General features: G+C 43.4%; 5 protein-coding genes, 1 long non-coding RNA gene and 1 pseudogene across 16 annotated transcripts in view; 6 read left to right on the top strand and 1 right to left on the bottom strand.

Moving 5' to 3' along the window:
* Fetub (fetuin B) overlaps positions 1-10665 on the top strand; it is a 12970-nt gene extending 2305 nt beyond the window's left edge. Inside the window, exons 1-8 of one of the 6 annotated variants that reach the window (XM_087576977.1) lie at positions 1-233; positions 2577-2815; positions 3147-3253; positions 4827-4914; positions 6797-6960; positions 7868-7966; positions 8807-8908; positions 10183-10665. The exon at positions 1-233 is cut by the window's left edge and continues 198 nt beyond it. In XM_087576977.1, the coding sequence (XP_087433103.1) occupies positions 190-233; positions 2577-2815; positions 3147-3253; positions 4827-4914; positions 6797-6960; positions 7868-7966; positions 8807-8908; positions 10183-10521 (1182 nt within the window). In that variant the 5' untranslated portion in view covers positions 1-189 and the 3' untranslated portion in view covers positions 10522-10665. 6 annotated transcript variants of the gene reach the window in all.
* A 12791-nt stretch (positions 10666-23456) lies between these two features.
* Hrg (histidine-rich glycoprotein) lies at positions 23457-38299 on the top strand. Of its 3 annotated transcripts, NM_133428.2 has the most exon segments (7): positions 23457-23690; positions 25614-25724; positions 26341-26431; positions 27719-27885; positions 34419-34499; positions 36071-36172; positions 37385-38299. In NM_133428.2, coding segments are annotated over 7 exon segments (1578 nt in total). In that variant the 5' UTR covers positions 23457-23507; the 3' UTR covers positions 38228-38299.
* Positions 38300-43438: 5139 nt separating this feature from the next.
* Positions 43439-53385, top strand: Hrgl1 (histidine-rich glycoprotein like 1). The gene is given in 7 exon segments (NM_001329900.1): positions 43439-43663; positions 45583-45693; positions 46313-46403; positions 47998-48164; positions 49551-49631; positions 51203-51304; positions 52507-53385. Coding segments are annotated over 7 exon segments (1548 nt in total). The 5' UTR covers positions 43439-43480; the 3' UTR covers positions 53320-53385.
* Positions 53386-58472: 5087 nt separating this feature from the next.
* Positions 58473-68499, top strand: Hrgl1 (histidine-rich glycoprotein like 1). Its single transcript, XM_087577373.1, has 7 exons — positions 58473-58752; positions 60673-60783; positions 61403-61493; positions 63091-63257; positions 64642-64722; positions 66293-66394; positions 67630-68499. The coding sequence occupies exons 1-7, from the start codon at positions 58537-58539 to the stop codon at positions 68425-68427; spliced, it is 1566 nt and encodes a 521-aa protein (XP_087433499.1). The 5' UTR covers positions 58473-58536; the 3' UTR covers positions 68428-68499.
* Positions 68500-79505: 11006 nt separating this feature from the next.
* On the top strand, positions 79506-81250 carry Ldha-ps15 (lactate dehydrogenase A, pseudogene 15; annotated as a pseudogene).
* Positions 81251-91310: 10060 nt separating this feature from the next.
* On the top strand, positions 91311-106011 carry LOC108352357 (uncharacterized). 3 transcript variants are annotated; one of them, XR_015633639.1, is made up of 5 exons: positions 91329-91708; positions 94396-94510; positions 96679-96817; positions 98237-98941; positions 105852-106011. It is a non-coding gene; the product is annotated as an uncharacterized LOC108352357 (long non-coding RNA). The 3 variants fall into 3 exon arrangements; XR_015633640.1 differs by lacking the exon at positions 94396-94510 and having other exon boundaries at positions 91333-91708; XR_015633638.1 differs by lacking the exons at positions 94396-94510; positions 96679-96817 and having other exon boundaries at positions 91311-91708.
* A 1704-nt stretch (positions 106012-107715) lies between these two features.
* On the bottom strand, positions 107716-131943 carry Kng2l1 (kininogen 2-like 1). 2 transcript variants are annotated; one of them, NM_001102418.1, is given in 11 exon segments: positions 107716-107927; positions 110079-110156; positions 112060-112146; positions 112248-112355; positions 114457-114629; positions 115728-115812; positions 118641-118748; positions 120630-120802; positions 127823-127907; positions 130000-130110; positions 131633-131943. In NM_001102418.1, coding segments are annotated over 11 exon segments (1302 nt in total). In that variant the 5' UTR covers positions 131828-131943; the 3' UTR covers positions 107716-107828.
* Positions 131944-144179: the final 12236 nt, after the last annotated feature.

Here is a 144179-nt window from a genome sequence, read left to right as displayed (position 1 = left end):
TCCAACATCTGAGCTTTGGGAACATGTTCAAAGCACATCAGTCTTGCTAAGCTCTTGATTCTGGACAGCCTACCTCGATTCCTGGCATTGTGTGGTTGCTCAATAAGAACCTGTGAGTTACAGGGAACTGTATTACGCAACATCTAACCACGGCTAGCCTTCTGCACCAACCGTTTCTGGTGCAGAGTCATGATTAGCAGATTTCACAGATGTGGCAGTGTGACTTCCAGCGGGTAAGTGGTTTCTCCACCTCGGTTGGTTGGTAGCTGAAAGTGTAGTTCACACAGTGTTCTAATCATCTCTGTGATGACAGAGAATATTTGTATTTGTTATTTGTTTATTTTTGTGCAGAGATGGGGTGGGTGGGGGTGTGTGGGCCAGAGTGCAGATGGGGAGGTCAGAGGACAAGGTTGAGAAGTCAGTTCTTCCCTTTGACTAGGAGGTCTCAGGAGTTAAACTCAGGTCATCAGGCCAGGCATCGAGCCTTGATGAAACACTTCTAAAAAGGGAAGGCTCCTGTGCTGTTTCTTGTATTGATTCATTCAGGATTTTTACCCTTTCGGAACCCCAGTGCTCTCCTCTGGTTGGACTTGCTAAGCTTCCCTTATCGTTTTCATAAGCGTCTGTACCACCACTAAGTTAGTGAGCAAATGCCGCTGCCTAGCTGTCTATGAGTATCTATCAAGTGAGGGGGGGAGAAGGAATCTGCTCTGCTCAACTATGATACAGTCACATATTTAAGTTTAATATGTAGCCAATGTTTAATGTAAATTTAGGTCCCTTAGCAATGTTAACAGCCTTCTTTTGCTTGGTTCACTCACGCCAGCCATAGACTACTGCATGTTGGATTTTCATCTAGACCAGAGGGACATTTTTTTCCATGCAAAATATCTGGTCTTCCTCACCAGGTTCCCATGAAAAAGTCCCACAGACTGACATTCTTGTTTATGAACACAGACATTCCGAAAATATATTTGTGGATTAAAAATAAGCACCACTCAGAAAAACTCTTGTATTCTCTAGTAGGGAACTGTGTCTGAAATAGTATTGACTCCAGAGCTTTGGTGTCTTCAAGGTCCTCTTTGTTGATGGCCTACCAGATGGGTACCTGCAGATGCAGCAGAACTTCCATTTGGACACAGAGAGCCTGGGCAGGGGTGGGGGTGGAGGTGTTGCTTACCTTAGGGAACGCTTTCCAGGACAGCCTACTGTAGGCTCCCTTCCTGACTTGGACCTTTACTTTCATTGTTAATCTCTCTCTCTCTCTCTCTCTCTCTCTCTCTCTCTCTCTCTCTCTCGTGTGTGTGTGTGTGTGTGTGTGTGTGTGTGTGTGTGTGTTTGAAGTAGAAACTGGCTTGTAGATATAGCTCAGAAGTAGAAGTAGAATGTTTGTCTGATATAAGTGAGGGCCTGGGTGTGTATGTGTCTGTGTACGTGCTGTTTATGGTGGTGGGCACTCATAATTCCAGGAATTAGCGACTGAAGCAAGGTTGCAAGTTCCAAGCCAGATAGAAAACTTTTTTTTAAAAAATGTACTTATTTATTATATATAAGTACACTGTAGCTGTCTTCAGACACACCAGAAGAGGGCATCAGATCCAATTACAGATGGTTGTGAGCCACCATGTGGTTGCTGGGAATTGAACTCAGGACCTCTGGAAGAGCAGTCAGTGCTCTTAACAGCTGAGCCCTCTCTCCAGCCCCAGATTGGGAAACTTAATGAGGTCTTGTCTCAAAATAAAAATCACTGTGCTGTAGCCCTTGTAATCATCCCACTTGTCCCACACGTATGAAGCCCAGTTCTAGAGGAAAGGAGTTTTGGAAGATACTTGGTTTTGTAGCCAGAATATGGTGATATGTACCTGTAGTCCCAGTAGCTGCAAGAGGATTTCGCGTTCAAGGCCATATGCAGCTACTGAACAAATTCAGTCAAAACAAAAAATAAATTGCTTCTCCTATACTCCTAACAAGCAGAACCTCCCGCCTCCCTGGGCTCGAAATTGAAACTCAGAGAGGCAAGGACCACTGTGGGTCTCGATGGCCATCCTTATCTTTCTCCTGACAGTATCAGGTTTCTGTCTGTTGATGCATTTACTTTTAGATGCACAAAAGGAAGAATAGACTAGAGTGTATTGGGAGAAGTTTTGGGGTCTCATTAGCTTTCCCCGCCTTAAATACAATTTTGAGGTGAAGCACATTTTCCTGTCTGATACAGGAACTAGAAAGGGACATTTTTGAGTGGGGATTGGCTTTCCTCTGGACAGGACAGAAGCCAGGTTTCCCAAGTCTTGATCAAACATTTGCTATAATTCCTAGGAAGGAGTTAGGAAACTTCAATTTATTTACACGAATGGCATGCTCCGGGTCCAAGGTTAGAACACTGACAAATCCCATCTAAAATATTGACTCAGGAAAATGCTGTGTTTGGATAAAGGCGGCCTCAGGACCTGGTACTTCAAGTCGTATGCAGCTCTCTGATTGCAATTATAAAACGGCTCAAGCCAATCTTGAGGCCCCACAGTAGGGCCCGTCCTGTCAGCTCGACCCTGACACGTCCTGGATCTTGTTCTCCACAGAATGGGTGTGCTACGGCTTCTGGTGCTCTGCACCCTGGCTGCATGCTGTGTGGCCCGCTCTCCCCCAGCTCCACCCCTGCCAAACGCCCCCTTCGCACCTCTGCGTCCCCTGGGCTGTAACGACTCTGAAGTGCTGGCAGTTGCAGGTTTTGCCCTGCAGAACATCAACAGAGTCCAAAAGGATGGCTACATGTTGACCCTCAACAGAGTACACGATGCTCGGGTTCACCGTCAGGCAAGTGACAGACTTTGGGGCAGCATTTGGACAGGCTACAGGGACTAGCCTGGGGGTGGCAACTTAGGACTACTTGTCAACAGGTCAACAGGTACTTTCCGGTCTGGGAACACAATACTCTGCCATCAGCAGCAGGTGTGCTATGTCATTCTTGCTGTCCACAGGAGTGATGACAAGAGTGAGCCTACTCTGTCACCACGTCCAGGTTTCAGGAGTCTAGAAGAGCATGTAGCATACACATGAGCTTAGGCTCTCCCAGGACGATGCTATTGGTCTAGTTGTCCTGGAAGTGTTTCATGTGGGATGTGGTGTTTCTCCAACCCCATCATAGGAAGACATGGGCTCTCTGTTCTACCTCACGCTGGACGTCTTAGAGACTGGCTGCCACGTGCTCAGCAGGAAGGCACTGAAGGACTGCGGACCGAGGATTTTCTATGAGACTGTAAGTGCCTGTTCCCAGGGGCCTGCTCAGTGCCTGCCCACTCTTCAGGTTCCTCTTTATTGTCTCCAAGGCAACAGGCCAGCGTGCCAACTCTAACACTGGAGACAGAACCAAGTTTAGTCAGGGTAGGGAGGGTTCCTAGGATTGGGGTCTTGCTGACTAGACTTGAAAAGGTCCTCCCAAATTATTTTCTATCCTAAGGTTCTTTGGCAGCTAAGACAATGTTTACATTATCAGAGAGAGAGAGAGAGAGAGAGAGAGAGAGAGAGAGAGAGAGAGAGACAGAGACAGAGACAGAGACAGAGACAGAGACAGAGACAGAGACAGACAGAGAGATTCTGGTGTTTGAAGAAGGTTGGTGGACAGCAGCAATATTGGAGGATAGCTTGTGTTCTTTTGCTTAGCTTTATTTGAATGAATATCCACGTGAAGTTTTCAGCTAGGAAAGAGAATGGCTTCCAGTGTGGGTACTGTCAGGGGCTTCCTGGGAATAAAACTAAATGGCCTCAGAACTCATCCTTTCTCCTTTAAAAATATATTTTATTTTTCTTTATGTACGGATGCCTTGCTTCATGTATGTGTGTGCACCACAATCATGTAGCGCCCACAGAGACCAGAAGGTGTCTTAAGACCCACCCCACTCCCCACCCCCGCCCCCACCCCCAGTCTCCGACCCCCAGAACTGGAGATCCAGATGGTTATATGACACCTGATGGGGACACTGAGGGTGCTCTAGAAGAATAGCAAGGGTCTTAACCACTAAGCCATGTCTCCAGCCTTTGAGCTCAACCTTTCTAAACGGCCATTGGCAAGACTTGAAACCAGTACAGTGAGTTTCGACATGACTCTCAGTGATGCTGGGATCTCTCCCATTCATTCATGGATGCATGGAAGACGCATGGCATCATGGAAGACAGTGTGAGATCTTCAGTGGTGTGGAGTAAACTTTTTGATCAAGATCACCTTTTGTAATTATTTGGGCAAACATGCCATCCTGAACCTGTTTTGTTTTTTTGTTTTTAAAAAAATAGTCTCTGTGCCTTCTTGTTGCAGTTGGTTTAGTAATACAAGCTACTCACAGAGATGTGTGTGCTCGCTCAGGGGCACACAGGTTAGGAGTTTATTTCACATGTAATTTCAAACTTGAAGTTCCTAGCCAAGGGACTTTGTTCTGGGCATGATTTGGAGGCTCCACTTCTCCCTGTGCTGGTCTCTGTCCTTGCTGCCTCCTACCTGTGAGTCTCTGTGCCCGCGTTCACTGGCGTTGGGATGGAGCAAGGACACACCATGGTGATGTGGCCGTGGAGTGTGGCAATGGGACACTGCCTCTGGTCCATACTGCAGTTAGAACTTGGTTATCCACACATGAGTATGAGGAGGCCGAGATGGCAGCTATGTCTCAGGAAAACGTTAAAGAGTCTGGTGCTAACCGGGAGTTCTTCCCGCTCCAAACACAAAACTGGATTTTAAGTTTCTCATTATATTAAAATAAAATTCTACTTGGGGGAAGGGGTGATGTCTAACCTCATGGCTCTCTGCATCGTGTCATCCCATCATATATGTTTTTTCCTAGGTTCATGGACAGTGCAAAGCTATGTTTCACGTTAACAAGCCAAGAAGAGTTCTCTACTTACCTGCTTATAACTGTACACTTCGCCCAGGTAAATGTCAAGAGGGTTTTTTTTTTTTAACATCTTGACATCAAAAAAACAGAAAAGAAAATTGAACTAGGTAGGTCCTTTGTCCCATTGGCAAGCAGTTTCTCCTCTCTTCCTCTGTGTTCATCACAGCACTGCACAACATCCCAGCACTGCCTCCCAACTGACGCTCACTTCATACTCCTTCCAGGGAGATCCATCTTAAATCACTGTCAAGGGCTATGTCCTGCTCCAGATCCTAAGAGCTCATTCTTCTGTGAGTGGTACAACAGCAACAGCCGGTCCCAGATCCTTTCTGTCTGTCCCACTGTCCTGACATCCTTCCAGCTGGCTGCCATGTTGTCAGAACACACACTGCACTTTCCTGTCTCTGCACTTGCTTGAGCCTCTCCCTCTACCCTGATGGCCTCTGTCGCAGAACTCACACCCCCTTCTTAAGGAACATCCCCCATGATGTTTTCAAGAAGCTCTTTACTCAAGAAAGGAATGGGACTTTCCGGGTGTAAATTTTTTTTCACTTTGGCTAAAACACTCATAAAATGTAGAACAGAACATGTATGACCTTGACTTATGGTCTTAAATCTTCTGTCATATGAGATGCATGTCTCTCTCCCCCAGTTCAAGACTTCCTAGTGTAGACCAAGTTTCAGAGGCATTACCATTGTTGACTAGCAGGGAAGAATAAGGCTGGAATGAATGGACCATTGAAATTAGGGAGTGCACTCCTCCCTCTGAAGCCTGTTTTTTACAAGAGAGGGTCTTGGGAAAGCGGGAGCCCATTACATGGGAAAAAGGGAAATGACTAGCTAACAGCTTGTACTTCCTCATTGTGAAGACAGGGCTAGCCTGAAACCAATGTGGGGACTTCTGAAAATGGTGGCAGTGATTCCTCAGGTGTCAGGACTTGGTGATGAGGCACAAGTGGCAAGCTGTGGTCACAGCTCTCCTGCCACCTACCTCCACCCCCACACACTCATTAGGGAAAACACCCCAGGGCTTGACAATCACACATTTGCCCTCTCCAGCTCGTTCAGTCATGGTGTCATCCACTTGCTTCGCAGGCCTCTACTGAGTCCATATGTGCTAGCTTTATTCTCAGAGCTGAGGACCAAGGCAGAGAAGGAGCTCAGGGCGATAATGAAGTTCTAGCCTGTCAAAGCCTTGTCTACAGGAGCACTGATGAGAAAGGACCTGGAGCTAGGGAGGGCACTGATGTGTCCACTGTTTTGACACAAATACAACGCTGTCATTGATCAAGTTCACACTTGAGAATTGTGTAATCGTGTTGTAAAAACCAAATCTCATAATGTTTTAAGCGTCTTTACAGTCCCATGCTAGGCCACATGCTTTGTTGTTTTTGACACTGTGTTGTCCGTGGTTGGGCATGCCCCATGTGGCTCTGAACAAAATTCCTATAAGAATAAGTCCATGAGAGCACAAGACCATCTCGTTTTGATTTCTTTTTCATTACAAAAGGGTTCGTGCTTAGAGACTAGATGTTAGCTTGGGTGGTCGAGTGTCAAGCATGTGAGAGGGCCTGCTTGGATCCTAGCACCATAGAAGCCAAGCGTGATAGCACATGCCTGGAAGCCCAGTCCCTGGAGAGGAGATCGGGAGTTAAATGTCCTTTTGATTACATAGGCCAGCCTGGGATGTGTGAGACCTTGTCTCACAAAGGAAGGAAGGAAGGAAAGGAAGTAAAAATAAAGCACTACTTCTGTGATCACATTGCCAATGACTAAATGTTTTCTAAAAAATGTCTCTCTCACTGAATCCTTGCCAATATTGTTACTTTAGCCCAGTCTTTGCCTCTGGTATAGTTGTATGATTATGACTACTATTAGGATTAAAATTAATAATATTTATGAACTATTCTCATTAATAGTTTCTAAAAGGAAGATTCATTCTATGTGCCCTGACTGCCCGCATCCCGTTGACTTGTCAGCCCCCAGTGTTCTGGAAGCTGCCACAGAATCACTTGCGAAGTTTAACAGCGAGAACCCCTCAAAACAATATGCACTCGTCAAAGTCACCAAGGCTACGACCCAGGTAAAACTACAATGCCCATGTCAGTTATGGAGATGTAGCTGCAGGGTCTTAGGCTTGGGGGAGGCTGTCTAGGCATTCTGTCTGCCGAGGACCTGAGATCCTTTCCGTACATCCCCATTTCCAGGAGATCTGCTGTGCAGTCTGTCATGTTATAACTTTTGCTATTCCTTGAAATTCGTCTAAGTAGCAGGTGACTTGACTTTCTTAAAGCAAGAAGAAGACACTTAGTCTCGTGTGAGCATTGGGGGAAACAGGTGCGGTATTTTTCTGACTGATTATGGACCCTCTAGCAAGACAACTTTTGTTTCATTAAAGCCTGGGGTAGGTGTTGAGGTTTATGAGTTGTGGAATACGAGGTTCATTTCTATTGTGACTGTGTGGACAGCCCTTGTATATAAATAAAACTAAAACCAAATCTTTTAAGGAAAAATAAGCTACCCAAAAAAAATGCTTGGTGGGTCCTTCATGTCTCTAACAGGGAAAGGCACTGATCTGAAAGGGTTTTTCTTTTTTCTTTTAATTTTATTTCATGCACATTTTTGTTGTGTCTGTGTGAGGGTCTTAGATCCTCTTGCCCTGGAGTTATGCACTTTTATTTTGTGCGTTTGAGGGTGTTAGATCCCCTGGAACTGGAGTTAGAGACAGTTGTAGGTGCCAGGAATTGAGGAACTCAGGACCTCTGGAAGAGCAGCCAGTGCTCTTAACCACTGAGCCATCTCTCCAGCCCTGATTCATGTTTTCTAAATAGCAGAATTACTGACATGGCCTTGTGCCTGAGGGGACTCTAGGAACAGTGAGAACTTGGCTGTTGACAGGACCTCAGAAACATTTCTATATAAGGACTGTTGTCAATGCCAAGTTTTCTCTGAGGTAAGATTTTAATGTCTTGACTCTTACTTCATGACAGTGGGTGGTTGGTCCTTCTTACTTTGTGGAATATTTGATCAAAGAGTCACCATGTACCCAGTCTCAGGACAGCTGTTCACTCCAGGCCTCCGACTCTGAGGTGAGTGTTCCTGACCCACTGCACTATCTATAGGCATCCACAGATCATCAATAGTTGTTGAGCACAAATTACACTGGAGATGTCACAAATCACGTGACACTGTTCCTTCCCTCGGGAAGTTAGAAACTGAGCAGGTCTTGGTAGGATTTATTTGATTTCATCATCAGTGCAATAGAATTGCAAAAATATATTATATTGCAAAAAAATCGTGAGAGGGCTTGGAATACAGCCTGGTACCCCCTTCTTTGGACCACTCTTTACAACGGAAAGGCTACGCAAGATAAAGGATGATCACCTCAAAACTATCAGAAATATACTAAGAATGTGTGTCAGCATGGTGTGTTGGAGCACAACTGGGCAAAGGTACTTTTTCATATTTATTTATAGTAAGTGTTTTATTGAGATACAGTTCATGTACAATAAGATTTATCCTTTTAAAGTAAATAATTCCACTTTTGTTATATATTCACAGACCTGAGCCACCACAACTACCTCATTTTTTAAAAATATTTTTATTAGCTCTCAAAAGAAACCCCATCTCCATTAAGTCTTTCAGAACACATTGAGTGAGGGCTGCTGCAGAGAAGAAAACACCAAGCTTCTAATTGGCCAGGCAACAGACAGTGTGTAGACAGACACAGTGGGACCTTCCCACAAACCACTGTTCCCATTGTGAGGCTGGACTCTGTTGTTTTTAGATAATTCATGGGGTCCTGACTGGGATACCACCCTTGCCCAAGGCAGGAGCAGAGGAGCATGGCACAGCTGTGTGTCTACAAGAGGGAAAGGAGGGGCTCACATTTCTGCTCACTAGATACTCACATGATGCCTTTCTTTCAGCCCGTTGGTCTTTGCCAAGGTTCACTGATTAAAAGTCCCGGGGTCCCTCCTCAACGCTTTAAAAAGACTGTCACTGTGTCGTGCGAGTTTTTCGAATCTCAGGTATTTATCTTTTGAAAATAAAAATATTATCATTGCATGTTTGTACACTATAAGCATATTGATCCCATGTGCCGTGGCACACACATGGGGTCAGGGGAGGACGTGGTGCAGTTTGCTCTTCTTTCCGTCTTCATATGGGGAGTTGAACTCGGGCCCCTGGGCTTGCAGGATGTTCCCCGTTGAGCCCAACCACTCTGAACCCCACCCCCAACCCCGTGTTCTTCACGGAATGGAATCAGGTGATATATGTCTAGGTGCCTGTTTCCCAGCCTCTTGGTTTTCCGCAAGATCCAGAATCACTTTACTTAGGCTAAATAAACCCACACCTATAGGAGAGAAGCTTATCCTACTGTTTCAGTTCCAGTGCAGCCCCGCAGAATAAGGGAGGACACTCAGGAACAACACAGTGAACTGCACACGTGCATAGCTTAAGTCTCCAAGAAACCTCTCTCACCTCAGGGAGAATCACTTCAATCTCTCTCCATAAACACTAAGTACTTACTGTGGGGTAGGTAGCCTGATCCGATCAGAAAGGCTACCTGGGCTTCTTCCTTGTTCTGTCCTGATGAACTCTGTTGCTACCCCTTACCTGTCTGGGTCTTGCTACCCTCATCACCTACCTGTTCTGATCTCTAAGACAGACCAGAGAAACGACTTGGATGGAGGGCACTATACTGGGTGTGGCATGAAATAAACAGTAAATGAGGTTATGCAGCCACTCCTGGGGGGCAAAGGCAACTCCCTGGGGTCCCTGAGTACGTCCTTCATCCCCTCTGAACCACTGCCCTGAAATGAAAGACCCAATGTCCAGCTTCTGCAGGTCTTAGTTCCTGTTGGCCCTCACCTGTTTCCTTGTTGGTCTTTTATCAGGAGACCCATTCCTATAGCTCAGTGGTTTTCAGACTGTAGGTGGCAACACAGGGGTCTCCTAAGACCATTGGAAAGCACATATATTTACATTGTGATTTATAAGAATAGGGAGACTATGAAAATAATTTCATGGTTGAGAACATGAACTGTTTTAAAGGGTTGCAGCATGAGGAAGGTGGAGAGCCACTAGTGTAGCTGGTTTCTCTACACATTCAGAGGAATGTGAGTAAAGATAGGTGGGGTAGCCCATACCTGTAATCCGAGCACTAAGACGACTTGTGGTTGGAGATGGGCTATCTAAAGACCATGTTATAAATATGCAGTCACAAAACATTGTTGCCTGGTGAGGGTTATGACAGAGCATTCCCTGTAGGATTCTGCATTTAAAAACGTTGTTATTTCAGGACCAGGTCCCTGGAGGTGAGAACCCTGCTGATACCCAAGATGCTAAGAAACTCCCTCAGAAAAACACAGCCCCTACCAGCTCACCCTCCATAACTGCACCAAGAGGATCTATCCAACACCTCCCTGAGCAGGAGGAGCCTGAAGACTCCAAGGGAAAGAGTCCTGAGGAACCCTTTCCTGTGCAGCTGGATCTAACCACAAACCCACAGGGTGACACACTGGATGTCTCCTTCCTCTACCTGGAGCCTGAGGAAAAGAAACTGGTGGTCCTGCCTTTCCCTGGGAAGGAACAGCGCTCCCCTGAGTGCCCGGGGCCCGAAAAGCAAAGAACCCCCTGATGCTCCCCGCTGAGACTCACTAGCAGGGTTCCACGGGGTACGGTCCCCTGCAGTAGATGGGAGGTGGTGGGCATTGGGAAGGCACAGACAATCAAATGTAGACCGGCTAATAAAGTGTGTCCTTTGGATGCTTCTTGATCTCAACATGTTGAGTGAAATAGAAATGAGACTAAATCCCCACTCTGGACCATGCTGGTTGGGCGCTTTGTACTGGGCAGCATCTAGTACAAACTGCCCAAATTCTAACTCTCTTTTTCTTTTTAATCCTTTTAACGTCCTGACTTATGCGGATCTGACGTAATACACATAAACCAGAATAGCTATAACCTCACTAGAGGATTTCATCTAATGGGTCTATTGGAATCTGAGGCTTCCTGTTGTCACAAATGCTCTTTCTGTAGTTTGCGACTAAGATTTCAGTCTTTGGTAATTTTGTCTCTTTTATGATAAAAGAGTAACGTTCTTAGATGGGGTCCTATAGATACCTTCATCCTCCAGCTTTCTTCCTAAAAATTATTTAAATATTTTTATACAGTATATGTTTATCATTTCTTTCATTCCCAATCTCTTCCCAACCTCATGTTCCTTCTCTCTCTTAAAAGAAGAGGGGAGGATGTACACACACAAAATCAAACCTGCCCAACAAGGGCACAAAGCGAACAAACAAACAAAAACAAACAAACAAACCCATGGAGTCCTTTTTTTTTTTTTTTTTTTTGGTTAATTAATCCTGAGCATGAGGTCTGTCCTGGAGTGTGGTCAATATATATACACAGTGTCACTCCATTGAAGAAAGCTGATTTTCCATCTCCAGACAGTTATCATCAATTGCAAATAGCTTTTTAGCTAGTGGTACCCACTCCCCTTCTCCATGTTAGAATTCTATCTGACGAGCTTATTTATGCATCTTGTGTAGGACGTCATAGATCATATATGCATTAACTCTGATGACTCTGGAACATGGTGTTTCCTTGGAGTCACCCACAACATTTGGCTCTTACAATCTGTGTTACACTCTGCGTATTGTCACTTGTGGGTCTCTGCATTAATCACCACCTACTTCAAGGATCCGCTTCTCTGATGAAGGCTGAGCTGTGCTCTGATCTGTGGGTACAGAGACACGTCATCTGGAGTCATGGTTATGTTCATTTAGCAGAAGGATGGTAGATTTTCTCCTGGGTCCCATGGCCTATGTAGTCTTGAGTTCTTGGCTTTATTTGCATGCCGGGTATGGGTTCCATCTCGTGGAGAAGGGCTTAGCTTCACCTGACGAGTGGTTACTCTCACGGCATCTGCACCACTATTGCACTGATGACTGTATCTTGCAGGCAAGTTACTATTTTAGATCACAGCATGTGAAGCAGAACTCCTTCCAGCACCATGAATGCTAGAGAGGTGAAGCTGCTAATTGAGCACTCAGTTCCTCCATGTTGGATAGCTTAAATACTTATTGTTTTGTCTCTTTGTTCGTTGAATTACTGTCTCTATAATATTATATATAATTATGTATAATTTATTTTTATTCTATGTTCATTGGTATTTTGCCTACATGTATGTCTGTGTGAGGGTATTATAAGTCCTAGAACTGGAGTTACAGACAGGCATGAGCTGCCATGTGGGTGCTGGGAATTGAACCTGGATCCTCTGGGAAGAGCAGACAGTGCTTGTCTTAGTGTTTCATGGCTGTGAAGAGACACCATGACCAAGGCAACTCTCATAAAGGAAAAGAGTTAATTGGGGCTGACTTACGGTTTCACGAGTTTAGTCTATTATCAGCATGGGGTTAAGCATGAAATCGTGCAGGTAGACTTGGTGCTGGAGGAGGTGAGAGTTCTACATCTTGATCTGAACGCATTAGGAGACTATCCTGTGTTCCACACTGGGCAGAGCTTAAACATATATATATATATATATATATATATATATATATATATATATATATATATATATATATATATATATAAAACTTCAAAGCCTATCTCCACAGGGACACACTTCCTCCAACAAGGTCACACCTCCTAATAGTGCCATGCCAATCAGACAAGCATTCAAATATATGAATCTATGGAGGCCATACCTATTCTTAACTGTTGAGGTATCTCTCCAGCCTCTAAACATTTCTTCACTTTTCTTTTAAAGTAATCACTTTGAACTTATTGTCAAGCAGCCAACAGGTCTGTATTTTTTAATGATGGATTTCTGGTGCTTTCTTTCCATGATTGTAGTTGAACAATGTGGCATTGGTTCATGTCTGGATATTTGAAGAAGCCTGGAGACTTGTCACAGTCACTGGTCAGGACATCTATGGTTTCTTGGACTTGTCACAATCACAATCAGAACATCTATGGTTTCTTGGTAGGCTGTCTATATGGGCCAACAAATGGGCTTCCTGCTAGAGTTTTTTGGACAGTTGGCCTATTGCTAGAGTGTGATCGTCTGTCTGGTTTCCTATGAAAGTATTACCATGAATGAATAATGTTCAAATTGGCCTCTTTCAACTAAGCAAAGAAGCAGGGATGTGGACAATCTTGAAGCAGCTGCCTCACCCTCAAGTCCTACCTCATCACAGATGGGAATCTCAGGAGTGCTCTGTCATGGACTCTCCCTACCCCGTTTTCTGGTTTTGACTTCTCATTTATCATGTCAGACAATGTACATGATCAGCTTTACAGATGAACTCTGTGTACCAATAAACACACTTCCTCAGTTCCCCATCTGTCTCCCCTTAAAGGCCTAGCCTGGATTGCCAACACTGTTTCCATCCCTCACCTATTTTGATCTGCCTTGAAGGTTCAGGGTCTTGACAGTAGGCCCCCTTAGTGAGTCAGGAACACAAAAAGATCTCTCTCTCTCTCTCTCTCTCTCTCTCTCTCTCTCTCTCTCTCTCTCTGTGTGTGTGTGTGTGTGTGCGTGCACGTGTGCGTGCATATGTGTATGTGTGTGTGTGTGTGTGTGTGTGTGTGTGTGTGTGTTTCTGTCTGTCTATCCTATGCCATCCATTGGAAACAGCAGACACACCACTCTCCATTGTTATTTAAACTCTCAGAACACACATCAAAGAGACATCATGATATTCAATTGTAGTCTTCCCTTTTCTATATTTAAAAAAAATTATGGAGACAATTTCCTCTTTGTTGCAAACACACATGCACACATGTATGCACAGTCAGTCAGGATCTGAGGAGAAGCAGAATGGCAAATCAACACAACCAAAAAGGCATAGGTGATAGACTGTAAGAACACTTTAGGAAAGGGAAGAGCAGGGCAGAAGATGCTGCAGTTCCTGGGGAATAGCTACAATAGGGGACCTTTAGCAGGCCAGGCCACAAAGGCAGGAAGGGAGATGGTAGGCTACCCAAGCCCAGAGTGAGATGAACTATGAATCAGAGCTCGCCTTGGTGACAGGATAGAGAACCTGAGGCTGATCAACTGGATAAATACACTGCCTTTTTCCTCCCTCCAGCCAATCTTCTCTACATTTTGGCTCTTTGAGTCTAATAGTAAACCAACCAGTAGGAAAGCTGGCATTCACTAATCCCTATAGGCTTGGAATTTTCAAAACCTACTTTAATAAGGGTTTTCAAATCTTTGACCCCTCCTCCCTTCTAGTCCACCATCCAAAGGTAGAGGAGAAAAGATGACAAATAGGACAAGGGATGTACATAGACCAGTTTAGAAGTAGTTCTTGCCAGCATTCTGTCAGTAGTTCTTTCTCTGTTGTCAGGATACCAGCAGTTCAGTAGTGTCAGGATACCAAACACGAATCAGCAGCAGTGGCACCATTCAGCAGAAACAGCCAGGCCTCCACAGAGTGGGTCAGAGGGAGTGACCAGAACCAACTGGGGCACCAGAAGTTCTCTGCTGTGCCTCTTTCAACTAAGCAAAGAAGCAAGACCAGTGAGGCATTGCAAGGCTAGCTATGTAAGCACTCCATCCCTGTTTATTGAGTCCTATTTATAATCTTTCCAAACATTGTGAGTCCTTACGAGGTCTTGCCCTAGCAAAACACTATGTGAGTCTTCCTTAGCAAGACACCACATGAGTCTGCATCACCTGACACAACCAGAAACTTTTACTTCAAATCCCTTGGAATCCTGGAAAATAGGGCCAGATAAAGAAAATCGAATGGAGGGGTTGGGGATTTAGCTCAGTGATAGAGCGCTTGCCTAGCAAGCACAAGGCCCTGGGTTTGGTCCCCAGCTCCGAAAAAAAAAATCGAATGGAGAAAAACCATCACCAGGCCCAGCAGAGGAATTTCCTAAGGATAGTCTACAAGCCACACTGAAAGAAAACTGGAAAGGACGTTGGACTTTGTAACTCCCTCTAACTGTGACCTTCTTCTTTTCTTGACTTTGTTCTTGGAGTTGGCTTTTCCTGTACTCACCACTCCTTGCCCACCATTTTTTCTTTCCCACAATCTACTAATTGGATACCAAGAACATCCTTAGTCTAAAGTCAAAGCAGGGTCTTCTGCTCTTTGAGTTGTGGTCATGCTCACTGACTTGATTTTCACACTTTCTCAAGCATCTCACTCTTCTGTGCTTTGTAGGAGAATTCCCCTAATTATTTGATTGGCTAATGAAGATGACAAGAAGCCAATCATTGGATGAAGATAAGGAGGCAGGTTTTCCAGGCCCGAGTGAGGAAGAGAAGGACAAGAGAGAAAGAAATGGCTTTCGGGGTGAGGCAGTGAAGAGAGAGGATGTGCAGAATGTAGGCTGGGGAGATGTTAGACCTGGTGGGAGCTCCACCACTGGAAGAATTCCAAGATAGAATAGCCAATGAGTTTAGGACAATAGACTCTGTGACCAGAAGTTGTGTCATCTGGTTGACTTTAAATACTAAGATTGTCTGGTGTTTTCCATTCTTGATAATTCAGTTGGAGAAGTGAGAGGGTGTAGTCACATGGCAGCCACCGGCAGAACCTGCAACAGGGGTGGGTGGATGGTAGAATTTGAACAGTAGCTCCAGGTGTTTTCAGGAGGGACATAGGCTGGGCAGCTTAGCAAAGCCAGCCAGAGGAATTGGTGGTGGTCATGGTCTCAGGACATTGCACCAAGCAAGAAACTGACAGAGACAGGAGCTGCTCGGGGAAGCTAGCTGTGGGCGTTGGGTGAAACCACCATTGCCGACATCCAGCCAGAGCAAGCATGGGTTTATTTAAAATTACACAATACAGTGCTTCTTGCCTTGCCAACAACACCGTCTGAGTCCCAAGCTCAAGTTACTCTTCTCTGGTTCAGCTCTTAGATGTGTGCAGTTTATCTAGTTTTCAATTTGCAATTTTCTTTTCGTAGTCTGCAAATCTCATGTGAGCAAGCCATCCAATATCCTTGCCAAATAAACAGCGATTTGCAGATTGCTAATGCTAATTACTCTGGAACTATAGGAGGTGAGCATTTCTACTTGAGTGATATTCCCCTTCTTCCTGGGCTGGTGAGATGGCTCAATGAGGAAAGATGATTTCTACCAAGCTTGATGACTTGAGTTTACTCTCCAAGACCCACATTATAGAAAGAGGGAAAACAATTACCAAATGTTAGTCTCTGACGTCCCTGATATTCCTGTGATTCTGGGTCACAATGTTGGGTCTTCAAAGACCCAACATAGTGATTCTAAAAGTTCAGTCTTGAATATTGTTCTAAATGTGTTCGTTTTATTTCTAGAGTCAGCCTGGACCTTGGGTGAGCATGACATTTGAACACATTATTAACAACAAGAGTTTCCAATGATGCCTTGGTGTTGCATTAAGGACAGAAATCAAAGCCCTTCCCCTTGGAGTCATTTAACCAAGAGTGAGTACAGATTTGAATAATCTCTGCTTTCCCTGTATCTTCCCTCATCCCTGTCTGTCTGCCATGAGTCTGAATCCATGCCTGCCTAAAGGCTATCTTGTAAATCTGTCTGTCTCCATCTGTCTGTGTGTCCCGAACAAGGAGATTCTGTTTTGAATTTATTGAAGAGTGCAAAAACTTCACATGAGGAAAGAAGGAATTCTTTATAGAAATCTTTAACAGAGTTTGACAAGGGACTAAGTCACCAAGTCCAACTGACCCAGAAAATAAACAGTATTACAACATCTTTGTTTCTCAAGCAATATCCGTATGTTGCATCTAACATTTATTGTGGATTATATAAGGGGTTCCACCTGCAAACACTCGTGCTTTACTCATGGGCCAGGGGCATGAGGAGTATATATGGTAGAACCACAGCCGTGCATTAGCTTAGATTGTAAATTTCATTTCACCCAGGCGGTGGTGGCACACACACCTTTAATCCCAGCACTTGGAAGGCACAGGCAGGTAAATCTCTGAGTTCTTGGATAGCCAGGGCTACTTGTAGAAATCCTGTTTCAAAAAACCAACCAAACAAACCAACAAATAGTTGACTTCCTACACAGAGAAGCCCTGTCTCCAAACAAACAAAGAAAACGAAAACAAGAAATTGTTTTCATGGGAAATCCAAAGCAAAATAAGTATGATTGTTACACTGTCCTCTTAAAATCATGTTAAGCAAATCAACAAGATAGATAAACCCTTAGCCAGACTAACGAGAGGACACAGAGAGTGCGTCCAAATTAACAAAATCAGAAATGAAAAGGGAGACATAACTACAGATTCAGAGGAAATTCAAAAAATCATCAGATCTTACTATAAAAACCTATATTCAACAAAATTTGAAAATCTTCAGGAAATGGACAATTTCCTAGACAGATACCAGGTATCGAAATTAAATCAGGAACAGATAAACCAGTTAAACAACCCCATAACTCCTAAGGAAATAGAAGCAGTCATTAAAGGTCTCCCAACCAAAAAGAGCCCAGGTCCAGACGGGTTTAGTGCAGAATTCTATCAAACCTTCATAGAAGACCTCATACCAATAGTATCCAAACTATTCCACAAAATTGAAACAGATGGAGCCCTACCGAATTCCTTCTACGAAGCCACAATTACTCTTATACCTAAACCACACAAAGACACAACAAAGAAAGAGAACTTCAGACCAATTTCCCTTATGAATATCGACGCAAAAATACTCAATAAAATTCTGGCAAACCGAATTCAAGAGCACATCAAAACAATCATCCACCATGATCAAGTAGGCTTCATCACAGGCATGCAGGGATGGTTTAATATACGGAAAACCATCAATGTGATCCATTATATAAACAAACTGAAAGAACAGAACCACATGATCATTTCATTAGATGCTGAGAAAGCATTTGACAAAATTCAACACCCCTTCATGATAAAAGTCATGGAAAGAATAGGAATTCAAGGCCCATACCTAAACATAGTAAAAGCCATATACAGCAAACCAGTTGCTAACATTAAACTAAATGGAGAGAAACTTGAAGCAATCCCACTAAAATCAGGGACTAGACAAGGCTGCCCACTCTCTCCCTACTTATTCAATATAGTTCTTGAAGTTCTAGCCAGAGCAATCAGACAACAAAAGGAGATCAAGGGGATACAGATCGGAAAAGAAGAGGTCAAAATATCACTATTTGCAGATGACATGATAGTATATTTAAGTGATCCCAAAAGTTCCACCAGAGAACTACTAAAGCTGATAAACAACTTCAGCAAAGTGGCTGGGTATAAAATTAACTCAAATAAATCAGTTGCCTTCCTCTATACAAAAGAGAAACAAGCCGAGAAAGAAATTAGGGAAACGACACCCTTCATAATAGACCCAAATAATATAAAGTACCTCGGTGTGACTTTTACCAAGCAAGTAAAAGATCTGTACAATAAGAACTTCAAGACACTGAGGAAAGAAATTGAAGAAGACCTCAGAAGATGGAAAGATCTCCCATGCTCATGGATTGGCAGGATTAATATAGTAAAAATGGCCATTTTACCAAAAGCAATCTACAGATTCAATGCAATCCCCATCAAAATACCAATCCAATTCTTCAAAGAGTTAGACAGAACAATTTGCAAATTCATCTGGAATAACAAAAAACCCAGGATAGCTAAAGCTATCCTCAACAATGAAAGGACTTCAGGGGGAATCACTATCCCTGAACTCAAGCAGTATTACAGAGCAATAGTGATAAAAACTGCATGGTATTGGTACAGAGACAGACAGATAGACCAATGGAATAGAATTGAAGACCCAGAAATGAACCCACACACCTATGGTCACTTGATTTTTGACAAAGGAGCCAAAACCATCCAATGGAAAAAAGATAGCATTTTCAGCAAATGGTGCTGGTTCAACTGGAGGGCAACATGTAGAAGAATGCAGATCGATCCATGCTTATCACCCTGTACAAAGCTTAAGTCCAAGTGGATCAAGGACCTCCACATCAAACCAGACACACTCAAACTAATAGAAAAAAAACTAGGGAAGCATCTGGAACACATGGGCACTGGAAAAAATTTCCTGAACAAAACACCAATGGCTTATGCTCTAAGATCAAGAATCAACAAATGGGATCTCATAAAACTGCAAAGCTTCTGTAAGGCAAAGGACACTGTGGTTAGGACAAAACGGCAACCAACAGATTGGGAAAAGATCTTTACCATTCCTACAACAGATAGAGGCCTTATATCCAAAATATACAAAGAACTCAAGAAGTTAGACCGCAGGGAAACAAATAACCCTATTAAAAAATGGGGTTCAGAGCTAAACAAAGAATTCACAGCTGAGGAATGCCGAATGGCTGAGAAACACCTAAAGAAATGTTCAACATCTTTAGTCATAAGGGAAATGCAAATCAAAAGAACCCTGAGATTTCACCTCACACCAGTGAGAATGGCTAAGATCAAAAACTCAGGTGACAGCAGATGCTGGCGAGGATGCGGAGAAAGAGGAACACTCCTCCATTGTTGGTGGGATTGCAGATTGGTACAACCATTCTGGAAATCAGTCTGGAGGTTCCTCAGAAAATTGGACATTGAACTGCCTGAGGATCCAGCTATACCTCTCTTGGGCATATACCCAAAAGATGCCTCAACATATAAAAGAGACATGTGCTCCACTATGTTCATCGCAGCCTTATTTATAATAGCCAGAAAATGGAAAGAACCCAGATGCCCTTCAACAGAGGAATGGATACAGAAAATGTGGTACATCTACACAATGGAATATTACTCAGCTATCAAAAACAACGAGTTTATGAAATTCGTAGGCAAATGGTTGGAACTGGAAAATATCATCCTGAGTGAGCTAACCCAATCACAGAAAGACATACATGGTATGCACTCATTGATAAGTGGCTATTAGCCCAAATGCTTGAATTACCCTAGATCCCTAGAACAAACGAAACTCAAGACGGATGATCAAAATGTGAATGCTTCACTCCTTCTTTAAAAGGGGAACAAGAATACCCTTGGCAGGGAATAGAGAGGCAAAGATTAAAACAGACACAGAAGGAACACCCATTCAGAGCCTGCCCCACATGTGGCCCATACATATACAGCCACCCAATTAGACAAGATGGATGAAGCAAAGAAGTGCAGACCGACAGGAGCCGGATGTAGATCTCTCCTGAGAGACACAGCGAGAATACAGCAAATACAGAGGCGAATACCAGCAGCAAACCACTGAACTGAGAATAGGTCCCCTATTGAAGGAATCAGAGAAAGAACTGGAAGAGCTTGAAGGGGCTCGAGACCCCATATGAACAACAATGCCAAGCAACCAGAGCTTTCAGGGACTAAGCCACTACCTAAAGACTATACATGGACTGACCCTGGACTCTGACCCCATAGGTAGCAATGAATATCCTAGTAAGAGCACCAGTGGAAGGGGAAGCCCTGGGTCCTGCTAAGACTGAACCCCCAGTGAACTAGACTGTTGGGGGGAGGGTTGGGAGGGGAACACCCATAAGGAAGGGGAGGGTGGAGGGGGATGTTTGCCCGGAAACCAGGAAAGGGAATAACACTCGAAATGTATATAAGAAATACTCAAGTTAATAAAAAAAAATCATGTTAAGCAAACAGGCTGAGTAGTAGAATAGCAGTCTTAGGTCTTAAGAGACTACAAAGTTTATTATTAACTCTGGCTGTGAGGCCCAGAAGGAGTTCTAGTGTCTTAGCATCGAGGAGATATTTTTTCTTTTTTTCTCTGTTACATTTATTTATTTATTCAATTTACATCCCAATCACTGCCCCCCTCTTCCTGGTCCCCCCTTACACAATTCCTCCCCTCTTTCCCCATTTCCATTCTCCTATGAGACGGTGGAGAACCCTTCCCACTTCCCCCAGTATCCCTTGTGCATCAAGTCTCTGCAGGACTAGGTGAGTCTTCTTTCACTGAAGCCAGACAAGGCACCCCAGTTATAAGAATGAGATCCAATAGGCAGGCAACAGGTTTCAGGACAGCCCCTGCTCCAGTTGTTGAGGGAACCTACGTAAAGAACACACTGCTCATCTGTTGCATATGTGCAGGGAGGCCTAGGTCCAGCCTATGTATGTTCTTTGGTTTGTGGGTCAATCTCTGAGAGCCCCAAGTTAGTTAGTTAACAGGTTAGTTAACTCTGTTGGTCTTCCTGTGGGGTTCCTGTCCCCTTCAGAGCCTCCAATCCTTTCCCCAATCCTTCCATAAGACTCCCTGAGTTCTGTCCAACGTTTGCCTGAGGGTCTCTGCATCTGTTTCAGTCAGCTGCTGGGTGGAGTCTCTTGGAGGAAAGTCATGCTAGGCTCCTTTCTGCAAGCATGACAGAGTATCATTACTAGAGTCAGAGATTGGTGTTTGCCCATGGGATGGGTCGAGATATTTTCAAAATACTGTATCGCCACGTATGGACTCCATCACTGTGTCTCTGTCTTAGTTTCTTTTGTGTCTTTGACTCCATACATAAGCCCAGTCCTTCTCAGCCTTGACAACACTTTGGAATGATCTGGGAAGTTGAGGACTGCCCTGGCTTGGATCCACCACTAATTCTAAACGAGGGGATCTGTGCAACTACAGTGATAGTTTTCTTCTGGGTGTGAAACCCAGGACTTTGTGCATGCTCGGCAAGAGTCTTCCACCAAGAAGAACCTCCAGTCCAACACCAGGATTTTTCCTAAAGTTCTTTGAATGCTTCTAACATGAAGGCAAGGTTTGTCACCATTGCTGCAGGTCTTCACTGTAGAGAAAGTTTGGGAAGAGGCGAAATGCTGTAGTGACACTACATACAGCAGTGAGCAGAAAACCTAGGCAGGATCTCTTAGGTTCCTTCTGAAACTGCAACCCCTACAAACACGGAGGCTGCACACTGTGGAGGGGTTGGATAGAGGTTGCTGCCTTCAGCCCTGTGCCCAGTGAGAGGCCCTTACCCAAATGGGATAGGTCCACAATGTCTCAGCCCTTATCTGTCCCACCAGTGTCTTCTTTCGTATGATTTGCTTTAAGGGACACAAGTAACGAGCATGGCATGGGAGGGTCCCTAGTCGTAGCACAAACATTAGTAAGTGGTATCCATTACTCTGCATTTATGCTGTGCCCAACATTTCACCGACTGAAATAGACATGGCTTCTTATTCATTGCACAGCATCACCAAGAACTATCAATTCACATTTTATAAATAAAAAAGTTTAAGAGTGAAAGGATGTGGTGGTTTGAATAAAAATGTCACCCCTCTGTGCTGGATATTTTTATGTCCACCTGACACAAGCTAACATGATCTGAGAGGAGGGAACCTCCATGAAATGAAGAAAATGCCTCCATGAGATTGGGTTATAGGCAGACCTGTATTTTTCTTAATTAGTGCTTGATGAGGATGGGCCCAGCTTATTGTTGGTGGGGCCACCCAGGTTTGTTGGTCCTGGGTTCTATAAGAAAGCACACAGAGTAAGCCATAAGGAGCAATCCAGTAGACAGCACTCCTCCAGGGTCTCTGTATCAACCCCTGCCTCCAGTTCCTTGTGCTGAGTTCCTGTTCTGACTTGCTTCAGAGATGAGTGTTGATATAGAAATGTGAACTAAATAAACCCTTTTCTCCCCAAGTTGCTTTTGGTCATGATGTTTTATCACAGCAATAGGAACTCAGTTAAGACACCCTCATTGGTTCATGTATCGTGGAATGCTTAGTCATCAGCATACTTGAGAATGATTGGGCGAAGTGGCCTTGTTGGTGTGAATATGGCCTTATTAGAGGAAGTGTGTCACTCGGGATGAGCTTTGACATTTCAAAAGCCCAAGCCAGGCCCAGTGGCTCTCTCTTTTTGCTGCCTGTGGATCCAGATGTAGAACTTTCAGTGACATCTCAATACCATGTCCACCTGTGCAGGCCACCGTGATCCCCACAATGATGATGGATTAAACCTGGGAAATGGAAGCAAGCTCCAATTAAGTGGTTTTTTTTTTTTTCATAAGAGTTGCAATGGTCATGGTGTCTCTTCACAGGAATAGAACAGTCACTAAGGCAGAAGGGTTCTACAGCATCACACAGTAAGGGTTAGAAATATCCATCAGGGGTTTGGGGATTTAGCTCAGTGGTAGAGCGCTTGCCTAGGAAGCGCAAGGCCCTGGGTTCGGTCCCCAGCTCCGGAAAAAAAGAACCAAAAAAAAATGTCCATCAGATTTCACAGTCACTGCTGAAGGTCATGCCCTTCAAGAGTCAGGGCATCGAATGTGTTACCCTGCTCAGATAATTCGGCTGTGTTCCACTAAGGAATTTTAGCACCATAATCCACAAAAAGCAGCTGGCTGTAGAGATTTCCAAATGAGACAAGTAAAAGAAAACTTACTCCCAATTCCATCCCCCACACCCACACAATAAATACTTAGGGTCAAATGCACCCTGAGTCAGTTGTCTACCCGATATAGCGTATTGCACAAATGATGGTTTTTACCCACGCATCAGTGTTGGGTCTTAACTTTCTCTACACTAATCATTTACAGACTGTTGACAGATATTTGAACCTGGGGTCAAAGTGAACATGCCCAGTTATACAACAAAAGATCTATAAAGACCTTTATCAACTGAGTGTGAGTCACTGTAGCATTCTCCACTATGGTGGACCACAGCCGAGGATGGTTTTGCACCATGAAGGTGCTCACCACGGCATTGCTTCTAGTCACCCTGCAGTGTTCCCATGCCCTGAGTCCCACCAACTGTGATGCCTCCAAGCCTTTGGCTGAGAAAGTTCTAGACTTGATCAATAAAGGGCGGAGGAGTGGCTATACTTTTCAGCTGCTGCGGGTCTCTGATGCCCACTTGGACAGAGTGGTAAGACATGGCCAATGGAGGATTGGAGCTGGGAGACAACGTGTCAGGGGCAATGGGGACTGCAGCCCCAGACCAGGCTGCTTTACACAATTGACAACTTTAGCCAGGTTTCCTGTTTAGTTTCTGAAGCGGACTCTGAGTTGTTGGGTTTGCCTCTAAACTAATCTTGGTTATTGGCACGTCAGTAACCATGCATCCGGCTGCAACTATTCGGAAGCACTGTAGATCCTGTAGAATACTGGGAACTTTGAAAAGAAAACTAGAATTAGTTGTGCTCCTCAGAAAAAAAAGACAGAATAGGTTTGTGACCATATACACTCCAAAGATATTGGGGCGACACAATGACAGATCTTTTAATTCTGAAAGGGAAATACGGTGGTGGGTTCTGGAGGTTAGAGGGATTTGAACAGGTGAATTCTAGCACCACATGTCCTAGAGGTGAGCAGGGAATCTGAAAGTGACCTACTGCACAGGAATGGAATAAGCAGGTAGGGATTATAGAAGTTCAGTGAGGTTCTGGAGTTCAGTGTGAAGTTGGAAGAGTATATGGGCTTATCTTGAAGCCAAGCAAGCTTACTGTCTTCATTTAAATTCTATGGTTGTTTAGACCAGATTTAATAGGGCAATCGGGACTACAGAGCGATGCTGTTTCCTCCCACTGCAGCAATAACAGTACCAACAACAACCATAACAATTTCGTACATTTTCTACAATGGAATGCCTGAAGGCAGGAAGCCAGACCCCGGGCAACTGCAGATGACACACAAAGCATTTCATACTTTTTACAGCACTGGAGATGGGGAGGCACTGCCAAATGCAGAAATCAGGAACACAGAACTTAAGACAGCAAACAATGTAATAGCCATGTGTCACACATTTGTCTGACACAGGATGAAAGTGAATGGTGCTACCTCTGAAAGGCAGTACAGAAAGGCTGGAGAAGGGGACACAATGAGACTCAGGGGACAGAGGCAGGTGATAGGGACATGAACAAAGAGTTCGTTTGCATATCCAGGAATGCAGAAACGAGGACCAGATCAAGGCAGTGGTCAAAATACAGGCTAGGCAAGACATGAGACATTTCAAGGAAAGACCACTCAGCCTTGTTTATGACTGGCTAAGGGGAAAAAAATGATGATTGCAAGATGTATTTATATTTTTCCTTGCTTGTTTTGTTCTGCTGCTGTTCTCTGCTGCTAAGGAGGGAAAGACAGTTCAGGCACAGAGGACAGGACCACAAATACAGACCAGAGAAGGTGGTAGTTATTTGTTACTCTTAACTCTGGGCTTGAACTTTCAACACCTGCCCAAACCAATGGGCCATTTAGTGCAGCTTTTAAAGGTGAGAGAAGAAACCTCTGGATCCACAGTAGTGCATGCCTGTAATTCAGCACTTGGGACTGTGAAGCACAAAGGTAAGTTCAAAGCCAGCCTGGGTTCTTACATCCTGGAGTCCTGTTCTTTAAAAAGAAAAAGAATGAACAATGGACAGAGAAATGGAAAGTGGAAGGAAGAAGAGAGAAAGAAAGGGAAGGGGACGGGAAGGAAGGAAGGAAGGAAGGAAGGAAGGAAGGAGGGAAGGAGAGTGTGTGAGAATAGAGGGAAAGAAAAGAAAGGGAAAGGAAGAGATTGCTTTTATTAAAAATAAAAACGGGCGCTGGAAGATGACTCAGTGGCTGCTCTTCCAGAAGTCTGTGGTTCAATTCCCAGCATCCATCTCATAACTGTCTAGTACTCCAGTTCCAGGGGATCTAACACCCTCACACAGACATACATACAGGCAAAAACACCTATGTATAGAAAATAAAAATAGATAAATCATGAAAAACTAAAATGAACAACAGCAACAACAAAATAAACCAAAACAAAAAGATCTCTGTGTCCCTGCATCCTCCTGACCTGTCCCTTCCTTGTTACCCTTAGGAAACTGCCACCATCTACTACTTAGTTTTAGATGTGGTAGAATCTGACTGTTGGGTCCTCTCCACAAAAGCCCAGGATGAGTGTCTTCCAGCCATGAGGACATCTGAGGTTGTAAGTAATGGGGCCACTGGGTTCCTCATATCATTCTTCTATCTAATCAGCTCACTCACTGGAGACACATGCTGGGCTAGACAGTGGGAAAAGCTGCTGGCATCTTAAGATTCATGAAGATGATCTTAACCTTCAATTGTTCTCTCGTGGCTCCTTGAGATAGCGCCATTACCTTCAAGTCCCGCGCAAATCAGCAAACATCCTTAGACATCAATCCGCTGAACTCTGAAGGGAGAGAGTGTGAGTAAATGGAGTCCAATGTCGTTTAAAAAAACACAGCCTATGAATTAATGAGCTGGGAATTGTGTGCGGTGAAGACTGACTTTGTTGGTGGTAATGGCTGTAATTGCAGTGAGGAATTAGGTCTTGTCCTGGGTATGAGGCTGGATATTGAGGCCAGGCTCCCTTCACAGGTGAGAGTACAAAGGAATGAGCAGATACGAGATGCCAATTCCAGAAGTTCAAGTTTTACGCACCAAGGGGCTCTATCTAGTGCTGCCTCCTTTGAAAACATATGGGGTGTGGTCACATCCCATTGCTCTCATAAGGGTTTGGGGTGCCAATGGTGTGCAGTACAGTCTGTGATGAGATTGATGGGAATCCTCTTGTCTTACAGGTGATTGGACAGTGTAAGGTAATAGCCACAAGATACTCCAATGAGTCTCAAGATCTTAGCGTGAATGGCTATAACTGCACCATGAGATCCGGTAAGGTCATCTGCGGAGTTGCTAACTGATTCCAAGTGAATGTAGAACTCGGTCATACAGTGGTGTGGATTAGGTAACAGGGTGGTGGAATGGGAGCTGACTGGTGCCTTCAGTGCCGTTGAGATGGAATCTTGTCTTCACTGTGTCTAGATTTTGCCTTCCAGGTCATGCCATTGAACTTCAGCCAGCTCCAACTATTTTATCTCCAGGATCATTGTGAGCTGGGGAGCAGGTTACTTAATCTGTTTAAGCTTTCCTTATTTAGAATTCATGGTGGAGTTGAATTCATGATTTGCAGAATACAGTGCATTCTTGCTAAGAATTGGCTTCAACAGTTAAGAGTTCTATGTCCTAGTGTATAAAGTAGTCATATGCTGTGCCACACAGATCCAATCATTCCATCTAATTTTACTCGAGGCTATGAAGTAAATGTTGTGGAACTTTTTATTGCAGAGATAAAAATAATTGGGGCTGGCAAAGGTTCCAAGGTGTGCTCCCAGAAGCACACTGAGGCATGACAAAGAATGCTACGTCTACGTTTCTACAGTGCCAACGCTGTCTTAACATTCTTAAGTATTTTAGTATTTTCTCCAAAAGAATTAGGTTTGTTTGTTTGATGAGACGGAGTTTCTCTTTTTATCTCTCTTTGTCCTGGAACTCACTTTGTAGAGTAGGCTGGCCTTGGAACTCACAGAGATCTGCTTGCCTCTGTCTTCTGAGTGCTGGGATTAAAGGCACAGCCACTTCTGCCCAGCTAAGTTGAGCAGTTGAAATTCCTTTTAAAAAGAAGCAAGGCATGGTGTTACAGACCTGTATTCCTAGCACTCCAGAAGACCATAGTATGAGTCTGAGGGCAGCCCCAGGGCAATTCCCTGTGGGCAAAAAAAGAAAGGGAGCACACCCTCAGATAGAGGGGAGGTTGAGGGAGAGAGGGAGGGAGGGAGGGAGGGAGGGAGGGAGGGAGGGAGGGAAATTGCGCTCAACCATTTTCTGTAGCTTTAACTTTAAGCTGCCATTCTCTCCTTGACAAAGATAGGAAGCCTAGATTAAAGCAGCACTTGTGAAGGCTGGAGTGGGCCTCATTGATGGCAGTCACGTGGAATGGCAGAGAAAACAGCTGTTGTCTCGCCGATTGACCTTGAATTACTTTAACCTTCAGTTAGTCCGTCTATAATAACAGTAATGACTCTCAGGGATGTGCTTACACGTGCTGTATTCTGACCTGGCTTCGAAGTTGCCGCTTCCAACTCTGACCCTGTGGCATCAATTTCTTTCTCCTTTCTCTAGTCTCTTCGGCATATATCAACACCAAAGACAGTCCTGTACTAGTGGACTCATTTGAGGATTCCGAGCCCTACAGAAAGCTAGCCCGTAAAGCCCTCGACAAGTACAAAGCGGAGAATGGTGACTTTGCCTCATTCAGAGTGGAAAGGGCTGAAAGGGTTATAAGAATGGTGAGTTCCCACTACTTCAGCGTGTTGGGTGTGAGCTGAGCAGCAGGCCCTGTACACTGGCCTAACCTAGGCAGCTCCTTTGAAATTGTTGCAGCCTTTGATACTCAGTAAACAACAATCAGATAAACTTCACGTATTGAAGAGATACGAGATAAGGGATAAGGATAGAATTATTATCTGACAGGAAAAAGAAGCCAAAGGAAAGGCAAGAGCATTATTGGATTATTTGAACACTAAAAACTATCCAATGTTAGCCTCCTTATGGTAGAATACTGAGGCTTGGGAAATGAGCCTGACCATGACCAGCTTTAGAGCTGAGGCTAAATGTCTCTGCCTGATAGATCCAGAATATTAGTGCCTCCCACTGAGGGCTGTCATGTGGAACAGCCAGATAATGTTTTGGCTTTTGTTTCTTTTAAATACATACTTTTAATATTTGTTTATTTGTGTGTGTGTGTGTGTGTGTGAGAGAGAGAGAGAGAGAGACAGAGACAGAGACAGACAGAGACAGACAGAGAGAGGAGGGAAGAGAGAGAAAGAGAGAGAGAGAGACAGAGAGAGAGACCACAGGCTAGAAGAGGGCATTGGATCTCCTGATGGGGAATTGAACTGGTCCTTTGAAGGGACAGTATGTACTCTTTTTTTTAATCTTTATTAACTTGAGTATTTCTTATTTACATTTCGATTGTTATTCCCCTTCCCGGTTTCCGGGCCAACATCCCCCTAAACCCCTACCCTTCCCCATCTATGTGGGCTTCCCCTCCCCATCTTCCCCCCATTACCACCCTCCCCCCAACAATCACATTCACTAGGTGTTCAGTCTTGGCAGGACCAAGGGCTTCCCTTCCACTGGTGCTCTTACTAGGCTATTCATTGCTACCTTTGAGGTTGGAGCCCAGGGTCAGTCCACGTATAGTCTTTGGGTAGTGGCTTAGTCCCTGGAAGCTCTGGTTGGTTAGCATTGTTGATCATATGGGGTCTCGAGTCTCTTCAAGCTCTTCCAGTCCTTTCTCTGATTCCTTCAACGGGAGTCCCCTTCTCAGTTCAGTCGTTAGCTGCTGGCGTTCGCCTATGTATTTGCTGTATTCTGGGTGTGCCTCTCAGGAGAGATCTACATCTGGTTCCTGTCAGCCTGCACTTCTTTGCTTCATCCATCTTATCTAGTTTGGTGGCTGTATATGTATGGGCCACATGTGGGGCAGGCTCTGAATGGGTGTTCCTTTTGCCTCTGTTCTAAACTTTGCTTCCCTATTTCCTGCCAAGGGTATTCTTGTTCCCCTTTTAAAGAAGGAGTGAAGCATTCGCATTTTGGTCATCCTTCTTGAGTTTCATGTGTTCTGTGCATCTAGGGTAATTCAAGGACTTGGGCTAATAGTCACCTATCAATGAGTACATACCATGTGTGTTTTTCTGTGATTGGGTTACCTCATTCAGGATGATATTTTCCAGTTCCATCCATTTACCTATGAATTTCATAAAGGCATTGTTTTTGATAGCTGATTAATATTCCATTGTGTAGATGTACCACATTTTCTGTATCCATTCCTCTGTTGAAGGATATCTGGGTCCTTTCCAGCTTCTGGCTATTATAAATAAAGCTGCTATAAACATAGTGGAGCACATGTCTTTGTTATATGTTGGGGCATCTTTTGGGTATATGCCGAAGAGAGGTATAGCTGGGCCCTCAGTTAGTTCAATGTCCAATTTTCTGAGGAACCTCCAGACTGATTTCCAGAATGGTTGTATCAGTCTGCAATCCCACCAACAATGGAGGAGTGTTCCTCTTTCTCCGAATCCTCGCCAGCATCTGCTGTCACCTGAGTTTTTGATCTTAGCCATTCCCACTGGGGTGAGGTGAAATCTCAGGGTTGTTTTGATTTGCATTTCCCTTATGACTAAAGATGTTGAACATTTCTTTAGGTGTTTCTCAGCCATTCGGCATGCCTCAGCTGTGAATTCTTTGTTTAGCTCTGAACCCCATTTTTTAATAGGGTTATTTGTCTCCCTGCAGTCTAACTTCTTGAGTTCTTTGTATATTTTGGATATAAGGCCTCTATCTGTTGTAGGATTGGTAAAGATCTTTTCCCAATCTGTTGGTTGCCATTTTGTCCTAACCACAGTGTCCTTTGCCTTACAGAAGCTTTGCAGTTCTATGAGATCCCATTTGTCAATTCTTGATCTTAGAGCATAAGCCATTGGTGTTTTGTTCAGGAAATTTTCTCCAGTGCCCATGTGTTCCAGATGCTTCCCCACCCTTTCTTCTATTAGTTTGAGTGTATCTGGTTTGATGTAGAGGTCCTTGACAAACTTGGACTTAAGCTTTGTACAGTGTGATAAGCATGGATCGATATGCATTCTTATACATACTGACCTCCAGTTGAACCAGCACCATTTGCTGAAAATGCTATCTTTTTTCCATTGGATGGTTTTAGCTCCTTTGTCAAAAATCAAGTGACCATAGGTATGTGGGTTCATTTCTGGGTCTTCAATTCTATTCCATTGGTCTATCTGTCTGTCTCTGTACCAATACCATGCAGTTTTTATCACTATTGCTCTGTAATACTGCTTGAGTTCAGGGATAGTGATTCCCCCTGAAGTCCTTTCATTGTGGAGGATAGTCTTAGGTATCCTGGGTTTTTTGTTATTCCAGATGAATTTGCAAATTGTTCTGTCTAACTCTCTGAGGAATTGGATTGATATTTTGATGGGGATTGCATTGAATCTGTAGATCGCTTTTGGTAAAATGGCCATTTTTACTATATTAATCCTGCCAATCCATGATCATGGGAGATCTTTCCATCTTCTGAGGTCTTCTTCAATTTCTTTCCTCAGAGGCTTAAAGTTCTTATCATACAGATCTTTTACTTGCTTGGTTAAAGTCACACCAAGGTATTTTATATTATTTGGGACTATTATGAAGGGTGTCGTTTCCCTAATTTCTTTCTCGGCTTGTTTCTCTTTTGTGTAGAGGAAGGCTACTGATTTATTTGAGTTAATTTTATACCCAGCCACTTTGCTGAAGGTGTTTATCAGGTTTATTAGTTCTCTGGTGGAACTTTTGGGATCACTTAAATATACTATCATATCATCCGCAAATAGTGATATTTTGACTTCTTCTTTTCCAATCTGTATCCCCTTGATCTCCTTTTGTTGTCTGATTGCTCTGGTTAGAACTTCAAGAACTATACTGAATAAGTAGGGAGAGAGTGGGCATCCTTATCTAGTCCCTGATTTTAGTGGGATTGCTTCATGTTTCTCTCTACTTAGTTTAATGTTAGTGACTGGTTTGCTGTATATGGCTCTAACTATGTTTAGGTATGGGCCTTGAATTCCTATTCTTTCCATGACTTTTATCATGAAGGGGTGTTGAATTTTGTCAAATGCTTTCTCAGCATCTAATAAAATGATCATGTGGTTTTGTTCTTTCAGTTTGTTTATATAATGGATCACATTGATGGTCTTCTGTATATTAAACCATCCCTGCATGCCTGGGATGAAGCCTACTGATCATGGTGGATGATTGTTTTGATGTGTTCTTGGATTCGGTTTGCCAGAATTTTATTGAGTATTTTTGGGTCGATATTCATAAGGGAAATTGGTCTGGTCTGAAGTTCTCTTTCTTTCTTTCTTTTTTTTTTTTTTTTTGTTCTTTTTTTTTCGGAGCTGGGGACCGAACCCAGGGCCTTGTGCTTCCTAGGCAAGCGCTCTACCACTGAGCTAAATCCCCAACCCCTGAAGTTCTCTTTCTTTGTTGGGTCTTTGTGTGGTTTAGGTATAAGAGTAATTGTGGCTTCATAGAAGGAATTCGGTAGCACTCCATCTGTTTCAATTTTGTGGAATAGTTTGGATAGTATTGGTATGAGGTCTTCTATGAAGGTCTGATAGAATAATGCACTAAACCCATCTGGACCTGGGCTCCTTTTGGTTGGGAGACCTTTAATGACTGCTTCTATTTCGTTAGGAGTTATGGGGTTGTTTAAATGGTTTATCTGTTCCTGATTTAACTTCGGTACCTGGTATCTATCTAGGAAATTGTCCATTTCCTGCAGATTTTCAAGTTTTGTTGAATATAGGCTTTTGTAGTAGGATCTGATGATTTTTTGAATTTCCTCTGATTCTGTAGTTATGTCTTGCTTTTCATTTCTGATTTTGTTAATTTGGACACATTCTCTGTGTCCTCTCGTTAGTCTGGCTAAGGGTTTATCTATCTTGTTGATTTTCTCAAAGAACTAACTTTTGGTTCTGTTGATTCTTTCTATGGTCCTTTTTGTTTCTACTTGGTTGATTTCAGCTCTGAGTTTGATTATTTCCTGCCTTCTACTCCTCCTGGGTGTATTTGCTTCTTTTTGTTCTAGAGCTTTTAGGTGTGCTGTCAAACTGGTGACATATGCTCTCTCCTGTTTCTTTCTGCAGGCACTCAGAGATATGAGATTTCCTCTTAGCACAGCTTTCATTGTGTCCCCTAAGTTTGGGTATGTTGTACCTTCATTTTCATTAAATTCTAAGAAGTCTTTAATTTCTTTCTTTATTTCTTCCTTGACCAGGTTATCATTGAGTAGAGCATTGTTCAATTTCCACGTATATGTGGGCATTCTTCCCTTATTGTTATTGAAGACCAGCTTTAGCCCGTAGTGATCTGATAGGACGCATGGGATTATTTCTATCTTTCTGTATCTGTTGAGACCTGTTTTATGACCTATTATGGTCAATTTTGGAGAAAGTACCATGAGGTGGTGAGAAGGTATATCCTTTTGTTTTAGGATAGAATTTTCTATAAACATCTGTTAAGTCCATTTGGTTCATGACTTCTCTTAGTCTGTCTATGTCTCTGTTTAATTTCTGCCACAGAAGGAATCTTTTTTTTTCTGTTTAATTTCTGTTTCCATGATCTGTCCATTGATGAGAGTGGGGTGTTGAAATCTCCTACTATTATTGCGTGAGGTGCAATGTGTCTTTTGAGTTTCAGTAAGTTTTTTTTTTTTTATGTATGTAGGTGCCCTTGTATTTGGAGCATAGATATTTAGGATTGAGAGTTCATCTTGGTAGATTTTTCCTTTGAAAATTTATTGGGGAGTTGAGACCATTGATATTGAGAGATAGTAAGGAATAGTGATTATTGCTTCCTGTTACATTCATATGTGGATGTGAGATTATGTTTGTGTTCTTGTCTTCTCTTTGTTTTGTTGACAAGATGATTAGTTTCTTGCTTTTTCTAGGATGTAGCTTGCCTCCTTATGTTGGGTTTTACCATTTATTATCCTTTGTAGCACTGGATTTGTAGAAAGATATTGTGTAAATTTGGTTTTGTTTTGGAATATCTTGGTTTCTCCATATATGTTAATTGAGAGTTTTGCTGGATACAGTAACCTGGGCTGGTATTTGTCTTCTCCTAGGGTCTGTATGATATCTGTCCAGGATCTTCTGGCTTTCATAGTCTCTGGTGAGAAGTCTGGTGTGATTCTGATAGGTCTGCTTTTATATGTTACTTGACTTTTTTCCCTTACTGCTTTTAATATTCTTTCTTTATTTTGTGTATTTGGTGTTTTGACTATTATGTGACTGGAGGAGTTTCTTTTCTGGTCCAATCTATTTGGAGTTCTGTAGGCTTCTTGTATGTTTATGGGCATCTCTTTCTTTAGGTTAGGGAAGTTTTCTTCTATGATTTTGTTGAAGATATTTACTGGTCCTTTGAGCTGGGAGTCTTCACTCTCTTCTATACCTATTATCCTTAGGTTTGATCTTCTCATTGAGTCCTGAATTTCCTGTATGTTTTGGACCAGTAGATTTTTCCGCTTTACATTATATTTGACCACTGTGTTGATGATTTCTATGGAATCTTCTGCTCCTGAGATTCTATCTCTCTTCTATCTCTTGTATTCTGTTGATGATGCTTGTATCTGCGGCTCCCTGTCTCTTCCTTTGGTTTTCTATATCCAGGGTTGTTTCCCTTTGTGCTTTCTTGATTGCTTCTATTTCCATTTTTAATTCCTTCAACTGTTTGTTTGTGTTTTCCTGGAACTCTTTCAGGGATTTTTGTGATTCCAGTGAAACCAGTGGGACTAGGGCTGGAGAGATAGCTCCCAGGTTAAGAGCACTGACTGCTCTTCCAGAGGACCTGGGTAGGATTCTAAGATTGGGCATAATGGTTCACAATCAGCTGTGACTCTCAATCCAGATTACCTGACACCGTCTTCTGACCTTGGACAGAAGCTTATGCAGGAAGAATTTCTGACACATAAACATAAATAAAACAAAAAATGTAGCAGTGACATCCCCAAAAAATGAGGATCTGGAGCTCAGGGAGGGTGTTTTTCCCTGCTATGCTTCTGCCCGTGTATAACAATTTCTGCAAACGGTGATTTCTTTTCACTGGCGTAATCTATTTTTATGTATTAAGCAGAAACCAAAGGAAAATCACATGTATTCATCATTTTCACTCCCTTAGTGTTTTACAAGATGTCGTACGATGGGTGTCTATTACTTTCCCACTCAGCTTCTATGCTCTTGAAACTGTGTTGATTCCTTTGTTCCAGAGAGGAGGGGAAAGAACCAGCTACTTCATGGAATTCTCGGTGAGGAACTGTTCCACACAACACTTCCCCAGACACCCTCCGGTAAGTGTGACACACCGCCATTTAGAGAGTGCCCACCACCTCAAGGGACTCCTCACACACATGTTCACTGACCAACACTCACACCGCCCTAGAACGTAAGTTCACGTATTCATTCTGATCGGCGGATGGAGAAATGGTTTTAGAATGTATGCGACATGATATACATAGTACCTGGAACTGAATTTTTCAATTCTTTAAGACGAAAGGCTTAGTGAGCCAATAGCCAGCATATGCTAAGGCCATCTGTAACAAGCATGGACACTCGCAGGTATCCCAGGTGACAAGTGACGATGTTACTGTGGTCCTGCCAAGCTTGGTTAGAATCCAGGACTTCTTCCTTAGTCAAATTGACCCATTATCTGCTGAAAGGGCTTACTGACGACGCCCAATATCTCCTCCCTTTAGTCCTTGCCTAGCAGGTATTTGGTCACTGTGATCAGAGAATGACTAATGCACTTGGTATCTTAGTGTTTATAAAGCATCTCCACTATGTTATTATTGTCTGCTGAGCTCCGAGGCAGCCCCACTGTGGAGATGCAAGTGTCTGGCTCAGTTACCCTGGGATGAGGCCTACAATCTTAACCCCCTACTAGTGTACTCTTAGTTGGTTAGTGTTAGCAATGTGGAACTCTGTTCTGTTCTCGATCCGAGGGCTTTCCTGGGGTTTAATGGCACATCTGCTGTCTCCAGCCAGAAGGGAAGAGGCATGTGTTGTGTCAACAATTTCACAAGTGGCAAATGCATACTTACATATATACACATTCCAGCTGCTCAACTTTCCTACTTGAGCCGGTTCTAGATTCCTCCTCATCAGCTGCAAAAGACAAATACTCTGCTGTGTTTGTGCGGCACTGAAAACCTACTGCAGCGTCATAAAGTCTGGAGAAGGAGAAGCTAGCAGCCTCCCCTCACTGAACTAAAGCCGTTTGTCCCTGTGGGAATCCCACTCACTTACAAACACAGGATTTCAGAACCTTTGTACAATTTATTTCCCACTGCTGGGAACTGGCAAGTCCACATTCATATAGGTCTCTTTGAACCTCAAAACTGTCCAGACAGCCTCAATGCATAGCTTTTTCTAGAAATGAATTGTCTTCTTGTCCTTTGACAAATGGGGTTAGGGGTTTCCAGAACACAGAGTGTCAGCTAGTGAGAGCCAGCAGACACTCATGTTAACAGGACTCAAGCAAACCCATCTTTGTAGTGGCTCTGCCCTTCCCAGCACTTGCAAGTTACATAAATCTGTCTTCAATAGCATTTCCCTTCCCCCAGGCACAAGCAACCCAGGTCTTTATTGCAGAAACACTGGCCTAAGGGTAGCATAGACATTTGTCTCTAGGAGGGGGCATGTGTCCCTAGGACTACATACAGATGGACAGTGCATCTGTTCGTGGAGAAACCCACAGAAGTCTGATAAAATCCTGTGGAAGATACAGACCTAGACACTTTCCTCTTATTCATTTAAAGCTTTTCCTTGGCTGGAAATGTTGACAGCCATGCGGACACACACTGTATGGACCCATTCACTGTATATTCCTCTTGCACATGCTAATAGCCATTTCCCTTTGAAGGTCTTTGGATTGTGCAGAGTAGTTTTGACCTACAGTACAGAAGCCTCTGACTTGGAAACCCCAGAATACACTGACCTGATCTGTGAAGTCTTCAACACTGAGGTGGGTTGGCTGAACAGCCCTCATTATGAGCAGGACCAGACCAAGAGATAATCTCTCGAATAGTACATTTGGTTCTTTTGCCTCTTACGATGTGTGTGTGTGTGTGTGTGTGTGTGTGTGTGTGTGTGTGTGCGTGTGTGTGTAAGAGAAAGAGACAGAGTCAGAGTAGAGATGGCTCCATAGATTTTATTTGCTCGTTTGTTGTTTTATTTTAATTTATTTTTGTTTTTTGAGTCAAGGCTTCACTCTGTAGCATTCTCTAATCTGGAACTCACTATGTAGCATTGTCTAATCTGGAACTCACTCTGTAAACCAAGCTGGCCTGAGACTCAGAGATCTGCCTACTTCTGGCTCCTGAGTGCTGTGACACCTAGCCACACAGACAGCCACATGCCTAGCCTTAACTTTTTTAATTAAAGTCTGTTTCGGTATACAACTGTAGTTCCAACATGTGGGAAGCTGAAGTAGAAAAATAGCCAAGTTCCAGGCCAGGCTGAGCTACAGAGAAAGACTCTGTGTTTTTGTTTGTTTGTTTGTTTAAGCTAAAGCTGAGGGTTTCGAGGTTAAGTTTAGAGGAGCGTATCTTGGCACTGTGTTGGGAATGTCAGATCCATCAAAACTGCTAGCTCAGTAGGCAGTTACTGTTCCTTGATCTCTTTTCATTGAAATGAGAAAAATAAGGTTAACACAATTTTTATAAAGCAGCACCAAAGGACCACTCTTACTTTGACATTAGCTGATTTGTCATACTTCTCTTGGGCAATAATAATGCTATTCAACAACAGATTCCTTTTTTATTTTGAATGTAATTTGATTAGAAAAAAACAAAAATGTAAGAACCAGAGCTGGAGAGATGGCTCTGCAGTTATGTTATTTGATGCTCTTCAAGAGGACCCAGCCCCACATGGCAGCTCATGGCTGTTTTTAGTTCCAGTTCTAGATTTATGCCTTCTTCTGGCCTCCACAAACACTACACACACACACACACACACACACACACACACACACACACACACACACACACACAGAGTACACGGACATACACGCAGGCAAACCCCTACATATTATGAAATAGTTAATGTTTTAAAAATACAATGGCTTTTTTCATTTCCTATGTCTTAGATCAATTTGTGAAATCTTTGAGAGCCTGCAGTCCAGCCTAAAATCTAGCTTCCAACATAATTATATTCACGTTTCTGTGTCCTTTACCAGGATCTTAAAAACAGGAGTGACATGAAACCCCATCGGGGCCATGAGCATCCTCATTGTGACAAACATCTGTGTAAGCTCAGTGGACCCAGGGACCATCATCATACCCATAAGACACATGAAATTGGATGCCCACCACCACCAGAAGGAAAAGATAACTCAGACAGACCACCCCTTCAAGAAGGAGCCCTTCCACAAATGCTCCCTGGCCATTCTGGTCCTTCTGGTACCAACAGGAGCCATAGACCCCCTCATAATCACAGTTGTAATGAGCATCCTTGCCATGGACAGCATCCCCATGGACACCACCCTCATGGTCAGCATCCCCATGGACACCACCCTCATGGTCAGCATCCCCATGGACACCACCCTCATGGTCAGCATCCCCATGGACACCACCCTCATGGTCAGCATCCCCATGGACACCACCCCCATGGTCACCATCCTCATGGTGACCATCCCCATGGACACCACCCCCATGGACATGATTTCCTTGACTATGGACCTTGTGACCCACCCTCCAATAGCCAAGAACTCAAGGGTCAGTATCATCGGGGACATGGTCCACCACACGGACACTCAAGGAAAAGAGGGCCAGGTAAAGGACTCTTTCCTTTCCACCAACGACAAATCGGATATGTCTACCGACTCCCTCCACTGAATGTAGGTGAAGTTCTCACTCCTCCTGAAGCCAATTTCCCCATCTTCTCTTTGCCAAATTGCAACAGACCCCCACAACCAGAGATTCGGCCCTTCCCTCAGACAGCCTCAAAGTCCTGTCCAGGGAAATTTGAGGGTAAGTTTCCACAAGTTTCCAACTTTTTTGAACATACGCCTCCAAAATAAAACCTGATTTCTTGGTAGGGGAAAGAGTACAATATTCTGAATAAATAAAATATGACCAGTTAGAAATGAAAAGTGTAATTACTTTGTAACTTTGGTTTCATACATAGGGGAGTATGGGAAAGAAGCCAGAATGAGACAGGAGGACAAATGGAAACAAGAGGAAAGATGTCTTAGTCAGGGTTTCTATTCCTGCACAAAACATCATGACCAAGAAGCAAGTTGGGGAAGGACGGGTCTATTCAGCTTACACTGCCACATGGCTGCTCATTACCAAAAGAAGTCAGGATTGGAACTCATACAAAGTAGGAACGTAGATGCAGAAGTTGATGCAGAGGGTATGGAGGAGGAATGTTGCTCACTGGCTTGCCTCCCCTGGCTTGTTCAGCCTGCTTTCTTTTTCTCTTTCTTTTTCCTTTTTGTTTCTGTTTTCTTTTTTACATCATTTTTATTAGATATATTTCTTTATTTACATTTCAAATGTTATTCCCTTTCCTGGTTTCCTGCCCAAAAGCCCCCCTATTCCTTCTCCCTCCCCCATAAGGGTGTCCCGGCCATGGACCCCGCCTCACCAGCACCCCCGACATTCCCCTCCACACTGGAGGTCCAACCTTGGCAGGACCAAGGGCTTCCCCTTCCACTGGTGCTCCAACAAGGCTATTCTCTGCTACATATGCAGTTGGAGCCCTGGATCAGTCCATGTATAGTCTTTTGGTAGTGGTTTAGTCCCTGGAAGCTCTGGTTGGTTGGCATTGTTGTTCTTATGGGGTTGCAAGCCCCTTCAGCTCCTTCATTCCTTCCTCTAATTCCCCCCCCCAGGGGGTCCTGTTCTCAGTTCAGTGATTTGCTGCTAGCATTGACCTCTGTATTGGACATGCTCTGGATGTGTCTCTCAGGAGAGATCTATATCCAGTCCCTTTCAGCATGCACTTTTTAGCTTCATCAATTTTATGTAGTTTTAGTGGCTGTATATATTTATGGGCCACATGTAGGGCAGGCTCTGAATGGCCATTCCTTCAGTATCCACTCTAAACTCTGCCTCCATATCTCTTCCTATGGATATTTTTGTTTCCCTTTTTAAGAAAGAGTGGGAGCATCCGCATTTGGTCATCCTTCTTCTTGAGCTTCCTGTAGATTGAGTAATTCAAGCTTTTGGGCTAATATTCACTTATCACTGAGTGCATAGCAAGTATGTTTTTCTGTGATTGGGTTTCCTCACTCAGGATGATATTTTCTAGTTCATTCCATTTGCCTATGAATTTCAATACTCTGCCATCAGCAGCAGGTGTGCTATGTCATTCTTGCTGTCCACAGGAGTGATGGCAAGAGTGAGCCACCAGGTTTCAGGAGCCTAGAAGAGCATGTAGCATACACATGAGCTTAGGCTCTCCCAGGACGATGCTATTGGTCTAGTTGTCCTGGAGTGTTTCATGTGGGATGTGGTGTTTCTCCAACCCCATCATAGGAAGACATGGGCTCTCTGTTCTACCTCACGCTGGACGTCTTAGAGACTGGCTGCCACTTGCTCTGCAGGAAGGCACCTGTATCTTCCCTCATCCCTGTCTGTCTGCCATGAGTCTGAATCCATGCCTGCCTAAAGGCTGTCTTGTAAATCTGTCTGTCTCCATCTCTCTGTGTGTCCCGAACGAGGAGATTCTGGTTTGAATTTATTGAAGATGGCAAAAATTTCACATGAGGAAAGAAGGAATTCTTTACAGAGATCTTTAACAGAGTTTGACAAGGGACTAAGTCACCAAGTCCAACTGACCCAGAAAATAAACAGTATTACAACATCTTTGTTTCTCAAGCAATATCCGTATGTTGCATCTAACATTTATTGTGGATTATATAAGGAGTTCCACCTGCAAACACTCGTGCTTTACTCATGGGCCAGGGGCATGAGGAGTATATATGTTAGAACCACAGCCATGCATTAGCTTAGATTCATTTCACCCAGGCGGTGGTGGCACACACACCTTTAATCCCAGCACTTGGAAGGCACAGGCAGGTAAATCTCTGAGTTCTTGGATAGCCAGGGCTACTTGTAGAAATCCTGTTTCAAAAAACCAACCAAACAAACCAACAAATAGTTGACTTCCTACACAGAGAAGCCCTGTCTCCAAACAAACAAAGAAAACGAAAACAAGAAATTGGTTTCATGGGAAATCCAAAGCAAAATAAGTATGATTGTTACACTGTCCTCTTAAAATCATGTTAAGCAAACAGGCTGAGTAGTAGAATAGCAGTCTTAGGTCTTAAGAGACTACAAAGTTTATTATTAACTCTGGCTGTGAGGCCCAGAAGGAGTTCTAGTGTCTTAGCATCGAGGAGATATTTTTTCTTTTTTTCTCTGTTACATTTATTTATTTATTCAATTTACATCCCAATCACTGCCCCCCTCTTCCTGGTCCCCCCTTACACAATTCCTCCCCTCTTTCCCCATTTCCATTCTCCTATGAGACGGTGGAGAACCCTTCCCACTTCCCCCAGTATCCCTTGTGCATCAAGTCTCTGCAGGACTAGGTGAGTCTTCTTTCACTGAAGCCAGACAAGGCACCCCAGTTATAAGAATGAGATCCAATAGGCAGGCAACAGGTTTCAGGACAGCCCCTGCTCCAGTTGTTGAGGGAACCTACGTAAAGAACACACTGCTCATCTGTTGCATATGTGCAGGGAGGCCTAGGTCCAGCCTATGTATGTTCTTTGGTTTGTGGGTCAATCTCTGAGAGCCCCAAGTTAGTTAGTTAACAGGTTAGTTAACTCTGTTGGTCTTCCTGTGGGGTTCCTGTCCCCTTCAGAGCCTCCAATCCTTTCCCCAATCCTTCCATAAGACTCCCTGAGTTCTGTCCAACGTTTGCCTGAGGGTCTCTGCATCTGTTTCAGTCAGCTGCTGGGTGGAGTCTCTTGGAGGAAAGTCATGCTAGGCTCCTTTCTGCAAGCATGACAGAGTATCATTACTAGAGTCAGAGATTGGTGTTTGCCCATGGGATGGGTCGAGATATTTTCAAAATACTGTATCGCCACGTATGGACTCCATCACTGTGTCTCTGTCTTAGTTTCTTTTGTGTCTTTGACTCCATACATAAGCCCAGTCCTTCTCAGCCTTGACAACACTTTGGAATGATCTGGGAAGTTGAGGACTGCCCTGGCTTGGATCCACCACTAATTCTAAACGAGGGGATCTGTGCAACTACAGTGATAGTTTTCTTCTGGGTGTGAAACCCAGGACTTTGTGCATGCTCGGCAAGAGTCTTCCACCAAGAAGAACCTCCAGTCCAACACCAGGATTTTTCCTAAAGTTCTTTGAATGCTTCTAACATGAAGGCAAGGTTTGTCACCATTGCTGCAGGTCTTCACTGTAGAGAAAGTTTGGGAAGAGGCGAAATGCTGTAGTGACACTACATACAGCAGTGAGCAGAAAACCTAGGCAGGATCTCTTAGGTTCCTTCTGAAACTGCAACCCCTACAAACACGGAGGCTGCACACTGTGGAGGGGTTGGATAGAGGTTGCTGCCTTCAGCCCTGTGCCCAGTGAGAGGCCCTTACCCAAATGGGATAGGTCCACAATGTCTCAGCCCTTATCTGTCTCACCAGTGTCTTCTTTCGTATGATTTGCTTTAAGGGACACAAGTAACGAGCATGGCATGGGAGGGTCCCTAGTTGTAGGACAAATGATAGTAAGTGATATCCATTACTCTGCATTTATGCTGTGCCCAACATTTCACCGACTGAAATAGACATGGCTTCTTATTCATTGCACAGCATCACCAAGAACTATCAATTCACATTTTATAAATAAAAAAGTCTAAGAGTGAAAGGATGTGGTGGTTTGAATAAAAATGCCACCCCTCTGTGCTGGATATTTTTATGTCCACCTGACACAAGCTAACATGATCTGAGAGGAGGGAACCTCCATGAAATGAAGAAAATGCCTCCATGAGTTTGGGTTATAGGCAGACCTGTATTTTTCTTAATTAGTGTTTGATGAGGATGGGCCCAGCTTATTGTTGGTGGGGCCACCCAGGTTTGTTGGTCCTGGGTTCTATAAGAAAGCACACAGAGTAAGCCATAAGGAGCAATCCAGTAGACAGCACTCCTCCAGGGTCTCTGTATCAACCCCTGCCTCCAGTTCCTTGTGCTGAGTTCCTGTTCTGACTTGCTTCAGAGATGAGTGTTGATATAGAAATGTGAACTAAATAAACCCTTTTCTCCCCAAGTTGCTTTTGGTCATGATGTTTTATCACAGCAATAGGAACTCAGTTAAGTCACCCTCATTGGTTCATGTATCGTGGAATGCTTAGTCATCAGCATACTTGAGAATGATTGGGCGAAGTGGCCTTGTTGGTGTGAATATGGCCTTATTAGAGGAAGTGTGTCACTCGGGATGAGCTTTGACATTTCAAAAGCCCAAGCCAGGCCCAGTGGCTCTCTCTTTTTGCTGCCTGTGGATCCAGATGTAGAACTTTCAGTGACATCTCAATACCATGTCCACCTGTGCAGGCCACCGTGATCCCCACAATGATGATGGATTAAACCTGTGAAATGGAAGCAAGCTCCAATTAAGTGTTTTTTTTTTCATAAAAGTTGCAATGGTCATGGTGTCTCTTCACAGCAATAGAACAGTCACTAAGGCAGAAGGGTTCTACAGCATCACACAGTAAGGGTTAGAAATATCCATCAGGGGGTTGGGGATTTAGCTCAGTGGTAGAGCGCTTGCCTAGGAAGCGCAAGGCCCTGGGTTCGGTCCCCAGCTCCGAAAAAAAGAACCAAAAAAAAGATGTCCATCAGATTTCACAGTCACTGCTGAAGGTCATGCCCTTCAAGAGTCAGGGCTTTGAATGTGTTACCCCCCCCTCATATAATTCGGCTGTGCTCCACTGAGGAATTTTAGCACCATAATCCACAAAAAGCAGCTGGCTATAGAGATTTCCAAATGAGACAAGTAAAAGAAAACTTACTCCCAATTCCATCCCCCATGCCCACACAATAAATACTTAGGGTCAAATGCACCCTGAGTCAGTTGTCTACCCGATATAGCGTATTGCACAAATGATGGTTTTACCCACGCATCAGTGTTGGGTCTTAACTTTCTCTACACTAATCATTTACAGACTGTTGACAGATATTTGAACCTGGGGTCAAAGTGAACATGCCCAGTTATACAACAAAAGATCTATAAAGACCTTTATCAACTGAGTGTGAGTCACTGTAGCATTCTCCACTATGGTGGACCACAGCCGAGGATGGTTTTGCACCATGAAGGTGCTCACCACAGCATTGCTTCTAGTCACCCTGCAGTGTTCCCATGCCCTGAGTCCCACCAACTGTGATGCCTCCAAGCCTTTGGCTGAGAAAGTTCTAGACTTGATCAATAAAGGGCGGAGGAGTGGCTATACTTTTCAGCTGCTGCGGGTCTCTGATGCCCACTTGGACAGAGTGGTAAGACATGGCCAATGGAGGATTGGAGCTGGGAGACAACGTGTCAGGGGCAATGGGGACTGGAGTCCCAGAGCAGGCTGCTTTGCACAATTGACAACTTTAGCCAGGTTTCCTGTTTAGTTTCTGAAGCGGACTCTGAGTTGTTGGGTTTGCCTCTAAACTAATCTTGGTTATTGGCACGTCAGTAACCATGCATCCGGCTGCGACTATTCGGAAGCACTGTAGATCCTGTAGAATACTGGGAACTTTGAAAAGAAAACTAGAATTAGTTGTGCTCCTCAGAAAAGATAATAGCCTGAAAAATTCAAATTTCAACTGTGAAAGACAGGATAGGTTTGTGACCATATACATTCCCAAGATATTGGGGCGACACAATGACAGATCTTTTAATTCTGAAAGGGAAATACGGTGGTGGGTTCTGGAGGTTAGAGGGATTTGAACAGGTGAATTCTATCTCCACATGTCCTTGAGGTGAGCAGGGAATCTGAAAGTGACCTACTGCACAGGAATGGAATAAGCAGGTAGGGATTATAGAAGTTCAGTGAGGTTCTGGAGTTCAGTGTGAAGTTGGAAGAGAATATGGGCTTATCTTGAAGCCAAGCAAGCTTACTGTCTTCATTTAAATTCTATGGTTGTTTAGACCAGATTTGATAGTGTAATCGGGACTACAGAGCGATGCTGTTTCCTCCCACTGCAGCAATAACAGTACCAACAACAATGATAACAATTTCGTACATTTTCTACAATGGAACGTCTGAAGGCAGGAAGCCAGACCCCGGGCAACTGCAGATGACACACAAAGCATTTCATACTTTTTACAGCACTGGAGATGGGGAGGCACTGCCAAATGCAGAAATCAGGAACACAGAACTTAAGGCAACAAACAATGTAATAGCCATGTGTCACACATTTGTCTGACACAGGATGAAAGTGAAGGTGCTACCTCTGAATGGCAGTACAGAAAGGCTGGAGAAGGGGACACAATGAGACTCAGGGGACAGAGGCAGGTGATAGGGACATGAACAAAGAGTTCGTTTGCATATCCAGGAATGCAGAAACGAGGACCAGATCAAGGCAGTGGTCAAAATACAGGCTAGGCAAGACATGAGACATTTCAAGGAAAGACCACTCAGCCTTGTTTATGACTGGCTAAGGGGAAAACTGGTGATTGCAAGATGTATTTGTATTTTTCCTTGCTTGTTTTGTTCTGCTGCTGTTCTCTGCTGCTAAGGAGGGAAAGACAGTTCAGGCACAGAGGACAGGACCACAAATACAGACCAGAGGAGGTGGTAGTTATTTGTCACTCTTAACTCTGGGCTTGAACTTTCAACACCTACCCAAACCAATGGGCCATTTAGTGGCAGCTTTTTAAAGGTGAGAGAAGAAACCTCTCGATCCACAGTAGTGCATGCCTGTAATTCAGCACTTGGGACTGTGAAGCACAAAGGTAAGTTCAAAGCCAGCCTGGGTTCTTACATCCTGGAGTCCTGTTCTTTAAAAAGAAAAAGAATGAACAATGGACAGAGAAATGGAAAGTGGAAGGAAGAAGAGAGAAAGAAAGGGAAGGGGTCAGGAAGGAAGGAAGGAGAGTGTGTGAGAATAGAGGGAAAGAAAGTAAAGGGAAAGGAAGAGATTGCTTTTATTAAAAATAAAAACAGGGGCCTGGAAGGTGGCTGCTTTCCAGAAGTCCGGGGTTCAATTCTCAGCACCCATCTCAGAACTGTCTAGAACTCCAATTCCAGGGGATCTAACACCCTCACACAGAGATACAAACAGGCAAAATGACCAATGTATAGAAAATAAGAATAGATAAATCATTAAAAAATAAAATGAACAACAAGAACAACAAAATAAACCAAAACAAAAAGATCTCTGTGTCCCTGCATCCTCCTGACCTGTCCCTTCCTTGTTACCCTTAGGAAACTGCCACCATCTACTACTTAGTTTTAGATGTGATAGAATCTGACTGTTGGGTCCTCTCCACAAAAGCCCAGGATGAGTGTCGTCCAGCCAGGTGGACATCTGAGATAGTAAGTAACTGGGGCCACTAGGTTCCTCACATCATTCTTCTATCCAATCCACTCACTCACGGGAGACACATGCTGGGCTAGACAGTGGGAAAAGCTGCTGGCATCTTAAGATTCATGAAGATGATCTTAACCTTCAATTGTTCTCTCGTGGCTCCTTGAGATAGCGCCATTACCTTCAAGTCCCGCGCAAATCAGCAAACATCCTTAGACATCAATCCGCTGAACTCTGAAGGGAGAGAGTGTGAGTAAATGGAGTCCAATGTCGTTTAAAAAAACACAGCCTATGAATTAATGAGCTGGGAATTGTGTGCGGTGAAGACTGACTTTGTTGGTGGTAACGGCTGTAATTGCAGTGAGGAATTAGGTCTTGTCTTGGGTATGAGGCTGGATATTGAGGCCAGGCTCCCTTCACAGGTGAGAGTACAAAGGAATGAGCAGACACAGGATGCCAAACCCAGAAGTTCAAGTTTTATACACCAAGGGGCTCTATCTAGTGCTGCCTCCTTTGAAAACATATGGGGTGTGGTCACATCCCATTGCTCTCATAAGGGTTTGGGGTGCCAATGGTGTGCAGTACACAGTCTGTGATGAGGTTGATGGGAATCCTCTTGTCTTACAGGTGATTGGACAGTGTAAGGTAATAGCCACAAGATACTCAAATGAGTCTCAAGATCTTAGCGTGAATGGCTATAACTGCACCATGAGATCCGGTAAGGTCATCTGCGGAGTTGCTAACTGATTCCAAGTGAATGTAGAACTCGGTCATACAGTGGTGTGGATTAGGTAACAGGGTGGTGGAATGGGAGCTGACTGGTGCCTTCAGTGCCGTTGAGATGGAATCTTGTCTTCACTGTGTCTAGATTTTGCCTTCCAGGTCATGCCATTGAACTTCAGCCAGCTCCAACTATTTTATCTCCAGGATCATTGTGAGCTGGGGAGCAGGTTACTTACTCTGATTAGGTTTTGTCATTTAGAATTCTTACTGAAGTTGAATAGAATGAGTTACGCTTTGCAGAATACGGAGCACTTGCTGAGAATTGGCTTCAACAGTTAAGAGTTCTAGGTCCTAGTGTATAAAGTAGTCATACGCTGTGCTACAGAGATCCAATCATTCCATCTAATCTCACACGAGGCTATGAAGTAAATGTTGTGGAACTTTTTATTGCAGAGATAAAAATAATTGGGGTTGGGCTGGAGAGATGGCTCAGTGGTTAAGAGCACTGACTGCTCTTCCAGAGGTCATGAGTTAAATTCCCAGCAACCACATGGTGGCTCACAACCATCTGTAATGGTATCTGGTGCCCTCTTCTAGCCTGCAGTCACATATGCAGGCAGAATGCTGTACATAAAAATAAATAAATAAATCTTTAAAAAAAATAATTGGGACTGGCAAAGATTCCAAGGTGTGTTCTCAGAAGCACACTGAGGCATGACAAAGAATGCTACATCTACGTTTCTACAGCGCTGATGCTAGAGTGCACATTCTTTTTTTTTTTCCTTTCTTTTTTCTTTTTATTCGGAGCTGGGGACCGAACCCAGGACCTTGGGCTTGCTAGGCAAGCACTCTGCCACTGAGCTAAATCCCTACCCCGATAGTGCACATTCCTAAGTATTTTAATATTTTCTCCAAAAGAATTAGGTTTGTTAGATGAGATGGAGTTTCTCTGTTTATCTCTGTTTGTCCTGGAACTCACTTTGTAGAGTAGGCTGGCCTTGAACTCACAGAGATCTGCGTGCCTCTGCCTCCTGAGTGCTAGGATTAAAGGCATGGCCACTTCTGCCCAGCTAAGTTGAGCAGTGGAAATTGCTTTTAAAAAGAAGCAAGGCATGGTATTACAGACCTGTATTCCTAGCACGCCAGAAGACCATAGTATGAGTCTGAGGGCAGCCTCAGGGCGATTCCCTGTGGGCAAAAGGAAAGGGAACACACACTCAGAAAGAGGGGAGGTTGAGGGAGGGAGGGAGGGAGGGAGGGAGGGAGGGAGGGAGGGAGGGAAATTGCGCTCAACCATTTTCTGTAGCTTTAACTTTAAGCTGCCATTCTCTCCTTGACAAAGATAGGAAGCCTAGATTAAAGCAGCACTTGTGAAGGCTGGAGTGGGTGTGGCCTCATGGATGCAGCAGGGAAAATAGCTGTTATCCCGCCAATTGTCTCTTGAGTTACTTTAACCTTCAGTTAGTCCGTCTGTAATAATAGTAATAACTCTCAGGGAAGGGCTTACATGTTCTGTGTTCTGACCTGGCTTCGACGTTGCCACTTCCAACTCTGACCCTGTGGCATCGCTGTCTTTCTCCTTTCTCTAGTCTCTTCAGCACTTAGCAACACCAAAGACAGTCCTGTACTCTTCGACTTCTTTGAGGATTCCGAGCCCTACAGAAAGCTAGCCCGGAAAGCCCTCGACAAGTACAAAGCGGAGAATGGTGACTTTGCCTCATTCAGAGTGGAACGAGCTGAAAGGGTTATAAGAGGGGTGAGTTCCCACTACCTCAGCGTGTCGGGTGTGAGCTGAGCAGCAGGCCCTGTACACCGGCCTCACCTAGGCAGCTCCTTTGAAATTGTTGCAGCCTTTGATACTCAGTAAACAACAATCCCATAAACTCCTTGTATTGAAGAGATACGAGATAAGGGATAAGGATAGAATTATTATCTGACAGGAAAAAGAAGCCAAAGGAAAGGCAAGAGCATTATTGGATTATTTGAACACTAAAAACTATCCAATGTTAGCCTCCTTATGGTAGAATACTGAGTCTTGGGAAATGAGCCTGACCATGACCAGCTTTAGAGCTGAGGCTAAATGTCTCTGCCTGATAGATCCAGAATATTAGTGCCTCCCACTGAGGGCTGTCATGTGGAACAGCCAGATAATGCTTTGGCTTTTGTTTCTTTTAAATATGTACTTTTAAGATTTGTTTATTTGTCAGAGAGAGAGAGAGAGAGAGAGAGAGAGAGAGAGAGACAGACAGAGACAGAGACAGAGACAGAGACAGAGACAGAGAGACAGGGAGAGAGAGACAGAGAGAGACAGAGACAGAGAGAGACAGAGAGTGCTCAGAGGCCAGAAGAGGGCATTGGATCTCCTGATGGGGAGTTGAACTGGTCCTTTGAAAGAACAGTATGTACTCTTAACTACTGAAATATCTCTCCCCAGCCTCTGCCAAGGTTTTGAAAAGGGAAAATCAAATATATCACAGTATTTCAAGCAATGGGATGCATATAATGTGGTAGCCTGTGCAGAATGTTCTGACCTGACAGGCACTGGCAGGAGGGCAGAAGAAGGTTGCAAAACAATACTTGGCATACGAGCCCATGTTTGTGAAGTCTTTGAACATCTGCACACTCCTACACGTGGACAAAGCCTGTTGGAGAAACGCATGAAACCAGTGGGAATAGGGCTGGGGAGATGGCTCCCAGGTTAAGAGCACTGACTGCTCTTCCAGAGGACCTGGGTAGGATTCTAAGATTGGGCATAATGGTTCACAATCAGCTGTGACTCTCAATCCAGATTATCTGACACCGTCTTCTGACCTTGGACAGAAGCATATGCAGGAAGAACTTCTGACACATAAACATAAATAAAACAACAAAGTAGCAGTGACATCCCCAAAAAATGAGGATCTGGGGCTCAGGGAGGGTGTTTTCCCCTGCTATGCTTCTGCCCGTATACTACAGAACTTCTGCAAATGGTGGTTACTATCACTGGCATAATTTATTGTTATTAAGCAGAAACCAAAGGAAAATCACATGTATTCATCATTTTCACTCCCTTAGTGTTTTACAAGATGTCGTACGATGGGTGTCTATTACTTTCCCACTCAGCTTCTATGCTCTTGAAACTGTGTTGATTCCTTTGTTCCAGAGAGGAGGGGAAAGAACCAGCTACTTCATGGAATTCTCGGTGAGGAACTGTTCCACACAACACTTCCCCAGACACCCTCCGGTAAGTGTGACACACCGCCATTTAGAGAGTGCCCACCACCTCAAGGGACTCCTCACACACATGTTCACTGACCAACACTCACACCGCCCTAGAACGTAAGTTCACGTATTCATTCTGATCGGCGGATGGAGAAATGGTTTTAGAATGTATGCGACGTGATATACATAGTACTTAGAACTGAATTTTTCAATTCTTTAAGATGAAAGGTTTAGTGAGCCAATAGCCAGCATATGCTAAGGCCATCTATAACAAGCATGGACACTCGCAGGTATCCCAGGTGACAAGTGACGATGTTACTGTGGTCCTGCCAAGCTTGGTTAGAATCCAGGACTTCTTCCTTAGTCAAATTGACCCATTATCTGCTGAAAGGGCTTACTGACGACGCCCAATATCTCCTCCCTTTAGTCCTTGCCTAGCAGGTATTTGGTCACTGTGATCAGAGAATGACTAATGCACTTGGTATCTTGGTGTTTATAAAGCATCTCCACTATGTTATTATTGTCTGCTGAGCTCCGAGGCAGCCCCACTGTGGAGATGCAAGTGTCTGGCTCAGTTACCCTGGGATGAGGCCTACAATCTTAACCCCCTACTAGTGTACTCTTAGTTGGTTAGTGTTAGCAATGTGGAACTCTGTTCTATTCTCGATCCGAGGGCTTTCCTGGGGTTTAATGGCACATCTGCTGTCTCCAGCCAGAAGGGAAGAGGCATGTGTTGTGTCAACAATTTCACAAGTGGCAAATGCATACTTACATATATACACATTCCAGCTGCTCAACTTTCCTACTTGAGCCGGTTCTAGATTCCTCCTCATCAGCTGCAAAAGACAAATACTCTGCTGTGTTTGTGCGGCACTGAAAACCTACTGCAGCGTCATAAAGTCTGGAGAAGGAGAAGCTAGCAGCCTCCCCTCACTGAACTAAAGCCGTTTGTCCCTGTGGGAATCCCACTCACTTACAAACACAGGATTTCAGAACCTTTGTACAATTTATTTCCCACTGCTGGGAACTGGCAAGTCCACATTCATATAGGTCTCTTTGAACCTCAAAACTGTCCAGACAACCTCAATGCATAGCTTTTTCTAGAAATGAATTGTCTTCTTGTCCTTTGACAAATGGGGTTAGGGGTTTCCAGAACACAGAGTGTCAGCTAGTGAGAGCCAGCAGACACTCATGTTAACAGGACTCAAGCAAACCCATCTTTGTAGTGGCTCTGCCCTTCCCAGCACTTGCAAGTTACATAAATCTGTCTTCAATAGCATTTCCCTTCCCCCAGGCACAAGCAACCCAGGTCTTTATTGCAGAAACACTGGCCTAAGGGTAGCATAGACATTTGTCTCTAGGAGGGGGCATGTGTCCCTAGGACTACATACAGATGGACAGTGCATCTGTTCGTGGAGAAACCCACAGAAGTCTGATAAAATCCTGTGGAAGATACAGACCTAGACACTTTCCTCTTATTCATTTAAAGCTTTTCCTTGGCTGGAAATGTTGACAGCCATGCGGACACACACTGTATGGACCCATTCACTGTATATTCCTCTTGCACATGCTAATAGCCATTTCCCTTTGAAGGTCTTTGGATTGTGCAGAGTAGTTTTGACCTACAGTACAGAAGCCTCTGACTTGGAAACCCCAGAATACACTGACCTGATCTGTGAAGTCTTCAACACTGAGGTGGGTTGGCTGAACAGCCCTCATTATGAGCAGGACCAGACCAAGAGATAATCTCTCGAATAGTACATTTGGTTCTTTTGCCTCTTACGATGTGTGTGTGTGTGTGTGTGTGTGTGTGTGTGTGTGTGTGCGCGTGTGTGTGTAAGAGAAAGAGACAGAGTCAGAGTAGAGATGGCTCCATAGATTTTATTTGCTCGTTTGTTGTTTTATTTTAATTTATTTTTGTTTTTTGAGTCAAGGCTTCACTCTGTAGCATTCTCTAATCTGGAACTCACTATGTAGCATTGTCTAATCTGGAACTCACTCTGTAAACCAAGCTGGCCTGAGACTCAGAGATCTGCCTACTTCTGGCTCCTGAGTGCTGTGACACCTAGCCACACAGACAGCCACATGCCTAGCCTTAACTTTTTTAATTAAAGTCTGTTTCGGTATACAACTGTAGTTCCAACATGTGGGAAGCTGAAGTAGAAAAATAGCCAAGTTCCAGGCCAGGCTGAGCTACAGAGAAAGACTCTGTGTTTTTGTTTGTTTGTTTGTTTAAGCTAAAGCTGAGGGTTTCGAGGTTAAGTTTAGAGGAGCGTATCTTGGCACTGTGTTGGGAATGTCAGATCCATCAAAACTGCTAGCTCAGTAGGCAGTTACTGTTCTTTGATCTCTTTTCATTGAAATGAGAAAAATAAGGTTAACACAATTTTTATAAAGCAGCACCAAAGGACCACTCTTACTTTGACATTAGCTGATTTGTCATACTTCTCTTGGGCAATAATAATGCTATTCAACAACAGATTCCTTTTTTATTTTGAATGTAATTTGATTAGAAAAAAACAAAAATGTAAGAACCAGAGCTGGAGAGATGGCTCTGCAGTTATGTTATTTGATGCTCTTCAAGAGGACCCAGCCCCACATGGCAGCTCATGGCTGTTTTTAGTTCCAGTTCTAGATTTATGCCTTCTTCTGGCCTCCACAAACACTACACACACACACACACACACACACACACACACACACACACACACAGAGTACACGGACATACACGCAGGCAAACCCCTACATATTATGAAATAGTTAATGTTTTAAAAATACAATGGCTTTTTTGGTTTCCTATGTCTTAGATCAATTTGTGAAATCTTTGAGAGCCTGCAGTCCAGCCTAAAATCTAGCTTCCAACATAATTATATTCACGTTTCTGTGTCCTTTACCAGGATCTTAAAAACAGGAGTGACATGAAACCCCATCGGGGCCATGAGCATCCTCATTGTGACAAACATCTGTGTAAGCTCAGTGGACCCAGGGACCATCATCATACCCATAAGACACATGAAATTGGATGCCCACCACCACCAGAAGGAAAAGATAACTCAGACAGACCACCCCTTCAAGAAGGAGCCCTTCCACAAATGCTCCCTGGCCATTCTGGTCCTTCTGGTACCAACAGGAGCCATAGACCCCCTCATAATCACAGTTGTAATGAGCATCCTTGCCATGGACAGCATCCCCATGGACACCACCCTCATGGTCAGCATCCCCATGGACACCACCCTCATGGTCAGCATCCCCATGGACACCACCCTCATGGTCAGCATCCCCATGGACACCACCCCCATGGTCACCATCCTCATGGTGACCATCCCCATGGACACCACCCCCATGGACATGATTTCCTTGACTATGGACCTTGTGACCCACCCTCCAATAGCCAAGAACTCAAGGGTCAGTATCATCGGGGACATGGTCCACCACACGGACACTCAAGGAAAAGAGGGCCAGGTAAAGGACTCTTTCCTTTCCACCAACGACAAATCGGATATGTCTACCGACTCCCTCCACTGAATGTAGGTGAAGTTCTCACTCCTCCTGAAGCCAATTTCCCCATCTTCTCTTTGCCAAATTGCAACAGACCCCCACAACCAGAGATTCGGCCCTTCCCTCAGACAGCCTCAAAGTCCTGTCCAGGGAAATTTGAGGGTAAGTTTCCACAAGTTTCCAACTTTTTTGAACATACGCCTCCAAAATAAAACCTGATTTCTTGGTAGGGGAAAGAGTACAATATTCTGAATAAATAAAATATGACCAGTTAGAAATGAAAAGTGTAATTACTTTGTAACTTTGGTTTCATACATAGGGGAGTATGGGAAAGAAGCCAGAATGAGACAGGAGGACAAATGGAAACAAGAGGAAAGATGTCTTAGTCAGGGTTTCTATTCCTGCACAAAACATCATGACCAAGAAGCAAGATGGGGAAGGACGGGTCTATTCAGCTTACACTGCCACATGGCTGCTCATTACCAAAAGAAGTCAGGATTGGAACTCATACAAAGTAGGAACGTAGATGCAGAAGTTGATGCAGAGGGTATGGAGGAGGAATGTTGCTCACTGGCTTGCCTCCCCTGGCTTGTTCAGCCTGCTTTCTTTTTCTCTTTCTTTTTCCTTTTTGTTTCTGTTTTCTTTTTTACATCATTTTTATTAGATATATTTCTTTATTTACATTTCAAATGTTATTCCCTTTCCTGGTTTCCTGCCCAAAAGCCCCCCTATTCCTTCTCCCTCCCCCATAAGGGTGTCCCGGCCATGGACCCCGCCTCACCAGCACCCCCGACATTCCCCTCCACACTGGAGGTCCAACCTTGGCAGGACCAAGGGCTTCCCCTTCCACTGGTGCTCCAACAAGGCTATTCTCTGCTACATATGCAGTTGGAGCCCTGGATCAGTCCATGTATAGTCTTTTGGTAGTGGTTTAGTCCCTGGAAGCTCTGGTTGGTTGGCATTGTTGTTCTTATGGGGTTGCAAGCCCCTTCAGCTCCTTCATTCCTTCCTCTAATTCCCCCCCCCAGGGGGTCCTGTTCTCAGTTCAGTGATTTGCTGCTAGCATTGACCTCTGTATTGGACATGCTCTGGATGTGTCTCTCAGGAGAGATCTATATCCAGTCCCTTTCAGCATGCACTTTTTAGCTTCATCAATTTTATGTAGTTTTAGTGGCTGTATATATTTATGGGCCACATGTAGGGCAGGCTCTGAATGGCCATTCCTTCAGTATCCACTCTAAACTCTGCCTCCATATCTCTTCCTATGGATATTTTTGTTCCCCTTTTTAAGAAAGAGTGGGAGCATCCGCATTTGGTCATCCTTCTTCTTGAGCTTCCTGTAGATTGAGTAATTCAAGCTTTTGGGCTAATATTCACTTATCACTGAGTGCATAGCAAGTATGTTTTTCTGTGATTGGGTTTCCTCACTCAGGATGATATTTTCTAGTTCATTCCATTTGCCTATGAATTTCAATACTCTGCCATCAGCAGCAGGTGTGCTATGTCATTCTTGCTGTCCACAGGAGTGATGGCAAGAGTGAGCCACCAGGTTTCAGGAGCCTAGAAGAGCATGTAGCATACACATGAGCTTAGGCTCTCCCAGGACGATGCTATTGGTCTAGTTGTCCTGGAGTGTTTCATGTGGGATGTGGTGTTTCTCCAACCCCATCATAGGAAGACATGGGCTCTCTGTTCTACCTCACGCTGGACGTCTTAGAGACTGGCTGCCACTTGCTCTGCAGGAAGGCACCTGTATCTTCCCTCATCCCTGTCTGTCTGCCATGAGTCTGAATCCATGCCTGCCTAAAGGCTGTCTTGTAAATCTGTCTGTCTCCATCTCTCTGTGTGTCCCGAACAAGGAGATTCTGGTTTGAATTTATTGAAGATGGCAAAAATTTCACATGAGGAAAGAAGGAATTCTTTACAGAGATCTTTAACAGAGTTTGACAAGGGACTAAGTCACCAAGTCCAACTGACCCAGAAAATAAACAGTATTACAACATCTTTGTTTCTCAAGCAATATCCGTATGTTGCATCTAACATTTATTGTGGATTATATAAGGAGTTCCACCTGCAAACACTCGTGCTTTACTCATGGGCCAGGGGCATGAGGAGTATATATGTTAGAACCACAGCCATGCATTAGCTTAGATTCATTTCACCCAGGCGGTGGTGGCACACACACCTTTAATCCCAGCACTTGGAAGGCACAGGCAGGTAAATCTCTGAGTTCTTGGATAGCCAGGGCTACTTGTAGAAATCCTGTTTCAAAAAACCAACCAAACAAACCAACAAATAGTTGACTTCCTACACAGAGAAGCCCTGTCTCCAAACAAACAAAGAAAACGAAAACAAGAAATTGGTTTCATGGGAAATCCAAAGCAAAATAAGTATGATTGTTACACTGTCCTCTTAAAATCATGTTAAGCAAACAGGCTGAGTAGTAGAATAGCAGTCTTAGGTCTTAAGAGACTACAAAGTTTATTATTAACTCTGGCTGTGAGGCCCAGAAGGAGTTCTAGTGTCTTAGCATCGAGGAGATATTTTTTCTTTTTTTCTCTGTTACATTTATTTATTTATTCAATTTACATCCCAATCACTGCCCCCCTCTTCCTGGTCCCCCCTTACACAATTCCTCCCCTCTTTCCCCATTTCCATTCTCCTATGAGACGGTGGAGAACCCTTCCCACTTCCCCCAGTATCCCTTGTGCATCAAGTCTCTGCAGGACTAGGTGAGTCTTCATTCACTGAAGCCAGACAAGGCACCCCAGTTATAAGAATGAGATCCAATAGGCAGGCAACAGGTTTCAGGACAGCCCCTGCTCCAGTTGTTGAGGGAACCTACGTAAAGAACACACTGCTCATCTGTTGCATATGTGCAGGGAGGCCTAGGTCCAGCCTATGTATGTTCTTTGGTTTGTGGGTCAATCTCTGAGAGCCCCAAGTTAGTTAACAGGTTAGTTAACTCTGTTGGTCTTCCTGTGGGGTTCCTGTCCCCTTCAGAGCCTCCAATCCTTTCCCCAATCCTTCCATAAGACTCCCTGAGTTCTGTCCAACGTTTGCCTGAGGGTCTCTGCATCTGTTTCAGTCAGCTGCTGGGTGGAGTCTCTTGGAGGAAAGTCATGCTAGGCTCCTTTCTGCAAGCATGACAGAGTATCATTACTAGAGTCAGAGATTGGTGTTTGCCCATGGGATGGGTCGAGATATTTTCAAAATACTGTATCGCCACATATGGACTCCATCACTGTGTCTCTGTCTTAGTTTCTTTTGTGTCTTTGACTCCATACATAAGCCCAGTCCTTCTCAGCCTTGACAACACTTTGGAATGATCTGGGAAGTTGAGGACTGCCCTGGCTTGGATCCACCACTAATTCTAAACGAGGGGATCTGTGCAACTACAGTGATAGTTTTCTTCTGGGTGTGAAACCCAGGACTTTGTGCATGCTCGGCAAGAGTCTTCCACCAAGAAGAACCTCCAGTCCAACACCAGGATTTTTCCTAAAGTTCTTTGAATGCTTCTAACATGAAGGCAAGGTTTGTCACCATTGCTGCAGGTCTTCACTGTAGAGAAAGTTTGGGAAGAGGCGAAATGCTGTAGTGACACTACATACAGCAGTGAGCAGAAAACCTAGGCAGGATCTCTTAGGTTCCTTCTGAAACTGCAACCCCTACAAACACGGAGGCTGCACACTGTGGAGGGGTTGGATAGAGGTTGCTGCCTTCAGCCCTGTGCCCAGTGAGAGGCCCTTACCCAAATGGGATAGGTCCACAATGTCTCAGCCCTTATCTGTCTCACCAGTGTCTTCTTTCGTATGATTTGCTTTAAGGGACACAAGTAACGAGCATGGCATGGGAGGGTCCCTAGTTGTAGGACAAATGATAGTAAGTGATATCCATTACTCTGCATTTATGCTGTGCCCAACATTTCACCGACTGAAATAGACATGGCTTCTTATTCATTGCACAGCATCACCAAGAACTATCAATTCACATTTTATAAATAAAAAAGTCTAAGAGTGAAAGGATGTGGTGGTTTGAATAAAAATGCCACCCCTCTGTGCTGGATATTTTTATGTCCACCTGACACAAGCTAACATGATCTGAGAGGAGGGAACCTCCATGAAATGAAGAAAATGCCTCCATGAGATTGGGTTATAGGCAGACCTGTATTTTTCTTAATTAGTGCTTGATGAGGATGGGCCCAGCTTATTGTTGGTGGGGCCACCCAGGTTTGTTGGTCCTGGGTTCTATAAGAAAGCACACAGAGTAAGCCATAAGGAGCAATCCAGTAGACAGCACTCCTCCAGGGTCTCTGTATCAACCCCTGCCTCCAGTTCCTTGTGCTGAGTTCCTGTTCTGACTTGCTTCAGAGATGAGTGTTGATATAGAAATGTGAACTAAATAAACCCTTTTCTCCCCAAGTTGCTTTTGGTCATGATGTTTTATCACAGCAATAGGAACTCAGTTAAGTCACCCTCATTGGTTCATGTATCGTGGAATGCTTAGTCATCAGCATACTTGAGAATGATTGGGCGAAGTGGCCTTGTTGGTGTGAATATGGCCTTATTAGAGGAAGTGTGTCACTCGGGATGAGCTTTGACATTTCAAAAGCCCAAGCCAGGCCCAGTGGCTCTCTCTTTTTGCTGCCTGTGTATCCAGATGTAGAACTTTCAGTGACATCTCAATACCATGTCCACCTTGCAGGCCACCGTGATCCCCACAATGATGATGGATTAAACCTGTGAAATGGAAGCAAGCTCCAATTAAGTGTTTTTTTTTTCATAAAAGTTGCAATGGTCATGGTGTCTCTTCACAGGAATAGAACAGTCACTAAGGCAGAAGGGTTCTACAGCATCACACAGTAAGGGTTAGAAATATCCATCAGGGGGTTGGGGATTTAGCTCAGTGGTAGAGCGCTTGCCTAGGAAGCGCAAGGCCCTGGGTTCGGTCCCCAGCTCCGAAAAAAAGAACCAAAAAAAAGATGTCCATCAGATTTCACAGTCACTGCTGAAGGTCATGCCCTTCAAGAGTCAGGGCTTTGAATGTGTTACCCCCCCCCCTCATACAATTCGGCTGTGCTCCACTGAGGAATTTTAGCACCATAATCCACAAAAAGCAGCTGGCTATAGAGATTTCCAAATGAGACAAGTAAAAGAAAACTTACTCCCAATTCCATCCCCCACGCCCACACAATAAATACTTAGGGTCAAATGCACCCTGAGTCAGTTGTCTACCCGATATAGCGTATTGCACAAATGATGGTTTTACCCACGCATCAGTGTTGGGTCTTAACTTTCTCTACACTAATCATTTACAGACTGTTGACAGATATTTGAACCTGGGGTCAAAGTGAACATGCCCAGTTATACAACAAAAGATCTATAAAGACCTTTATCAACTGAGTGTGAGTCACTGTAGCATTCTCCACTATGGTGGACCACAGCCGAGGATGGTTTTGCACCATGAAGGTGCTCACCACAGCATTGCTTCTAGTCACCCTGCAGTGTTCCCATGCCCTGAGTCCCACCAACTGTGATGCCTCCAAGCCTTTGGCTGAGAAAGTTCTAGACTTGATCAATAAAGGGCGGAGGAGTGGCTATACTTTTCAGCTGCTGCGGGTCTCTGATGCCCACTTGGACAGAGTGGTAAGACATGGCCAATGGAGGATTGGAGCTGGGAGACAACATGTCAGGGGCAATGGGGACTGGAGTCCCAGAGCAGGCTGCTTTGCACAATTGACAACTTTAGCCAGGTTTCCTGTTTAGTTTCTGAAGCGGACTCTGAGTTGTTGGGTTTGCCTCTAAACTAATCTTGGTTATTGGCACGTCAGTAACCATGCAGCCGGCTGCAACTATTCGGAAGCACTGTAGATCCCGTAGAATACTGGGAACTTTGAAAAGAAAACTAGAATTAGTTGTGCTCCTCAGAAAAGATAATAGCCTGAAAAATTCAAATTTCAACTGTGAAAGACAGGATAGGTTTGTGACCATATACACTCCCAAGATATTGGGGCGACACAATGACAGATCTTTTAATTCTGAAAGGGAAATACGGTGGTGGGTTCTGGAGGTTAGAGGGATTTGAACAGGTGAATTCTATCTCCACATGTCCTTGAGGTGAGCAGGGAATCTGAAAGTGACCTACTGCACAGGAATGGAATAAGCAGGTAGGGATTATAGAAGTTCAGTGAGGTTCTGGAGTTCAGTGTGAAGTTGGAAGAGAATATGGGCTTATCTTGAAGCCAAGCAAGCTTACTGTCTTCATTTAAATTCTATGGTTGTTTAGACCAGATTTGATAGTGTAATCGGGACTACAGAGCGATGCTGTTTCCTCCCACTGCAGCAATAACAGTACCAACAACAATGATAACAATTTCGTACATTTTCTACAATGGAACGTCTGAAGGCAGGAAGCCAGACCCCAGGCAACTGCAGATGACACACAAAGCATTTCATACTTTTTACAGCACTGGAGATGGGGAGGCACTGCCAAATGCAGAAATCAGGAACACAGAACTTAAGGCAACAAACAATGTAATAGCCATGTGTCACACATTTGTCTGACACAGGATGAAAGTGAAGGTGCTACCTCTGAATGGCAGTACAGAAAGGCTGGAGAAGGGGACACAATGAGACTCAGGGGACAGAGGCAGGTGATAGGGACATGAACAAAGAGTTCGTTTGCATATCCAGGAATGCAGAAACGAGGACCAGATCAAGGCAGTGGTCAAAATACAGGCTAGGCAAGACATGAGACATTTCAAGGAAAGACCACTCAGCCTTGTTTATGACTGGCTAAGGGGAAAACTGGTGATTGCAAGATGTATTTGTATTTTTCCTTGCTTGTTTTGTTCTGCTGCTGTTCTCTGCTGCTAAGGAGGGAAAGACAGTTCAGGCACAGAGGACAGGACCACAAATACAGACCAGAGGAGGTGGTAGTTATTTGTCACTCTTAACTCTGGGCTTGAACTTTCAACACCTACCCAAACCAATGGGCCATGTAGTGGCAGCTTTTTAAAGGTGAGAGAAGAAACCTCTCGATCCACAGTAGTGCATGCCTGTAATTCAGCACTTGGGACTGTGAAGCACAAAGGTAAGTTCAAAGCCAGCCTGGGTTCTTACATCCTGGAGTCCTGTTCTTTAAAAAGAAAAAGAATGAACAATGGACAGAGAAATGGAAAGTGGAGGGAAGAAGAGAGAAAGAAAGGGAAGGGGTCAGGAAGGAAGGAAGGAGAGTGTGTGAGAATAGAGGGAAAGAAAGGAAAGGGAAAGGAAGAGATTGCTTTTATTAAAAATAAAAACAGGGGCCTGGAAGGTGGCTGCTCTTCCAGAAGTCCGGGGTTCAATTCTCAGCACCCATCTCAGAACTGTCTAGAACTCCAGTTCCAGGGGATCTAACACCCTCACACAGAGATACAAACAGGCAAAATGACCAATGTATAGAAAATAAGAATAGATAAATCATTAAAAAATAAAATGAACAACAAGAACAACAAAATAAACCAAAACAAAAAGATCTCTGTGTCCCTGCATCCTCCTGACCTGTCCCTTCCTTGTTACCCTTAGGAAACTGCCACCATCTACTACTTAGTTTTAGATGTGATAGAATCTGACTGTTGGGTCCTCTCCACAAAAGCCCAGGATGAGTGTCTTCCAGCCAGGTGGACATCTGAGATAGTAAGTAACTGGGGCCACTAGGTTCCTCACATCATTCTTCTATCCAATCCACTCACTCACGGGAGACACATGCTGGGCTAGACAGTGGGAAAAGCTGCTGGCATCTTAAGATTCATGAAGATGATCTTAACCTTCAATTGTTCTCTCGTGGCTCCTTGAGATAGCGCCATTACCTTCAAGTCCCGCGCAAATCAGCAAACATCCTTAGACATCAATCCGCTGAACTCTGAAGGGAGAGAGTGTGAGTAAATGGAGTCCAATGTCGTTTAAAAAAACACAGCCTATGAATTAATGAGCTGGGAATTGTGTGCGGTGAAGACTGACTTTGTTGGTGGTAACGGCTGTAATTGCAGTGAGGAATTAGGTCTTGTCTTGGGTATGAGGCTGGATACTGAGGCCAGGCTCCCTTCACAGGTGAGAGTACAAAGGAATGAGCAGACACAGGATGCCAAACCCAGAAGTTCAAGTTTTATACACCAAGGGGCTCTATCTAGTGCTGCCTCCTTTGAAAACATATGGGGTGTGGTCACATCCCATTGCTCTCATAAGGGTTTGGGGTGCCAATGGTGTGCAGTACACAGTCTGTGATGAGGTTGATGGGAATCCTCTTGTCTTACAGGTGATTGGACAGTGTAAGGTAATAGCCACAAGATACTCCAATGAGTCTCAAGATCTTAGCGTGAATGGCTATAACTGCACCATGAGATCCGGTAAGGTCATCTGCGGAGTTGCTAACTGATTCCAAGTGAACGTAGAACTCGGTCATACAGTGGTGTGGATTAGGTAACAGGGTGGTGGAATGGGAGCTGACTGGTGCCTTCAGTGCCGTTGAGATGGAATCTTGTCTTCACTGTGTCTAGATTTTGCCTTCCAGGTCATGCCATTGAACTTCAGCCAGCTCCAACTATTTTATCTCCAGGATCATTGTGAGCTGGGGAGCAGGTTACTTACTCTGATTAGGTTTTGTCATTTAGAATTCTTACTGAAGTTGAATAGAATGAGTTACGCTTTGCAGAATACGGAGCACTTGCTGAGAATTGGCTTCAACAGTTAAGAGTTCTAGGTCCTAGTGTATAAAGTAGTCATACGCTGTGCTACAGAGATCCAATCATTCCATCTAATCTCACACGAGGCTATGAAGTAAATGTTGTGGAACTTTTTATTGCAGAGATAAAAATAATTGGGGTTGGGCTGGAGAGATGGCTCAGTGGTTAAGAGCACTGACTGCTCTTCCAGAGGTCATGAGTTAAATTCCCAGCAACCACATGGTGGCTCACAACCATCTGTAATGGTATCTGGTGCCCTCTTCTAGCCTGCAGTCACATATGCAGGCAGAATGCTGTACATAAAAATAAATAAATAAATCTTTAAAAAAAATAATTGGGACTGGCAAAGATTCCAAGGTGTGTTCTCAGAAGCACACTGAGGCATGACAAAGAATGCTACATCTACGTTTCTACAGCGCTGATGCTAGAGTGCACATTTTTTTTTTCCTTTCTTTTTTCTTTTTATTCGGAGCTGGGGACCGAACCCAGGACCTTGGGCTTGCTAGGCAAGCACTCTGCCACTGAGCTAAATCCCTACCCCGATAGTGCACATTCCTAAGTATTTTAATATTTTCTCCAAAAGAATTAGGTTTGTTAGATGAGATGGAGTTTCTCTGTTTATCTCTGTTTGTCCTGGAACTCACTTTGTAGAGTAGGCTGGCCTTGAACTCACAGAGATCTGCGTGCCTCTGCCTCCTGAGTGCTAGGATTAAAGGCATGGCCACTTCTGCCCAGCTAAGTTGAGCAGTGGAAATTGCTTTTAAAAAGAAGCAAGGCATGGTATTACAGACCTGTATTCCTAGCACGCCAGAAGACCATAGTATGAGTCTGAGGGCAGCCTCAGGGCGATTCCCTGTGGGCAAAAGGAAAGGGAACACACACTCAGAAAGAGGGGAGGTTGAGGGAGGGAGGGAGGAGGGAGGGAGGGAGGGAGGGAGGGAGGGAGGGAGGGAAATTGCGCTCAACCATTTTCTGTAGCTTTAACTTTAAGCTGCCATTCTCTCCTTGACAAAGATAGGAAGCCTAGATTAAAGCAGCACTTGTGAAGGCTGGAGTGGGTGTGGCCTCATGGATGCAGCAGGGAAAATAGCTGTTATCCCGCCAATTGTCTCTTGAGTTACTTTAACCTTCAGTTAGTCCGTCTGTAATAATAGTAATAACTCTCAGGGAAGGGCTTACATGTTCTGTGTTCTGACCTGGCTTCGACGTTGCCACTTCCAACTCTGACCCTGTGGCATCGCTGTCTTTCTCCTTTCTCTAGTCTCTTCAGCACTTAGCAACACCAAAGACAGTCCTGTACTCTTCGACTTCTTTGAGGATTCCGAGCCCTACAGAAAGCTAGCCCGGAAAGCCCTCGACAAGTACAAAGAGGAGAATGGTGACTTTGCCTCATTCAGAGTGGAACGAGCTGAAAGGGTTATAAGAGGGGTGAGTTCCCACTACCTCAGCGTGTCGGGTGTGAGCTGAGCAGCAGGCCCTGTACACCGGCCTCACCTAGGCAGCTCCTTTGAAATTGTTGCAGCCTTTGATACTCAGTAAACAACAATCCCATAAACTTCTTGTATTGAAGAGATATGAGATAAGGGATAAGGATAGAATTATTATCTGACAGGAAAAAGAAGCCAAAGGAAAGGCAAGAGCATTATTGGATTATTTGAACACTAAAAACTATCCAATGTTAGCCTCCTTATGGTAGAATACTGAGTCTTGGGAAAAGAGCCTGACCATGACCAGCTTTAGAGCTGAGGCTAAATGTCTCTACCTGGTAGATCCAGAATATTAGTGCCTCCCACTGAGGGCTGTCATGTGGAACAGCCAGATAATGCTTTGGCTTTTGTTTCTTTTAAATATGTACTTTTAAGATTTGTTTATTTGTCAGAGAGAGAGAGAGAGAGAGAGAGAGAGAGAGAGAGAGAGAGAGAGACAGACAGAGACAGAGACAGAGACAGAGAGACAGGGAGAGAGAGACAGAGAGAGACAGAGACAGAGAGAGACAGAGAGTGCTCAGAGGCCAGAAGAGGGCATTGGATCTCCTGATGGGGAGTTGAACTGGTCCTTTGAAAGAACAGTATGTACTCTTAACTACTGAAATATCTCTCCCCAGCCTCTGCCAAGGTTTTGAAAAGGGAAAATCAAATATATCACAGTATTTCAAGCAATGGGATGCATATAATGTGGTAGCCTGTGCAGAATGTTCTGACCTGACAGGCACTGGCAGGAGGGCAGAAGAAGGTTGCAAAACAATACTTGGCATATGAGCCCATGTTTGTGAAGTCTTTGAACATCTGCACACTCCTACACGTGGACAAAGCCTGTTGGAGAAACACATGAAACCAGTGGGAATAGGGCTGGGGAGATGGCTCCCAGGTTAAGAGCACTGACTGCTCTTCCAGAGGACCTGGGTAGGATTCTAAGATTGGGCATAATGGTTCACAATCAGCTGTGACTCTCAATCCAGATTATCTGACACCGTCTTCTGACCTTGGACAGAAGCATATGCAGGAAGAACTTCTGACACATAAACATAAATAAAACAAAAAAGTAGCAGTGACATCCCCAAAAAATGAGGATCTGGGACTCAGGGAGGGTGTTTTCCCCTGCTATGCTTCTGCCCGTATACTACAGAACTTCTGCAAATGGTGGTTACTATCACTGGCATAATTTATTGTTATTAAGCAGAAACCAAAGGAAAATCACATGTATTCATCATTTTCACTCCCTTAGTGTTTTACAAGATGTCGTACGATGGGTGTCTATTACTTTCCCACTCAGCTTCTATGCTCTTGAAACTGTGTTGATTCCTTTGTTCCAGAGAGGAGGGGAAAGAACCAGCTACTTCATGGAATTCTCGGTGAGGAACTGTTCCACACAACACTTCCCCAGACACCCTCCGGTAAGTGTGACACACCGCCATTTAGGGAGTGCCCACCACCTCAAGGGACTCCTCACACACATGTTCACTGACCAACACTCACACCGCCCTAGAACGTAAGTTCACGTATTCATTCTGATCGGCGGATGGAGAAATGGTTTTAGAATGTATGCGACGTGATATACATAGTACTTAGAACTGAATTTTTCAATTCTTTAAGATGAAAGGTTTAGTGAGCCAATAGCCAGCATATGCTAAGGCCATCTATAACAAGCATGGACACTCGCAGGTATCCCAGGTGACAAGTGACGATGTTACTGTGGTCCTGCCAAGCTTGGTTAGAATCCAGGACTTCTTCCTTAGTCAAATTGACCCATTATCTGCTGAAAGGGCTTACTGACGACGCCCAATATCTCCTCCCTTTAGTCCTTGCCTAGCAGGTATTTGGTCACTGTGATCAGAGAATGACTAATGCACTTGGTATCTTGGTGTTTATAAAGCATCTCCACTATGTTATTATTGTCTGCTGAGCTCCGAGGCAGCCCCACTGTGGAGATGCAAGTGTCTGGCTCAGTTACCCTGGGATGAGGCCTACAATCTTAACCCCCTACTAGTGTACTCTTAGTTGGTTAGTGTTAGCAATGTGGAACTCTGTTCTATTCTCGATTCGAGGGCTTTCCTGGGGTTTAATGGCACATCTGCTGTCTCCAGCCAGAAGGGAAGAGGCATGTGCTGTGTCATCAATTTCACAAGTGGCAAATGCATACTTACATACATACACATTCTAGCTGCTCAACTTTCCTACTTGAGCCGGTTCTAGATTCCTCCTCATCAGCCGCAAAAGACAAATACTCTGCTGTGTTTGTGCGGCCCTGACAACCTACTGCAGCGTCATAAAGTCTGCAGAAGGAGAAGCTAGCAGCCTCCCCTCACTGAACTAAAGCCGCTTGTCCTTGTGGGAATCCCACTCATTTACAAACACTGGATTTCAGAACCTTTGTACAATTTATTTCCCACTGCTGGGAACTGGCAAGTCACATTCATATAGGTCTCTTTGAACCTCAAAGCTGTCCAGGTAGCCTCAATGTGTAGCTTTTTCTAGAAATGAATTGTCTTCTTGTCCTTTGACAAATGGGGTTAGGGGTTTCCAGAACACAGAGTGTCAGCTAGTGAGAGCCAGCAGACACTCATGTTAACAGGACTCAAGCAAACCCATCTTTGTAGTGGCTCTGCCTTTCCCAGCACTTGCAAGTTACATAAATCTGTCTTCAATAGCATTTCCCTTCCCCCAGGCACAAGCAACCCAGGTCTTTATTGCAGAAACACTAGCTTAAGGGTAGCATAGACATTTGTCTCTAGGAGGGGGCATGTGTCCCTAGGACTACATACAGATGGCCAGTGCATCTTTTCATGGAGAAACCCACAGAAGTCTGATAAAATCCTGTGGAAGATACAGACCTGGCCACTTTCTTCTTGTTCATTTAAAGCTTTTTCTTGGCTGGAAATGTTGACAGCCATGCGGACACACACTGTATGGACCCATTCACTGTATATTCCTCTTGCACATGCTAACAGGCATTTCCCTTTGAAGGTCTTTGGATTCTGCAGAGCAGTTTTGTCCTACAGTATAGAAGCCTCTGACTTGGAAACCCCAGAATACACTGACGTGACCTGTGAAGTTGTCAACACTGAGGTGGGTTGGCTGAACAGCTCTCATCATGAGCAGGACCAGACCAAGAGATAATCTCTCGAATAGTACATTTGGTTCATTTGGCTCTAGTGATGTCTCTCTGTGTGTGTGTGTGTGTGTGTGTGTGTGTGTGTGTGTGTGTGTGTGTGTGTGTGCAAGAGAGAGAAAGAGAGAGTCATAGAGTACAAACAGATGGCTCCATAGATTTTATTTGTTTGCTCATTTGTTGTTTTATTTTAATTTTTTTTGAGTCAAGGCTTCACTATGTAGCATTCTCTAATCTGGAACTCACTATGTAGCATTGTCTAATCTGGAACTCACTCTGTAAACCAAGCTGGCCTTAAACTCACAGATCTGCCTACTTCCGGCTCCCGAGTGCTGAGACACCTAGCCACATGGACAACTGCATGCCTAGCCATAGCTTTTTTAATTAAAGTCTGTTTCGGTATACAACTGAAGTTCCAACACGTGGGAAGCTGAAATAGAAAAATAGCCAAGTTCCAGGCCAGGCTGAGCTACAGAGAAAGACTCTGTGTTTTTTGTTTGTTTAAGCTAAAGCTGAGGGTTTGGAGGTTAAGTTTAGAGGAATGTGTCTTGGGACTGTGTTGGGAATGTCAGATCCATCAAAAACTGCTAGTTTAATGGGCAGTTATCATTATTTGATCACTTTTCATTGAAACGAGAAAAATAAGGTTAATACAATTTTTATAAAGCAGCACCAAAGGACCACTCTTACTTTGACATTAACTGATTTGTCATACTTCTCTTGGGCAATAATAATGCTATTCAACAACAGATTCCTTTTTTATTTTAAATGTAATTTGGCTAGAAAAAACAAAAACGTAAGAACCAGAGCCGGAGAGATGGCTCAGAGTATTTGATGTCTTCAAGAGGACATGGCAGCTCATGGCTGTTTGTAGTTCCAGTTCTAGATTTATGCCTTCTTCTGGACTCCACAGACACCACACACACGCACACACACACACACACACACACACACACACACACACACACACACACACACACACACCACAGATACCACACACACACACAGAGTACTCGGACATAAACGCAGGCAAACCCCTACATATTATGAAATAGTTAATGTTTTAAAAATACAATGGCTTTTTTGGTTTCCTATGTCTTAGATCAATTTGTGAAATCTTTGAGAGCCTGCAGTCCAGCCTAAAATCTAACTTCCTACATAATTATATTCACGTTTCTGTGTCCTTTACCAGGATCTTAAAAACAGGAGTGACATGAAACCCCATCGGGGCCATGAGCATCCTCATTGTGACAAACATCTGTGTAAGCTCAGTGGACCCAGGGACCATCATCATACCCATAAGACACATGAAATTGGATGCCCACCACCACCAGAAGGAAAAGATAACTCAGACAGACCACCCCTTCAAGAAGGAGCCCTTCCACAAATGCTCCCTGGCCATTCTGGTCCTTCTGGTACCAACAGGAGCCATAGACCCCCTCGTAATCACAGTTGTAATGAGCATCCTTGCCATAGACAGCATCCCCATGGACACCACCCTCATGGTCAGCATCCCCATGGACACCACCCTCATGGTCAGCATCCCCGTGGACACCACCCTCATGGTCAGCATCCCCGTGGACACCACCCCCATGGTCATCATCCTCATGGTGACCATCCCCATGGACACCACCCCCATGGACATGATTTCCTTGACTATGGACCTTGTGACCCACCCTCCAATAGTCAGTATCATCAGGGACATGGTCCACCACACGGACACTCAAGGAAAAGAGGGCCAGGTAAAGGACTCTTTCCTTTCCACCAACGACAAATCGGATATGTCTACCGACTCCCTCCACTGAATGTAGGTGAAGTTCTCACTCCTCCTGAAGCCAATTTCCCCATCTTCTCTTTGCCAAATTGCAACAGACCCCCACAACCAGAGATTCGGCCCTTCCCTCAGACAGCCTCAAAGTCCTGTCCAGGGAAATTTGAGGGTAAGTTTCCACAAGTTTCCAACTTTTTTGAACATACGCCTCCAAAATAAAACCTGATTTATTGGTAGGGGAAAGAGTACAATATTCTGAATAAATAAAATATGACCAGTTAGAAATGAAAAGTGTAATTACTTTGTAACTTTGGTTTCATTCATAGGGGAGTATGGGAAAGAAGCCAGAATGAGACAGAAGGACAAATGGAAACAAGAGGAAAGATGTCTTAGTCAGGGTTTCTATTCCTGCACAAAACATCATGACCAAGAAGCAAGTTGGGGAAGGATGGGTCTATTCAGCTTACACTGCCACATGGCTGCTCATCACCAAAAGAAGTCAGGATTGGAACTCATACAAAGTAGGAATGTAGATGCAGAAGTTGATGCAGAGGCTATGGAGGAGGAATGTTGCTCACTGGCTTGCCTCCCCTGGGTTGTTCAGCCTGCTTTCATTTCTCTTTCTTTTTCCTTTTTGTTTCTGTTTTCTTTTTTACATCATTTTTATTAGATATATTTCTTTATTTACATTTCAAATGTTATTCCCTTTCCTGGTTTCCTGCCCAAAAGCCCCCCTATTCATTCTCTTTCCCCCATAAGGGTGTCCCCGCCATGGACCCCGCCTCACCAGCACCCCTGACATTCCCCTCCGCACTGGGGGTCCAACCTTGGCAGGACCAAGGGCTTCCTCTTCCACTGGTGCCCAACAAGGCTATTCTCTGCTACATATGCAGTTGGAGTCCTGGATCAGTCTATGTAAAGTCTTTTGGTAGTGGTTTAGTCCCTGGGAGCTCTGGTTGGTTCTCATTGTTGTTTTTATGGGGTTGCAAGCCCCTTTAGCTCCTTCATTCCTTCCTCTAATTCCCCCCCAAGTGGGTACTGTTCTCAGTTCAGTGATTTGCTGCTAGCATTGACCTCTGTATTGGACATGCTCTGGATGTGTCTCTCAGGAGAGATCTATATCCAGTCCCTTTCAGCATGCACTTTTTAGCTTCATCAATTTTATGTAGCTTTAGTGGCTGTATATATTTATGGGCCACATGTAGGGCAGGCTCTGAATGGCCATTCCTTCAGTATCTGCTTTAAACTTTGCCTCCATATCCCTTCCTATGGATATTTTTGTTCCCCTTTTTAAGAGAGAGTGGGAGCATCCGCATTTTGGTCATCCTTCTTCTTGAGCTTCCTGTAGATTGGGTAATTCAAGCTTTCGGGCTAATATTCACTTATCACTGAGTGCATGCCAAGTGTGTTTTTCTGTGATTGCGTTTCCTCACTCAGGATGATATTTTCAAGTTCATTCCACTTGCCTATGAATTTCATGAAGTCATTGTTTTTGATAGCTGAGTAGTACTCCATTGTGTAGAATTATCACATTTTTTCAATCCATTCCTCTGTTGAAGGGCATCTGGGTTCTTGCCAGCTTCTTGCTATTATAAATAAGGCTGCTATGAACATAGTAGAGCATATGTCTTTGCTGTATATTGGAGCATCTTTTGGGCATATGCCCAAGAGAGGTATAGCTGGGTCCTCAGGTAGTTCAATGTCCAATTTTCTGAGGAACCTCCAGACTGATATCCAGAATGGTTGTACTAGTTGCAATCCCACCAACAATGGAGGACTGTTCCTCTTTCTCCACATCCTCGCCAGCATCTGCTGTCACCTGAGTTTTTGATCTTAGCCATTCTGACTGATGTGAGGTGGAATCTCAGGGTTGTCTTGATTTGCATTTCCCTGATGACTAAGGATGTTGAACATTTCTTTAGGTGCGTTTTGGCCATTCGATAATCCTCAGCTGAGAATGTTTTGTTTAGCTCTGAACCCCATTTTTAATAGGTTATTTGGCTCTCTGGAGTCTAACTTCTTGAGTTCTTTGTATATTTTGGATATCAGCCCTCTATCAGATGTAGGATTGGTAAAGATCTTTTCCCAATCTGTTGGCTGTCATTTTGTTCTAATGACAGTGTCTTTTGCCTTACAGAAGCTTTGCAGTTTTATGAAGTCCTGTTTGTTGATTCTTGATCTTAGAGCATAAGCCATTGGTGTTTTGTTCAGGAAATTTTCCCCAGTGCCCATGTGTTCGAGACTTTTCCCCAATTTTTTTCTACTAGTTTGAGTGTATCTGGTTTGATGTGGAGGTCCTTGATCCACTTGGACTTAAGTTTTGTACAGGGTGATAAGGATGGATCGATCTGCATTCTTCTACATGCTGACCTCCAGTTGAACCAGCACCATTTGATGAAAATGCTATCTTTCTTCCATTGGATGGTTTCAGCTTCTTTGTCAAAGATCTAGTAACCATAGGTGTGTGGGTTCATTTCTGGGTCTTCAGTTCTATCCCACTGATCTATCTGCCTGTCTCTGTACCAATACCATACAGTTTTTATGACTGTAAGAGTGCTTGAGGTCAGGCATGGTGATTCTCCCAGAATTACTTTTATTATTGAGTATAGTTTTCTCTATCCTGGGTTTTTGTTATTCCAGATGAATTTGCAAATTGCTCTTTCTATCTCTATAAAAAACTTAGTAGGAATTTTGATGGGGATTGAATTGAATCTGTAGATTGCTTTTGGCAAAATGGCCATCTTTAATATATTAATCCTGAAGTTCTTGTCATACAGATCTTTCACTTGCTTGGTTAAAGTCACAAAAAGATATTTTATATTACTTGGGACTATGTGAAGGGTGTCATTTCCCTAATTTCTTTCTCAGTCTGTTTAATCCTTTGAGTAGAAGAAGGCTACTGATTTGTTTGAGTTAATTTTATACCCTGACACTTTGCTGAACTTGTTTATCAGGTTAAGTAGTTCTCTGGTGGAACTTTTGTGGTCACTTAAGTATAATATCATATCATCTGCAAATAGTGATATTTTGACTTCTTCCCTTCCAATTTTTATCCCTTTGACTTCCTTTCATTGTCTGATTGCTCTGGCTAGAACTTCAAGAACTATATTGAATAAGTAGGGAGAGACTGGATAGCCTTGTCTAGTCCCTGATTTTAGTGAGATTACTTCAAGTTTCTCTCCATTTAGTTTGATGTTAGCTACTGGTGTGCTGTATATTGCTTTTACTTCAATTCTTGATCTTTCCAGGACTTTTATCATGAAGAGGTGTAAGAATCAACAAAACCAGGAGCTGGTTCTTTGAGAAAATCAACAAAATAGATAAATCCTTAGCCAGAATAACCAGAGGTCACAGAGAGTGTACCCAAATTAACAAAATCAGAAATGAAAGGGGAGACATAACAACAGAATCTAAGGAAATTAAAAAAAATCAGCAGATCCTACTACAAAAGCCTATATTCAACAAAACTGGACAATCTGAAGGAAATGGACAATTTTCTAGAATAGATACCAGGTACCAAAATTAAATCAGGAACAGCAGTTATTAAAATTCTCCCAACCAAAAAGAGCCCAGGTCCAGATGAGTTTAGTGCAGAATTCTATCAGGCCTTCATAGAAGATGTCATAGCAATACTGTCCAAACTGTTCCACAAAATAGAAACAGATGGTGCACTACCAAATTCCTTCTATGAAGCCACAATTACTCTTATACCTACATCACACAAAGACCCAACAAAGAAAGAGAACCTCAAACCATTTTCCCTTATGAATATCAATGCAAAATACTCAATAATATTTTTGCAAACCGAATCCAAGAACACATGAAAACAATCATCCATCATAATCAATTAGGCTTCATCCCAGGGGTGCAGGGATGGTTTAATATATGGAAGTTCATCAATGTAATCCACTATATAAACAAACTCAAAGATAAGAACCACATGATCATTTTGTTAGATCTTGAGAAAGCATTTGACAAAATTCAGCTTCGTTTCTTTCTTCTTCTTCTTCTTCTTCTTCTTCTTCTTCTTCTTCTTCTTCTTCTTCTTCTTCTTCTTCTTCTTCTTCTTCTTCTTCTTCTTCTTCTTCTTCTTTTGACCCAATTGGTAAGATATAAGTGTCCACTTAAACATACAAAGCCCAGTACCATCCATCCCTTAAGAACATTGATAACAACGTGTAAGTACACAGAGCAGAATCTTTATGTCAGCCTTCCATCGTCCTGCCATGGCTTCTTGGCCTCCCCGCTCTCAGATTGGTTTCTTATAAAACCCAGCCCAGGGACAGCACCACCCACAATGGAACCTCCCACCCTTGCTCACTAATTGAGAAAATGCCTTCAGCTGGATCTCATGCAGGCATTTCCTCAAGGGAGGCTTCTTTCTCTGTGATAATTCCAACTTGTTTCAAGTTGACACACAGAACCACTCAGTACAGATGTCAACTACCCAGTACAGATGTCAATGCTAGGAACCAGAGGTGAATTCTGTCTCTTGGTATTGAGTCAGTTGAGGCAAATCTGATGCCCAGAATTTCTCCCTGCCTTGAATTAACTCCCTAATTCTTGAGTCTGTGCTCTGTGTAGTTATGCTGTAGCTATGTGTATTACCTACATTTCTGCTACTGTGATAAAATACTGGAACCAAGGCAACTTATGGAAGAGTTTATTTTGACTTATGGTTCCAGAGAGATGAGAGAGAATCACGGCAGGAGGCATAGGAGTGAGCATGTAAAGAGGAGCAGGAAGCTGAGAACTCAAGTCTCGAGCACAAAGCAGAGAAGGCTAACTAGAAGTCACATGAGGCTTTTAATCTCAAAGGCTGCACCCGGTGATATATTCCCCCCCAGCAAAGTCATACCTCCTAAACATCCCTAGACAATACCACAAACTGGGGACCCAATGTTAAAATATCTGGGCCTATTGGACATTCTCATTCAAACCGCTAAAGTGGGCATACCAAGAAAGTATATATTATGTTTTAAAATATTATTATGAGTCACATTGTCTTCTAGTGACTTCTAGCCTAAATTCAATTATGAAATGCTTAGTAAAACTGGTTAACAAACAGTGGTGGTGCACGCCTTTGATCCCAGCATTTGAGAGGCAGAGACAGGCAGATCTCTGAGTTCAAGGTCAGCCTGGTCTACAGGTCAAAATCAAGGACAGCCAGGGCTACATAGAGAAACCCTGTCTTTGGAAACCAAAAACAAACAAAAAACCATAACTGGCTACCAGCTGCCGAGAAAGTTTTAGCATAATCATGAAAATAAATTCAAATGTTCAAGAAATATCACTTATGTTCCAATTAGTTCCCATTTAATGTAGGCACTTAGAGTCCCTTCAGCCTGCCTCTCCCCATATAGATTTGTACTGCTGTTCTAGAATCTCACAGAGTGCGGAGTTTGGGTGGGCTCAGAGGACCACTGGCCTGAACACATCTCTCTGTGAGGCTACTTTAACTGCCACTTCTATCGATGAAGGAGTCCCCAGAAGATCACCCAGAGACAGCAGTGCCACCAAGGAATCTGGCCCAGGCTGTGTTTCCAGAAAGGATAGCAGAACTCTTTGCTTGTACTTTAATCCCCCTCCCTCTTCTTCAGAAATCTGGACTCAAGCATCTGGAGCCAGACTAATACACTTTCAGATTTTCTCCACCTTCCATTCACAATGGTCATTAGTACTCTAAATACTGAATAACCAACTTGGCACAGGCATTGACAAGTTCCAGCGTTTAGAACATTGGTCATATGGGGTTGGGGATTTAGCTCAGTGGTAGAGCACTTGCCTAGCAAGTGCAAGGCCCTGGGTTCGGTCCTCAGCTCTGAAAAAAAAAAGAAAAAAAAAAAGAACATTGGTCAACCACAATTAACCACGGTGACCATCTATGGGGGCCACATTTCTTGACAGGAGCATGAGCACAGAGTCTGCTGATTGAGCAGTGTTGAGAAGGGGTGCTGGTATCAGATAATCAGGAAACCAAGAACAAATAAACTCAAGTTAAAAACCCAAAATATTATTACCCCACAGAAACATTTATTTTATAATTCACAAAGAGCTTTGACAAACATTTCTTGAGTTTATGAAAATATTTCTTGAAAAGGAGAAATTAAAAACCCAGGTCATGTTAATTGATACCCTATTGCAGATGCTACAGAGAAACAATCTTATTAAAAACAGGAAACAAGCCAGGCATGGTGTCACATGCCTCAGAGTTCCAGCATTTAGGAGGCAGAGGCTGGTGAATTCTGAATGTTTGAGGCCAGCCTGGTCTACACAGTAAGTTCCAGAGCTATGCAAGGCAGAGAGCTTGTCTCAAAAAAAATAAAAATAAACAAATAAACAAAACAATAACAGTATTGAGTCTTTATCTTTTGCTGCTTTTTGCAATGCTAAGTGCTGGCCTCCAAGATCTGGAGTCTGCACTTAGCTTCTGAGAACTTGCCCCACTAATTCTGAATGGTAAATAAAGATGCCAGCAGCCAATAGCTGGAACAAATAGACATAGGCAGAGTTTAGGGTTCCCAGGGGCTGGAGACCATGAGGAAGGTGAGAGAGAGACAAAACAGCCATGGGATAGAGAAGTAAGGAGAATGCCCTGAGCTATGAGAGCATGGCTCAGAGGGCCGGCTAACTGGATTTAAGAGCAGTCAAGATGGAACATAGGAATTACTGAAACAAACTCGGAGTTTTTGGTCAGAGGTAGATTCTAGCAGCGTGCAGGATAGGTAGACATTTGCCCAGCTGTTGTGCTGCTTAAGGCATATTAAAATAGAAAGGCTGTATGGGTGCGTATCTTTCACCCAGGAGCATAAATGGTCAAAGGCAGGAAGGAACTCCATGCCAGGATTTTTAAAATAAGTCTTACAACCCAAAAGCATCAGTCCTGTAAGAAGCTTCTTCACATTCTAGACGTTTTAGGAACCATGCCTGTATTAACTGAGTTTTCACCCCAGCCGCAGACTCCTGGAATAAAACCTCTGAGACATAAGTATTTTTACAATAACCTAAGCCATAAGCTTTGGCTCTTCCATAATTATATCATAACTCAGTATCCCATTTATTCTATCTAAGTTCTACCATGTGGGCGGTTCCCTCTTTTCAGCTCCCATGCTTCTGACCTGCTTCATGTTCCAGGCTCTCTCCTTCCTATCCCAGAATCCTTTCTGCCTACTGGATATCCCACCTTCTATTCTACCCTTTCCTATAGGATATGGGTTCTTTTATTGATACAACCATACAGTCCCCAAGAGATTCTACAACTCCCCCTTAAGTCCAATAAAAGGCTCTTTCTCTTACAACAATAAACTATATACAGTACAAATATGAAAACTATCGGGTAAGATTTATACTATGTCTAGTCCATTTTTACAACCTTAGAAAAAGTATCTTATTTATTTTTCTATTAGTGAGTTCAGAGTTATGTACTTAAATACATTTCTATCATAACTTGCACCTTATCAACCTAAAAGATCTTCTTAGATCCTAAACAATGTAAACTTATATGTGAGACTATAACTATCTGATCTGCAACCCCACCATAGACTAGAGAAGGAATAAGTATTACCTGAGTGTGTAGGAAGTACAGACAAGCAGCTTCCAAAACTACAGAGATGACAGAGACACTTGGCTGTGTAAAGTTACCCAAATCACCTCTAAGTGATAGAAGTATCTCCTTCAGCGTTCTGGCCCAGATCATCTGACAGACTTTTCTGTGATGCAGGAATTATTTGTCCTTGCAAAGCTTAGCAGTCACCTTCCCTGCATCCTTGTTTGTCCAGTTTGGAGAACATACTGTCAGCAGTTGAATCAAGTGCAGTCCCTTGCCCAGTGGCTGGCTTGCCACATTTGAAGCAAGTCCCATAATGACTTTCTTCAATGCACATCATATTCCTTGAAGTAGAATGGGGGTGCTGCCAGGAGGAAACATGTCTCATTGTTGAAAAACATCTTTAAATGTCATATTCTGTAGGCCTCTGAGGTTTTTTTGAAGACCATCTATTTATAGCACATCTGAATAGGCAAACATTGCTTGTTTCTAGGTATTAATATCTGTTTCATATAGGAAGCATATTTTTGTGATAAACTAGTCTAGCATCAGACATGACCATAAGCTTGATCGACTACTTATTAAATTACATTACTTAATTATTTTAAACAGTCTATACTATTATAGCTTTAAAAGGCCTGGAACTAAACTTTGTAATTTTTTTAAATGAGCTGCATGTGTTTAGTACTTTAAACAAGAGTTGAAACATAACATACAGTATGTTATAACACAAATAACCTTAATCTTTGTACATATATAAAAAACTATACCAATGTGGCATTATTGGCTTATAGAATGCTTTTTGGTTTAAGAGTAGATTCAATAATCTAAACTTTTTCAATTATTCCTATATTATTCCTATACCCCCTTTTATCCTTTCAAACCCTGCCTCCCTACAAAAAAAGTTTAGAGAAAAGAAAAACAAAGAGAGAAATCCCTGAACTTAACTTTCTATACCTTGTTTTCTCCCACTCGATACCATTTAAAAACTTGCAACCAACCCCTTGCATAACAACAAACATTCATAACCCATTGAAGGACCAAAAATACTTCCACCCTGCCTTTTGGAAATGGGGTGCTGTTCTCTTAAAATTTCTTCCTGCTGATTTGGGGGCATAGATTTTCTTTTGGTGGGGCTCAAATGAAATTGGGAGAATGGTCATGGCCTTTGAAAGCTAGCTGTGGGACTGGAGAGATGGCTCAATGGTTAAGAGCACTGGCTGTTCTTCCAGAGGTCTTGAGTTCAGTTCCCAGCAACCACATGGTGGTTCACAACCATCTGATGCCCTCTTCTAGTGTGCTGGTGTACATGCAGACAGAGCACTCATACATAAAATAAGTAAGTAAATAAATAAATTTAAGGAAGGAAGGAAGTAAAGAAGGAAGGAAGAAAGGGAAGAAGGAAGGAAAAAGGAAAGAAGGAAAGAAGGAAGAAAGAAAGAAAGGAAAGAAGGAAGGAAGGAATGAAAGAAAGAAGGAAGGAAGAAAGGAAAGAAGGAAGGAAGGAAAGAAAGAAAGAAGGAAGGAAGGAAGGAAGGAAGGAAGGAAGGACCTTGTGAGCTAGCTGTTTTGAAGTTGTCTTGGAAGCAAGTTTGATAAAAAAAAGCAACTGAGACAGCCTGTGAGGCTGGATTACTTGGGCTCCTTGTTCTGACTTCATTGGTGTCTGTTCATTTTGCTCTGAAAGCACATAAACTCTCACAAATAATATACATTTCTACATAAACATATGTGTTAAATGTGCATTGTGCACAGATCAGTTAAATATGATTCTTTGCTTTTTGTTAGAGCAAATAAAAAACATCGGTCTTTCTCAAGTTAGTTTGGACTTTATTGTCAGGAGCCATAACAGGACAGGCTAATAACTAGCAAATGATCATCCTGAGATGGCCAGCCTTGGATTATTATATAATCTGAGACTGGTTCACCCTTATCAACAAGGCTATAAAGGATTCATTTTAGGAAAGATTCCTGCTATTAAAAGGCTTTTCCTGTTGTTGTTATTATTAGACATATATAACAATCATTAAGTAATAGCCCACCCCTTTGGAGCAGATCTTTGTAGATCTACGAAGATGTACTGTCTCGTAGTGATGCTATATAGACAGATAAATGACTTCTTACGTTTTAATGATGATCCCATAAGAATTCCTAAAAGTATATCAGTGGCTATTAAGCTCTTTTATAGTGGGACTGCTATTAAGTCTTTTTCTAATAGTCAAAACTGCAGTGAGAACTCTGCCAGTCTCCCAAGTGTCACCAGTTAATTGCTCTTAGATAGTAACCAGACTTTCTCCTACTCAGAGCACATTCCAAGAGGCTATAAAACAATTAACCAAAGGTCATAAAAAGGGAACTAATGATTTATTATAGGTGCTAGGACAGAGGATAAAATATTGACTGGGTTTATCTATACAAAACTTCACTAATAACTTAGTTATGGTTTTAAACCTTCAGTGAACCTGTGGAGCTGTGACAGGTGATGGATGGTTAGCCAGATAATTACTCCTGATGGATATGCATGTAAACACTCTCTGTTATAAACTTCTATTTCAATTTATGACTTGATCTTTCATATTAACTTGTGATGAATTTTGTAACATGTGATTATGTATTCTCAAAGATGTTTAAGTGCTGAAGACAAAGAGAAGATGGAAGGACTGAGCTGGAGGGGACTGAACTGAAGAGTCAGGACTGAGTGAAGGAGAACTGAGCTGAATTGAGCTAAGGAGAACTGAGCTAAAAAGATCTGGGCTGAGAAGAATGCAGAATGGAATAACTTAGAGACTATAGGTAACATAAGAGAGCAATGTGCAGAATGCAGAGGAAAAGAGGAAAAAAGAAGAAGCTACAGAGAGCAGAAGGAGCAGGCAGATTTCTCCTTACCATGGGACAGAACGGGTCCTTTCTTAATAGCAAGGCAAGCTTAGTCTTATTAAAAGGAACAAGACTTTTCTTTTACAAAGTTGGGTTTAATTCACTTAGCATTAAAAGGGTAGAAGCTATTTCTTTCTCTATGTAATAAAGATTGGAGCTCATCTTTCATCCAGAATGAGTGAGTTCTTTCTGCACCAATGCTTGGTCATTTGCTCCATATGCATATGTAAGTATGGATGTGTGTGTAATTGTGAGAATGTATGCATGTGTGTGTGTAAGAATGTAATTGTGAGAATGTATGTAGGCTTGACTCAACTGATTTAAGTGGAAATGTATAAATGCACATTTATGAATCTGTGTATGAAATTATATACGTTTATGCATATTTGGCTATGTAAAATTTTTTCCTTCTGCAAATGCTATTCACTTCTCTTGGTTCAATAGAAGTTTATTGCTCCAAACTTCTCCCTAGCCTGACAAGCAAGAGGCATAGGGACAAAAGGGAAAAGCCTCCAGCAATTAATCCTCTACTTGATCTCCAGCTGTTTTAGAATGAGATGCTAAATGCCAGAGACTGCAGTTTCTGGCCTCAGAGGAACACAGAAGGCGGGTCAGTTACAGTAGCAGAGCATAGTGACTTAGACATAAATAAGTAAATCAGCTACAGTAACATAGTAACTTAGACTTAGATAAGTAAACTTATTAGAAAGCAACCCTAAATATCTTGTAAGACAAAGTCTTACCCTCTGCCGATGCTCTTCTCCCTCCACTGCCTCAAGAAGAACTAATGAGAAAGAAGACTAATGCAGGGGCAGGCCCCTGGCACTTTATAAACAAACTGCAATATAAATCCCCACCCACGCCAGATGAAAGGATGGCAAGTAATAATAAGCTATGAGGACTCTGTAGCCAACAAAATGTATTAGCTATGTATAGACAAGCTTCAGCCAATCTTAGAGCTGTTCCCATGCAGAAGGATCAGAGTATACATTACCTGCCTTGTTGATTTTGATAATTTCTTCATGTTTGTAACCAAGATCTTCAGGGGTCTCCCCTATCATATCTGATTTTTATCAATTTTGACAGAATTCACAATTATTCTTTTCCTGTAGAAACATATACAAAGCCTCTCCCCAAGCCTAATACATTTCCTTTCCTCCATTCACAAGGAAAGACATTCTTAATATATACAGGCTGATTTAGTTCAGCGGGTTTTTTCCCCCATAATCAAATGTCTCTCAGCAGCCATTTTTTGTTCATCAGCATTCAAATAATTTTAAAATCAATAATGTGACACTTCAAACCCATCAACTGAGTGGTGGTTAGGCTGGGGACTAGGGGAGGGGGCATGTGACGCAAAGCAGTTTCTTGGGATAGGTGTCACTCTCTCACCAGAGAGGAGAGAGAGAAAATGGAGACAGACAGACAGACACACATACAGACAGGCAGGCAGAGGAACCTCTACCTTGTATACAGCACTCCCTAGCAGGTCAAGGATGGAGACATAAGATTCTTTGCATCTCGGGCCCTGCAACTCAGGAAAGCCATCCGCCTGGCAGTCATGGAGAAGGTGAAAAGAGGCAGGCTGCCAGTCTCAAAAGATTCAAAGTCCAAGATGTGACCAAGGACCAGCTCTCAAGGACCAGCTGACTGTGAATCTTTTTAAGGAAGAACAGGTCCCCCAGAACAAGATTACAGTTGTTGAGGTTGATGCTGTTGGCAATTGCTTGTGCCATCGGTATTTTAATGAAGGACTTGGCTGATGAGCTTGCCCTTGTTGATATCATGGAAGACAAGCTAAAGGGAGAGATGATGGATCTCCTGCATGGCAGCCTTTTCCTTAAGACATCAAAAATTGTCTCCAGCAAAGACTATAGTGTGACTGTAAACTCCAAGCTGGTCATTACAGTGGTGGCTGGACAGCAAGAGGGAGAGAGCCGGCTCAATTTATTCCAGTGAAATGTAAACATCTTCAAATTCATCATTCCAAACGTTGTGAAGTAGAGTTTACACTGCAAACTGCTCATTGTCTCAAATCCAGCGGATATCTTGACCTATGTGGCTGGAAAATCAGTAGCTTTCCCAAAACAGAGTTATTGGAAGTGATTGCAATCTGGATTCAGCTCAGTTCTGTTACCTGGGAGAAAGGCTGGGAGTTCACCCACTGAGCTGTCACAGGTGGGTCCTGGGAGAGCATGATGACTCTAGTGTGCCTGTGTGGAGTAGTGTGAATGTTGCCAGTATCTCCCTGAAGTCTCTGAACCCAGAACTGGGCACAAATGCAGACAAGGAGCAGTGGAAGGATGTTCACAAGCAGGTGATTGACAACGCATATGAGGTGATCAAGCTGAAATGTTACACATCCTGGGCCATTGGCCTCTCTGGCAGACTTGGCCAAGAGCATAAGGAAGAACCTTAGATGGGTGCATTCCATTTCCACCATGATTAAGGGTCTCTATGGAATCAACGGTGATGTCTTCCTCAGTGTCCCGTGTATCCTGGGACAAAATAGAATCTCAGATGTTGTGAAGGTGACACTGACTCCAGAGGAGGAGGCCCACCTGAAGAAGAGTGCAGAAACCCTCTGGGGAATCCAGAAGGAGCTGCAGTTCTAAAGTCTTCCCAGTGTTCTAGTGCGTCATTGTCCAGGCTGCAGCAGGGCTTCTATAGAGAACACACACTTCTCATCTGAGCTGTGGTTAGTACAGTTGTGTTGAGGTGGTCTGTCTGAGGAAAGTATCAGTTCCCACAGCTCTACTCTGCTGCTAACTGGTACTTATGTAGTGGTGTAGGGAGCAGTGCGGTAAAACAAAGATGGCACCGACATCCAGCCCTGTCTGGATGTAAACAACTTATCGCGCATGCGCAGGCTTGTCCCCTTGCCAGGGTGGCCATAGGTTAATGAGGTGATCCGGCACCCTCCTGTGGTGAACAACAGCACTGCGCATGCGAGGGTTTGCACCTGGAGTCAATCTGGCTAGGGCGGTACCATGCTAATGGGGTGGTTCATGCTCCACCAATCCCTGGAGGACCAGTAGCAGGGGTGATAGTGGGGTGATTCGTGCTCCGCCAATCCCTGAAGGACAATTAGTATACCCCAGCCTGTTGTGTATATAAGGCGAGCACTTTTGCCACTCGAGGTCCTGGTATCAGCAATGAGGTGATCCTGCAATAAAGGCTGTTGAGAAGAATCCGACCGTGTTGCATCTTCCTTGCTGGCCGAGGAGGGCGAGATAACTGGTGGCTCGTACAGGGAACGAGGACATCCTCGTGGATTCAGAACTCTTCAGTTCCAGGATGGCGACGTCGGAAAGTTCCCAGGTAAGGGACGATAAAGTTCTCTGGAGGTAAGCAGAGACGTTGAAAGCCTTGGTTTAGAGGCTAAAAAGTCTGTGGTCTACAGCAATGTTGTTTCCAATTGATCCTTTGTGGGGAGGACTTATAATTTTGTTTCTTTTCTTCTTTGTGTGGTGGATTTGTTTTCTTTTGAATTGCCACCGTCCAGGACCAGAGTGCATTTGCTGGGAATAGCCAACAAGTGCAAGGCTATGAAGTCGTGTGTAGACAAACACGCCAGCCCACCCTGCTCGTAAAACCACTTGTAAATAAAAGTTCCCCAGGTAACGAGGGACAATACAAATCTGCAGTAGTAAGCGGTGATAAGGCCTCTGGGTATGGAGCAAGTGTAGTAAGTAGGAAATTTAATTTTATGGACTCCACTCTAGTGGCGGTGTGTTGGTTGATAGACAACGTTATTTTTTGAAACATAGTGTTTTATCTGTGCTCGTGCTCGAGGCCCACACAGTAGGGGGGATCGAAACTAGCTGCGGAGCCGCTACAGTGAGCATGGAGACTTCTCAGTTTCACCCAATTTTTCTGGCTCTTCAGGAGCTGTTTGAAAGAAAAAGGCTTAGGATGAAAAGAAGCACTATAGAGAGAGTTCTTAGTGAGTGCGATGCCATTGCACCTTGGTTCGCTGTCTCTGGGAATCTCACGGTGGGCAGCTGAGATAAGTTGGGGAAGGATTTAGATTTTGCTTGGGAGCAAGGAACCTTAAAGGCGGGGGTTCGGCCGGTATGGCACTTAGTGCGTAGCTGCCTAGAAGATCAGAAATGCTGTCAGCAGGCTATAGAAAAGGGACAGGCTGCGTTAGAAATGCTACAGGAGGAATGATCTGAAAAGGCTGAGAGTGAGGCAGCGGAGGACTCTAAGGAAAACAAGAACTAGAAAGGAATTTATCCATCCCTCAAAGAACAAGGTCAGAAAAAAAATTCCAGTTGCTGCCCTTAGTGGCCTGACCTTCAACACTTGCTCACAGAAGGAGAGTGTTCATTAAGAGAAATTCCAAGAGAGGAGTTGATCTCCAACATTAAGTTACCTTTCCCGTTGGTCATCATTGGCATGGAGAGTGCCTTTGATCCTATCCCCTCAGCAGCCAGTTCCTGCCCCTATGGTCAAAATGCCCCAGGTTTGGGGACAGGGGAGCCCCTAAAGTAATTTAAGAAAGAGTCTACAGGAGACCTCGAGGAACTTTGTTTTGCCAGACAGAACAGGCTTTACTCTAGGATGATAAGAGGAGAAAGTCTTGGCACTGGCTCTTCAGCTTACTCCAACTGGAGGCTGTGGCCAAGGTCAAGATCAATGTTTTCTTTTCCATGGGCCTTTAGCCCACTGAGACAGTTTGATAAAGGGCTGCTACTGAGGTCCTGAAAGTTCCAGGTGAACTGGTTACAATTTTTTTGTCAGCCACTTGGCATCTAACACCCAGGTCTACCGCCAGGCTCCAAGGGTGGGTCTCTGAGGGGCTGGAAAATGTCCCACCAATCTGGCTAAGGTTATTTTGCTTTCCGCTAAAGATTGTGGCACCCTAGAAGCAGCCTATGCGAAAGTGGTTAAGGTGCTTGAAAACAATCAATTGTTCATAGCACCTGAAAAGGTTCAAATGGGGGAATATCTAGGAACTAAAATCACTCCTCATAGTATTTCCCCTCAAAAAATAGAATTACGAAAAGATCATTTAAAAACATTAAATGACTTTCAGAAATTACTAAGAAGCATAAATTGGATTCAACCCTATATTAAAATGCCCAATGTAGATTTACAACCACTCTATGAAATCCTGAAAGGGTATTCTCAGCTTACTTCACCCCGTGCTTTAACCAAGGAAGCACGATTATCCTTGAGGAAAGTAGAAAAAAGACTGGAAAAGGCAATGCTAAAAAGGTACAAGGAAAAGGAGGATCTGCTTTTGTGTATACTAACAACTTTTCGTCAGCCTACAGGAGTGTTATGGCAACAAGGTCCGCTTCTTTGGATTTATCCCCATATTTCTCCTAATAAGACCCTTGAAAATTACCCTTCTACCATTGCACAGCTTGCTGTCTTAGGCGTTAAATCTTGCATTCAACATTTTGGTATTTTACCCAAGAAAATTATTATACCATATACTACAGCTCAGATAGAAACATTGTGTGCCTTGATAGATGATTGGGCCATATTACGCTGTAGTTTTGATGAAGAGTTTGACAATCATTATCCTAAGGATCCTTTGCTACAATTTTTTACTGAACATCCAGTGATTTTTCCTAAGGTCACTGCCTCTGAGCCTTTGTCTGGAGCGTTAGATATTTATACAGATGGCTCCAAAACAGGTGTAGGTGCCTATATGGTTGATTCTCAAGAACCAGTATTAATTCAATACAGTCCAGGCACCCCCCAAATTACAGAATGTAAAATTGTATTGGAAGTTTTAAAAAGATTTCATGATCCTTTTAATTTAATTTCTGACTCTGCTTATGTAGTTAATGCTGTGCGCTCACTTGAAATTACAGGGCCAATTAGGTCAACTAGTACTGTATGTCAAATTCTTTTAGAATTACAAAAATTGATTTGGGCCAGAAAAAATAAATTTTTCATACAACATATTCGAGCCCATACTACTTTGCCTGGTCCCATGACCAGTAATAATGCCCTGGTGGATGCTAGTACTCGTAGAGAGTTTATTTTTCATGCAGCTCTGGTTGATCTCGCTAGAGAATTTCATCAAAAGTTTCGTGTTCCTGCCTTTACTCTTCAACAAAAATTTAACATCTCTAGGACTACAGCTTGTGATGTGGTGTTACGTTGCCAGAATTGTGTTCAATTTCACCACCCTCCTCATGTGGGGATTAACCCTCGTGGTCTGATCCCGCTAAAGCTTTGGCAGATGGATGTCACACACATATCTCAATTTGGAAATTTAAAATATGCTCATGTTTCTGTTGATACTTGTTCCGGTATTATACATGCCACTCTGATGACTGGTGAAAAGGTTCGTAATGCCATTAGTCATTGCTTAGAAGCGTGGGCAGCCTGGGGAAAGCCTGATAGTCTCAAGACAGACAATGGGCCTGCCTACACTGCAAAGTCCTTTCAGGCATTTTGCCAGACAATGCAGGTCAAACATACTACAGGATTACCATACAATCCCCAGGGTCAAGGAATTGTGGAAAGAGCACATCGTACCTTAAAAGAGCTTATACAAAAACAAAAAGAGGGAATTGCCAGTGGCTGAACACCAAAAGAACAACTTTCTTTAGCTCTTTTTACTCTAAATTTTTTAATTTTGGATGTGCATGGCTGCTCTGTCATGGATCGCCATGCTGCTAATACACCTATAACTAATGCAGAAGAAAAGTGGAAGGATGTCTTAACTGATGAATGGCGTGGCCCAGATCCCGTGATTTTGAGATCTAGGGGAGGCATTTGTGTTTTTCCGCAGAATCAAGAAAATCCAATTTGGGTACCTGAGCACTTGACTAGAAAAGTGCCTTCTGCTCTTCCTGAAGATGAGATTACGAACCCTACTATTACTACTGGGAATGGTAATACAGGCTGAGTCACTTATCTTATGGGCTATTGCCAGATCCTGGCCAGTACCCAAGCCAGTTCATGGCAATTCTACTGTTTTGCCAACCTTTTTCTCCACCTCCTGTGTCTGAGATGTTCCCTGTATAGTGCCAAATAGAGAAACGCCCCAACGGTATGCTGCCACTAACTTTTCTCTGTCGCATACCTTATGTTTTACTGTTAAGAAATCTTCCCTGCCCTGTGTTTGGTTGCGCAGAACCACATTAGCTAATTGGTTGGATCCTATGAGTGACAGTGCAATGACCACCGGGATCATCCTGGCTGCTTTGAGTCAAATTACCCAGGGGGTCTCTTCAGCCAGTGGGAACACGTCAGTCAGTAGTTCTGCTGATTTGAACATTACAACACTGATTATGACGCATAACTGTAGCATTCCATCACGCCCGGGGCAAGGTAACTATACACAGGATAACTCTACCCATCGTAGAGTCTTACCCACTTGCCCCCCATATTAAGAGTTCCCACCTGATTTTACCCCATGTCAGAGTCCATTTCATAGAGCAAAACAAATCTTGCCAGGATTTGAGTTTTCACCACCTCTTAGCAAAACACAATTTAGTTGGAAACAGAATAAGTCTGGCATGGAAAATCTCTGGCCTTGGTTTCAATGGATGCTGTCCAATGAGCAAGGGGCATATACATCACTAACCCCCTTTGCTAGGTTGATGGGTGAGAACTTCACACTGTATAATGTTTCAGCTACCAGAAAAAATGATACCAGGTTGATCAATATTCAATATAATAACCTCTTGGCAAATGATACTGCCACTAGTACTTCAGTATGTGTTAGATCACCTTTTTTCTTTCTGATAAGCACTAATGTAAGCAGTGGTGCTTTAAATTGTAATAGCTCTGATGTAGTCTGCTATTTAGCTGAATGCTGGGATGGCACCAACGACACCACAGTGATGGTTATGATTCCCTCCTTTGTGCCAATCCCAGTGGAGGCAAACCCAGATAGCTTTCCTATTCTTAATTTGCTAAGAGCCAGAAGAGAATTTGGAATAACGGCAGCTATAATTTCAGCTATTGTGCTGTCTGCTGCTGCAGCTACTACAGCCGCAATAACCATGACTAAACAAGTACAGACGGCTGAGACTGTCAATCAGATTGTAGAAAGAACTGCAGTGGTGCTAGAGATACAAGAAGAATTTAATACCCATTTGGCATCTGGCCTTCTATTAGCCAATCAAAGGATAGATTTAGTTCAAGAACAAATTGAAGCACTGTATCATATGACACAGCTGTCTTGTGTTTCCTCCTTTAGAGGTTTACGCATTACTCCTTTTCAAGCTAACTTTTCTCAGCATTCTCAACAGAGCAAAGAAATCTCGAATTATCTGAAAGGAAACTGGTCCATGAAAGCAGAGCAACTATCAAGACAATTGCTGATGCAGATTGCTGTTCTCAACAGCACTAGGCTGGACCCCATCACAATTGAAGACTTTACCTCATGGGTTACCAATGCTTTCTCCCTTGTTAAGGAGTGGGCGGGCATGTTTGCCTGGGGAGCTATTGTCCTCCTGGGATGTGGAGTATGTCTCTGGCTTATTGGCCGTTTAAAAAGAGAACATGCCAGACACAAAGTGGTTGTTTACCAGGCTATGACCACCATTAAATAGGGTGCTTCTCCCAATATATGGCTGGCCTCTTTGAAAGATTAAGAGTTTGCCCTAGATCATTTTTGTCACTGTCATGTGGAGTCATTGTATCCAGAGACAGGCAACTTTCCTCGAGCTCGGACCAACCTAAGACATGGGGCCTGGTGTCGATAGGGTAACTCACCGACGGGTAAGGCCGAGTTTGTATGAGAACGACCTAAGACAGGAGCAATGACAAGATTGACGTGATACCCAGATCTAGACCAGTCATTTTATTAAACAAAAAAGGGGGAGATGTAGGGCGCCCTTCAGTGGTGAATGACGGTACTGTGCATGCGCAGGTTTTGCACCTGGTGTCAGTTGGCTGTTAATATGCTAATGAGGGGCGGTACCATGCTAGTGAGGTGATTCATTCTCTGCCAATCCCTGGAGGACAAGTAGTGGGGTGATAGTGGGGTGATCCGTGCCCCACCAATCCCTGAGAGATTATTAGCATACTGTTGTGTATATAAAGCGAGCATGATTGCCGCTCGTGGTCCCTGTGTCAACAATGAAGGTGTCCTGCAGTAAAGGCTGTTGAGAAGAATCCAACCATGTTGTGTCTTCCTTGCCGGTCGAGGTGGGCGTGACAGCTCTTCTGCCGTTTACAACGAGAACATGCCAGACACAAAGTGATTATTTACCAGGGTATGGTCGCCATTGAAAATGGTGCTTCTCCCAACATATGGCTGGCCTCTTTGAAAAATTAATAGTTCGCCCTAGATCATTTTTGTCACTATCAAGTGAAGTCATTGTATCCAGAGACGGGCAACTTTCCTCGGGCTCGGACCAACCTAAGACATGGGGCCTGGTGTCGATAGGGTAACCCAACGACGGGTAAGGCCGAGTCATCGTCAGGAACGACCTAAGACAGGAGCAATGACAAGATTGACGTGACACCCAGATCTTGACCAGTCATTTTATTAAACAAAAAAGGGGGAGATGTAGGGAGCGGTGCGGTAAAACAAAGATGGCGCCGACATCCAGCCCCGTCTAGATGTAAACAACTTATCGCACATGCACAGGCTTGTCCCCTTGCCAGGCTGGCCATAGGATAATGAGGTGATCCGGCGCCCTCCTGTGATGAACAACAGTACTGCGCATGCGCGGGTTTGCACCTGGCGTCAATCTGGTCGGGGCGGTACCATGCTAATGGGGTGGTTCATGCTCCGCCAATCCCTGAAGGACAATTAGCATAGCCCCAGCCTGTTGTGTATATAAGGTGAGCGCTTTTGCCTCTCAAGGTCCCCGTATCAGCAATGAGGTGGTCCTACAATAAAGGCTGTTGTGAAGAATCCGACCATGTTGCGTCTTCCTTGCTGGCCGAGGTGGGCGCGACATAGTGGTAACCTAATTAGTGTGACGTCCCACTGTCTCCAAGACACACTGTCAACTGTTTGCAAGTTTTGACTACCCTGTGAGCTTGCTGCATTGCCATGCAATGAGTTCCCAGTTAGTTTTAACCTGGTTCCACTCCATTATGCATATCTTGTGCATAAATGTTCTACAGGATATTTTTTGTATTATATGTGTCTGTAGTGCATATTACAATATTATGTGAAATGTAAGAGCTGCATATGGATGATGGAACCAACCACTCAAGTGTCATACCAATGAAAACACCAAATAAACCTTGAACAGTGAAAAAAATCAATAATGCACTATGTATTCTATTTCCTGGGGTCTTTGTAACCCTTTTCTGTTTGTTAAACAGCTCTTTTAAAATAAAATTCAATGTCTCTACAACCGTTTGTCCTATAGGATTGTATTGTATACCTGTAATATGCTTTATATTATAATAAGTAAAAATTGTCCCATTTTACTAGTGACATATACTAGAGCATTGTCAGTTTGTACAGATATTCCCATAATTGTGATAACTTTAAATAAATGCATAGCTACAGAATCAGCCTTTTCAGAACTTAAAGCAGTTGCCCATTGAAATCCTGAATATATGTCTATAGTATAGTGTACATATTTCAATTTACCAAACTCTGCAAAATGGAACACATCCATTTGCAAAATTTTATTTCTTTTAGTACCTTTAGGGTTACTTCTTGCATATAATGGAATTTAGTTATAAGAAATAAGTAGACTTTTTCTTTATAATTTTCTTGGCTTGTTTCCAAGTAATAGGACATTTTTGCTTAAACCTTAACTACTAACATGGTGGTTTTTAATGAAATTTCAAAACTGTTAGAACATTTCCTATCAATAGCTGTTCAATTTCATCATTATCTTGTGGTCAAGGCCCTGGCCGATCCATATGGGATCTCCTACATATTTTATATAATGGATGGTTCCTATTTCTGATCACTTGTTGTAGTTGAATAAACAGTTAAGTAAATTTGGAATTAGGTTCAGGAGTTTCTATACGCACAACAACTCTCTCTGTATATTAAAAGTCAGTTACTATATTAAGAGATTCTTGAAAAATCTAATAACACCATAAGAGTTGCATATAACTGATTTTTTTAACTGAATCATAAGGACTCTCAACCACTTTATTTATGTTTGTGACTCATACTGTGTCCTGATTTATTTGCATCAGTTTGAATTATAGAGGCTTTAGAAATTGAAGTCCCTTTTACTATATGAGGGAAAATCCAATTGGCTCTTTTTATAAAATAAAGTTGTTTGCTCTTTAGGTGTTTGCTATTAATATTTCCCAAAAACTGACTCCAAGCTCTTTGTCAATGTGCATTTTCTGCCTATAATGAGGCCATTTCAGCATTAGTAAAAGGTACCACTGTCTCTACTGGATCCATGCTTGCAAATTGACAAAGTCTTATTTTTCCATTCAGAATCAATTCAGAAACATTTTCTATATGTGTTTTTAATTTTTACTCTGTTTTTATGCTAAAAATATCTATTCTAAGATATATCTCACTCAGTAGAGCATGGGATTCTTATGTCCAGGGTTGCTGATTTGTGCCCCAAGTTGGGTGCCAACTGTAATTCTTGAGTTTTTCCTCTCAACCCCAGGGTCCCAGAATAATGACTCTGAGACTCAAATATTTGTACAAATTCCTAGGTCATGACTCTGGCTGTTCCCTGATTAGACCATAACTTAATATATCATTTATTCTCTACTACTACTGTATTCACTTTTGTGCTTCTTATAAATGTAGTAGCTTTGTGCAAACTTTTATAAATGTCTGTATTAATTTTGCATATTAGAAAGTGGATAACCTGTCGATGAGGAGCACATGACTTCCTATCCGGTCTGCCCGCCATTGTTGCTTTTGGGGAACAGTTTATAAGCTTGAGCATACTAAATGCCACTCTTTAATCAGAGTCTTTACTCAGTCTGTTACAGGACTAAGGTTTTCTTCATTTTGTTTTGTTTTCTTTTTTCTTTTTCTTTTTCTTTTGAGACAGGGTTTCTCTGTGTAGCCCTGACTGTCCTGGAACTCTGTAGATCTGCTGTGGTAAATCTCCAACCCTAATAAGCCTATTAAAGTAAAACACAACTTTGTTGCATGTAATTTTAATGTCATGTTTGCTCTTTCTCAAAAGCTCATTCTGAGCTCCCTCAACCTCTCGCAGCTAGCTCCAAACTGCCAATGACCGCCCCTGCTGTGCCCTTTCTCCTTTCCACCTGAGTCGCCGATGATGGAAAACACCAGACAGCCTTAATATTTTAAACTAGTCAGATAACTCAATGGCTGGGTGAAGAATATCCTGCCCCATTCCCCTTGACTTCCTATGCTCTGCCTCATCCCCTTCTCTTCCTCCTGGGACCCAGAGTCACACCTTTCCCCCTTCTCCCAGCAATTGGCTTCTGCCATCTTTAGTGACACAATCAACAACCAATTAGGGAATCGATACCTCCCCTAATGAGACCGAGTTTCTCTGTGTAGCCTTGAATATCCTAGAACTCTGTAGATAACCAGGCCTTGAACACACAGATGTGCCTGCCTCTTCCTCCAAAGTGTTGGGATTAAAGGCATGTGCCACCACCACCCTACAAGCTTTAATTTTATTATTAATATTACTGACTCTTGGAATATGCAATTTGGGCATATCTTTTTGTTGTGTAACATTTTAGAAATGTGCTCTGCACCCCCACATTCTTTCCAAAGGCAAACAATCAGGTCAACAACCTCTGTGTTGCAATGTTCCAGCCTGAAACCTGCTTGGACAGTGAGCAGAGTCATATTTGTTCTCTGAGAAGAGGACAAAGAACTAATGTCTGCAGGAATATTAATAGGGACCCAAGTGGTGAGGCAGATAGACACTAGGAGACCAGAGACTGGAGGTTGCTAAAAGCAGCTTCTGAGTTGGTTTCCTGTTCTTGGCAAACAATTCCTCAATTCCAGAGGGAATCTTTAATCATGAAACTAATTACTATCCTGCTCCTCTGCTCCAGGCTCCTGCCAAGTTTAGCGCAGGAAGAAGGCGCCCAGGAAATGGACTGCAATGATGAGACTGTATTTCAGGCTGTGGATATTGCTCTCAAGAAGTGTAACGCTGGGTTACAAAGTGGCAGTTTGTGTTGTACTGAGTGACTGAGGGCACTAAGAAGGTGAGTGACAGTTTTCCTGTGAAACTACCTGTAATTGGTGCTCTCAGGCACAGGGCTAGAGGGCTGGAGATGGCTGGTCCTTAAGCTTCCTGGGTGATCATGAAAGCAGTGTCCCAGGAAGTACGAAACCACAGCAGATTGAGATGTTTGAAAGAGACAGGCATGGTGGGACTCCAGCATCTCAGTCAGCTTGCAGCAGGAGAATCCACTGCATCTGTGAACTCCGCCATCTCCCAGCCTTAAGTGAGAGTTCCACATGGGGATGGATACAGGGGATGAGAAGGGAGTTGGCATTATTGCTTGGACCAAATATCTAGCACCGAGTGTGTATAGCTGATTCTTTGAGGTTAATAGATGTTTCCATTAGTTCTTTAGTTTTGGGGAACAGGAGAGTTGAGCCAGGGTGTCATGTAGCTTTAGACTAACCATGAACTTGCTGTGTAGCTGATGATGACCTTAAAATTTGATCTTCCTGCCTCCATCTCCCTGGCTGCCATGCTAGGTTTATGTGGTACTGAGGAAGCAAGCTCAGGACTCTTTTTAAAGAGTTCACAAGCTGGAGAGACAGCTCAGTGGTTCAGGATACTGGTTATTCTTGGGAAGGACCTGGCATCTGTTCCCAGCATCCATGGTAACACATTCAGTTCTAGGGACTATGGTGCATCTTCTGGCCACCTTGGGCACCAGGCACCTTTGTAGTATACATACATACATACATACATACATACATACATACATACATACGTACACACATACATACACACATACATACATACATGTATTATTCACACATGTATACATACATACAAACATGCATACATACATACATGCATACATACATAGAAACATACAGGCAAGCAGTCATAGACTTAAAATGAAAAAGCTTTCAAAAAGATAAATGAATAATGTTATACATTTTACTTTAAAATACTCTCTTTGGATTAACCAAGTTATTCCAGCAGGAAAAAAATCCATTCCTTTGACACCATGAGGATAAAAAGAAAGCCCTAATGGACACAGGTTTGTTTGATTCAGGAGATTAAACTGTGGTACTGCTTCCTGGCACTTGGGGCTACAATCTCCTAGTGTCTCCATTGACTGACAAAAAGGCCCCATAGGAGTTTTGTTGTACAATGTCCTGGTAGCCTTCCTTCCCTCTGGGATCCAGCCCTGGGCATGTGTCAGTCAAATATCCTATCACCAAGCTGTGCCATGGCTCTTGGGGATTTTGAGACAGTGCTTCATTCTGTTGCTCTCCTGGCCTTGAACCACAGTTCCCCTGTCTAAATCCACCAAGTGTACTACTGGGATTACAGGCTTTGTCCTATGTCCAACTTCAGCCAGACATGTTGAATCCATATATATCCATGTAAACCAGGGTTAACATAAAAGAGGGCAGGGATAATACTTTGGCTACTGCTTTGAGATCACTAAGAATATAAGCATAGTATGAACATGTGTTTCTGCTCGGATGGGAAGGTATCCTGGGACTCAGAAACCTAGGAACCACACATCTCTGAGTGGAAGGGAAACCTGAGGTAGGGAACTCAGGAATCAGACAGTTATAAGGAGGGACGGTGTCACAATCGAAAGGAAAACTGAGACAAGGGAGTTCAGGAACCACAAAGCTCACAGACAAACCCTCTTCAGCAGTGATGCTGCAACTCCCCTGGGGGTGGGGGTATCCTTAACTGAGCTGAGGAGTTGAGGAGCCTCAGACCCTCATCCATTTCATTTTTCCCTTCTCTTCATTGCTTCTTGGTGTCTTCTGATAGTCACTACAGCTCTGCTGCTAGCTTCTGTGACAACACCCACTGTCAGCATCAGTGTCTTGTGCATAGATCCTCCAGTAACTGGCTTTTTTCCAGTTCCTCCCATGTTGCAAGTGGTAAAGCTTAATTGTTTACACACCAGGCAGCAAATCTCATGAGACAGATGTATTGAGACATCCAGTGAAAGGAACTAAGAATCCAGGGAATTGGACAAAGGACAGGCCTTATGTGGGATTTCTTAGGAGGCACAGCTTTTCAAGGCAGAGATTTCCAGATTGAGGATTGGAGGATTTCAAATCATGAATTTAGGGAGCTCAGAGATTGGTGGATTTTCCTGTTTAAGGATTACAGGATTGGTGGGATTTTTGTGGGAAGCTTGGGGATTTTAAACTAGTGGGTTTTTCCTGCTCCTGGATTGGTTGCTTTTTCCCCCACCTCCTTCTTCCTGCATTGGGCCCATGGGAAGACCTTCCTAGTCACAGGCAGTTTTGGCTGAGGCTCTGTATCTGTGGAGCTGCGGAGGGTGCAACTACTATACAAGTTTCTGCAGGACAGCTCAGCTGGTGTGAGAAAGGAGATGCACCACCTTGAACAGCTTCTTGTGACAGCTCCAATCTGAGGTGCCGCCATTTTGACAGATACCGCCATTTTAACAAATGCTGCCATCTTAAGATCTTACAGGGTCCTCAGGCTGGGACAGGAAAGAGGGGTTGGTCACTGATTTGACAACTTTGGCTGTGCACTTAGAAACCATGATAAACATTCCTCCAGGAAATATTTATATAAAAATAAACACATTTTAACGAACACGGCTCTCCTTGAGTCTGATCAGGAATGGTGTTTGTGATGTCAGGGTCCACAAACTTGCTACTGGGTTCCCTGAGTGACTCCAGGTGTCACCTTTGCTTTCCTCAGGATGGCTCTGAAACATTTTATTCCTTCAAGTATCAAATCAAGGAGGGCAACTGCCCTGTTCAGAGAGGCCTCACCTGACAGGACTGCGACTTCAAGAACGCTGAGGAAACCGTGAGTATGCTCTTTATATAAAAGCCCCAGCCTGACCCATGCAACCCTCAGGGTGCTATAAAATATAAATGAGACAGGAAAACTGATAGACCAAGTATGAAATTTGTATCTAGCGTGGGGTACACCTAATGACTTTGCTCCCAGGTACTTGTTTAAATCAGAATCACCTGTCACCTCAGACAGTCATCAGCTGTTCATGGTGACAAAATTCAAAGTCCTTTTAGCCATTCTCTGTGAACAATACAGCATTGTCCTCTGTGTCCATTCCAGTCTATCTGTCATTCAGTAATCCTTGGCCAGCCCTGTCCTATGCCAGCCTCCAACTGCTGATGACTCCTGTCCTGCTCCTAGCTTAGGTGACATCAGCCCTGTCAGCCTTTGATATCCCGTGCCTAGATGCACTCACTAACCAGCTGGTTTCCAGTTCCTTCCATGTTGCAAATTGCAAAGTATAATTGTTCATACATCTATGGTATTCTATTCTGTATATATATACCAACATACTTGCCCACTCATCAGATACTGGTTTTTTGTTTGTTTGTTTGTTTGTTTGTTTTGGTGTTGTGGTTAATTACAAGGGGATTATTTATATTATAGAGCCTGTTCATGAAAGATGAAAACTTTGTAATATGTAGAATATTGACCCACACCATATCTGTGTTCCTGGAAAGACACATGAATCAGGAAGATGCCAATCATTAAACAGGCATGTGTCAACTCACTAGAAGGTATACATGTAAACAACAAAAGTTTGTGCATCAGACCACAGGGAGACAACAGGAAGACATTTGGGTTGAGTTCAAGGTCTAATTTAGGAAGAATATGGTAATTTCAGCTTTATTGGCCCTCAGTATAAATCTTGACTTTGCCACTCATCCTCCCTCCGCAGGTGCTTCATTCTATTAAAATGAGGAAATATTGATGGCACTGGATATAGGAGATGGAAACTAGATACATTATACAAAGGAGCTGTTAACAATAAGCACCTTAAAGAAACACTGGATTGAGCATGAGTACCTGATGTTTGCCTTGCACTGGCGAGAGGGTATTATCTGCCTGAGAAGCAAGCCTTTCTTCTCCCTGGCTGGAGTTCCCCTCTTAGATAGGATGTCAGCATCATGCACGTGTTTGTTTAAGCACTGTGCTCATTCACAGTTGTAACATGCACTGGGTTCCCAATTAGGAGACCAGGATTTCTACTCTGGCTCTGTGAGCTTGTGTAGCAGTTGCTATCCCCTGCAGTCAGTCTCTCAGAGCCATAGGGACACATCAGGGTGAGCTCTAGCTTCACACAATAGCTCCTGATACTCAGGACAGGGGGCTAAAGTGAAGGCCAAGTCAAAGCTATTCAACAAATATTATTCATCACTAAGAGTGGGCAGACATGTGTAAGCACCGACTGTGTGCTGCTCTGTTAAGCGCTTTCTGTGTGTGGGCACACTGATTCTCCACAGCAACCTCTTAAGTACATGTGGTGCTGTTTCCACAAGGTGGGTAAACTGAGGCAGTGGGGGGCACCAGAGCAGCAGGAACAACTAGCAGCCAGCAGTGTGGAAGTGGGATGTTCTAAGAGGTTAAACTGATTTATGTAAAGAGCAGGCAAACACTGAAACTGAGGGGGGAATCAAAGAGGAAGCTCATCCTGTTGGTCCTGAGGCATGGCATCCATCTTGGTGGCAAACAAGTAGCCACAGATCTCCACATCATGACTCAACCTTAGAGGACTTACTCTGCCTCTCCCCTGTCCTGTGAGCATCAGTGGCTCGAGGGAACAATCACAAGGTCACATAAATATTCATTCTCAAGTCTCACAAGTTTGTTAATGGGCTGGTAAGATTGCTGAGTGTTAAGAGCACTTGCTACTCTTGAGAATTCCTGGGTTGGGTTTCTAGCACCCAAATGGACACTTGGAACCATCTGTAACTCTAGTCCCATTGCTTCTGCTGCTGTCCTCTGGGTTCTGCAGACACCAATCATATAGACACACATCCAGGAAAAGCACTTGCATGCATAAGAACAAATAAATCTAAAGAAAACAAAACAAAAACTCTATTAAAACATCCTTATTGCTTTTACTTCTTTTTCATTTTAAAAAGCCACATTTAACAACACCACTGCTAGATATTGTCATCACAAAGAAAGATTTAGACAGATGGCCTTTTTTTCTTTTAGGCCACTGGAGAATGAACAAAAACTGTGGAGAAGAGTGGAAATAATAAATTCTCTATAGCCACATAGACCTACAATGGTTACTCTGGATGGGTGATACATCTGGGGACCTGTCCTGTGGGTGACAGTGGGTAGGAGCCTGGTGAGTGGCATATGTTGATGTTAATTATTCTTATGTCCTATGGATACGACACAGACTCATAAACTAGGTCTAGCTTACAAATGAATGAGACTCAGACATTGAATTATTTATTTAGCTTTGCACTAATCTAATTTTCTAACTGGACCACCTACTTCCCCAGTTGTGCTCCCAAATACTTGCTGTTTGTGTCTACCAGGATTATTTCTGTACCACCACCTTCTCCTTATGGTACATTTCACTCAGGAAAATGTGCCTGGTCCATCATAGCTAATGGAAACCTACTCTTTCCTTTGTCTTCTTCTTCCTTCTGGTGTTTATCTGGAACCCGCACCTCTATTTTCTCCAGTAATTGGCTGTATTCACCTTTATTTAACAAATAGTTTTAAACTTGGAAGCAAGGTTCACACAGCATCATGGTGTACATGCAGATCTGCTTGTCAGGGCAGCCAGGTCTTGGGGGAGTGGGGGTCAGTATTTAGCATTTAAACAGGTAGCAACACCAGACCAACTGCCACATTTCCCATTTTGTCCAGACAAGAAGGCTCTTTCTTTTACAATAATAAATGGCATGTAGTAGGAACAGATATGAAGCACTTAAGGAAACTATTAGGTAAGGTTTACATTCATAAAGTCCAGTCCATCTGGGTTTGACAACTTTGGATAAAGTATTGAATTATCCATCCTATCTCGCTGAGTTTAGAGTTTTGTACCTAAATCATTTTCTATCATAACGTGTAATGGTTAACTTAAAAGCATTTTTAGACCTACAAACGTCTTCTTAAATCCTAAAAAACTTAAATTTAATTATGAGACTATGACTGCCTAGGCTTCAACCCCATCGGAGGGAGATCTGATTATATAGGAAGTGCAGGCAAGCAGTGTTCAAAACTATAGAAATGGCAGAGAGCATTGGCTGTCTGAATACCCCCTGGACAGGAGAAAACTGATTCCACAGAGTTATCCTCTGACTTCCACAAGACGAGCACATCCCGCCCTAAGCACGCGCACACACATGCACACATGCCCGTGGGAGACACACACACACACACACACTAAAAACAAGATCAACAATATGGGAAGATTAAATAAAGCCAAGCAGACCCCTGGGGTGGAGTGTTAGGCAGAAGCTTGAAGGTATCTTTGTAAGTAGTGTTTGCTGCAGGGCTGTCTCTCCTGCTTCAGTAGTCAATAAAAAGCAGAGCATGAAAATGAATACACTTATAAGTGAGTACAGACCATGCATGCCCTTTTGGGCCTTGGTTACCTCACTCAGAAGTGTCCTGCCTACAGGATGTGCAGGGACAAACATAGAGCAGAGCCTGAGGGAATGGCGCACCAAGTGCTGCCCCCAATTGACAGCTATCCCAAGGGCAAGAACCAATCCCTGACACTGTTAATGATACTCTGTTGTGCTTGCAGACAGGAGCCTAGCATAACTGTCCTCTGAGGGGCTCCACCCAGTGGCGAATGGAAAGAGACCCAGAGACCCACAGCCAAACATTGGACGAAGCTCAGGGAGTCATGTGGACGAGTTGGGGGAAGAATTGAGGGATCAGAAGACAAGGACTCCACAGAAAGACCTACAGAGTCAACTAACCTGAACCCTTGGAGGCTCCCAGAGACTGAACCACCAACCAGGAAGCAAGCATGGGCTGGACCGAGGGCAGGGCTTATAACAGATTTATAGCTTGGTCTTCATGGCAGTAACCCATCAACTGGAGGATGGGCTTTCCCTGAAACCTGTTGTTTGGCTGTTGATTCCATCCCCCTAACTGGGCTGCCTTGTCTGGCCTCATTGGGAGAGGATGCCTAGTCCTGCAGTAACTTGAGTTTCAGGGGAGAGGGGGTGATTTCAGGGGATCCCCCTTGTCAGGGGAGAAGGGGATGGGAGAGGGAAATGGCGGGAAGGATCTGTGTGAGGTGGTATTGGAGAAGAGTGACAGTTGATATTGGGATGTAAGGTGAATAACGAAATTAATGAAAAAGAGGGGAGGATATAATTCAGACCTAAACAGAAGAAAAAAAACAAGTGAACAAGAATAACTATTCTAGAGATTTAAAAAAATTGTTTTAAATTTATAATGAAGTTGTGGAGCTAAGTAAAAAATGTTTAAGGAGGTACTAGTCTTTTTTTTTTTTATCCCTATATTCTTTTTTTTTCGCTTAATTATTTTATTTATTTATTTATTTATTTATTTTTGAAGCAAACATAAAGTTTTTTTTTATTTTTATTTTTTTTTATTTTTTTTTTATTATCTTGAGTATTTCTTATATACATTTCAAGTGTTATTCCCTTTCCCGGTTTCCGGACAGACATCACCCTCCCCTCTCCCCTTCCTTGTGGGTGTTCCCCTCCCAAACCTCCCCCCATTGCCACCCTCCCCGCATAGTCTAGTTCACTGGGGGTTCAGTCTTAGCAGGACCCAGGGCTTCCCCTTCCACTGGTGCTCTTACTAGGATATTCATTGCTACCTATGGGGACAGAGTCCAGGGTCAGTCCATGTATAGTCTTTAGGTAGTGGCTTAGTCCCTGGAAGCTCTGGTTGCTTGACATTGTTGTACTTTTGGGGTCTCGAGCACCTTCAAGCTCTTCCAGTTCTTTCTCTGATTCCTTCAACGGGGGACCTATTCTCAGTTCAGTGGTTTGCTGCTGGCATTCGCCTCTGTATTTGCTGTATTCTGGCTGTGTCTCTCAGGAGCGATCTACATCCGGCTCCTGTCGGTCTGCACTTCTTTGCTTCATCCATCTTGTCTAATTGGGTGGCTGTATATGTATGGGCCACCTGTGGGGCAGGCTCTGAATGGGTGTTCCTTCAGTCTCTGTTTTAATCTTTGCCTCTCCCTTCCCTGCCAAGGGTATTCTTTTTCCTCATTTAAAGAAGGAGTGAAGCATTCACATTTTGATCATCCGTCTTGAGTTTCGTTTGTTCTAGGGATCTAGGGTAATTCAAGCATTTGGGCTAATAGCCACTTATCAATGAGTGCATACCATGTATGTCTTTCTGTGAGTGGGTTAGCTCACTCAGGATGATATTTTCCAGTTCCAACCCTTTGCCTACGAATTTCATAAACTCGTTGTTTTTGATAGCTGAGTAATATTCCATTGTGTAGATATACCACATTTTCTGTATCCATTCCTCTGTTGAAGGGCATCTGGGTTCTTTCCAGTTTCTGGCTATTATAAATAAGGCTGCGATGAACATAGTGGAGCACGTGTCTCTTTTATATGTTGAGGCATCTTTTGGGTATATGCCCAAGAGAGGTATGGCTGGATCCTCAGGCAGTTCAATGTCCAATTTTCTGAGGAACCTCCAGACTGATTTCCAGAATGGTTTTACCAGTCTGCAATCCCACCAACAATGGAGGAGTGTTCCTCTTTCTCCACATCCTCGCCAGCATCTGCTGTCACCTGAGTTTTTGATCTTAGCCATTCTCACTGGTGTGAGGTGAAATCTCAGGGTTGTTTTGATTTGCATTTCCCTTATGACTAAAGATGTTGAACATTTCTTTAGGTGTTTCTCAGCCATTCGGCATTCCTCAGCTGTGAATTCTTTGTTCAGCTCTGAACCCCATTTTTTAATAGGGTTATTTGTTTCCCTGTGGTCTAACTTCTTGAGTTCTTTGTATATTTTGGATATAAGGCCTCTATCTGTTATAGGATTGGTAAAGATCTTTTCCCAATCTGTTGGTTGTCGTTTTGTCCTAACCACAGTGTCCTTTGCCTTACAGAAGCTTTGCAGTTTTATGAGATCCCATTTGTCGATTCTTGATCTTAGAGCATAAGCCATTGGTGTTTTGTTCAGGAAATTTTTTCCAGTGCCCATGTATTCCAGATGCTTCCCTAGTTTTTCTTCTATTAGTTTGAGTGTGTCTGGTTTGATGTGGAGGTCCTTGATCCACTTGGACTTAAGCTTTGTACAGGGTGATAAGCATGGATCGATCTGCATTCTTCTACATGTTGCCCTCCAGTTGAACCAGCACCATTTGCTGAAAATGCTATCTTTTTTCCATTGGATGGTTTTGGCTCCTTTGTTAAAAATCAAGTGACCATAGGTGTGTGGGTTCATTTCTGCGTCTTCAATTCTATTCCATTGGTCTATCTGTCTGTCTCTGTACCAATACCATGCAGTTTTTATCACTATTGCTCTGTAATACTGCTTGAGTTCAGGGATAGTGATTCCCCCTGAAGTCCTCTTATTGTTGAGGATAGCTTTAGCTATCCTGGGTTTTTTGTTATTCCAGATGAATTTGCAAATTGTTCTGTCTAACTCTTTGAAGAATTGGATTGGTATTTTGATGGGGATTGCATTGAATCTGTAGATTGCTTTTGGTAAAATGGCCATTTTTACTATATTAATCCTGCCAATCCATGAGCATGGGAGATCTTTCCATCTTCTGAGGTCTTCTTCAATTTCTTTCCTCAGTGTCTTGAAGTTCTTATTGTACAGATCTTTTACTTGCTTGGTTAAAGTCACACCGAGGTACTTTATATTATTTGGGTCTATTATGAAGGGTGTCGTTTCCCTAATTTCTTTCTCGGCTTGTTTCTCTTTTGTATAGAGGAAGGCAACTGATTTATTTGAGTTAATTTTATACCCAGCCACTTTGCTGAAGTTGTTTATCAGCTTTAGTAGTTCTCTGGTGGAACTTTTGGGATCACTTAAATATACTATCATGTCGTCTGCAAATAGTGATATTTTGACCTCTTCTTTTCCGATCTGTATCCCCTTGATCTCCTTTTGTTGTCTGATTGCTCTGGCTAGAACTTCAAGAACTATATTGAATAAGTAGGGAGAGAGTGGGCAGCCTTGTCTAGTCCCTGATTTTAGTGGGATTGCTTCAAGTTTCTCTCCATTTAGTTTAATGTTAGCAACTGGTTTGCTGTATATGGCTTTTACTATGTTTAGGTATGGGCCTTGAATACCTATTCTTTCCATGACTTTTATCATGAAGGGGTGTTGAATTTTGTCAAATGCTTTCTCAGCATCTAATGAAATGATCATGTGGTTCTGTTCTTTCAGTTTGTTTATATGATGGATCACGTTGATGGTTTTCCTTATATTAAACCATCCCTGCATGCCTGGGATGAAGCCTACTTGATCATGGTGGATGATTGTTTTGATGTGCTCTTGAATTCGGTTTGCCAGAATTTTATTGAGTATTTTTGCGTCGATATTCATAAGGGAAATTGGTCTGAAGTTCTCTTTCTTTGTTGGGTCTTTGTGTGGTTTAGGTATAAGAGTAATTGTGGCTTCATAGAAGGAATTCGGTAGGGCTCCATCTGTTTCAATTTTGTGGAATAGTTTGGATAATATTGGTATAAGGTCTTCTATGAAGGTTTGATAGAATTCTGCACTAAACCCGTCTGGACCTGGGCTCTTTTTGGTTGGGAGACCTTTAATGACTGCTTCTATTTCCTTAGGAGTTATGGGGTTGTTTAACTGGTTTATCTGTTCCTGATTTAACTTCGATACCTGGTATCTGTCTAGGAAATTGTCCATTTCCTGAAGATTTTCAAGTTTTGTTGAATATAGGTTTTTATAGTAAGATCTGATGATTTTTTGAATTTCCTCTGAATCTGTAGTTATGTCTCCCTTTTCATTTTTGATTTTGTTAATTTGGACGCACTCTCTGTGTCCTCTCGTTAGTCTGGCTAAGGGTTTATCTATCTTGTTGATTTTCTCAAAGAACCAACTTTTGGTTCTGTTGATTCTTTCTATGGTCCTTTTTGTTTCTACTTGGTTGATTTCAGCTCTGAGTTTGATTATTTCCTGCCTTCTACTCCTCCTGGGTGTATTTGCTTCTTTTTGTTCTAGAGCTTTTAGGTGTGCTGTCAAGCTGCTGACATATGCTCTTTCCTGTTTCTTTCTGCAGGCACTCAGCGCTATTAGTTTTCCTCTTAGCACAGCTTTCATTGTGTCCCATAAGTTTGGGTATGTTGTACCTTCATTTTCATTAAATTCTAAAAAGTTTTTAATTTCTTTCTTTATTTCTTCCTTGACCAGGTTATCATTGAGTAGAGCATTGTTCAATTTCCACGTATATGTGGGCATTCTTCCCTTATTGTTATTGAAGACCAGTTTTAGGCCGTGGTGGTCCGATAGCACGCATGGGATTATTTCTATCTTTCTGTACTTGTTGAGGCCCGTTTTTTGACCAATTATATGGTCAATTTTGGAGAAAGTACCATGAGGAGCTGAGAAGAAGGTATATCCTTTTGCTTTAGGATAGAATGTTCTATAAATATCCGTTAAGTCCATTTGGCTCATGACTTCTCTTAGTCTGTCTACATCTCTGTTTAATTTCTGTTTCCATGATCTGTCCATTGATGAGAGTGGGGTGTTGAAATCTCCCACTATTATTGTGTGAGGTGCAATGTGTGTTTTGAGCTTTAGTAAGGTTTCTTTTACATATGTAGGTGCCCTTGTATTTGGGGCATAGATATTTAGGATTGAGAGTTCATCTTGGTGGATTTTTCCTTTGATGAATATGAAGTGTCCTTCCTTATCTTTTTTGATGACTTTTAGTTGAAAATTGATTTTATTTCATATTAGAATGGCTACTCCGGCTTGCTTCTTCTGACCATTTGCTTGGAAAATTGTTTTCCAGCCTTTCACTCTGAAGTAATGTCTGTCTTTGTCTCTGAGGTGTGTTTCCTGTAGGCAGCAGAATGTAGGGTCCTCGTTGCGTATCCAGTTTGTTAATCTATGTCTTTTTATTGGGGAGTTGAGGCCATTGATATTGAGAGATATTAAGGAATAGTGATTATTGCTTCCCATTATATTCATATTTGGAAGTGAGGTTATGTTTGTGGGCTTTCATTCTCTTTGTTTTGTTGCCAAGATGATTAGTTTTTTGCTTCTAGGGTATAGCTTGCCTCCTTATGTTGGGCTTTACCCTTTATTATCCTTTGTAGTGCTGGACTTGTAGAAAGATATTGTGTAAATTTGGTTTTGTCATGGAATATCTTGGTTTCTCCATCTATGTTAATTGAGAGTTTTGCAGGATACAGTAACCTGGGCTGGCATTTGTGTTCTCTTAGGGTCTGTATGACATCTGTCCAGGATCTTCTGGCCTTCATAGTTTCTGGCGAAAAGTCTGGTGTGATTCTGATAGGTCTGCCTTTATATGTTACTTGACCTTTTTCCCTTACTGCTTTTAATATTCTTTCTTTATTTTGTGCGTTTGGTGTTTTGACAATTATGTGAAGGGAGGTGTTTCTTTTCTGGTCCAATCTATTTGGAGTTCTGTAGGCTTCTTGTATGCCTATGGGTATCTCTTTTTTTAGGTTAGGGAAGTTTTCTTCTATGATTTTGTTGAAGATATTTACTGGTCCTTTGAGCTGGGAGTCTTCACTCTCTTCTATACCTATTATCCTTAGGTTTGATCTTCTCATTGAGTCCTGGATTTCCTGTATGTTTTGAACCAGTAGCTTTTTCCGCTTTACATTATCTTTGACAGTTGAGTCAATGATTTCTATGGAATCTTCTGCTCCCGAGATTCTCTCTTCCATCTCTTGAATTCTGTTGGTGAAGCTTGTATCTACAGCTCCTTGTCTTTTCTTTTGATTTTCTATGTCCAGGGTTGTTTCCATGTGTTCTTTCTTGATTGCTTCTATTTCCATTTTTAATTCCTTCAACTGTTTGATTGTGTTTTCCTGGAATTCTTTCAGGGATTTTTGCGATTCCTCTCTGTAGGCTTCTACTTGTTCTCTAAGGGAGTTCTTTATGTCTTTCTTGAAGTCCTCCAGCATCATGATCAAATATGATTTTGAAACTAGGTCTTGCTTTTCTGGTGTGTTTGGATATTCCGTGTTTGCTTTGGTGGGAGAATTGGGCTCCGATGATGCCATGTAGTCTTGGTTTCTGTTGCTTGGGTTCCTGCGCTTGCCTCTCGCCATCAGATTATCTCTAGTGTTACTTTGTTCTGCTATTTCTGACAGTGGCTAGACTGTCCTATAACCTGTGTGTCAGGAGTGCTGTAGACCTGTTTTCCTGTTTTCTTTCAGCCAGTTATGGGGACAGAGTGTTCTGCTTTCGGGCGTGTAGTTTTTCCTCTCTACAGGTCTTCAGCTGTTCCTGTGGGCCTGTGTCTTGAGTTCACCAGGCAGGTTTCTTGCAGGGGAAAAGTTGGTCCTACCTGTGGTTCCAAGGCTCAAGTTTGCTCGTGGGGTACTGCCTAAGTCCTCTCCGCTGTGGCAGCAACCGGGAAAATCTGTGCCGCTCTTCCGGGAGCCTCCGTGCACCAGGGTTTCAGATGACGTTTGGTGTTTTCCTCTGGCGCCTGGATGTGCACAGAGTGCAGTCTCTTCTGGTTTCCCAGGCGTGTCCGCCTGTCTGAAGGTTCAGCTCTCCCTCCCACGGGATTTGGTTGCAGAGAACTGTTTATCCGGTCTGTTTCCTTCAGGTTCCGGCAGTGTCTCAGACGCAGGGGTCCTGCCGCTCCCGGGCCCTCCCCTATGGGAACCCAGAGGCCTTATACAGTTTCCTCTTGGGCCAGGGATGTGGGCAGGGGTGGGCAGTGTTGGTGGTCTCCTCCGCTCTGCAGCCTCAGGAGTGCCCACCTGATCAGGCGGTTAGGTCTCTCTCCCACGGGGTTTGGGAGCAGAGAGCTGCTGCGGTCCGGGATCCGCCGGTGTGGGACTTCCGGTAAACACAGGAAGTGCCCGGCCTTAGAGGAATTTTGCCTCTGTGTGTCCTGAGTTCACCAGGCAGGTTTCTTGCAGGGGAAAAGTTGGTCCTACCTGCAGTTCCAAGGCTCAAGTTTGCTCGTGGGGTACTGCCTAAGTCCTCTCCGCTGTGGCAGCAACCGGGAAGATCTGCGCCGCTCTTTCCAGGAGCCTCCGTGCACCAGGGTTCCAGATGGCGTTTGGTGTTTTCCTCTGGCGCCTGGATGTGCACAGAGTGCAGTCTCTTCTGGTTTCCCAGGCGTGTCCGCCTCTCTGAAGGTTCAGCTCTCCCTCCCACGGGATTTGGGTGCAGAGAACTGTTTATCCGGTCTGTTTCCTTCAGGTTCCGGCAGTGTCCGGTACTAGTCTTAATAGAAAGACATGTAAACAATTCTGCAGTAACTCCTTAAGCCACAATGACATATGACATGATGACATTGAACTTATAGAATGTAAAAGTGCTTAGAAAACCATGTAATCAATTATCCTGCTATAATGAGTCTACCTGATAATTATATGACTTAAATTTTTTCTGAAAAAGTACAAAAATTAAGAGCAAAAATAAAGTGACAGTGTAGCATTTTCTGGGTCATCCAGTGTGCGTGTGTCTGTGTGTGTGCCTTTCTTTCCTCCTTTTTCCTTTTTCTTTGGTTCACCTGGCCTAACAAGCTCCTCTTGCTTGGCCAGCAAGAGGTTCCTGAGTCAATAGTAAAGAGCCTAAGTAACTAAGTTCCTTTTCTTAATCCCCAGCTGCTCTCTCAGGAGATCATTGCCAGAAGCCATCAGCTTTTAGCCCCAGAACAGCAAAAGAGAGTTAAACAGTGAGAAGTCATCCATTCCCCCATAACCCCTGAGCTCTGTTGACTTTTTATTAAGGGATATTGGCTTTTGCTCTGTGTTGGGTTAGGATGAGAGAACCAGAGGGAGTTGGACTGAGGGCTCTATCTATGGAGGGAGCAGGTGTTATAGGTGGGTCCCAGAATGTGGGGTCTGAGTGCTCAAGGAAAGTGGGGGATTTTTTTTGTATGTGTGTGTGTGTGTGTGTGTGTGTGTGTGTGTGTGTAGAGAGAATAGTTGCTTAACTTAGGTTCTCAGAATGTACACAGGTGTGTGTGTGTGTGTGTTTGTGTGTGTATGCAGGTGTGTGTTTACAGGTATATGTGTGTATATGTATGTGTATGCAGTTGCGTGTTTAGCAAGTGTGTGTGTGTGTATATGCAGGTGTGTGTGTGTGTTTACAGGTATATGTGTGTGTATACATGGGTGTGTATACAGGTGTATGTATGCAGGTCTGTGTGTATGTGTGTGTAGGCAGGTGTGTGTTTTTGGAGGTATGTGTGTGTCTGTGTGTATGCAGGTGTGTGTGTTTGCAGGTATATGTGTATATGTGTGTATGCAAGTGTGTGTGTGTATGCAAGTGTGTGTGTATGCAGGTGTGTGTGTTTGCAGGTATATGTGTGTATATGTGTGTGTATGCAGTGGTGTGTATGTGTGTGTGTGTATGCAGGTGTGTATGTACACAGCTGTGTTTTACTGTGTATGTACTTGTGTGTGTGTGTGTGTGTGTGTGTGTGAGCACACACACCAATTTCATAGACAGGTTTCTCTGTGTAGCCCCAACTGTACTATACCTCTCCCTTTAGGCCATGGTAGATTTGAACTCAGAGAACTAACTCCCCCTATCTGCCAAGAGCTGGGATTGAGGGCCAGCACCATCGTTCCTGGCTTTTTGTTTTATTGACAGTCATTCTTTATATATCCCAAGCTGTGCTTGGACTCTTGAATCCATGATACCACCCAGGCTAGCCTCAAACTCTCAGCAATCCTCCGGTCTCAGTCTCCCCAGTACTGGGATAACAAGTATATGCCACCCTGTTCACTGGGTGCTTTGTGATAATAAGATGTTGGCAGACACCGTGTTGACATAGATTATTTTCTAGTTGGGTAATTACACAGATTTAGGAACACTGATAAGCAAGTCTAACTATCCTCGCCTTGGCTCAGTGAACAGGAGAGGGGAACAGAAAGTGAGCTCTTAGATCCTGCAGAAGTGAGGCTCTCCTGTGGCACCTGTGCGATCTATGAGGTAAGGATGTTGCATCCAAAGATTCCTGTCTACCTTAGAGAGAATGTTCCAGAGAGGGACTACAAGCCTCTGTGGCCAAACTCAAGCTTTGGAGACAGCTTCAATTCACTACAAGATAGGAATGGCTGAAGGAGACCACTGTGAACTCGTCGAGTCTGAACTTTATTTCACCCAGGATCAGGTGATGAAGAAACATGCTTCCATGCTGCACACATCCCAGGAGTCTTCTGGTCCTTCCACTCCGGGTCTTTGCCGGGCTATGGTGTCACGGATGAAGCTTCTGCCTGACGCTCAGGCGCTGGGCCTGCCCCTGCCTTTAAGAGTCTGCCCTTGTACTCACATGAGTTTAGGAGCCTCTGTAATATAGTAAAACGCTGTTAATCTCGTGCTTCTGCTCAACTTAGGCAAAGCAGCGCAGCCAGATACAGGGTGAGAATGTTTCCCAGTGACATTGGGTCTCCATTTTAAAGGAAAACAATGATTAAAATGAAAGAACACTCAGCTCAAATGCAGTTTCCCACAACAGCCATACACACACCCACAGGCTGTGTAGCTGTGTGAAGCAGCATCCTTATTTCCTATTCCCACACATCTCTCCAGTGCATTGTGCAGGCACCTTGCTTTCTGTAATCGGAGTTTGTGGGGACTCTGCAGTGAGTCCCACAATCACACACATTCTGACTGTTCTGATCCCCCACTCTGTGTTCTCCTTCCATACCTGTCAGGGGTCCCTCCTCCCTACAGGGTCACTTCTGGGGTTCAGGTCTTTGTTTAGTGGCCAGGGAATTTACCTAGAGTCTCTCAGAGATCATGGGTATGGAACTGTCTGCTGGAGCCTGGAGGACTTATCTCTGCCTTCAGAAAGTCCTATCTTCTTTTTCCAGCAAAAGCACAGCATGGGTTGTAAACCACACACCTTCCTCACATTCTAAGGCCATGAGTGATAACCTCTTTCTCTTTCTCCAAAGTCAATAGTCTTCAGCGTCATAGCAAAAAGATAGAGCAATTTAAGGTGAAGCTAAGGACTGGCTTCTAAAAGGTAGGAATGAAGTTTCCATCAACTCCCACGACATGCCTTATCACAAGAACTAAAAGGTTGCCACAGCAAACCTACTTCAATATTCTTCCTTCTACTTTCTGCCCTTGGTGTTAGATGCAGAACTTCTGAGAAGTAAGGATTGCTTGATCTGACCTCAGCAACACTACCAAAAAGCTCTTGCTTGAAAGCTATGACAAAGACTAGCCAGGGGGTAGACTAGTGAGGAACACCGTCACCCACAAAAGGAAATCCAAGGCTAACCTGCTCAAGGGGGAGTCTCGTTTGATATACTTAACCTGCTTGAGAAACATAAAGTCAAGTCATTACTGCCCACTTTCTCCCTTTGATCAGCCTGTTTCTGTTTTCTTATCTTTCTCTGACATCTGGAAGTTTTGCTGTTATTTTCCCCCATCCATAAACTCAACCTTCAGTCTCTTGATTTTCTGTTTTCTAAACACAGAGACCATAGTTCTGTATGGAAATGCGATGTGTATCTTGAGATACCCACTCATTATCTGAGCAGTGGATTCTGGTAGGCTTCTTCCTGTATTGGTTCAGAGAGCGTGTGAGGCAGGCTCAGAAGGAATTCAGAAGGATGGCAGTTTTATTATCAGTCCACAGGGATTTATAAAGTCCTACTGACAGGCTGTTCTGAGCCTCATGGCTTGATGACTTATGTCACAATATTTGTGTTTGGGCAGTAGAAAAAGAGGCTGGGAAAGCATTTGTAAAGATTCCTACGCTGTATAAGTTAAGAAAGAGCATCGAGGAGATCAAAATCAGAAAATTCTGTTGTTTCTATGGTTGGATCCTTCCTACTAACTGGCTTCCATGGGCGCCCAGGACACTTGTGGGAAGTTGCTTCTGGAAAGTCAGATATCAGCTTAAATGAAAGGCTATCTGGTTGTACATGGATATCAGGGATCAAATCATCATGGGTCTCCGTGTCATATGGTGATGTGGTAGCTATCACACCTTCAGTGAAACCTGAGTCCTGAAAACCACGAGAGATAACAGCTGGCTGAGCTAGGGGAGGGTTCAAGGTGAAGCCCTCTGTCCTCCCCTGTATCTGTGTAGATGTAGTACTGTCTTCAGAAGAGCTTGTCAAAGGCTCTGCTCTCTGGTCAGTGTGCTTGACATTGTTTTTGTCTTTATTTGTGTGTTTATCACGACCATGACCATGACCATGACCATGACCATGCCTCTGACCATGACCATGTCCCACTGGATGTCTATGGTCATAGCCGTCTTCCCTTTGCTGTTTAAGATCATCAAGTTTAAGTTGATGTCCATGACCAAGGCCATGTGGTTTCTGGTGTCCATGGCCAATACCATGCCCATGCTTATGACCTTGGTGATTCTTATCCTTTATTTGCTTTGCATGCAACCAGCCATGGCCATGGATGGGTCCTTGTTCATTTCCTGGATCCCTCTCTTCTTGCACCCTGGCAATGTAGGATGGACTTACAGTTGTACTTTCTTTAGGCTTTTTCACTCGAGGTGCCCGGAAAGGTGAAAATCCTGGAGGCCTTCTTATCACTGATGTCTATACAGAAATATTAAGATGAATGCATTGTGTTAGCACCAGGCTGTTGGTGAAGGAAGAAGAGACTAGGAATATGGTGATTCCATTCTGTATTGTAATGGGCTGAGTCTTTCAAAAAAATATTAAATACTATATTTGTTGGTCTTTAGTCTAGGCTCCACCCCACAGTTACCTGGCAATAGTAGGAGGGATTGACTCACTATAAAAGGGGCTGCTTGTCCCCCTCCTTTCTCTCTTGCTCTCTTCTCTTCTTCCTTCTGCTCCTTTACCCTCTTCCCCTATCTCTCCATTCCCTTTTTGCCTCTCTCTCTCTCCACATATTCATGGTCAGCCTCTACTCCTCCTCCTCCTCTTGCTCATCCTCTTCATCTTCCTCTTCCTCCTAGTCTCTCTCTCTCTCTCTCTCTCTCTCTCTCTCTCTCTCTCTCTCTGCCTTCTCTGTCTCTACTACTCCTTCAATTCCCCTTCCCATGCCCTAAATGAACTCTATTCTATACTATACCATCATATGGCTGGTACCTCAGGGGGAACTGATGACTCAGCATTGGCCCCAGATGCACCCCATCCCCAACACCATACCATGCCTCCAAAAAACATATCCCAGTTTTCTCTCATTATAGAACACAATATTACATTTCTAGTAAAATAGATTAGCAACATTTCTCTTTTAATTATTCTTGAGATGTGTAGGCTTTGTTTGTGGTCCTAGGGATTGAAATAAGGACTTGTATGAGTGGGGCAGGTACGCCGTCACTGAGTTACAGCCTCAGCCCTGTCCTGATTATTCTTCTTAATAGTCCTCTAAGGCTAAGGGTTTTTTTCATTTAGAAAACTGGGTGATTGAGCATGTAATCCCGGGGGTATGCAGTTTGATAACTGATATCATTTCTGCTGTAACCATTGCTGTTACTATCTTAAAGGTCTTTATAACTAAACGTTCTCAGCTGTGCCACCATAGGGCCTTCTCACAAGCTTGACAGGAAGGCCTTTTACAATATGTTAGAGATATTACACAAATGACAAGAAGCTCAGCTAGGAAAGAGAGGTGACAATCTGCACAGACATGTGATATTCTGGATATGCTCCACCTCCCTTTTACCAATGTGGGGAGGCCACAGTTGAAGCCAGTCATGAGAGACGAGAGAACGAGGCTTTGGAGTTAAACATCTTCTAACAGTTAGGGTCATGATGGAACAGGTGGGCTCAGATAGGAGCTGCACTCAACACTCTACAGACTGAGTCCACTTTCCTGCCAAATGAAAACCACAACACCTGCTTCCCAGGGCCTTCAGGACCATTAAGAATATGTAAGGAGCTGGCTCTGCACAGCCTGGCTTGAGGGACTTAGTGACATGATTCACTCTGGAGCCTCAGAGCATTTCAAATCTTAGTGTCCCATCGTTGGCAAGGGATGAAGCCCTAGGCACATTAAGACTTAAAAGAACCTGGTGCAGAGTGCAGCCTTTCAGATTTGAATTGTGTGTGTGTGGACCCCTTGAGGAGCCTTTTAAAATGCAGTTCACATTCATTAACTGTGGAAGGGGAGTGAAGCCACCTTCCTCACAAAGTCCTCCAATGTACAGAGCAGAGCACAGCACACAGTAGTACTCAGGTCTCGGGTGAGTCTCAGAAGGGTGTGGCTCGTGTTAGTACCCTGGCCCTCTCCTCAGTACCAGACACAGAACTACCTGGGAACACTGACAATGAGTTAAGTGACTGGGAGGTTACCTGTTTTCCTTTCCAGCCATCAACCTCAAGATCAGCATAGAAATGTACAACTTTTTATGGGTTTAAAATGTAGCCCTGGCCCCACTTTGTTTCAGTAATGATTCATTTTCCATACCCAGATATTGCTTTTTGGAATAGGTAGAGCTGACCCCAAGCTCCCTTACTTAAATCCTACCATGTCTAGTACTTTGCATTTGACAGTCGGGACGACTTTGTTCTCCCAAGGTCTCATGTACACGTTAGCATTGCAGTTGAGGCTTTGCTAATCATGAAAGCAGAAGACAAGAGAAAATAAATCAGCATTAGTTATGAGGCACATGAGCAGTGACCCTTAGATCCTCACACAGGGACAGCGCTACTCACACCGAGGCGTTTGGTCTCACAATCTGCTGTCAGTTCTGCGTTACTTTCCTTGGAACATTTGGTTTCTCTGGCTATGAACTCAATCACATATTTTGTTCCAGCAACCACCTGTAAAGTTAATAGGACAAGACAAATATTTAATAAGAATTTCTATAATAAATTAAACTTTTTTACTACAGTGAGTTTAAAGTTAGGATCTTGAAATTTTAATTATAAACTGACCATCTAAAGTGTCACACTTCCTAAGCTACCCATATCTGGTACATATCTGTACACATAACTAAGACTTCTGGGTCTTAGTCTGGCCAGCTTCCTTCACTATGTAAAAGATATGTGGGCTTAACTTTTACTTTAATATACACATATTAATTTTAATGTTCAAAGGCTTCAAACCACACCTACAAAGTAACTCAAGGGCTTAGATTTTAGCACAATCTTAGGTTTCGGGAAAACAAAGGATTTTCTTTAAAGGTTTTTGTTGTCTTTCTGCCAAATACTAAATCAGAAAGTTCTTATGTAGTTTAAATTATTAGATTAGGAAAATATTTATATTATCTATTGATTCTCTTATACTTTTAATATTATGAAACCTCTTAAACATTTAAACAAGCCAGTCCTTGGTGGACCACACCTGTATCCCAGCACTGAGGAGATAGAAGAAGGTAGATCTCTGTGAGTTCATGGCCAGCCTGGTCTACAGAGTGAATTTGAGGTCAGTCTGGACTGTATTATGAGATCCTCTCTCAAAAATTAAAAAAAAAATGTATTAGGAATATGTCTAACCAAATGATTCAAAGACGATTACAATACAGTTCTCTATAATAAAAATCTCTAGATATTGGCAAAGAAATTACATAAGATACTGAACAATGGAAATATCGTTCATGTGCCTTCATAGGCAAACTTGATAGTGTGAAAATGTCTATACTACCAAAATTAACATACAGAATTAATGCGATATCTATAAAAATTCCCATGGCTTATGTCATAGGCTTAGGAAAAATACATGAATTTATATGAGACCACATAAAATTGAATGGCCAAATCAGTCTTAAGGAGTAAGACAATACTGAAGGTATTGTAATACTAGACCTCAAAGTACACTATAGAGCCATAGTGACAGAGACAGCCTGTGAGTGGCACAAAAACAGACAGGAAGACCAACAGCACAGGCAGGAATCTGCCCCAGGTATCAACAGATGGGACTGCATGAAAATACAAAGTCTCTACAAAGCAAAGGAAACAACCAGCAGGGCCCATAGCCCATGATGGGAGAAAATCTTTACAGCTATCCTTTAGACAACAGCTGATATCCAGAATTAACAAAACATTTGAGCAACTAAACAACAAGGGACTAAAACTCTCAACCAACACGTAGGAAACAAACTAATAGGCAGTTAGGAAAGCAGGAGACTCTCCCCCATCAAACACTCTTTACAAAGCTGCCTTTACGTTTCTGCCTAACACTCAAGAGTAAGACTCTTCTTGGCTTCATTTATCCACAGCCATATTGTGGATCTTGTTGTTATTGGGGTGTGTGTGTGTGTGTGTGTGTGTGTGTGTGTGTGTGTGTGTGTGTGTACTTGCTATGTGTAGTCCAAGCTGGCCTACAACTTGTGGCAATCCTCTTGTCTCAGCTTCTGAGAGTTTGCATTACTGTTGTGCACCATAGAACACAGCACAAGATGTGTCTATGAGAGATGAGATCGAGATGCCAGAGAATAAAACAGTACACTCCATCGCTTGCATTTTGCTAATTGCACTGTGGTTTCTAGTATTTTTACACTATTTTGGAGTTTGGAAGTGATGGGTTATACAATTTAAGCTTTGCTTCAGACATTGTCAGGTAAAAAACACACCTGAGCTTCCGACCCTCCTTATTTTTTTGTTTTGGACACAGAGTTTTGCTGTGTAACCCTGGCTATCCTTGAACTCACTTTGTGGAAGAGGCTAGCCTCAAACTCAGAGATCACTTACCTCTGCCTCCCAAATGATGGGATTCAACCTGTGAACCACCTGTATCCAATGAAAACAGTGCCTTTCAAAGATACTTGTCCAAGACACTCAAGGATGCAGCAGAGTTGGAACTTGGAATTTAAACCACCAAATCCTGTTGCCAAGTACAGTTTCCCCAACCAGAGCCAACATAGAAAACATAGTGCTAATCAATCCATACATAGGCTCCAAACTCCCTTTTCTATTTACAGACCTGTGATGTTGCCTTTTTCACAGTGTCAATCTTGAAATAGAAAGTATGGTTATTCTCTGCATTAAGTTGTGCAATGGAATGACCAAGTGCCTCCTTCAGCTCTGGGCTGTCTACAGGTATGTTTCTGGGGCAGCCAGGGCAATCCTCAGGAAGTAGTTCGAACAAATCATCTCCTGAATAAAATAACATTGAAAGTCATCAAGTTCCACCAAAGAGTACTCCTGGCCTGCTCCTGTCACACACAACCTCTGCGTTCTCGTGTACACAGGGTGTGAGGGAAACAGAACAGAATTAAGGGAATATTGGCCCTCAGACCATCAATTCTCCTTATTCTCCAGGAGATCTTATGCTTCGGAGAGCATGTTTGCCTATGTTGACCCATTTACTTTAATTTCTTTGATTTTTACCCTGATACAGGGTCCCAATGCCAGCATTGAATTCTGTAAGTCACAGAAGTTGACCTAAAACTTCTGATCCACCTGATTCAGTTTCCTGACTGACATGGTTACAGATGTGCACTGCCACGCCCAGTTTAAAATTTCCCTTTTTTGATGTAAACTATAGAGAAATGTTTAACTTTGAGGAAAGTGATTGTGAACACAAAGCAATGACTCTCCAATGGACAGCTGGGAGTCCATGGCTCCATTAAACAGGCAGTGCCAGTGGTACTCCTCATGACAGGTGCACAAGGTGCTCCTCATGACAGGTGCACAAGGTGCTCCTCATGACAGGTGTGCAGTGGTGCTCCTCATGGCAGGTGTGCAGTGGTGCTCCTCATGAAAAGTGTACAGTGGTGCTCCTCATGACAGGCGCACAGAGGTGCTCCTCATGACAGGTATACAGTGGTGCTCCTCATGACAGGTGCACAGAGGTGCTCCTCATGACAGGTACACATTTCTGTTTCTCAACATAACACGTTCACAACTGTTTGGCAATGTGAGTGAACTCAGCTGTTTGATTAGAAATGCTGACCTAACTACAAGTTTTCCAGAAAGCTCCCCAGAAACACACTGGAAAACCCACTTTTACCTGGAAGGATTCCATGGTGGATGGTTAAAAACAAGATACAGTTCTCTCTAACTCAAAACACCAGATTTAAGGACAATTTGTACAAAAGGAAAGGCAGCTGTCACTGTCCTTGAAGGCTACCTTGTCTGGAGAACCCACACTGTTCCTTCAGTCACCACGCTGCCTGGCCACTTACAGACACAGTGCAGCTAAGTAAGAAGGAGGCCCCAGTGCTTCCCCTGTCTCCATTTGTGCTTTCTCACCTGGATAAAATTCACAGCTGTCTGAGAAGCCGGCAATTGTGTTATGAATATCCACGAAGGCATTACCCTTACATTCACCATCATCCTGGTGGTTCAAAATTATAAACAGAAGTCATTGTGAGAACAAACATCTATCAAAAATGAATGACAGTGTGTCTATGTTACAGTTGATTACATCGGGAAAATGAAGAAAAAGGAATAAAAGCTGAAAGCAAAGGAGAAGTGAGAAACACGGCTAGCCATGACATCCATTGCGAGGAAGAACCACAGAGGGGGAAGAAATAGAATTGCACACTGCACAGCAATGCCCAAGTAAGACAGGATCTCTCACTGAACGATGAGTTCATTGATTACTGTAGGCTGATATCAAGTGATCCCAGAAGTCCTGTCTGTGTCTCCCTGATGATTGGATTATCAATGTCTACATGGGAGAGAGATACAGAGACAGAGACTGGCCCTTGACTGAAATAGTTATTCCCTGGTTTCAATTTTTGCTTTGTTTTGTTTTAGAAGCATCTGAGCACATGGCCATCACATGTATGTGCAGAGGTGTACACTCTTACACATACATGTACATACATGCATATATCACACACACAAAGAAAAAATGGGCAAAATTGTACTTAGTCATCCATAAATTCAACCCATAAACTTCTAACATCCTTACGAAAATATTTCAGCAAAACAAACACATTACCTCAATTATTGATTGAGAAACTAAAATATACTTAGCTATAAAATTCTGAATTTTAATTCAATAGAATTTCAATTATTTATTTAAGCAAACAATTGACAAATAAAATGAAGTTTAAAAGATTTAATAACTATGTTTATCACCTATAAAACTGAGACCCTATTGTGAAGGAAAAATACAAATGTTTGCTAAGTTAGTAATTATATAAAAAAGTAGAAATAACCTAGGTATCAAAAGGTAGGAGTGCTGTGGTAAAAAACAATCTATGGTGTCCTTTCTGGAATATTAATACAGAGTCATTTTTAAAGTTTACCAAGATTTCTAATGATGAGGAAAAATTCTTAGGTGAATAAAAGTAGAGCATGTGAAATAATCGCAGGACTGGAGAAATGGCTCGGAGGTCCAAGCACTAATTACTCTTATGGAGGACCGGGGTTCGATTCCCAGCATCCCCATGGCAACACACAACCACCTACAAATTCAGTCCCAAAGGATCTGATGCCCTCTCCAGCCTCTGTGGATATTGTAAGTACATAGTCTACAGATTATATATGTAGGCAAAAAGCCCATATATTTGAAATAAATGAATCTAAAATATTTAAATAAAAGAACCACAACTTTTAAGAAAGAAAAAGTCATTGAAATATTCCCACAAGTCTCCTTCATCTCCACCCAGGAAAAAGACAAAGAAAATGTGCAGGAATCGCTCTGGGGGTTAGGACCATTCTGCTTGCATTTGCATTTCCTGATGGCTAGTGGTCCTGTGGGTGTCCTCATGGGTTTGTGGGTCACCTGTCAATCCTGAAGCATCCATTCAGTCCTTTGCCCATTTTAGAAGTGATCTGTCTTTTGGTGTTGAGTTCTGGAATTTTGAACATGATCTTCATGTTAAGCCCTTAAAGGGCAGAAGATTCACAAATGTTTTCTTTCATTTTGTGTCTTTCTTGATAGTCATTTATGATTCTTTCAGCGGCTATAAATCAATACATAATTAACCAGAACATTTGAGAAGTATTGAATAAATCCCCCAAAGTATGTAAATTCAGAAAAGAGCACCCACAACTCTTCCTGAAGGTAACAGCTTTCTGAATTATAACACATTTATTTTCTATTACTTTTATATTTATATTACTTTACTTTGTATATTTGACTGACTGCATACATAGTTGCCCTTTCTTCCTTTCCTTTGATTTTAATTTAACTTGAAAACAAATTTTGATACAGCATCATCGCTCTATAGCCCCGATGGCTTAGAACTCTGTGGAGCAGCCTCGTCTTGAACTCATGGACATCAGCTGTTTCTGGAGTGCTGGCAAAGGTGTGTGCAACCAAACCCACCTCCCACTTCCTCCTTGTCTTCATTTATTTGCTTATGTCTTTTTTGTTTTCTTTCTGAAACAGCAGCTTTTCAAACCACTGATGGCCTCAAACCCACTGTGCAGCTAAGGACGCTCTTGAACTCCTAATCCTCCTTTCTCCAGGGCTCCTGTAAGTACAGTTTGTGTCCTGGTTTTTTTTACTTGTCCTTAACAGATTACAATGATTTTCCAGTGACACAGAAGGCTCAGGAAGTAGGTTTAATCTATGGTCCACTGTAACCTACATATGCATGACCTAAGAAGGCATAATAGCATATGTCCCAAGTGCTCTACCATTAAAATTAGAAGTGTGGTCTAGATTTCCCACCTTTCCCTCACAACACAGAACTCTCAAAGCAGAGACACTAGATTAAAGAAATATCTGCAATAATATCCCAGAAAGGTTCTTTCCTTGGTCACCTTAGCATCCACAAGCCACAGGTCAGCCACTGACATCATTACAATGACAAGATGTCATGCACAGAGGGAGAGAATTCCCAGAATGCATTCATTGGAATGACAGGAGAAGAGGGAGGGTGAGCAAACACCACAGGAGAGTTTATAGGAAGAAGCTGGGACACAGAGCATCCTGTGTGAATATGGAACACACAGGAAGGTGGAGGAGGCCAGGAGAGTGTGACAACCCATCAGCATGGCAAATCCCATTCTAATCCCTGACAGGACGGAAATACTTAATGTGACACACATGGATTGCTTGACCAGCAACTTAGGTCCTAAGACCCTGGGTGAACATGAATGTGAACCACTAAATGACATCTCGGTGTCAAGTCCCAGAGCTTGACATTCTGGAAATGCTGTCAGCAAAATGTGAAAGACTATTGCTAAATGTCTGCTACTTACACCACTGGGAAGGGGCACGCAGTCTTCATGGAGGGAAGGAAAATCCTCCTTTGAACAATTTGTTTGCACAATGGAGTAGATAATTTGATAATTCATGCCAGCTACCACCTGAAATGATTTATGTGGAATGAGTACTTGAACCTCAGGTTGAACAATATTCACAGTGAGCAAAAGTTATAAATGTCTTGAAACATTGAACTGGATGTAGTAACTTTTCCAGAAATACAAACCATTATTTTTAGTAGACCATAGGATCACTAAGCAAATATTGGGTATTGTGACAAACACATGTACAGACACCCACACATACACATACAACACACTCCCATGGCATTTCTAAGTAACTGCAAACGTAAAAGAATAGGCATATTTTCATATGTGTATACTTTATATATCATATATATGATATATCTGTATCTTCAAAGACACCCACAATCTTTCTTTCCCAGGTTGCCAAGAATGCATGTATGTTAGTGGAGGAGTATCAGGTTAGTGAAGCAGTATGATTGTCTAGCTTGGAGCAATGGGGAATGGGAGTGGCCTCTCCTGGTGAGCTCTCTGGGTGCAGGTCACCAGGTAGTGAGGTTCTCCTGCTTTGCTCTTCGCAGCCCCTTCCCACCATCTGTGTCCATGGTCACCATGTCCCTGTGCTGAGTGCTGTACAGGACCTCAGGTGGGCAAGGTCCACATCTCACACAGGAGCAAGTTGAACTAAAAGTAGAGAATGTTACTCGCTAACCTGAGGAATTCTTAAGAAACCTCAGAAAAGCTTTGATAAAGGAGCCAATACAAAGTTCTGATCACAAGCTAGGCCTGGTGATCAAAGTCTTTAATCCCAGCATCAGAGGCAGAAGTAGGAAGATCTCTGTGAGTTTGAGACCAGCCTGGTTTACAGAGTGAGGTCCAAGGCAACCAGGACTTGTAGAGACTCTGCCTCAAGCGAACAAGAGAAGCAAATATATAAATGGTCAGATTAGTAGATATTCCACCCCACGCCACCAGGAAGAAGTGGGCAGTATAATTTAGGGTGTAACCAAAAGTTGTTTTTACAAACAATTTAATGTATTGATGCCATTTTTAATTAATGATAAGAAGGTAAAAATATAGATTTGGTAAAGCTTTGAAGTCAGCATGCCATCCATTTTCCCATTTCTGGGAAGAAAGCACGTAATGCCGAGGTAGCTGGAGTGTGAGAGTTTCCTTTCCTTTTCATGGGTCTCACAACTCCCCTGGATCCTGACAAAGCCCCTTCTCATACGCGCTATTCTCATGAAAACACAGGACACTCCAGTACATGCCAGCATGTGGCCAGGCAGGTTCTCCTGCCAGTGGTTCTTTTTAAGTGACAAAATGCCAATCTAACAGATTTTCAACCATATTGAGATGCTACATCTTTTAAGTTCCGACTCCGTTTTTGAGAACCTGACCTAAGTTTGAACTCATGAAAACTAGCAGGCTGGTACCTAGCATTAGTGTCCAAGTTGCTCCCCCCAAAACACCTGAGCCTCATTGTAATCCCTAGGCTAATCCCCAACCTGACCAACGTTTCCAGGACATACCCTCAACAAGACCAGTGTCTCCAGGTTACTCCCCAGGAAACCTGCACCCCAGGTTACAAGCCCAATCCCTGTCTAACAACCACCAATGCAAAGGGGAACAGAACTTAAGTTTATGATGTGACTCCCAGCACCAGACAATTATGTTAAAGGACACAGTAGCTTTCCAATTAGATGCTTACCCACTTACCCCTGCTTACTGATTACTATAAAGCCTTGCCCCATAGACATTCAGAGCTCACCACACACACACACACACAAAAACCATCCTGTGTGATGGTGGTGGATTGAGGGGAGAGGAGGGGAGGTAGCTCGAATAGAATAAAGACCCTGCTGGGAGGTGTATCAGGTCAGCTCCTCTGTTTTTTTGGGGAACCACAAACATTTCCCTGTCACTACAATATCTCATGTCAAGAACAATTGAACAACAAACCTGTCTGTCAGCACTCTTTACTTCTCCGAGAGCAAAGAGGTGGGTGTGCTTCGTGTTGTTGTTGAAATGCTCCACAGCGTGTTTCAGAACAGGCCCCAACTCTGGGCTATCCACCGAGATAGGGTGCATACACCCCAGACAGTGGTACTCGTTTGTCACTATGGGACCCTTACCTTGACAAAGAGCAGACAAAGACACAGCATTAATAACTGAAAACACATCTCATAGTCATGGTCCTAAAGCTCAAGACCATTTAGAAAGATCCTGAACACCTGACTTTCCTGTATCTCCTTCCAGTGTGAGTTAGAGCTAATGAGAGTTTAGGACTCCAGTGCAGTCAGAAGCAAAGGTGCAGAGCATTATGAATGGCTATGCTATTGATTTCCGTTTTCACAGGGTCTCCTATAGCCAAGGTTGGTCTGGAACTGTCCATGCAGCTAAGGCTGGCCTCCAGTGCTCATCCTCCTTCCTCTGCTCTTCTCCAGAGGCTTCTATGCCTGCTGTGTGGACAGAGGGGGTGGAACCCAGGTGTGCAGGCATTCAGCTTCTCACAGCAGCGTTGAGGAAGGAAGTTGTGTGAGGAGAATTCTGAGTGCTTGCGAGAACACTCCAAGACTACAGGACAGGAGACTTGTGACTTCAGTTTCTTGAAAGCAGAGAATTGTTCTTGGAATGAGGGTTCAGGCTCCTCCCAGATGTGTTGGGTAGGAATGAGTTTACTTCAGAATATTCATTATTGTTTGCTGTTGTTCTTCAATTCAATCTTTAAACTCTCCTGTATATGACCTTATGGAAAACATTATTTTGTCACATGCAGCTTATCCCTGTGATTGTATACAGTCTGAACTCATGGGAACCCAATTCAGCTGACCTTTCTTAACCCTCAGAGCATACATTATCTGAAGCTCTGAATAAAGTTGATTATTTCATGAGACTGTAGCCTGCCTCATTTATCAGGTATATTCTCCCATGTCCCATTGCCTTAAGGGTCATGAATTTAGCTGAGCTACATCATTAAGCCCTTATTTTTTTTTTCCCGGAGCTGGGGACCGAACCCAGGGCCTTGCGCTTCCTAGGCAAGCGCTCTACCACTGAGCTAAATCCCCAACCCATTAAGCCCTTATTTTAATGTATCTTAATGATCACAACAATACACCAACCATTTTATAAAAGAGAAGATATTATAGACACATCATTGTTTCTCAAGGTTAATGAGAGCTCCCTGACACCTAACTCCATCTGATAATGTCAGTCAAATGCTTTGGCTCTTGGAGAAGAGCCTTCCCCTCCACCCAAACCAGGACGGTCTTTCTGTTTTATGTCACACACTATTGTTAAATTTGTTAATCTTTACATTCAGTGTTTCACCATCTAAAGCAAGTCAGTGTGAGGTAGTGTGCTGGCCAGAAAGCATTCCTCTCTGTTTTCATCTGACTAGAACACAAGACAAGAGGCTTTCTTATTGGTCAGCCCAAGAGAAGCCTCTCCTTGAAGTCTATCTGCCCTTGCTATCCCCTGGCAGGCAATGAGCCAGGTTATAGGGAGATTTCAAGTGTCCCATCTGTGAAGGAATGACTGTTAGGTAGAAATGAAAGAGTGTAGATAGTGACCTATCTACACTCATGGGATGGGTAAGAGCTAGGAAAATACAGGAGGCCGAAGGGGCTGAGGGATGTCAGCTATGGAAAAGGTGAGAATGCTGAGAGAAAAGGAAGAAGGTGGCAAGAGGAATTGAAAGGCATGTGGGGGTGACTCGCAGTGGGGGGGGGCAGGGAGAAGTGGCTGATGGTGCTGAGAAATCAGGATAGAAAAGGAACAGTAGTGTGTGATGTGGCATCTATTCAGTTTGCCAGAGTGTCCAATGTGACACAGAGAGGGCCAGTTTGATTTAGGGACAGTCAGAGAGAGAAGGCTGTGCTCCAGGCAGGAGATACTGACCCTGTTTAGATTCACTGTCTACACTCAAAACCCTCAAGTTCTTTGGCATTCTGATGAGAGCTGCAGCCTCTCCCTAGGAAAATGCAAACAATCACAATATTTACAGAGGATTTTAGGATTCCCATAGACTGAAGTGAAGAATATGCTGTGTGGAAGGAGGAAACACTGAATGGTTTGCAATAAAATGATGTCAAACATTTTTATCAGTATTTATGCTAAATTGTCTCAGGATCAAAGGCTTCCTTGCCTCTTGGGAACACACTTTCTGGGTGCCTACTGTTCATGGATCTCTCCTTCCACCTCTGTCTCTGTCTCTGTCTCTGTCTCTGTCTCTCTCTCTCTCTCTCTCTCCCTATCCCTCTCCCTCCCTCCCTACCTCCAGTCCTCCCTCCCTCTATCCAGCCCTCCCTCCCTCCCTCTTCCCCACTTTCCTTTTCAGACAAGGCCTCATATACCCCAGGATATCCTCCAGCTTGCTCTATAGTTGAGAATGAATGTAACATCCTCATTCTTCTTCTGCCTCAATCTCCCCAGTGTGGGCTTTATAGGTGTGCACTACTGTACTTTGATGTGTTTGGATCTTAAATGTACTACAAAGTCCAATTTGTCAGGAGTCAGCATAGGACAAGCTAATAACTAGCAGGTGATCTTTCTGAGATAACCGCCTCAGATTAAAATCTACAATGGAACTCCATTAGGCAAGGCTTAGGAGAAAATTACTTTAATTAAGATTCCTGCTATTATTATGCTTTTCCTGTTATTATTAAACATATATGACAATCACTAGGTACTACCCCACTTTTTTGAGCAGATCTGTTCAAATCTATGAGTATGTACTGTCTCGTAGTGATGCTATATAAACAAATAGACGACTTCTCAAATCTTTATGATGATCCTATTAGAATTCCCAAAATTATATCAGTATTTGTTCAGCTCTTTTATTGTGGGAGTGCTACTAAGTCCTTTTTTGATAGTCAAAACTGTAATGAGAACTCTGCCATTTTTCCATGTGTCACCAGTTAATTGCTTCAACTACTCAGAGCACATTCTGAGAAGTTATAAAGCCACTGACCAAAGGTCATAAAAGGGGGACAAATGATTTATTATAGGTATTAGGACAGAAGGTAAAATATTGACTGCATTTATCTATACAAAACTTCACTAATAACTTAGTTATGGTTTTAAACCTTCAATTAACCTGTGGAGTTATGACAGGTGATGAATGTTTAGCCAGATAATTACTCCTAATGGATATGCACATAAGCATTCTCGGTTGTAAACTTCTATTTCAATTTATGAATTGAATTTATGTGTGAACTTGTGATGAACTTTTTAACATGCAATCATGTATTCTGAAAGACGTAAAGGTGCTGAGGACAAAGAAAAAAGAGTCAGAACTGAGCTGAGGATAATTTTGTAAACAGAACACTTTTTAGACAGAACTGAACTCAAGAAGATCTTAGAAGTGAAGGCATAGCATTGGGAGAAAGACATTGAGAGTAAGAGCATTACTGTGACATCAGAGCAGGAGGAGAGAGCAAGATTAGAAGGAGAATGCAGAGTGGAATAACTTAGAAACTATGAGGCAACTTTAAAGAATTATAAGACCAATGTGCAGAATGCAGAGGGAAAGAGGAAAATAGAAGAAGCTGCAGAGAGCAGAAGGAGCAAGCAGGCTTCTCCTAACCATGAGACACACAGGTCCTTAGTAACAGGACAGGCTTAGTCTTATTAAAGGAGCAAAGCTTTCTTCTTACAAACTTGGGTTTAATTCATTTATCAATAAAAGGGTAGAAGAGTTTTCTTTCTCTATGCAATAAAGATTGAAGCTCATTTTTCATCCAGAATAAGTGAGGTCTGTCTTCCCTCATACTTGGGCTTTTGTTCCTATACATATGTAAGTATGGATGTGTGTGGGTAAGGATGTAATTGTGAGAATGCATGCAAGTAGGACCCAATTGATTTGAATAGAAATGTATTAATGTGCATTCGTGAATCTGTATATGAACTTATGTGAGTTTATGCATATTTACTTATGTAGAAGTTTTTCCTTCTGCAAGAGTGTGATTCTCTTTCTTGGTATCAATAGAAGTTTATTTCTCCAAACTTCCCCCCCACTATGACAAGCAAGAGGCATCTGGAAAAAAGGGAAAAAGCTCTAACTTAATCCTTTATTTAATCTCCTGCTGTTTTAGGATGAGGTGCTAAGTGCCAGAGACTGCAGTTTCTGGCCTCAGAGGAACACAAAAGGCAGGACAGCTACAGTAGCAAAGTAGCCTAAACTTAGATAAGTAAATTTATCAACACTAAATATCTCACAAGACAAAATCTTACCCTCTTCCCCCTCCACTGCCTGAAAAACAACTAACAAGAAAGAAGACCCTGGGGTGGGGGAGGGGGGAGCACTGGTACCAGGCACCAATTGAGGTAATTTTGTTGTGGTAGCCAAAAGCTCACTTAACACAATAGGTGTGATCTAGTCGGTAGACTAAGCCTTGGGCTCTGCTGATGATATTCAACCCCTCACATTACAAGGTGCTCAACACAGCTCTCCTCAGGACTGTGTGGTGTATGGCATCTCTACGGCAGTCAGGAAAACTTTATAAATGGTTTCCCCTTCTCTTCTTTCAGAACAGATTGAATCAAAGCACTGTAGAATTTGATGGGAAGGATGGGAGACTTACTGATCAAAAGAGGTGCAAGCACATAAGCTGTGGAGATGATCAGGGCAGAATTGTCCCCCACCAGCCAGCTCTCATTCAAGGCAGAATGGAGTAGAAGAGAGTGGTTTCAAGGGAGGGAAGAGTAAGAAGGGTAACATTTTTCCTGGGTAAGTGAGTGCCTTCCATGCTGCATATTTTTATACAGAAGGGTTTAAAATAGGAATAGAACTTTTCAGTGCTGATGGGGACTGATGAGCTCTTCTCTGCCTTGGGCTGATATTTTTAAATGCAACTTCTTGCAAGTACTGAAGTTTGGTGCCTTTGCGGCCAGTGCATGGAAAACATGCCTCTATGGTGTCTCTCTTCTCTCTCTCTCTCTCTCTCTCTCTCTCTCTCTCTCTCTCTCTCTCTCTCTCTCTCTCTCTCTTTACCTTGCAGAGGCCAGTTCCAGGAAAGTTTTCATGACTGGCATCAACCATGCAACACCCATCGCTCTATAAAGGCTTTGCACCTTTATAACATTGTAGAAAATGATAATAATGGCTCTATCTCGCTTTTTCTTTTTATTCTTAAAGGAGGATTTTTTACTTTTTACAACTAATGACCTATTCTTCCCACTCTCCTACAAACTATCTGGATAACCTTAGGTAAGTTATTTCACCATTCCAGCCTCAGTTTCCTCATTTGACAATGAGAGTGTATACCACACTGACTGACTTGTAATGGTGGGAGGAGTGAATTTATGTAAAGTCTCCAGATCATAAATGCTCAGTGAATGTCTGTTAGCATTCTGTCTAAGCTCCACACCCACAGTTACCTGACAGCAGCTAGGTATGCCTGACACTATAAAAGGGACTGCTTGCCCCCTCCTCACTCTCTTGCTCTCTTGTACTTACCCTTTTCCCTCTTTTGTCCCTTCTTGCCCCATTCCCTTCTCCTCCCTCTCTCTCTCTCCATGTGCTCATACTGGACTCTACTCTTCTATTTCTCTACTCTTTCTCCTCCTCCTCCTCCTCCTCCTCCTCCTCCTCCTCCTCCTCCTCCTCTTCCTCTCTCTGTCTCTCTGTCTCTGTCTCTGTCTCTCTGTCTCTCTGTCTCTGTCTCTGTCTCTCTCTCTCTCTCTCTCTCTCTCTCTCTCTCTCTCTCTCTCTGTCCCTAACCATCTTAACTCCCCTCCCCATGCCCTAAATAAACTCTATTGTATACTATACCATTATGTGACTGGTCCACCAGGGGGGAGGGATGCTTCAGCATTGGCACACAGAGGCACCCCTTCCCTCACACCTCCATAGAACATAATGAAATGCCTCTTTATCTTTATATAAACACATGAGTGTCAGCTATCAATATCCCGAGCCTGGGGTAAGATGCCCAGACATGGCATCTTTAGATTTATCATCTCATTTCCCGGCACCCCATCCTCTCAAGGGTGCAGTTCTCTTATGTCTCTTCTGAGACATGGAAAAGGAAAAGGAAGAGGATAAAAATTTGGAATGAAGCTGGACGTGGTGGTTCACAACTTTAGTCCCAGCACTGAGGAAGTAGAAGTAGGTGGATCTCTTGAGTTCCAGGCCATCCCAGTCTAGAAAGCCAACTCTAGGACAGTCAGAATTGCTACATGGAGAAACTGTGCATTGAAAAAGAAAACACAACCAAAACCAAAGCAAACTAACAGAAAACAAAACAAAGAAACAAAAAAAGAAGTGCTGCGGTTTCTTCAGTTGCTATCTGTTGTAATGCTAAGTGTGGGCCTTCAAGACCTGGCTGTCCCAGAGCACATTTACCTTGGTCCGAGTTATTTTTGATTGGTAAATAAAGATGCCAACAGCTAATAGCTTCACAGAAGAAGAATAGGTGGGGTTTAGGTTTCCCAGACTGGGGGGTCAGACAGCGACCACTAAGGGAAAAAAAGGTGCAGAAGGAGAAGGAGAAGCTACGATGGGGTGGGTGAACCATAGAAACATATCCCTGTGGGATGGCCAGTTGCAGTTAACAGCAGCCAGGTGAAATATAGTAATTATTCGGCCTTATTTATAGGAAAGTAGATTCTAACAGCATAGGGGGTAGGCAGCTGCCCAGAATTTGTACTGTTTAAGGTTTGTTGTAAATACGAAGGTGGAGTGTATCTTTTATCCAGGAACTAAATGACCTAAGGCAAAGTAGAAACCCTGGAATGAGATTAAATACTTTCGAGAACAAAGAAGGAATGATTCCAGACCAGGGCATGCCTCAAAGCCCACACTTGGCTTCATGTAGGATGCTGTGAAGGATTGGAGGCAGGTTCATGGTGCCTCATTCAGTGAACCCCAAATACCCACCTCCACCTACCCCTGCTGACACAGCACAGGGAGTTCGGATAGGTCTCAGGGGATGATTGACACAAGCCTGACCCAATCCAAGAACTTCCTGCAGTGCTACTATACCCAACATCTACCACAATTCCAACACTGCAGATGGCATTGCCACCTTCTGGGAGGGTGAAGCAGTCTGGTCTGGGTTGTGTTCTTGGTACACAGGAATAATTAACATCAACAAACCCCAGGCTCTGACACACTGCCACCAACAGGCCAGGTCCCCAGATATATCACCCACCCGGAGTAATATTGCAGATCTGGGTGGCTATGGAGAATTTATTATTTCTTCTCTTCTCCAAAGTTGCTGTGCATTCACCAGTAGCCTAAAAGAAAAAAAAAGAAAGAAAAAAAAGAGGGCATTTGATTTGCTCTTTCTTCCTCCTGGAGACACCTAGCTAGTGCTGGTAATAAAGGTGGATTTTTAAACAGAGAAAGGACTAAGGTTTTTCTCTAATAGAGATTTTGTTTCGTTTTCTTTTGATTTACTTGTTCTTATGCATGTGAGTGTCTATGCACCTCATGTGTGCCTGGTGCCTGCAGAACCCAGAGGACAGCAGCAGAAGCAATGGGACTAGAGTTACAGATGGTTCCAAGTGTCCGTCTGGGTGCTAGAAACCCAACCTAGGAATTCTCAAGTGCAGCAAGCACTCTTAACCACTCAGCAACCTTTCCAGTCCATTAACAAACTTGTGAGACTTGAGAACAAGTATTTATGTGACCTTGTGATTATTTCCACTGACCACTGATCTTCACAGAACAGGGGAGAGGCAGAGTAAGTCCTCTAAGGTTGAGTCATGATGTAGCGATCTGTGCCTGCTTGTTTGCCACCAAGATGGATGCCATGCCTCAGGACCAACAGGATGAGCTTCCTTTTGATTCCCCCCTCAGTTTCAGTGTTTGCCTGCTCTTTACATAAATTCAGTTTAACCTCTTAGAACATCCCACTTCCACACTGCTGGCTGCTAGTTGTTCCTGCTGCTCTGGTGCCCCTCACTGCCTCAGTTTACCCACTTTGTGGAAACAGCACCACATGTACTTAAGAGGTTGCTGTGGAGAATCAGTGTGCCCACACACAGAAAGCGCCTAACAGAGCAGCACACAGTCAATGCTTACACATGTCTGCCCACTCTTAGTGATGAATAATATTTGTTGAATAGCTTTGAGTTGGCCTTCACTTTAGCCCCCTGTCCTGAGTATCAGGAGCTATTGTGTGAAGCTAGAGCTCACCCTGATGTGTCCCTATGGCTCTGAGAGACTGACTGCAGGGGATAGCAACTGCTACACAAGCTCACAGAGCCAGAGTAGAAATCCTGGTCTCCTAATTGGGAACCCAGTGCATGTTACAACTGTGAATGAGCACAGTGCTTAAACAAACACGTGGATGATGCTGACATCCTATCTAAGAGGGGAACGCCAGCCTGGGAGAAGAAAGGCTTGTTTCTCGGGCAGATAATACCCTCTCGCCAGTGCAAGGCAAACATCAGGTACTCATGCTCAATCCAGTGTTTCTTTAAGGTGCTTATTGTTAACAGCTCCTTTGTATAATGTATCTAGTGTAAGCCTCCTACAGCCAGGGAGATCAAGAATGTCTCATTTTAATAGGATAAAGCACGTACTGAGGGAGGATGAGCAGCAGAGTCAAGACTAGTACTGGGGCTCAATAGAGCTGAAACTGCCATACTCTTCCTAAACTAGACCTCAAACTCAGCCCAAATGTCTTCCTGTTGTCTCCCTGGGGTCCAGTGCACAAGCTTTGGTTGTTTGCATGGACCACCTTCTACTGAGTGGACACACACATGTTTAACAATTGGCATATTCCCGGCTTTCCTTTCTTCTCAAGAACACAGATATAACATGTACATCTTGTATGAATAAGCTCTATAATATATATCATTTCCTTGTAATTAATAATAATCAATATCTAATGGTGGGCAAGAAGTTAGGTGTACATACAGAACAGAATAATAATTATATCTTGCCAATTGCCACATGGAAGGAACTGGACACCAGCCGGTTAGTGAGAGCATCTAGAGACAGGACCTCAAAGGATGACAGGAGGTGATGGCACTTATGCTAGGAGCAGAACAGGAGTCACCAGCAGTTGGAGGCTGGCATAAGACAGGGCTGGCCATGGATTACTGAGTGACAGACTGGAGTGGGCAAAGATGACAATGTTGTATTTTAACTGAGAATGGCTAAAAGGACTTTAAATTTTCTCAACATGAACAGTTGATGACTGAGGTGACAGGTGACCCTGCTTTAAACAAGTACCTGGGAACCAAGTTATCAGGTGTACCCCATGCTAGACACAAGTTTCATACTTGGTCTATCAGTTTTCCTGTCTCATTTATATTTTATAGCACTGTGAGAGTTGTGTGGGTCAGGCTGGGGCTTTTGTATAAAGAGCACACTCACGGCTTCCTCAGCGTCCTTGAAGTCGCAGTCCTGCCAGGCGAAGCCACTCTGAACAGAGCAGTTGCCCTCCTTGATTTGATACTTGAAGGAATAAAATGTTTTAGAGCCATCCTAGGGAAAGCAAAGGTGACACTTTGAGTCACTCAGGGCACCCAGCAGCAAGTTTGTGGACCCTGACATCACAAACACCAGTCCTGATCAGACTCAAGGAGAGCTGTGTTCATTAAAATATAAGTGATTACGTTGTGTAAATGCCCCTTGGAAGGATGTGCTTACTATGCCTGCATTATTAGTGATCTCATAGCAGTATCCGTGGCTTTGTCCCTGCCCTCTCTTATGTAAACCCTGGCTCTCATGGACATTTATGAGTCCATCCTGTCTCGTTGAAGCTGACAAAGGATGAAGCCTGTAAGCCCAGTAGTGCACTTGGATTGAGACAGGGGGACTATGAGTTCAAGGCCAGGGCAGCTACATGAACATTGTGCAACCAAACTCCCATGGGCCCCCATCTGTCAGTCAATGAAGATACTAGGAGACTGTGGCCCTGAGTGGAGGGAGCAGACTGCAGGCTGTGCTTCAGTGACAAGCAAAAAGCTTCATTTCCCCTTCTGAATCGAACATGTCTGTGTCCCATAGGGCTTTCTTTTTATCCTCATGTCTCAAAGGTTGATTTTTTTCCCTGGAAAATAGCATGACCAATGCAAAGAAAATCTTTTAATTGAAATTTATTTATTGAAAACATTTAAAATTTTAATTCTATTTTAAGTTTTATTTTAAGCGTAGGAGTGTATTGTGAATGTGTGTATGTATACTACAAGTGTACCTGGTGCCCAGGATGTTCAGAAGAATCACCAACATCCCTGGAACTAGAGTTATACATGGTTGTGAGCTACAGTGAATGCTAGGAAGTAACCATGGGCACTCTCCAAGAGTAGCCAGTACCCTGACCCACAGAGCCATCTCTATAGTGTATAAACTATATTTTAAAATTCTTAAAGGTTGTTTTTCTCTAGTTTATGCATCCTGCTTTCATTTGTTTCCTACCTGAGAGAACTAACAAAGCAGGAAGAAAATAGTAGAAAACATGCCAAAGAGTGCTCCAGATGGAACTTAGAGGTAAAGTCCTGGCCTATCATATACACAATCCTGACTTTGTTTCCCAGGATGATCAAAAGTTTAAGTTCATCTTCAGCTACACAGCCAATTTGTGCTTAGCATAAGGTTATATGACACCCTGGAATAACCTCCTCCCCCCCAAAAAAAACCTGAAGAACAAATGGAAACATTACAATTAACATCAAAGAGTCATCCACACACACTCTGTGCTAGATTCTTGGTCCAAGCAATAATGCCAACTCTCTTCTCATTCACTGTATCCATCCCCATGTGGAACTCTCACTTAATGCTGGGAGATGCCTGAGTTCACAGATTCTCTTGCTGCAAGCTGACCGAGTTGCTGGAGTCCCACTATGCCTGTCTCTTTCAAACAGCTCCATCTGCTGTGGTTTCTTTCTTCCTGAGATACTGCTTTCATGATCACCCAGGAAGCCTAAGGACCAGCCATCTCCAGCCCTATACCCCTGTGCCTGAGAGCACCAATTACAAGTGGTTTCACAGGAAAACCGTCACTCACCTTCTTAGTGCCCTCAGTAACTTGGTACAACACAAACTGGTTGCCACTTTTTAACCCAGCATTATATTTCTTCAGAGCAGTATCCACAGCCTGAAAAAGACTCTCATCATTGCAGTCCATTTCCTGGGCATCTTCTTCCTGCGCTAAACTTGGCAGGAGCCTGGAGCAGAGGAGCAGGATAGTAATTAGCTTCATGATTAAAGGTTCCCTCTGGAATGGAGGAATTGTTTTGCCAAGAATGGGAAACCAACTCAGAAGCTGCTTTTAGCAGCCTCCAGTCTCTGACTTCTCCTGCCTATGCTCTCCCTGCCTCACCACTTGGATCTCTGTTTGGATTCCTGCAGTCACCTCTTGTTTGCCCTCTTCCCAGAAAACAAACAGGACTCTGCTCCATGTCCAAGCAGGTACCTAGCTGGGGCATTGCAACAAGGGGTTGTTGACCTGCTTGTTTGCCTTTGGAAAGAATGTGGGAGTACACAACCCATTTCTAAAACATTGCCCAACTCTCCCCAGGGAATTGCAGCAGAAACCAGTAAATGCTAAACCAACAACCATTTCCAGTATCATCTTACTACTCCTGGCCTAGTTACAAAGGTCTCTGCATATGGAACAATGAGGACAATGTACAAGCACCTCTTCCCACACATCACTGCTCATGGCACGTCAGGGTGTACAGATACAGACACAGACACAGGGTTTTGTCAGCTCTGGTGCGTTCCTGAAATGCACAAGTGCAGGAACATCAGCCAAGGGCTGGGAGCTCCACCCAGGACACTGGCACATCTGACAAACCGTGGGCATCCTGTCTTGCCTCTGGCCATGCCAGCCTCTCTGCTCAGTTCTATTAGCCCATGAGAAGAAGGGGAGGGGCCAGCAGGTTCTCACATGAATGAAATGCTCGCCTCACCAGCCTCAGGCTGATAACCAGCGTTTGAAGCTGGGAGTTCACAGGAAATTTCTGAATGGTGACATACATTTGTCATCCTGGCATTCATATTTTTAACTCGGAGGGGAAGGCCATAGAATCACCAGGAAGATGAGGTGCCCTCAAGTATGAAAGTGCAAAAAACAAGGAGACCTGTTGCACCAATGTGTCTGGAAAGGCAACCACTCCTGAGAGCTCTCTGACATACACATGTGGGCCATGTCTTTTCTGTGTGAGCACACAGACATTCTCATGCTTTCTCTGTCTCTCACAAGCACACACTAAAAATAATAATGAAGAATAAAAGAAATGAAATGAAAGGAAAGACAGAGGGAGGGAAGGAAGGAAAGAAGGAATAAAGGAAAGGAGAAATAAAAGAACCAAATCTCAAAAGTTGAATTCTGACCAAAATCTCATGGGGAAGAGAGCTGAACACCCAGAAGTGCAGACATCCTGAGACCATAGGACAGACTGCCACTTCTGCCCACTTCTGCCCACATCCTTGGTTCAGGGGAAACTGCACAGTGCCTTTGGACACGGGAGTACAGGAACAGTCAGCCAATGGTACCTGTGGTTCTGCTCTGGGCCCAGGACTGAACTGAACTGGCCAAACAGTTCCCTGCACCCAAATCCCATGGGGGAGAGAGCTGGACCCTCAGAAGTGTGGACACTCTTGAGAAGCTGGAGAAGACTACCCTCTGCCCACATTCTAGACCCAAGAGGGAATTGCCTAGTGCCCACTGTGCCCCCTGGGTGCAAAAGACCTAGGAGCAATCATGGACAGCACCTTTACGATTCCTGCCCACACCTAGGGCTGAAAGACAGTCACCAAGAGCACATACCCACTTGAAATCAGAGCACCTGTTCTCAAAAAAGGCTGAAAGAAAACAGTTCTACAGGAGTGCTGACACAGAGGCCTACAGGAGGGTCAAATCACTCTCAGAAACAGCGAGACAAGCAAACACCAGGGACAACTCAATGGCTAGAGACAAGCACAGGAACCTAAGAAACAGAAACCAAGATTACTTGGCATCATGAGAGTCCAATTCTCCCACCAAAGAAAATACTGACTATCAAAACACACAGGAAAAGCAAGATTTAGATTTAAAATCACATTTTATGATAATGATGGAGGACTGTAAGAAGGACATAAAGAAGTCCCTTAAAGAAATGCAGGAAAACACAAGTAAACAAGTAGAAACCCTTAGAGAGGAAACACAAAAATCCCTGAAAGAATTACAGGAAAGCACAAACAAACAGGTGAAGTAATTGAACAAAACAAGTCAGGATTTAAAAATGGAAATAGAAATAATAAAGAAAGCACAAAGGGAGACAACCCTGGATATAGAAAACCTAAGGAAGAGACAAGGAGTCGTAGATACAACAGAATACAAGAGATAGAAGAGGGAATCTCTTAGATACCATAGAAAACACTGACACAACTGTCAAAGATAATGTAAAACACAAAAAGCTCCTAGCCCAAAACATCCAGGAAATCCAGGATGCAATAAGGATATCAAACCTAAGGATAACAGGTATAGAAGAAAGTGAAGACTCCCAACTGAAAGGGCCAGTAAATATATTCAACAAAATCATAGAAGAAAACTTCCCTAACCTAAAGAAAGAGATGCCCATAAACATACAAGAAGCCTACAGAACTCCAAACAGACTGGACCAGAAGAGAAATTCCTCCCATTACATAATAGTCAAAACACCAAATGCACAAAACAAAGAAAGAATATTAAAAGCAGTAGGGGGAAAAAGGTCAAGTAACATATAAAAGCAGACCTATCAGAATTACACCAGACTTCTCACCAGAGACTATGAAAACCAGAAGATCCTGGACAGATGTCATACAGACCCTAAGAGAACACAAATGCCAGCCCAAGTTACTGTATCCAGCAAAACTCTCAATTAACATAGATGGAGAAACCAAGTTATTCCGATGACAAAACCAAATTTACACAATATCTTTCTACAAATCCAGCCGTACAAAGGATAATAGATGGAAGACTCCAACACAAGGAGAAAAACTGCACCTTATAGAAAGCAAGACTATAATTTCCTTGCAATGAAACCAAAAGGGAAACATAATTCCACCTCTAGCAATGAAAATAACAGGAAGTGACAATCACTATTCCTTAATATCTCTCAACATCAATGGACTCAATTCCCCAATAAAAAGACAAAAACCAACAGATTGGATATGTAAAGAGGACTCAGCATTTTGCTGCATGCAGGAAACACCTCAGAGACAAAGACAGACAAGGAAGTGTGCCTTCCTTTCCTCCCTCTTCCTTGCTTATCACTGTGTCTTTCTTGTTCTATTTTGTTTGAGATGGCATTCATTGCCCAGGCTGGTGTCAAATTTAAAATCCACTCGGCACACTTAATGCAAAACTGAGACACAGTCTAAATGTATCCAGGGAGGAATGAGATTGGGTGTGAGACACAGGTTGCCATAATCAGACATAAGGAAATTTACTCAGTCACGTGCTTTGACACTTAGTAACACGGACAGCTCAGATGATCGCTCGGATCCTCCTCCAATTCTGCATTGTTTGCCTCCTGGCTCTCCTGGGTGTGATTCTACACTAGAAATGCCACAGTGATCCAAATCTTTCCTGACACTGTGCTTCCTAACTTCCTACTTTCCCAGTTGCCAGCTCCTCCATTTCCTTCTCTTTCCCCTTCCTCCCACCTGGAAACCTAGCTAGGGTTCTGTAATAATACACAGACATCTATACATCTGATAGCCTGGAACTATTGCTAGGTGTAGGGAGCGGCGCGGCGAAACAAAGATGGCGCCGACATCCAGCCGACAACTTACAGCGCATGTGCAGGCTTGTCCCCTTGCTAGGGCGGCGGTATGATAATGAGATGTAGGGCACCCTCCAGTGGTGAACAACGGTACTGCACATGTGCGGTTTTTGCACCTGGTGTCAGTTGGCCGTTAATATGCTAATGAGGGGTGGTACCATGCTGGTGGGGTGATTCGTTCTCCGCCAATCCCTGGAGGAGAAGTAGTGGGGTGATAGTGGGGTGACCCATGCCCCACCAATCCCTGAGAGATTATTAGCATACTGTTGTGTATATAAGGCGAGCGTGATTGCCGCTCGTGGTCCCCGTGTCAACAATGAAGGTGTCCTGCAGTAAAGGCTGTTGAGAAGAATCCAACCGTGTTGCGTCTTCCTTGCCGGCCGAGGTGGGCGTGACAAGTGGTGACCCTGTACCGGGACCCGAGGACATCCTCGTGGATTTCAGAACCCTTCAGCTCCAGGACTCTTGGCAAATAATACTGCCACTAGTACTTCAGTATGTGTTAGATCACCTTTTTTCTTTCTGATAAGCACTAATGTAAGCAGTGGTGCTTTAAATTGTAATAGCTCTGATGTAGTCTGCTATTTAGCTGAATGCTGGGATGGCACCAATGACATGGCAGTGATGGTTAAGATTCCCTCCTTTGTGCCAATCCCAGTGGAGGCAAACCCAGATAACTTTCCTATTCTTAATTTCCTGAGAGCCAAAAGAGATTTTGGAATTACTGCAGCCATAATTTCAGCCATTGTGCTGTCTGCTGCCGCAGCTACCACAGCTGCAATCACTATGAACAATCAAATACAGACGGCTGAGACTGTCAATCAGACTGTAGAAAGAACTGCAGTGGCGCTAGAGATACAAGAAGAATTTGGCATCTGGCCTTCTATTAGCCAATCAAAGGATAGATTTAGTTCAAGAACAAATTGAAGCACTGTATCATATGACACAGCTGTCTTGCATTTCCTCCCTTAGAGGTTTATGCATTACTCCTTTGAGAGCTAACTTTTCTCAGCATTCTCAACAGAGCAAAGAAATCTCGAATTATCTGAAAGGAAACTGGTCCATGAAAGCAGAGCAACTATCAAGACAATTGCTGATGCAGATTGCTGTTCTCAACAGCACTAGGCTGGACCCCATCACAGTTGAAGACTTTACCTCATGGGTTACCAATGCTTTCTCCCTTGTTAAGGAGTGGGCGGGCATGTTTGCCTGGGGAGCTATTGTCCTCCTGGGATGTGGAGTATGTCTCTGGCTTATTGGCCATTTAAAAAGGGAACATGCCAGACACAAAGTGGTTGTTTACCAGGCTATGACCACCATTAAAAAGGGTGCTTCTCCCAACGTATGGCTGGCCTCTTTGAAAGATCAAGAGTTCGCCCTAGATCATTTTTGTCACAGTCATGTGGAGTCACTGTATCCAGGGACGGGCAACTTTCCTCGAGCTCGGACCAACCCAAGACACGGGGCCCAGTGGTGATAGGGTAACCCAGCGATGGGTAAGGCTGAGTCACCATCAGGAACAACCTAAGACAGGAGCAATGACAAGATTGACGTGACACCCAGATCTAGACCAGTCATTTTATTAAACAAACAAGGGGGAGATGTAGGGAGCGGCGCGGCGAAACAAAGATGGCGCCGACATCCAGCCGACAACTTACCGCGCATGTGCAGGCTTGTCCCCTTGTTCAGGCGGTTGTACGATGAGATGTAGGGCGCCCTCCAGTGGTGAACAACAGTACTGCACATGTGCGGTTTTTGCACCTGGTGTCAGTTGGCCGTTAATATGCTAATGAGGGGCGGTACCATGCTGGTGGGGTGATTCGTTCTCCATCAATCCCTGGAGGACAAGTAGTGGGGTGGTAGTGGGGTAACCATGCCCCACCAATCCCTGAGAGATTATTAGCATACTGTTGTTTATATAAGGCGAGCGAATTTGCCGCTCGTGGTCCCCGCTCATGGTCAACAATGAAGGTGTCCTGCAGTAAAGGCTGTTGAGAAGAATCCAACCGTGTTGCGTCTTCCTTGCCGGCCAAGGTGGGCGTGACAGCTAGGTGTTACAGACACTGGTAATAATACACATAAACCCACAGACTGAAAGCCACATTTGAAACAGGTATCCGTGGTGGCGGTTTTCCCTAACTGCACCACAGCTGCCGCTAGGCCAGCATTAGTCAATGGTCCTCCCAGTTCCCTGCAGACTTTCATCCAAATTTCTAAACCTTTATGTTTGTATTGTGTTATAGCAGTCCTACATTCTTTTGACATTGCTCATACACTAGCTGTTTAATGAGAGGCATGGCTGTATCAGGGTCTCCGAGGGTTCCCCATAGGTTCTGACAGATTCTGCCAATTGCTTTATAGTCTTATAATCAACGGGTTCATGATACCGATGCCCATTAGCATCCAGAAATACTGGAAAACTTAATCCCATCTCTTTCCACACCTCTGGGCAAAAGGAAGTACCTTTTGCAGGCTTCAACATGCTTTTATGTTGAGGGTTATACGGAGGTGCTGTTGGTATAACCGCTTTCTTGCCTAATTGTCTGTCTCGTTGCCACGTGGCCTTGGCGTGTGGCCAGTCTGGATCATATCTCTCTCTCTCTCATACTGAGCAGCCTCTTTCTCGATATCAGCCTCATCATCCTCACTAAGCTCTGAATCATCTGACATTCCTAAGGTCAAGGCTTTTAAAGAGAGATATATCTTATTTGTTTCTTGGTCCTGGTTATCCCTTTTTTTTTATCTCTGCCTTCTCTCTGTTCCTTTTGTCTCCTTTTCTTTTCTTTTCTTCCTTCGGGACCTTTTCTCCCTCCGACATACTTGTTGCTCTGCAAGGATTTTCTGACCTGTCCTAATGGCTTCCTCACATCGTCTATCCTCTAAGCAGGCACGGACCATTCGCCAAAGAGGTTATGATCTGGGTTTAAGCTTGCCCTCTGTGGCTTCTCTATCCAGATCTTTTCCCAATTTGTCCCATGCTCGCAAGGTAAGAGATCCCAATACTATAAACCATGGAGCACAACGATTGCATTCATCAAGAAAGCTCAACAGGATTTTCCTTTCGATTTTGAGCTTACGCCGATTGAGGAGTTCCTGGAGAACTGTCAGGAGTGGGCTGGGATGTGAGTTTCCCATACTCAATGCACTTATTTACGAGCAGTTTTACGAGCAGGGTGGGCTGGTGTGTTTGTTTACACACGACTTCGTAGCCTGGCACTTGTTGGCTATTCCCAGCAAGTGCACTCTGGTCCAGGACGTTGGCAGTTCAAAAGAAAACAAATCCACCCCACAAAGAAGAAAAGAAACAAAATTACAAGTTCTACCCACAAAGGATCAATTGGAAACAACATTGCCGTAGACCACAGAACTTTTAGCCTCTAAACCAAGGCTTTCATCGTCTCTGCTTACCTCCAGAGAACTTTATCATCCCTTACCCGGGAACTTTCCAACGTCGCCGTCCTGGATTTGAAGAGTTCTGAATCCACGAGGATCTCCTCGTTCTCCGTATGGGCCACCAGTTGTCGTGCCCACCTCGGCCGGCAAGGAAGACACAACACAGTCGAATTCTTCTCAACAGCCTTTATTGCAGGATCACCTCATTGCTGATACCAGGACCTCGAGCGGCAAAAGCACTCGCCTTATATACACAATAGGCTGGGGCTATGCTAATTGTCTTTCAGGGATTGGTGGAGCACAAATCACCCCACTACCACCCCTGCTACTTGTCCTCCAGGGATTGGCGGAGCATGAACCACTCCATTAGCATAGTACTGCCTCGGCCAGATTGACGCCAGGTGCAAACCCGCGCATGCGCAGTACTATTGTTCACCACAGGAGGGCGCTGACTCACCTCATTATCCTACGGCCGCCCTGGCAAGAGAACAAGCCTGCGCATGCGCGATAAGTTGTTTACATCCAGACGGGGCTGGATGTCGGCGCAATCTTTGTTTTACCGCACCGTTCCCTACAAAGTAGCAAGCACGTTTTCTGGCTTTACTGCTCTGGCTTTCCTTGCATTGTAGGCTGTTCTTATTTAATAGGCCCTCTGTTGTACTGATTACCTCTGTGCTTTCCTTTGGGGTTTTAAAACCACAAGGTTTGGCTACAAGTTGGAATACAAGTCACATAATTCAGACACAGTGGATGGATGCAAAAGGTTTGAAAATGTGCCTGGACTTGACAGCTGTAAGGATGCTTTCCAGTCTTAGCAAGAGCTAAGAAAATTGAGGAAAAGGCTCAATTTGCTACTTTACCAAAAGTATTTGACTCTAAATGATTACTTTGTGTTTGTTTATTCCTTGAGTATGCACCTCAGCATTTGTGGAAGTCAGTGAACAACTCTTAGTCCATTCTTCTCCAACCATGTGGATCCCACAAGTAGGTCCTGGGGGTGGAATTCAGGTCAGCATGCCCTAAGGCCAGCTCTGAGTCATCTTGCCCACCCCAGATACCTTCCTTATTCAAAAATAAAACCTTTACTTATTTGGAAGTTACTCTGTCAGAAACTGTCACAAAATGATGACAAAATAGAGACCAGGTATGGTGACACGGACTTTTAACCCCCAGCACTCAGGAAGCAGAGTTCAGTGAGGGTGCAGAGGGTACCTGGAAGAGAATGGGGGACAAGAGACACAAAGAAGGACGCCAAGACAAGAGTCTGATCAAGGCGACAATTTTATTTTTTCCCAAGGCTGAATTTATACCATAACAGGGGTAATGGGGTGGGGGGAGTAGGAAACATTTACGCAGGCCAAGGACGCAGTATTCGTGTGGTCAGCTGATGTCAACAGGATGTTGGTTTTTCAGAAAGGTTACAGGTTTGTCATATTGGGCATCCTGACATCAGATGTATTTCTCGGCAAGGTCACAACTTTATCATATCATTACTCATCTTGACCACCAGACTTGTATTAGTCTTCTGCAGCTGGCTGGGGATTTTCCATGAACCCAGTCATACTAAACTCTAACCATAATATCAACATCGATAATGGAGGGTTTCAAGGCCATTGCTCCCAACACAGAGTCTTGTGGATCCCTGCAAGGGCTATATAATGAGACCTTGCCTCAAGGGAGGAGACCATCAGCGTAGAGTCTCATTCAAAGTTTCTATAAAACTAGAAGTAAATAATAACCACCTGGTCTAAGAAACTCAACAAAGTAACTGATGTTTCACTGAAAGAGAAGCATGTCCACATACTTGCCCATTGGACATTTTCTTTAGGGTTAGTACTGTCATTACATTGCCCTGAGGATTTTTGTAAGTCCCTTAAGAGGAAATATTTAGACTTCCACTGTGGAAGGCATTTTATATTTTAAAAGTATAATCTGAGTATGGGCACACATATCTTTAATCCCAGTGCTCATGGAGGTAGATGGATCTCTGAGTTTCAGAGCCAGCCTGGTCTACATAGTGAACAGTCAGAGAGGTACATAGTGAAACCCAGTCTCGAAAAAAAGACAATAATAATGAATTAAAAAGATAAACCCCAGTGTCTGTCGTCCTATAATGTGTTTCCAATAAATGCGAAGCTTATTCTGTTCTCACCGCACGAATAGCATCAAGTAACAGGAGAGCTGAAAATAAAGCATACGTCCTAAGGTTTTGTAAACCTGTAGAGACAGAGTTTATGCTTCAGTTAAAGGATACTTCGCTATCATCTGAAAGCAGCCTTCTCAAAGTTAGCTATAAATACCCCTTAGTGGCCAGGCAGTGGTGGTGCAAGCCTTTAACTCCAGCACTTGTGTGACAGAGGTGGAGGCAGAGAGGCAGCAGGATCTCAGGCTAGTCTGGCCTACAGAGCAAATTCCAGAACGGCCAGGGCTACATAAAGAAACCCCGTCTCAAAAATAAGTGAATAGGTAAATAAATATAAATGCTCCTTAACAGTCTTGGAATGTGTGAGACCAGTTATACTACAAATGAGTATATATATCATTTATAGTATATATATATATATATCATTTATAGTATATATATATCATTTATAGTATATATATATCATTTATAGTATATATTTGTAGTATATTTGTAGTTATACTACAAATGAGATATATATCTCATTTGTAGTATATATATCATATATAGTATATATTTGTAGTATATTTGTAGTTATATATATATATATATATATATATATATATATATATATATATATATCTTAACCAGGCTCAGGCTACAGGCCTGTGATTTCACCTACTGAGGAGGTGTGCCAGGAGAATCACAAGTTCAAGGTGTACCTGGGCTAGAGTCCCCCTGAGCTACATAAATACTGCTTAAAAACCAACCAAACAAACAAACAAAAAAATTAAATAGAGCCCTGCATAGCACATGTCAGCAGACAGAGGCAGGTAGGTTGGAAGCCAGCCTGGTCTAAAATAGCAAGTTCCAGACCAGCCACTGTCGAACACCCATACACATAAAATAAAATAAGGTTAAAACAACAAAAAGGAAATGGCAGCTTTGTAATCAATTGATCCACAAAATTTTGCTTATGTATATTTTAAGACCTATTTACTGCTCCTGAACGTTTATTGTTTAATAAGTTCACAGCCTGCCTGTACTGGCTGGTTTTGTGTGTCAACTTGACACAGACAAAATTTAAAATAAAATATTAGAGAGGAAGGAACCTCAGTTGAGAAAATGTCTCCACGATTCCCATCTATAAGGCATTTTCTCAGTTAGTGATCAGTGGGAAAGGGCCAGCCTGGGCTCATGGTTCTAGGTTCTCAGAAAGCAGTTTGAGCAAGCCATGGGGAGCAAGTCAGTAAGCCGCACCCCTCCATTGCCTCTGCATTAGCTCCTGCCTCCAGGTTCAGGAGTTTAAGTTTGGAACTGTTTGAGTTCCTGTCCTGACTTCCTCCAATGAGGTGGGAGTATAAGCCAAATAAATAAACCCTTTCCTCCTCATCTTACTTTTAGTCCTGGTGTTTCATGAAGCAGTAACACCCCCCCAACCCAGCCCCCCAAGGCACAGCCTACTGCGTGCTGCTCTCTTAATCTCTTATCCATGTTGGGTGTAATGGTTTGCATATGCTTGGCCAAAGGAGTGGCACTATTAGAAGACGTGGCCTTGTTGGAGGAAGTGTATCACTGTGGGGTGGCCTTGGAGACCCTCCTCCTAGCTGCCTGGGGATGCTCATTCTGTTCCTGGCTTCCTTCAGATGAAGATGTAGAACTCAGCTCCTCCTGCACCATGCCTGCCCAGATGCTTCGATGATGCCATGCTCCGGCCTTGATGACACTGGGCTGAACCTCTGAACCTGTAAGCCAGCCCCAATAAAATGTCATGCTTTATAAAAAAAAAAACTCATTTTGGTCATGGTGTCTGTTCACAGCAACAAGACCCTACCTAAGACACTGGGTAAGACTGGGTAGGCTAAGTTCTACTACCTCTTTTTATTGTGTTTCTGGAGCAAGTTAGAGGACAGATTGTGTGTGTGTATGTGTGTGTGTGTGTGTGTGTGTGTGTGTGTGTGTGTGTGTGTGTATGTGTGTGTAGCAATATTTCCTGAAGTCATTTAGAAGGTAGCATTTACTCTCACGTTCACCACAATACCTTGTAAGCATTTTTGGGCCAACGAGATGGCTCAGTGAATGGGCGAAGGGACTTGCTGCCAAGCCTGAAGACCTCAATGTAATTTCCCTATGCAGCTCAGGATGATCCTGAACTCGTCATCATCCTGATTCAGCCTCCTGAGTACCAGGATTATAGGTATTCACCATCCTAACCCATGTATCCCTAAAACAAAGACATTTCAGGTGAGCAGTGCCCAGGCCAAATGCATTTCAGAAGTTTAAACTGTGACTCCCCTCTCGTTTTTTATGAGTAAAAAATTGTGTCGCTTGAAAGACCCCCTCCCAGAAAGGAGGGGTCCAAGGCCCTCAACTATAGAAGTAAAAAGTAAGTTTTTAGATACACAGACTCAGAACTAAAATAAGCCTGGGAAAGTTCAGATGTGTCCAAGCTTTGTGGGACAAGCTGACCCATCATTTACATGAAACAGACCATAAAAGAAAACAAAATGCAGAAACCAGACTAAATTATGGGCATTGCTCCATGGGCCACCTGGCAGGAAAAAGAAACAGTCCCTGACCCCCCGGAAGCCCTGACCACCATGTACTTTTTGCTAACTCACTGTTATGATTATAGCCAAAATAGGTAACATACACGTATGCCTCATTTACTCCACCAATCACATCCCTGTAACCATGCATCTGCTTCTGTAAGCCTGCTTCTGCTCCCCAATGCCCTATAAAAACCCGTCCCTGGTTCTGCTAGGCGTGCCAGTCTTCCGAATTGACTGGGACGCCCACAGATACCTGTGTATCCTGATCAATAAAAATCCTCTTACAGATTACAGCCTGTGGACTCAGACTGGTCATTGGGCTCGAGGATCTCCCTCCTGAGAAAAGATTCTCTCTGAGAGTCTTACATCGCTCACATATCATTCTCTTACTGCCCATCCCAGAAACCAAAGTAACCAACCAGCTTTTGAATTTTATGTCTTCAACTGCTTTGCTACTGTAGTCAGATCACAGAACAGTTCTAAACTTCAGGAGATAATGAGCACTTGTCACATAGTTAGGATTTTAGGTCAGATGGTATCGAAGACCGACCTGACAGTATTGGTTAAGGATGGGGGGGGGGGTGGCGGAGCTGGCTCAGCTCGTAGCAGGAGTCTAATGACCTGAGTTCTGATTGCCAGAACCCACTTAAAAAGTTAGATGTGATGACACGCAGCTGTAATCCCAGTAGTCCTATTTCCTGAGACAGGGGAATTGCCAGAGCTGGCCTCCCTCCA

The sequence above is a fragment of the Rattus norvegicus genome, chromosome 11 (genome assembly GCF_021556685.1).
Source record: "Rattus norvegicus strain SHRSP/BbbUtx chromosome 11, alternate assembly SHRSP_T2T, whole genome shotgun sequence".
Lineage (NCBI taxonomy): Eukaryota > Metazoa > Chordata > Mammalia > Rodentia > Muridae > Rattus > Rattus norvegicus.
This window is presented reverse-complemented; position numbering and strand designations above follow the sequence as displayed.

Bases quoted from the DNA above. Each gene is read 5' to 3' on its own strand.
- Hrg (XM_087575365.1), top strand. From the start codon at position 32,311: ATGAGATTTCCTCTTAGCACAGCTTTCATTGTGTCCCCTAAGTTTGG. The intron at 32,358-34,330 runs GTATGTTGTACC...TCACTCCCTTAG, and splicing joins ATTGTGTCCCCTAAGTTTGG to TGTTTTACAAGATGTCGTAC. The intron at 34,500-36,070 runs GTAAGTGTGACA...TTCCCTTTGAAG, and splicing joins ACTTCCCCAGACACCCTCCG to GTCTTTGGATTGTGCAGAGT.
- Hrgl1 (XM_087577373.1), top strand. From the start codon at position 58,537: ATGGTGGACCACAGCCGAGGATGGTTTTGCACCATGAAGGTGCTCACC. The intron at 58,753-60,672 runs GTAAGACATGGC...TGTTACCCTTAG, and splicing joins ATGCCCACTTGGACAGAGTG to GAAACTGCCACCATCTACTA. The intron at 66,395-67,629 runs GTGGGTTGGCTG...GTCCTTTACCAG, and splicing joins GTGAAGTTGTCAACACTGAG to GATCTTAAAAACAGGAGTGA.